We start from the raw sequence: 121896 nt of genomic DNA, 5'->3' as shown, positions 1-121896 counted from the left end.
GCACATCGTCACATTTTAAATGACTTCAATATGTATAAAATAAAAATGTGTAAACATTGTATCAAGTGTTAATCTACTAAGTGGGATATTAATTTTGTTAGGGGTTTAAATTACTACTTGAAGTAGCCACTGATTTACTTTGTTCAATAGCCTAAGTCAATAAAAAAAAAAAAAAAAAAAGAATCAAAGTGAGGTACAATCCAATCATAGCATATCAAAATATGCCTTACCTTTTTGAATGATGTTTTTTTATTTAATTTTTAGCTGCTTTCAAGTCCATTTCTCCCCTGCTGGATTGCACCTAAAGGAAAGTCAGATTTTATTCCTACTTATATTCATAACTGTATGCTACGATCTTAAGTACAGTTAAATGTTAAGTCAATGGAATAGTACATTCAAACTTGCATGTTGACTCAGGAAGCAGTTTTCTCCCATGCCGATTCTCCCTCCTTCGCTGCTGCAGTGGTGTTACATTTACACTGAAATATGTGGCCATACTCCGCATAGGCCTGCAATAAGACCTCCAACTCCATCGGGGTAAAATAACTCGATCTTTTTTTGTCAGTTGTCATGGAACAACTCAAGGTGAGCATACTCAGAGTTTCCCATCTCAGAGTAAGTCAACTCAGAGTTCAGGGATAAACTCAGAGTTTGTTGAACCTCCTACCTGGAATGCCCCCCTGATTTGAGCTTTGTTGTAAGCAAACTGTCACAGTACTTTACCGAGCCTACTGAACAGCAATGGGGTCCAGTTAGGCATGTACTGAGATATCTCAAAGGCACAAGTAACAAAGAGTTGTGCTACAGAAAAAGTGATGAGAACCTGGGTATACAAGCATACAGTGATGTGGATTGGACTGCTGATGTCAATGACAGACGAAGTACATCGGGTTATTGTATAAGCCTAACCAGACTTTAGTGTCATGGAAAACAAAAAGCAGCCAACTGTAGCACTGTCCGCTTGTGAGTCAGAGTATATTGCACTTACCGCTACCATCCAAGAGTGTCTGTACCTCACAGAACTTTTGGAGGGCATAGATAAACATCTATATGCATTACCTAAGGTGTATGAGGACAACCAAGGTACTGTCGCCTTAGCCAAAAATCCTGTCTGTAGACAGAGGTGTAAACATGTGGACTTCATACGGTTCACTGTGAACGATGGGAAAATACTCTTAGAGTATTGTCCCACTGATCAGATGGTAGCCGATTTAATGACCAAACCTGCAACAAAATTTAAGTTGATTAAGTTTGCCAAGTTTATGTTTGGAGATAACTGGGAAAGAAACTGAAAAGAACAGAGGAAGAAAAAAAAAAAGTTTTTTGGGGGGGTTTTGATTATGATGTAATAATGTGAGAGCAAGTAGGGGTGTTGAGTCGGTGCTCCCAATAATAATATGTTTATTATTTTGTGCTCATGATGGGCAAATTTAATGTTGCTATGTTTATTGAGTGTCTGAGTTGATTGAAGACTGATTGCAGCTGTCTGATATCCATTGTGGGCGTGTTTAATAAAAGTCTCACACCCGCAGCTGAGTTCAGTTGTGTGTAGGTGACCTGCGAAACAGCAGAGTGTGTCCGATTCATTTTTCCTTCTATATGGTGCTTTTTTTCCCTCAAACTTGTTGGTTCACAATGCTGTGCTGCTGTATAGCCCTACTCTGAAAACAAGAAGAAAAAAAAAGTAATTCTTTATTCATTCGCCTTTACCTTCTACAAAGTGGTCGTTAGTCTTCCTGGAGTCATCAATGGCATAACAACAAAAGAATACACACTAAGATCACACTATCATCACAGAGATACTTGGGGACATGTTGAACAAGTATAGTAGACTTTACAGATAACAGTTTGGTTATATTTTTAATGGGATTTTCTGCCTATTTGGCAATATATGCATATAGGGCATGACTTTAGTATTTAACTATCCATCCATCCATTTTCTATACTGCCTATCCCTTTCGGGGTTGGGGGGGGTTGGAGCCTATCCCAGCTGTCAACGGGCGAGAGGTGGGGTACACCCTGGACCGGTCGCCGGTCGATTAGAACTAGTATTTAATTAGAAATGTGAAAATTATTGCAGGTGGCCTACTTGGGGACTTGTGAATATTGGGGCCATGCTATAACTCCTCAGTGACTTTGCAGAAGACTGACATCATATCTGTCATTCACATGAGGGAGTCTTGACTGTTGAAATAGTCATTTAGTAAATGATATCACTCTTAATGCAAAGTAGACATTGTTTGAGCTGTCTTTGTGACGACTTGACATAGGTCAAGACAACATTATCTGTTATAAAAACGACAATGACAAGATTAACTGTCAAACTTGAACCAACCATTTAGCTTTATGTATTAACATGACATTAACCCATCCCGTGGTTGGTTTCGACATCGGCTGTCATAAGACCATTATAATTGTGTAATGAGTTACAAGAAAAGTGTCATGACTATTTTCCTTGACCTCAGTTACAATGATACAATTTGGACTAGTCATTAAGTTGTCATTCAATGTTAGAAGACCTGCAGGCTGTAGCACAAAAGCAGAATTCAGACATCCAGGCTAATTTAAAAAGTGAGGCTTGTCCTAGTCTAATTAGTGCATCCAGGCTTAATCCGTTGCACATTTGCCAAGCCAGGATGAGGAGGTGTGACTATGTCAAGCTAGGTGTAAGTAATTTGGATAAGTGCGCGTTCACGGCTTTCTTAAACAGACCACAAGGTCGATCACAGATTTACTGATGCAGAAATGGAAAAGAAATGGGCCACATACTTCTCCCCAAGTGAGCAACAACTGATAATGGAAACTGATGAGGAGGAAAAACATATTAGAAGTAAAAAAAAAAAAAAAAAAAAAAAAGGCAATACAGCCGCTGTAATTAAACAGAGAGAAAAAGCCGGGCAGACAATTAACCAATGCTCCACTGAAACCATCATAATTACAATTCAAGGAGTTTCATTTTCACAAATTAACAGTTGTACACTTTGCCTTAAAAGTGATCGGTGGAAGTTAATGTTACTCAGGAAATTTACCATGAAGACTAATTACAAACCACAATGCAAGAATATGTACTACAATCGTATGTCTCTCTCTCTCTCTCTCTCTCTCTCTCTCTCTCTCTCTCTCTCTCTCTCTCTCTCTCTCTCTCGGGTGTGAGTTAGTACTCCCAGTTCAGTAGCAGGAGACATGCCAGCACCACAGTTTTCATATCTTCGAGCTTGGAAAAGCGTTTCATTACACACGTGAGTTGTAGACGCGACGGTAAATTTATTGATTGAAAATAAAACACACTGAGAATAATCTCCTCGATGTGAGCTCTCTGTCTGACTCATATCCCCGCACTTTACGAGTGACAGGCAAAAGACGATCATTTAACACCAGTAGTTAAGCTGCTGCACCATAGTGTGGTGAGAGCATGAGCGCTGAGGGAGAGGCGATTGTAAACAAACAAGGACACTTTAGCGTGTAATAGGCTACTGTTAAACTTACAGGCTATAATCACCTCCGATGTTGTTTATTGATAAACCAGGAGCCGCTCCACGGGCTGAGACACGTTAGTTGATTTATTATTCCCACAAAGTAATGGTAACCGAAGGGCCCATATTATTATTGTGCGTCTAGAAAGCTAGAAAGCGGTTGCGGCAATTATAATGTAGCGGTGGGTCATCATGAAATACGCCTTGTTGAAGTTGTGAACAGTTTCATCTCCAGAGCCAACCCTACCGGTATGTCGTTATGCCTTCTTATCACTGAAATTGATCATAAGGTTGTAGTATTTTTAAAACTTCATCATAGAGGGTTTCATTGCAACTTCGACTGACTCTGTTGCCTTACCTCTGCTAGATCACCAAAGAAGTCGTCTGCTTCTCCGTGTCTGTGGCACTGCATGTAGAGGTTTCAGCGTTCATTGACTGTCACTGACTCACTTGTGCCATGTAGCCAATCAGTGAGGGCTGTGGGCGGGACAGCCAAGAGTGGTGACTTCAGGCGGAGAGACGGCTGCATCAGAGCCAATGGAGCGCGTTTTAAAATATATTAATTAACTGACTCTATCCCACCTACACAAACTGCCCTCTTCATAAAAGGTACATTAGTCCAGCACTGCACATGGAACTCAACCATGTATGTGGTGTTTATGTGGAGTGTCTGACTTAAGCTTGCCTTGCAGCATCTGGCAACACACTGACTCTTCTGGAGCCACCAGACGATAATCCGGTGAGTATTATTTATTAAATACGTAGGCTTGGCACATTCTGTCAACACTATGTCAATACAAGTTCTATTGGTTATGATGGGGGAAGGCACTTCTGCGGCAGATAACGTGGAGACTGTGTCACTGGACTCCAACAGGCTTGAGGTATCATGTCAATCTTGTGGAAATATTTTAGTCCATAATGGATAACAAGTCAGTGATGTGGTGCTCATAAAAATATCATATTTGCAACAGGACCTAGATGCTGTTCAGCCTGATAGCCAGCCTGGCAACATAATGAGTATTGCCTAAAGGAAATCCACATTATGCACAATTCCTGTTGTGCCAATTGATAGGTGTTTATAGAATTCACGTCAGACGTCTATACACGCAACACCTAGAGAGACAAATAGAGCTGGCAGATGTGAAAATAAAAGTTCACAAGAAAAAACTGCAGGAGATGGACCTTGACATGGAAATCAAATGAAAGACACTGAGGAAACTGGATCTGGAAATCCTGAAACTAGAAAGAGAAGTAAATGATTTAAATGCACACTGTAAGCGTGACTGTAATGTATTAACCATTGTTGTTCTCGCTCCCTCAAGCTCCAAGCTGACAAGTGATGACAGCAAATTAAAAAAGGTCAAAACACATTGTGGTGTCCCCCCAGTTTCATAAATGTACAGTACACTATATAGTTATTGGTCCAGTGAAGCAAGACTATAATTTGGGAAGCTTATACAATTATGAAACCTAACAACCAGAAACTGTGCTACTATTGCCAAATAAAATACATGTACACAGGGAAGATTAAGATTAAGAGTAAGATTAAGATTTACTTTATTTATCACAGCACACATGTTACAGGAGGGAGACTGCACACATGCCATACTTAGTGAAATTATTTCTCCACATTTGCCCATCCTGGAAAGTCCTTCCTCCACAGCAGACCAGGAGCAGTGGGCTGCCAGCCGACAGCGGCACCCGGGGACCCAGTTCCTTTCATCACCATTGGTCTTCTTGCATGTTTTTAGTGGGAGGATATTTATGGAGGATACCCCAGGTGAACATGGGGAGAACATGCAAACTCCACACAGAAAGGCCTTTTTTCCTCGAGCATCAGGCACTGAAGGCATGGTGGAGGACATGCCACCAGCGCCCACAGTGGGATTCGAACCGGGTCCTTCTAGCTTTGAGGTGACAGTGTTACCACTTGTTCCACCGTGCCACCTAAAAGTGTGACATATACTATCCTTTACTGGTAAGGGATGGGTTTTAACAAAAAGAAAAATCAACTGAAATAATTAACAATGTATTGGTGACCAGTCTGCCATTAATGTTGTCTGGAAATATTGCAGCATTGTCCCAGTCAATCTCTAATGCCACTCTAGGAGTCCTTTCCTTCCTGAGACAGGCAATATTATGTAGGACTGTGAAGGCAACAGTGACATTGCAGGCCCTGTCTGGGGTGAGCCTCAGGTGGTGAAGACACTGAAAATGTGACTTTAGAAGGTCGAATGCCATCTCAATTCAGGCCCTTGTTCTGACATGGGCAAGATTATATGCTTGCTGTGCTGCTGTTTGAGGGTCTGTAAAGGCAGTGAGCAGGAATGACATACAGGCATAACCCTTATCTCCCAACAACACGGCAGAGAATTCACCTGAGAATATAAAATGTACATAGAGTAAAACTTTTGACACACTCATTATGTTCAAGGCCCTTATAGATAAAATTTGTGTAGCTCACCTTGTGATAGTTGCTAGTACACTGTAATGGCTCGAAAGACTCGGGAGTCATGGACCGAGCCAGGCCACTTTGAGTCTAAATTACTGATTATGCAGTCAGCCTCACAGATCATCTGAAACAATAAGATGTAGTCTATTAAGGTAATTTAATACACAGAATTAATATATGTGACCATAACTACAAGTCATTCTTACTTGAACACTGATACTGTGGAATGATTTTCTGTTTACAAAATCACCTTCATGTGGCCCTGATGGACGTTTAATGCAGATCTGAGTGCAGTCCAGTGCACCAATGACATTAGGGAAAGCTGTAACACAAAATAATGAGTATCCTACAGTGACTATTATAATGTTTACACTTCTTTGTAATCTGTAATTGATGTTACCGGCAATCTTGTAGAATTCCTCCTTGATGTAGCAAATTCTTCTGTGGCCAGGGAAGGTGATGAAGATGTGTGGCAAAGATTTCAGTGGCAAATACACATTTCTGATGTAGCGGCAAATGGTGCCCTTATTCAGGTTTTCAGCATCTCCCACCGAATATAAGAACATTCCACTTGCGAAGAAACGTAGTGCAACACAGACCATCTGTGGGATGGTGAGGGCGTGACTCCGCACTGTGCTCTCCGCGCTGAATTCTGGGACCCAGCAGTCTGCAAAAGTATTGGATGCCATCACTGGAAAATCGGTACCTCTCATGCAGGTAGTTGTCAGGAAACGCCAATGGGTCTGACCTGAGAAAATGCAGGGAGGGCGAACATGGCATTTCGCAGGTGAGATGGTAGCGTGTAGCTCTGCAACATGACGAGCAGAAATTAAGTTTGCTTGACAGTCTTTGAACATCTATGAACGGCAAAAGTCACCTAATGGTTTAATACAACCAAACGGCTAACAAAGGCAAGGAGTGATTTGGAGTGGCGGCTTCCTCACCTTTTTACCGTCACCGGGACACAGGGACAAGATCTGGAAAGACGCAAAAACATCTGTCAGATGTATGTCAGAGAAAGAAAGATAAGAGTAATGGAAGACCTGACACAAGAAGCTAAGGACGCCCGGAACAGACTCTGGCCGATGGTGGAGCAGGCGAGGAAGGAGGGGAGGAGAGCCGGCTTCAGAGGTCCATCTGCTTACATCAATGGAATGGAATGGAATGTGTGGTTTTCCTTTGGTAGCAACAGGTCAGCAGGGGTAAAATTATCAAGCACCTCTCAGATAGTAATGGAAGATGGATAATCCTCCTCGTAGATATTGACCATTCTCAGTTTATTATTCTAAATATACATGCCCCCAACAGTAAACCAAATAATGCAGTTATATTTTCAACAATAGAAAACAAAATTAACCAGCTGTTACTAACATTCCCTACAGCCAAAGTCTTATGGGGAGGAGACTTTAATACAATGATGGAAGAAAACCTGGACAGATGGCCTCCTAAGAACAGAGGAATGAATGATTTAGGGAATATTTGTGGCAGGATGGGCCCTATTGGTATCTGGAAGCACAAAAATCCAAACCAAAAAATATATACCTGGAGTATTAAGGAGAGATCTCAACAATCTTGTATAGATTTCTGGTTGGTCTCCTCAGACATAGATAAGGTGGAGTCTGTGCTAATAGAACATACAGTCTTTACAGATCATCAGGCCATTACAAATTAGGTCAATATGGCAGCAAATAGATACAACTCTAATAGCGATTACTGGAAACTAAATAGAACATTATTACAAAATAAGCAATTTAAAAATGAAGCTCAAAAAATAATTGAAAAATACTGGAGGCAAGCAAATTCACTTAACAGTTTTGGGAAATATTGGGAATTAATGAAATATGACATTAGAAAGTTAGCTATTGCATCTGGGAAAAAAATTGCCAAAGCAAGTAGAGAAAGAGAACATCAGATTATTACAAAAATAATAAGACTATCAGAGAAATTAAGTATGTCTGGAGAAGAACTAAAAGAACTGTCAGCTTTACAACTTGAATTTGACAAAATATATGAGGAAAAGGCCAGAGGAGCCTTTGTCAGGTCTCAAAGGAAGTGGCTAAAACAAGGGGAAAAGTGCACCAAATACTTTTTTCAGTTGGAAAAAAGGAACTTTGAGTTATCTTCTCTCTGTAAATTTAAAATTGTGAAGATGGAAAATATATTTCCCACTACAGTATGTAGCTGATTTCTACCAGACATTATATGCTGACATTGAAAATGAAAGTAACATTGATTTATTTCTTCAAGATATTAAAAAGGACATTAAAGGTATTGATGACGGCTTTAAAACTGTGTGTGATCTGAGGGTTAGCTTAACAGAGGTACAAAAATGTATTGACTCTCTAAAAGATAACAAATCTCCCGGTAATGACAGATTAATATGTGAATTTTATAAAGAGTTCAGTGAGCCATTAGCCCCATTCTTAGTTGATGTTGAAGAAGCCATAGAAAAAGAAGAACTTCCACCAACTCTTCGTCAAAGTCTTATTAAATTGATTCCTAAACCAAAAAAAAGATAAACTGAGACAAGTAATCCAGTTAAAAGAAAAGGACATTGTCATTTGCTATGAGGAAAATGAGAGAGAAAAAAAAAAATTGTTTTTTGTACAGCTACTTCTTTTTCTTGGAAAATTTCACATTCATAAGAAAAAATGGTCTGACTGTAAACCATGCTTTGAACACTTTATACATGAACTGAAACAATACTGCATGACTGTTAATGGACTTAAAAGTAAGGTGGCTCTCAAAACTAACTCTGATTTGGACAAGTATTACAGAGAGTGACGATTGTGTATACAATGTATAGTTTTGTTTTGTCTTTTTGTTGTTTTTTGTTTTTGTCGTTATGTCTTGCATTTAGTCTGTGGACTTTGGTTTGGTTACTGCGTCTGTTACTCTAATCCCCTGGCGGAAACAGCGCTGTGTATACTATAAATGGCTAATTGTAAATAAAGCTTAAATTAAAAAAAAACAAAACAAAAAAACGGATCTGACCTGTCTCGATACACTCTCACGTCGACAAACCCTCCTCAGTTTAACCTTACACGTAGCAGGGTATTTTGGAAAACGGATATGTTTTTTTGCTTCAGTCAGTTTTATTCTCTCTCAAATTTTTATTTTTTTTGATACTGAAGAAGTTTTGTTTGATTATTTTGGCACAAATCTGAGTCAAATCAGTCTCTCCGGGGCTGGTGTCGTTGCCCTGCATGTTTGCGTCTGGGGCATGCGCAGTTGAAGGCATCGCCGATCGATTAATTTCTCCTGCGACAACTTCCGGGCACTGAGCTGTCACTCAAAAACTCACTAGCCAATGGCGACGCACCCCTGAAAAAGCCCACCCACGTGAGAGGTTTGTGTCAGAATCGCAAACAAAAACTCAGGGAGCGCAAACGAGAGAGCTGGCAGCGTGACTGCAAAGATGACGGTGAGAGCAAAAGTCTGAGCAGTGAGAAAGAAACAGAGGATATGGCAAAAAAGTAAAAGACCAATAGTTTACTCAATTGCACAAATAATTTGTTTGCAAGTTACAAGTTTTACTCTTGAGATGACATGGTTTTTTTTTTTTTGCTTCAGTGAGTTTTATTCTCTCTCAAATTTTTATTTTTGTTTGATACTGAAGAAGTTTTGATTATTTTGACACAAAACTGATTCCATAGCCTATTTTAGTAGACTATTGTGGTTTGATTGATTGTTTAGGATGCAAGGAGTAACAAGAAGTACACTTGGAAAAAGAAGTGAGGAAGAAAGGGAAATCTGTTGACTGTTAAGCGGTAAGCGTATCGTCTCACTTCCTGTTTCTGGTTGCTGCCTTACGAGTAGTGTGCGTTTGTCGCTCTTGTTCCTCTGAGTGTAATTTGCTCTGTGTTTTGTTACAGCGGCCTTTTATCCGCACTCTAGAGTAACATTAGTTCTGCTCAAGCACCCATAAGTCTGTTTATTTAGCGACCGTCAATTTTATTTGTCTACGCGCTTGTCTGCTCTGCTAGCTATACCAACTTAGCCTAGCAGCTAGCGATGGCTTCTCTCTGTCCCTCTCCAGCTCTCTCCTGCTTGGTGTGTCACATGTTTAGCTACTCCTCTGCCTCCTTTAGTGATACTGGTACATGTAATAAATGTAGTTTATTTGGTGAGTTGAGGCTTAGTGAATTGGAAGCTCGGCTCCGCACCATGGAAACAAAACCATTAGCTATAGTTAGCCAGGCCCCCGTAGTCGGTGCGGAATGACCAAGTGCAGCTCCGGCTAGCCGTCCCTCGACAGCTCCCGAGCAGCCGGGAAACCAGGGAGGCTGGGTGACTGTTCGAAGGAAGCATAGTCCCAAGCTGAAGCCCACGGGTCACCACCAACCGCTTCATGTTTCTAACAGGTTCTCCCCACTCGGCGACACACCCGCTGAGAAACCAACTCTGATTATTGGCAGCTCCATTTTGAGAAATGTGAAGTTTGCGACACCAGCGACCACAGTCAAATGCCTGCCGGGGGCCAGAGCGGGCGACGTCGAATCAAATTTGAAACTGCTGGCTAAGGATAAGCGTAAATACCGTAAGATTGTTATTCACGTCGGCGGTAATGACACCCGGTTACGCCAATCGGAGGTCACTAAAATTAATGTGGAATCGGTGTGTACATATGCTAAAACGATGTCGGACTCCGTAGTTTTCTCTGGACCCCTGCCAAATCTGACCAGTGATGATATGTTTAGCCGCATGTCATCGTTCAATCGCTGGCTGTCGAGGTGGTGTCCAGCAAACGGTGTGGGCTTCATTGATAATTGGCAGACTTTCTGGGGAAGACCTGGTCTGATTAGGAGAGACGGCATCCATCCCACTTTGGAGGGAGCAGCTCTCATCTCTAGAAATCTGACCGATTTTATTTATGAACCTAACCCCTGACAACTCAGAGTTGAGACCAGGAGGCAGAGTTGCAGTCCTACACGCTTCTCTGCACCTCCATTAGAGCAGTTACCCACCCAACACTCCATAGAGACTGTGTCTGCCCCCCGACCACGTAAACTAAGTAAACCAAAAGTACAGAGAAGAGGAGTTTAACATAAGAATCTAATTAAAATTAAAACAACCTCTGCAATAGTACAATAAGATAGGAGAATTAAATGTGGACTCCTTAACATCAGATCTCTGTCCTCTAAAGCTGTTCTAGTAAATGAGTTAATATCAGACCATAATGTTGATTTATTTTGTCTGACTGAAACCTGGCTGTGTCCTGAAGAGTATGTGAGCCTAAATGAAGCTACTCCTCCGAGCCATATTAATACCCACATTCCTCGAGGCAGCGGCAGAGGAGGTGGAGTTGCAGCCATTTTTGACTCAAGCCTTTTGATCAACCCTAAACCTAAACTCGACTATAACTCATTTGAAAGCCTTGTTCTCACTCTTTCTCATGAGAAATGGAAAACAGTGCAGCCACTTTTATTTGTTGTAGTATACCGCTCTCCTGGTCCTTACTCCGAATTTATAGCTGAGTTCTCGGAGTTTCTATCAAGTTTAGTTCTTGAAGCAGATAAAGTAATTATTGTAGGTGACTTTAATGTACATGTCGACGTTGATAATGACAGCCTTAGCACTGCGTTTATCTCAGTATTAGACTCAGTTGGCTTCCGCCAGAATGTACATGAACCGACTCACTGTTTTAACCACACCCTCGACCTTGTTCTGACATATGGCATTGAAATCGAAGACTTAATAGTCTCCTCACAGAATCCTCTTTTATCAGACCATCATTTAATAACTTTCGAATTCATATTACCAGACTACCAGCCAGTAGGCAAAAATTCTTATACCAGACTCCTGTCTGATAGTGCTGTAGCTAAATTTAAGGATATGATCCCATCAGTATTTAATTCAATGCCATGTCTCAATACAACAGAGGATTCTTATGCTAACGTTAGTCCCTCCCAGATTGACTTCCTGGTTGATAGTGCTACAGGATCGTTGCGTATGACACTTGACTCTGTTGCTCCCCTAAAAAAGAAGAAAATTAAACAGAGGAGGTTAGCTCCATGGTATACTCCTCAAACCCGCAAATTAAAGCAAACTTCACGGAAAATAGAAAGGAAATGGCGTTCTACCAATTTGGAAGAATTTCAGTCCGCCTGGCAAGACAGTCTTAAAATATACAGGAAAGCCCTCCGCAGTGCCAGGGCAGCCTATTACTCTGCACTAATAGAGGAAAATAAGAACAATCCCAGGTTTCTCTTCAGCACTGTAGCCAGCCTGACAGAGAGCCATAATTCAGTTGAACATTGTATTCCTTTAGCTCTGTAATGACTTTAACAGTAATGACTTCATGAGCTTCTTTAATGATAAAATTCTAACTATTAGAGGCAGAATTCATCAACTCCTGCCGTTAACGGGTACTGTTTTGTCTTCAAACGCAGAAATCGTAGAAACTGTTACTCAGTCTGTCGCAGTTTTAGACTGTTTTACTCCTGTTGACCTTCACCAACTAATTTCAATAATTTCATCATCAAAATCATCTACCTGTATTTTAGATCCTATTCCGACTAAGCTGTTTAAAGAAGTATTACCTCTAATTGACTCTTCAGTTTTAGACATGATCAATCTCTCTTTATCAACAGGCTACGTACCACAGTCCTTTAAAGTAGCTGTGATAAAACCGCTACTGAAAAAGCCTACTCTTGATCCAGGGGTTTTAGCCAACTATAGACCGATATCCAACCTTCCCTTTCTCTCAAAAACTCTTGAGAAAGCAGTTGCCAATCAGCTGTGCGACTTTCTAAACAATAATAGTTTATTCAAGGATTTCCAGTCAGGATTTAGAGTGCATCATAGCACAGAGACAGCACTGGTTAAAGTTACAAATGACCTTCTAATTGCATCTGATAAAGGATTTGTCTCTGTACTAGTCTTACTGGATCTTAGTGCTGCATTTGACACCATTGACCATGGCATCCTATTGCAGACACTGGAACATTTCATTGGCAGTAAGGGAACTGCGCTAAGCTGGTTTAAATCCTACTTGTCAGATCGCTCTCAGTTTGTACGCATTAATGATGACTCCTCTGTGCTCACTAAAGTCAGCTATGGAGTTCCGCAGGGTTCTGTGCTTGGACCAATTCTATTCACCTTATATATGCTTCCTTTAGGTAAGATTATCAGGAGGCACTCAATAAATTTTCATTGCTATGCAGATGATACCCAGCTATATTTATCAATGAAACCGGAAGAAACCAGTCAGTTAACTAGACTACAAGCATGTCTTCATGACATAAAGACCTGGATGACCTGCAATTTTCTGATGCTAAACTCGGACAAAACTGAAGTTATAGTAGCAGGCCCTAAACATCTTAGAAAGTCACTTTCTGATGACATAGCAGTTATAGATGGCATTGCGCTGGCCTCCAGCACCACTGTAAAGAATCTGGGAGTTATCTTTGACCAAGACATGTCCTTTCACTCCCATGTAAAACAAATTTGCCTTTTTTCACCTACGTAATATCGCAAAAATCAGGCATATTTTGTCTCAAAATGATGCAGAAAAACTAGTCCATGCATTCGTAACTTCCAGGCTGGATTATTGCAATTCTTTACTATCAGGCTGCCCAAATTCGTTGCTGTATATTCTCCAGTTGCTCCAGAACGCTGCAGCACGTGTTCTGACAAAAACCAGGAAGCGAGATCATATTTCTCCAATACTCGCCACTTTGCACTGGCTCCCTGTAAAGTTTAGAATAGAGTTTAAAATTCTCCTCCTTACTTACAAAGCCATAAATGGCCAGGCACCTTCTTATCTTAAAGAGCTCATAGTACCTTATTGCCCTACTCGAACACTGCGTTCCCAGAATGCAGGTCTACTTATGGTTCCTAAAGTCTCAAAAAGCAGAACAGGAGTCAGAGCATTTAGCTATCAAGCTCCTCTCCTGTGGAACCATCTTCCAGTCTTTGTCCGGGAGGCAGACACTGTCTCTACATTTAAGAGTAGGCTTAAAACTTTCCTTTTTGATAAAGTTTATAGTTAGGGCTGGCTCAGGCTTGTCCTGGACCAGCCCCTAGTTATGCTGCTATAGGATTAGACTGTCGGGGGACATCCAAAGATACACCGAGCTCCTCTGTCCTTCTGTCCCTCTCCATCCGCACGCTCTCATGTCCTACCACGGCGTGTTACTAACTTAGCTCCTTCCCCGGAGTCTCTGCGCTTTGTCGTCTTGCAGGTTCCCATGGACAGTGGCTGAATCTGGATTGTGGATTTCAGCTGCATCTCCTGCCTTGGCCCTGCCTGACATCCACTGCAACTGCTACTGCTGTTATTACATCCACTGTCACTGTTACTGTGACTGCATGTCTGTCTCTCTGTCTCTGTCTCTCTCTCTCTCTCTCTCTCTCTCTCTGACTGCATTTCTGTCTGTCTGTCTGTCTGTCTGTCTCACTCTCCCTCTCTTGCTCTTCCTCTCTCACCCAACCGGTCGAGGCAGATGGCCGCCCACCCAGAGTCTGGTTCTGCTCGAGGTTTCTGCCTGTTAAAAGGAAGTTTTTCCTCGCCACTGTCGCCAAGTTCTTGCTCATGGGGGAATTGTTGGTTTCTTTGTAGATAAAAGAGCTTGGTCTGTACCAGCTCTATATGGAAAGTGTCCTGAGACAACTTCTGTTGTGATTTGGCGCTATACAAATAAAATTGAATTGAATTGAATTGAATTGTTTAAATCTGGTCACCTCCACAGACAAGAGAAACACAACAGTTTCTGATGAACCCAAGACTGTTGAAGGAAGGAGTAATGTTTTGCACTTTCTTTTTTTGTATTTGAATAAGCAGCTAAACAAGTTTACAAGTGTTTTTGTTGTATTTTCCTTGTTAAGTAAAAATGTCCCCAGGGTTCACAAAGAGAGTCCCTACAGTGAGAACAGTTACGCATTTTAAAAGTTACATTAAGTTCTCAGTTTATTTTGTTTATATTTTAAAAGTTCATTGTTGCACACTCTTAGGGCTGCACGGTGGCGCAGCAGGTAGTGCGGGTGCGTCACAGCAAGAAGGTTGCCGGTTCGGTCCCCGGGTCAGGCGGGGCCCTTCTGTGTGAAGTTTGCATGTTCTTCCCGTGCATGCGTGGGTTCTCTCCGGGTATTCCTCCCACAGACCAAAAACATGCTCATTAGGTTAATTGATGACTCTAAATTGTCCGTAGGTGTGAGTGTGAATGTTTGTCTGTCTTTGCATGTGGCCCTGCAATCGGCTGGCGACCGTTCAGGGTGTACCCCACCTCTCGCCCATTGTAGCTGGGATAGGCTCCAGCCCCCCGCAACCCCAAAAGGGATAGGCGGTATAGATAATGGATGGATGGATGGATGTTGCACACTCCACACAAACAGATCTCCTTTAGGTGCTAGTGCTACTGCCATGTGATAGATCAAACAGTATCTCATTAACTAGGTTAAATGATTGTGCAATATTTTCCCCATTGTATGTTAAATAGGGATGCATGTAATTACGGCTTTATGTAGCCTAATTAACAGCACTTTATATGCAACAATGTTGCACAATAAAGAATGTGTTCATTGGTAATAAAGCATTTCAAGCTTTAAGTATGACTAATTGCTTTCTTGATCACCCCTTTACTAAAAACAGTGGCACAAAATAAAATATACCACTGTTGCAGGCGCCCCACCCCACAGGAGTCAGGCCCGTGGTGGTCATGGCCCCGAGGAGCTGTGGTGGGCGTCCCTTATTTTCATTTCTGAAAAGTGGCAACCCTAAGCACCAGGATTAATCAAGCCTTGGTGTTAACCTGGTCTGGAGCAGGCTAGCTGCACAGAATAAATCTCCATGGCAAATTATGTGCCTATGCTTTCATGCAACTGAGTCACAGCTAAATTCTACCAGGATAACTAAAAAAAATCCTGTCTTAATCCCCTATCTAGGTTTTGTGCAACAGCCCTCAGCTTTACTTGTTGCTAAAGTAAGCCAGCCACTGACTACTTCTTACAGTATCAGGCCCAGATGGCTCCATGTGAACACAGCCTCCAAGACTGACCGAGGTCAGTCCAATAACGCAAACAGATCTACGTGTTTTCATAATGGACAGTGAGCATTACTTGTCGCTAACATCAGCTAACCGCAAACTGTAGCCGCCATTAGCTACTTGGCCTCGCAGATAACCCTTATCATTAGCTGACTCAGGTGACAGCAAGACAACCACTTGGGTGGTACATTCTCTGTCGTCATGCTAGTGTCCTTTGGTCTCTGAGAGCTGTGTTCAGTCGCAAATTTGCCTTTCGGCCCAATCATGTTTACTGGGGGCTACTAGGCCAATTTCATTCTGCATAAAAGGTGTTTCCCCTTTAGTGATGTGAGGCTTGATACTGAAATATCGATACCTCGATATCAGATCTGTATGCTCTAAAATCGATTCTCAAATCAAAATATCGATACTTTTGATACTTCAGTCATTTGAGGTAAAGTATATCATTAACAGGAATACAGTGAAAAGTAACTGAACTATTGAGATTTTGTCTAAATGACACGCGATTGGTGGGAACTACTTTTTCTTCCGCCTGGGTAAGTGCGAAACAGGGAAGCGCAGTGGCACACTGCTCAGTCATTCACTCAGTCTCAGGCTGTAGACACTATGGCTCAGCGGAAACACAGTCATATGTGGAGTTATTTCAGCTCCACAGACAGCCAAGACACAGTTTGTGATATCTGTGGAAAAACAGTAAGGAGTTGTGGCAACACAGCAAACCTTGTGAAACACCTCAGGTTAAACCACAACACAGAATACGAGGCATTTCTGGTGAGGCGGACAGAGGAGAAGAGCACAGTGTCAGGTGCTGCTGCTAGAGCCATCCAGGTACAGAGGGAGAAAATGTGGAGCTTTAAGCGGCGCTAAGCACTGTTGCTGTTGGAGTTGTTCAAATTAATAAATATGGTTATGAAATAAGTAACGAAATAAATACATGCTTCAACAATTAACTGCATGAGTTCAGCTTGGAGTAATAACATGTTTCTCACTGAGATAATCTCACATACGCAAAAAAGCCTAGATTTTTTCAGGTAAGATTTCCTCAAGAATTGATCATTGAATTACATAGACTAGATGTCATTAAATTATACAGAGCAATTGTGACAAAACAGCCATGGTGAACTTACAAAAATATATACCAGAAAAGATAAAAAAAACAAAAAACATTTTATCTGAAAAACATATGTTAATATTCACAAACAGTCTAATTTTCTTTAACTGTTCAATGGATATTTTAAAATGTAGGTATTGACAAACTTGTGCAATTATTGTGTCATTTATTTATTTAATTAAATATTTTACTGGCAATTTCATTTTGAGTCACCCAGTACTGTAAAACAGCAAGTGTTTGTATCCCCTGATTGTAGGCTATTTGGAGAGACTACATACACAGTTGAATCTAAATATGATTAAGCATTAAGTGCAGAATAGCCCCATCATTTGTTTTGCCCTGTGATTTTGTATCGTTTGAAGATGATTCCCAGAGAGCAACAGCACTCACAAGATGCCTGGGAGAGATGATTGTGAAGGATCTTCAGCCTCTGTCCATTGTGGAAGATCAAGGTTTCCAAGGATTTGTGAGAGCTCTTGACCCAAAATATAAACTCCCGGGAAGAAAAAAACTGACAGAGACTCATCTTGTAAAGATGTTTGATGAATGCAAAGGCAAAGTAAGAGCATCGTTGCAAAATGCTTCTAGTGTTGTACTTACCACTGATATGTGGACTTCAGTGTCCACAGAGGCATATTTGACTGTAACATGCCATCTCACGAAAACTGGCAAATGAGGGAATTATTTTGGAAACCCACACTTTCCATGGGCAGCACACAGTAGAATGGGGCATAAGGTTGTCGCAGTTGTGACAGACAATGGTGCAAATATGGTTGCTGCAGTGAACAAGGCTGGATGGAGGCATCATCCATGGTTTGCACATACAGATTTGTTGTCATGTCTTACTGTGTTGCTTGAAGTATTATTTACATGTTCAGTATTTTCAAGTTAACATGTTCATGTAACGTGAATTAAAAACCAAGTTTTCATTTTTTTAGAGTAGTTCTTATTCTTAAACAATGATTTATTTTTATGGTTTTATTATTTTACTGTGTGAAACACCATTTTCACATATTTTGTCTGATTGTGTCCTCTGTTTGGTTTTTCTGTAGTTGTATTAGCTCGGCTATAATGTAAATGAGGTCGCTACTGTCATGGTCTCTGTTTTGGCACCTGTGCTCTGAATAATCCTTACTCTCTTTCCCCCTCTGCCTCAGTAGGCTTGGAGCAGGGACATGGGGCCGCTGGCTTGGGGGCGAGGTTCACGAGCCGCACCTGCAGCTCATCGGCAATTAGCCAGCTTCTTATGCTTCACTCACGCTCACTCCTGTGCCTGACTATTCTTCAGTCAAGCCGTGTCTCTTGTGTTCCTCGCTCTCGAGCTACCCTCAAGCCTCCCTTGTCTCCAGTGTGTGTGCTGTACTTAATATTGCCATCTGCGAGTTTTGTCTTCCACATGTTTTCTGTTGCAAGCGTGTGTAAGTTGTGCTTCTCCCTTTTGGAGTTTTTTCTGTTTTGTTTGTAGCACTTTGAGTTCCCTGTCGTGGTGATTTTTGTTTCCTTCTCGTGTTTGCCTGTAGTCCTTCGTTTTTCCTGGAAGGTGCTTTTTTGTTAAACTTTGTGTTTAATAAACAGGTGATTTGTGACTGCATTTTTGGGTTCTGGCCTTGGTTTCTCACATGTTACAGCTACCTCAAAATGCTGTAATAATGGATAAATAAATAAATTTGTATTACTATCTTGTATTCTTTTACCAGACACATTAGATATATTTGCATAAAGTATCGGTATCGGATTGGTATCGCCGATACCAGCCTGAATTTCTCAGTATTGGATCGGAAAGGAAATTGGTGGTATTGAACATCTCAGGTATCCTGTAAAACAGGAAGCTACGGAGGGTCTTGTCATTGGACAGTCAGCTATTACAACCACTGGCTGTGTGAAGGCACATTACGTACATTCAGCGCTACTGGCTACTATATACGCCAATCAATATCCATCACAGAAACACTCCTTCACGCTCATGACAGGTTTCATTTCAAAACTATGTACACCCCTTAAAAATAAACAGTGTTACAGTTAGCTTAAAACTACTTGATTATATGGAATTTTATATAGGAGTCTGTATAATGCATTGTGTGGGTATTCGGTGTTGCACACTGCATCAGAATGCACTGTGTCAACAGCTATCAGACAATAACTTCAATAATAACGAATTTCACAATGGTTTAACATTCCATCCACAACCAGGACTTGTTTTTATCAAACTTTAACTTTACATTTTAATTGCCTAACAATATATGTCTAATAATCCGAGACAATAGGAAAGTCACCACAGATTAGCTACCAAGACACATTTGAATTTTGTTTTCGCCACAAAATGTTAGTGACGAAATAATCTTGACTGTAAATCAACTTACTTCTACTCTGGAGCTTTAAACCTTTGACAGCATTCAGAGGCTGGAGTTGTAAAGTGTCATTGTCATCAGTTGGTGAGAACTTCAAGTCCCCCGACAAGATGTATTTTCCCTTTCAAATTAAATTACAATCTCCAAGGTCAGGAACAAACTTTCACACTCAAAATGTCAGCTGTTTAATGAGTTTTTGACAATGCGGTCACTGAGATGCTGAATGTCCATCACACCCAATTGAAGGTAACGAGAAATTAATGGTCATGAATTTATATATGCTATATTTCAGTACATTGGATTATTTTTTAAATGCTCTAAAAGTATTTTGTGGGATGCCAGAAGGATCAGTCTTTGATCCAGTGTTAACACTGAGGTGGGTCAGACTAACAAGTGGAAACAGGAGTTACTGTTATTTGGTTACTTTGTTGGCAGCTGTGGGGAAAATGTGCTTTTTCCTGCAGCTTTCCACAAACATTGACAGGTTTTTCTGGTCTTGAAGCATAGAACACAGCAAATCCATGAAAATGCAATGACAATATCAGAAAAGCACTATGACATGGAGAGACTTTACACAGGCTTATAGTCCAGTTTGGACTCCAGCTTCTTTGAATCAGCAACCTTCCGGACAGCTTTCATGAAGTCTTCCTGGGTGACATACTCACGATCAGATCGGATGGCAAACAAACCTGTAAACAAACAACTCCACATGAATAGAGCTGTGCATGGATACCATTGACTGAGAAATAGAACTAATGATGACACTGAGTAAGTTTAATATCCAACCTGCTTCTGTGCACACATTTCTCAGATCAGCTCCATTGAAACCATCTGACAGCTTCACAATGGCTTCAAAATCTGAAAACAACCAAAGGCGATCACATCTCAAGGTAAAACCTTTGATGAATGCACATAAATAATAAAACATAGGGCTGCATCTTCTGATTCTTTTCATTATCAGTTAATCTCTTCAAAGTTTTTTGAATTAATCAATTCATCATTGACTCTATGAAATAGCCAAAACCAAAATGTAGTTAAAGCTTTTTGCTGTCAATTGACTTATTCAGTGGGTCGTGTGACGCACTTAGATAGCGTTTTTCTACTCATTTACAATTTGTCAGCCCCCCCCCCCCGAGATTCTCTTGAATTTTACCCTTCTCTCCTGCTGTCCTCCCATATAAATATTGTCTCATAAATCTCATAATTTTCAACCCCTTCTTAAAAAAAAGGTTGTAACATTGCTAAATTTTGTTTGCTAAATTTTCCTCTGATACAGCAGATGGCAATATGCAGGTACATTAGCTGTAAAATCTATTGATGAGGAGTGATTTACTCAAATGACACTTGCCAATAAAAGAAGGATTAACTGGCGAGGGATGGAGTTTGTGCACGTATCTCACCAAATGGGAGTAATGCTTTCAGTAAAACGTGGCAAATACATTTTATTGTATCACAAGGAAGGATCCATTTTTCTAATCACCTTCTCCTACAATTTGCCTCACTTAACAGTAGCTGCTCTCAAAATCATAAGTGAAGCATAATGTGTAGGCGATGTGTAGACATCCCCCAAGTAATACATAAATAAATGAAATGCTGAATTATATGCCCTTTCGTGTTTTTATTTCACTTTCAACCAGGTATCTGATTCTAACCACCTAACTGTGGTCACTTAATGTATGAACTAGTTAACCCAATCCTTGTTGCTCTGACATTTTAAAGCAAGGATTCACTGTGTGTACGTAAATGTAAGGGGTACGTGGACACTTGTAAGGGCCGTGGGATGGTCCAGGGCGAGCACTGGAAAATTTCCCATATTGTGGAATCCCAATGTTGACAGGTATGGCATCAACCAAAATCTTAAGTGCTATATTGATTGATGCAAGTGGCCATGTCCTAACACATGTTTATTCATTACTAAAGATGCCTTTGAACAATCCTATTAAAACTTGGTGCTGACATCCCTCGCCAACTCCTGAGCACAGTGTGAAAAATAAGTAATGAATGTGTCAACATTTTTGTCAGTAAATATATTTCTAATGGAGCTACTCAAATGAATTTTTCACCAAATGTCAGTATCAACCCAAGTAAACCACAAATACAAAGAAATAAAAACAAATAAGTCCATAAATTAAGTTATGTGAAATAAAGTGGAATGACACAGGCAAGAAGTATCTGACCGATTTTATTTATGAACCTAACCCCTGACAACTCAGAGTTGAGACCAGGAGGCAGAGCTGCAGTCCTACACGCTTCTCTGCGCCTCCATTAGAGCAGTTACCCACCCAACACTCCATAGAGACTGTGTCTGCCCCCCGACCACATAAACTAAGTAAACCAAAAGTACAGAGAAGAGGAGTTAAACATAAAAATCTAATTAAAATTAAAACAACCGCTGCAATAGTACAATAAGATAGGAGAATTAAATGTGGACTCCTTAACATCAGATCTCTGTCCTCTAAAGCTGTTTTAGTAAATGAGTTAATATCAGACCATAATATTGATTTATTTTGTCTGACTGAAACCTGGCTGTGTCCTGAAGAGTATGTGAGCCTAAATGAAGCAACTCCTCCAAGCCATATTAATACTCACATTCCTCGAGGCAGCGGCAGAGGAGGTGGAGTTGCAGCCATTTTTGACTCAAGCCTTTTAATCAGCCCTATACCTAAACTCGACTATAACTCATTTGAAAGCTTTGTTCTCACTCTTTCTCATGAAAAATGGAAAACAGTGCAGCCAGTTTTATTTGTTATAGTATTCCGCTCTCCTGGTCCCTACTCCGAATTTATAGCTTAGTTCTCGGAGTTTCTATCAGGTTTAGTCCTTAAAGCAAATAAAGTAATTATTGTAGGTGACTTTAATCAGTTGGCTTCCATCAGAATGTACATGAACCGACTCAGTGTTTTAACCACACCCTCGACCTTGTTCTGACATATGGCATTGAAATTGAAGACTTAATAGTCTCCTCACAGAATCCTCTTTTGTCGGACCATCATTTAATAACTTTTGAATTCATATTACCAGACTACCGTCCAGTAGGCAAAAATTCTTATACCAGACTCCTGTCTGATAGTGCTGTAGCTAAATTTAAGGATATGATCCCATCAGTATTTAATTCAATGCCATGTCTCAATACAACAGAGGATTCTTATGCTAACCTTAGTCTCTCCCAGATTGACTAGCTGGTTGATAGTGCTACAGGTTCATTGCGTATGACATTTGACTCTGTTGCTCCCCTAAAAAAGAAGATAATTAAACAGAGGAGGTTAGCTCCATAGTATACTCCTCAAACCTGCAAATTAAAGCAAACTTCACAGAAAATAGAAAGGAAATGGCGTTCTACCAATTTGGAAGAATTTTGGTCCGCCTGGCAAGACAGTCTTAAAATATACAGGAAAGCCCTCCGCAGTGCCAGGGCAGCCTATTACTCTGCAATAATAGAGGAAAATAAGAACAATCCCAGGTTTCTCTTCAGCACTGTAGCCAGGCTGACAGAGAGCCATAATTCTGTTGAACCATGTATTCCTTTAGCTCTGAACAGTAATGACTTCATGAGCTTCTTTAATGATAAAATTCTAACTATTAGAGACAGAATTCATCAGCTCCTGCCGTCAACAGGTACTGTTTTGTCTTCAAACACAGAAACCGTAGAAACTGTTACTCAGTCTGTCGCAGTTTTAGACTGCTTTACTCCTGTTGACCTTCACCAACTAATTTCAATAATTTCATCATCAAAATCACCAACCTGTATTTTAGATCCCATCCCGACTAAGCTGTTTAAAGAAGTATTACCTTTAATTGACTCTCCAGTATTAGACATGATCAATCTGTCTTTATCAATAGGCTACGTACCACAGTCCTTTAAAGTAGCTGTGATAAAACTGCTACTTAAAAAGCCTACTCTAGATCCAGGCATCTGATAAAGGATTTGTCTCTGTACTAGTCTTATTGGATCTTAGTGCTACATTTGACACCATTGACCACGGTATCCTATTGCAGAGACTGGACCACTTCATGGGCATTAAGGAAACTGCGCTAAGCTGGTTTAAGTCCCACTTGTCAGATCGCAGATCGTTAATGACGACTCCTCTGTGCTCACTTAAGTCAGCTTTGGAGTTCGGCAGGGTTCTGTGCTTGGACCAATTCTATTCACCTTCTATATGCTTCCTTTAGGTAAGATTATCAGGAAGCACTCAATAAATTTTCATTGCTATGCAGATGATACCCAGCTATATTTATCAATGAAGCCAGAAGAAACCAGTCAGTTAACTAGACTACAAGCATGTCTTCAGGACATAAAGACCTGGATGACCTGCAATTTTCTGATGCTATACTCAGACAAAACTGAAGTTATACTAGCAGGCCCTAAACATCTTAGAAAGTCACTTTCTGATGACATAGCAGTTATAGATGGCATTGCGCTGGCCTCCAGCACCACTGTAAAGAATCTGGGAGTTATCTTTGACCAGGACATGTCCTTTCACTCCCATGTAAATCAAATTTCAAGGACTGCCTTTTTTCACCTACGTAATATTGCAAAAATCAGGCATATTTTGTCTCAAAATGATGCAGAAAAACTAGTCCATGCATTCGTAACTTCCAGGCTGGATTACTGCAATTCCTTACTATCAGGCTGCCCAAATTCATTGCTGAATATTCTGCAGTTGCTCCAGAACACTGCAGCATGTGTTCTGTTCTGACAAAAATCAGGAAGAGAGATCATATTTCTCCAATACTCGCCACTCTGCACTGGCTCCCTGTAAAGTGCAGAATAGAATTTAAAATTCTCCTCCTTACTTACAAAGCCATAAATGGCCAGGCACCTTCTTATCTTAAAGAGCTCATAGTACCTTATTACCCCACTCGAACACTGCGTTCTCGGAATGCAGGCCTACTTATGGTTCCTAAAGTCTCAAAAAGCAGAACAGGAGTCAGAGCATTTAGCTATCAAGCTCCTCTTCAGTCTTTGTCCGGGAGGCAGACACTGTCTCTACATTTAAGAGTAGGCTTAAAACTTTCCTTTTTGATAAAGCTTATAGTTAGGGCTGGCTCAGGCTTGTCCTGGACCAGCCCCTAGTTATGCTGCTATAGGATTAGACTGTCGGGGGACCTCCAAAGATACACAGAGCTCCTCTGTCTTTCTCTCCCTCTCCATCTGCATGCTTTCATGTCCTACCACGGCGTGTTACTAACTTAGCTCCTTCCCCGGAGTCTCTGTGCTTTGTCGTCTTGCAGGTTCCCATGGACAGTGGCTGAATCTGGATTGTGGATTGCATCTGTGTCTCCTGCCTTGGCCCTGCCTGACATCCACTGATACTGTTATTGTCACTGCATGTCTGTCTGTCTCTCTCCCTCTGTCTCTCTCTCTCTCTGACTGCATTTCTGTCTGTTTCTCTGTCTGTCTCACTCTCTCTCTCTTGCTCTCCCTCTCTAACCCAACTGTTTGAGGCAGATGGCCGCCCACCCAGAGCCTGGTTCTGCCTGAGGTTTCTGCCTGTTAAAAGAAAGTTTTTCCTCGCCACTGTCGCCAAGTGCTTGCTCATGAGGGAATTGTTGGGTCTCTGTAGATAAAAGAGCTCGGCATGCACCAGCTCTGTATGGAAAGTGTCCTGAGACAACTTTGGTTGTGATTTGGCTCTATACAAATAGAATAGAATAGAATAGAATAGAATAGAATAGAATAGAATAGAATAGAATAGAATAGAATAGAATAGAAGACAAGACAAGACAAGACAAGACAAGACCCAGGACACGCTGGTGTGACTATGTCACTCGACTGGCCTGGGAATGCCTCGGGATCCCCCCGGAAGAGCTGGGGGAAGTGTCTGGGGAGAGGGAAGTTTGGGCGTCCCTGCTCAGACTGCTACCCCTGCAACCCAGCCCCAGATGAAGTGGGAGAAAATGGATGGATGGATGGATGGATGGATGGATGGATGGATGGATGGATGGATGGATGAATTGAATTGAAGTATTGAACACATGAAGAAGAGGAGGTGCAAAAAGGCATGGAAAGCCAAGAAACCACCTGAAATCTGTCAGTATATAGAATGCAATGTCGCCCCTAACCAGTGCAAATTAATATCAGCTGGTTTAGTCCTTCTCATTACCAAGGTGTCACACAAGAAACATTTCATGATGGGTAAAAGCAAAGAGCTCTTGCAAGACCTTTGCAACCTCATTGCAAAATATAGTGATGGCATTGGTTACAGACGAATTTCTAAATTTCAAAAAAAAAAAAAAAGTTCTAAAAGAACGTCCTTTCACCTTAAAGCAACCACGACCAGGTGCTCCTTGCAAGATTTTGGACAGGAATCAAAAGAATAATCCAAAGAGTTGTACAAGAACCAAGGACCACTCGTGTCTTCTTAGAGAACTATTTGAACAAGCTCATCTGAAAATGTAGTCAGCAGTTACATCATGGCGTGTAGATATTATCTTAATGCTATCAATTAGTTTACTCATGTTAGCGACACTGAGTTTTCATCAGGCCCAATTAACTTCAGCTACCGATATGTTACGTAACGTTAGCTGGCCATCAATATTTTGCGAATGTCTATTTAACTTGTAGAATCTATTATGGGTTATCTTAAGCTAATAAGTCTAAGTCTTTTCTCCGGTAAGTCGCTGCCCTATTTTCCAAGACGACACTCCTCTGATTCTCTGCTTGACATGATGTCGCTTTCAAGGCCACACTCTCGCGAGTAATTAACATCGGACTCCGCTGTGAAGGTGGAGACATGCGGCGGTGGTGTATTTGCGACAATAAAAAAAAAAAAAAAAGAAATTTGAAGGAGCGGTGGCTAGGATTTAGGAATGGCGGCCCGCCACTCCTAAATGAATGTAGAGGAAACACTGGCTGTCATTACCAACAAAGGCTTTTCTACCAAGTATTAAAATCATTTTTAGTTTGTTTAGTTCTTAATTTGTGAACTTATTTGTTTTGATTTCTTTGTATTTGTGGATTACTTGGGTTGTTACTGACATCTGGTGAAAAATTTATTTCAATAAACCCATTAGAAATATGTTTACTGACAAAAATGTTGACGTGTCAAATACTTATTTTCCCCGCTGTATATATATATATATATATATATATATGCCTTAGGCACAATTGCCATGGTGTTTTAGCATCCTCTGCTGTCACTCTAGAAAAAAAAATCATTCATGAAATCATCCATTGTGACTGTCAGACAAATGCATGATCTCATAAGTCAGTTTGTTCTGTAAATGAAATGTTACTGTGATGGAGTTGTTCTTGAAAATTACATTTTGTTAAATAGCCTTTGTCTCATTATCATTAAAAAAAATTAATGAACTCTGTCCATCACAATGATGGACAATGAGAATGTCTAACACAACCTCTGAGACAGGGGGGTCAAACTTGTGTGAACCTTGGTTCTATCCATCCATTTTCTATGCCGCTTATCCCTTTCGGGGTCGGGGGGGGCCTATCTCGGCTGTCGACGGGCAGGAGGCGGGGTACACCCTGGACCGGTCGCCAGCCGATCGCAGGGCACATACACACAACCATTCACACTCACACTCACACCTAGGGGCAATTTAGAGTCACCAATCAACCTAATGAGCATGTTTTTGGTCTGTGGGAGGAAGCCGGAGTTGAACCTTGGTTCTCTACCTCCTAATACATACAGTACATAGCAGTATGTGTGCCTCTAGCACCAAGACTGGCCAGCAAAAAGTAGACAGGTTCTGAGACCTATGGCTCTGTAGCATCAAATTTGGATTTGAAAAGTGTTAAGGGGATGGACAAATTAAATTAATGCAATAATATAATTTAATTCATTTGCTTAATTAATTTGATTATTCTGCTTATCTGCTTTCAGGGACCGAGTAGGGTTGGACAATTTAATGAATATACTGGCTACTGGCAACAGGCTAGTCATTGTCGAGTCCAACGGCAATGACAATATTTGTAATTTTTATATTGCTAATTCAATAGTCTCCCTCCAAAGAACAACTCAGAGCCGCAATCTAGTGACAGACTATGTTCAGCGAGTCCAATAACATGAAGAGGCCAACAACAGAGAGTGGCAGCAGGTAAAAATAACATGTAGAGTCAGAGTATTTCCACATCTAACTCAGTGAATTAGGGGTTTAATTCAATTAAACAGATTTGATGATTGCTGAAAAACTGGAAAAAACGGACGGTTTCGGTGACTTTAATTTTGTTTCTGTTGTGGTTAAATGAAGTGTGTTTTATGATGAAGATATGAAGAGGAGGCAAACTCATTAAGATGTCAGTTCTGCTCACGAACCTATTTCGCCATGCTTGGTGATGGGACTGGAGTGAATCTTGAGGATGTCCAGGCGAGCCTGTTCATTGGGCAGTTCGATGTCTGAACAACAGAAGAGGACATTAGATTTGCTGTGTGGTCACAGAGAGCTGACAAGCAGATGATGAACAGGAACAGAGGAGAGCTTACGGATTTTACGGTCCAATCTGCCGGGCCGCAGCAGGGCAGGGTCCAGAGTGTCAGGTCTGTTGGTGGCCATGATCATCTTGACTCTATGAAGTGTGTCGAAGCCATCCATCTGGTTCAGCAGCTGACATGACATGCACAAAGTAATAAACAACTCAATCACTGCTTTCGATTATCTATCCACTGTGCTGACTTTGTCGCACTTTGTTTGCACTTATAAAGTTAAGTTTACTGCACAAGTCATAGATACTGCTCTTCACAAGTTCATTCACTGAAAATGAGCAAAGCTGTCACATTGCAGATAGACTGTACTGTGCAACAGGGACTGCATTCCCCATTTCATTTAAAGGTCAGCAAATTGTTAGTTGTCTAACAGGCATGTAGTTGTAGCCTGTTTTATTTGTTTACATTCAACCTTTCTTCAGTGAGTAACAATGAAACACACAAGTCATGACAGCAGGAGGACTCAGGAGTCAAGTTAGACCAGTACTACTAGTAATATTTTTTAACATTTAATACATTAACAATTTTCATAAGGATCCTACAAATTTGACAGAAAATATGGCAAATCTTCATATTTATTCATATTTCCAGTCTTGGAATGGTGCATATATATGCACTAATATGAAATATTGTTCTGTCACTGGCAAGCAGTTCAAGTCACAACAATTTGGGTGGCTGTAGCAAACTGCATTGGCTCCTGACGAAACAAAGTTCTCAATGACTTTACATAAAAAATAACAGTGCTTGTTGTGATGTGTGTTTTGGTCGTAACAGCCTAGAACACAACAGTGGTTCAGTTACCTCCATCAGAGTCCTCTGGATTTCTCTGTCAGCAGAGGTTCCCTCAGAGAAACGACGGCCACCTTAAGGGAACAACGCACAAAGTAGAGAACATGCAGTAAGCTATTCAGACCACACAGGGTGGCAGGTCATAGTAATTAGTAACAAGTAATTAGGTCCTGAGCAAAGAATCTCAACAACTCAATTGATGTGCAGTTCTGTTTGCAATGATGAAAAACAATGCATATTCAGTGCATACTGGAGTTAATAAGTACTCTAATTGTATTGTCTAGTGTGATGCCCTGAAGTGGCAGAACCTGATTGTGTTTCTGCTGGTTTCTTACTATTATTTTTCTGCCATATTGCCTCAAATTGCTGAGATGGACTGACCTCCAACATGACGCTCGTACCAATAACTAGAAATGATATGCATATGCTTCCCAAGAAACACAGGCCCAGTCGACCTGGCCCAAAATTGCAATTTTGGAAAGGCCATGCCCCTTACACGAGTGATAGGTGGTACCACAAATACCAAAAATGTGTACTTAAAAACCCAGTGGACAAGTCAAGAGTACATGCTCAGAAGTATTGACATTTCCAAAATTTGAAATGTCAGAACGACTGGTGAAAGTGGGCATGTCTATCACAAATTTGCTTATAACTCAAAATAGAGAGCAATCCTGATTAAACTCTTCAGAACAATCCTGTGCTACCTCCTGAACAACAGAATCAAGTTTCGAATTTATTTACCTTGTTTTTACTTGCTATTTTTTCAGATTTATACAACTTGGCTGTGTTAACACAGTTAACACTTTCCCATTTGAGATTAATAAGATGCATTTCATCCAAGAGGTACCTTGGTGCAAAAAAGTGCAAATCAATCCAAGAACAACAACAAAAGACCTTGTGAAAATGCTGGAGGAAACAGGTAAAACACGAATCTATATCTTGAGTAACGAGTCCTATTTTGACAGACCCTGAAAGGCAGCTCAGCAAGGAAGAAGCCACTGCTATAAAAGCGTCATAAACAAGTCCATTATACAGTTTGCAACAGCAAATAGGGGCAAAGATCTTAGTTTTTGGGGGAACGTCTTTGGGTCTGATGAAACCTGAATTAAACTGCCGTAATGACCATCATTATATTTGGAGGAAAAAATGAGAGGCTTGCAAGTTGAAGAGCATCATCCCAACTGTGAAGCACATGGTTGGGAGCATTATGTTGTGGGGGTACTTTGCTGCTGGATGGACTGGTGCACTTCACAAAATACATGGCATCATGAGGAAGGACAATTGGGTAGATGTGAAATATTCTAAACGCCGACCGGTTTCGACCACGGCGGGTCTTCGTCAGGGCGTAAAAAAACAGGGAAGGACCCGAGTCAAGGTGCACTGATTGCTTATATAGTGCCAACGTCAACAGCAATTAGACCAGTTAATTCTCACATAACACAAGATGAAATGTTTCATACAGCCAATCACGTCCTGGCACGTCACTTTCATATAGCCCACAACAATAATGATAACATTCTAAAAGTGGAGGGCATAGAAAAAGTAGAACCATCAATCAGAGGAGGAGACTGCCTCAACAAATTATTACAAAGGGAAACTTTTTGGATTTTCAAATTAGATGCCTGTATATATCCCGGTCTTAATGAAGAGATGGATTTTAGACCATTTCTATAATTATTTTGTAGGCAGTTGAAGATTAGCCCTTTCTCTTTACTCCGTGATTGAAACATATATATTTTCATTATGGGTTTATCACTGTTGATGTAACCTTTTTATATAATTGTTTAATCACTTCACTGATATTGAAATTGTTTATCTCATCTCACAGATCGGTGGCTACTTGAAAAGTTGATATGTTCTTTGAAAAAATCATCATACTTATCTTTGTAATTGGAACTCCTGTTCCGTCTGATGATTGGCTGTATGAAACATTTCATCTTGTGTTATGTGAGAATTAACTGGTCTAATTGCTGTTGACGCTGGCACTATATAAGCAATCAGTGCACCTTGACTCGGGTCCTTACCTGTTTTTTTACACCCTGACGAAGACCCGCCGTGGTCAAAACCGGTCGGCGTTTAGAATATTTTATATCAATATGCCCTAATTTAATAAAGGCTTTTTAACTATCCTTGGCTCGGTCGGAGTGCCTGAAGAAAGCTTTGTGCTGTTTCTTTGTCTTTACGGAATCTTTCAACTTCAAGAGCACCTGACATTTAACTGGAATCCACCATGTTTTTTACCTGCGAGCACTCAGTAATTCCCTCCTTTAATTGGGTAGATGTATTGGAAGTGACATCTGAAGACCTCAAACGTACTTCAAGAAGTGAGGCAGAATGGCTGTGGACAACAAAGTCTTGAGTGGCCATCACAAAGCTCTGACCTTAATCCAATAGAAAAATTGTGGGCAGAACTGAAAAAGCAAGTGCAAGCAAGGAAGCTTACAAACCTGACTCGGTTACACTAATTCTGTCATGAGTAATGCACAAAATTTCTTATTTTGAGAAGCTTGTGGAAGGTTAGCCAAAACGTATTACCCAAGTTTAACAACTTAAACAGCAATTCTACTGAATACTTCTGACCCACTGGGAATTTTATGAAAAAATAAAAGCCGAAAAAAATAAAGAATTGGAATGTTTACAATGTCAGGAATTGTGAAAACATGAGTTTAAATGTATTTGTCTGAGGTGTGTGTAATCATGTGACTTCAACTGTATCTACCACAGGATCTACCTTAGTCAGCATCATGGCTGTTACATTCCACCCCAATCTGACAAGAACAAAAAACAGGAGGCCTTAAGCAAGAACCAAACCACATTTTTTGTCCCACTATAGGGGACAGGACTCTGGATGACTTCCTTCCCATTGAGGAAATCAGATCACGCCGCCACCTTCCTCATTCCAAAATACAGAAGCCGTTTCTCAATACCAAGTATGCCAAGTTTGGACTTACAAACTTGGCAGTTCAGACTTAACAAGTTCGACCTGGGAGTACAGTCTCTCCAGGACGGGAAGATGCAGGACCGTCATTCTGCAATTGGGACGACAGCGTACTTGATGATGTCACCATCTCAGCTCGTCCGTTAGCAGGACGACACATCTCCGAAAACTTTGGAGCAAATTTTAAACTACGTGCTATCGTGATGCATCGACTACAGATTTTAAGTTTTAACATCAACTTTCTCACATAAAATAATCTTAAAACCACATTCCGCACTACTAAAACAGTAGTATTTCGAAACTTGTAATTTACAGTTGAGAGCCCTCTCCTTCGACATCGTTGCTACGAAATGCATTCTGGGATACGTGGCTGCCCCAAGTCCATACAAGTCACCATTCAATGCATCCTCGATAAAATGGGAGGAGCAAGAACGCATCTGTACATGACTGTACTTGGCAAGATGCAGATTTTTGAATTGGAACAGTACTTGGACTGAGACTGATGACGTTTCTCAAGTACACAAGAACACAAGTACAGAGAAGAACGCATATTGAGAAACGGCCAGAGAGTTAAGCAGGAAGCCCTGAGGAAGAGAAAGGTCAAACACTGGTCTGACCGATCAGATGCTACGTTGCAGGATGCACTGAGTAACACTGATTGAGACATGCTCCAGGACAGCTCTGATGAGGTCAACGAGTTTTCAGAGGTTGTCCTGGGATTTATCGACAAACTGGTGCATGTCTCCATGCCCACTGTTACTGTCTTTCAGAAACTGTGGTTGGATAAAATCATCTGTCATGTGCTGAAGGGGCACACCGTTGCATACTGATTAGGGATGGGTTCTCAGAACATGGAGTAGTACAAGAGTGTCACATGTCCAGCAGAAAATGTTGAAAGAGGTCAGCACACGTGGTAGGGACTAAGGACAATAACAGTCTACAAAGTGAAAAACTTTGAGTGCTTAATCACTTAAGTCAGTAACATCAAAGCTGCATGTTTGCTAGCTAACTATTAGTATGCGGCAGCAGTGGATTCACAGAGGGTCTGCTCCAAATACAACAACTTGGTGGGTAAAGCCATAGAAAGGAATTTGATTTGACCATAGCATAAAAACTGAAAATACTTCAAGCACTTCAAATTTGTTTAAAATGATTATCGGGACGTAAACAAATGTTTACATACAATTGTGCTCATAAGTTTACATACCCAGGCAGAATTTGTGATTTTTTTGGACATTTTTCAGAGAATATGAATGATAAGAGAAAAACTTTTTTTCACTCATGATTAGTGGTTGGGTGAAGCCATTTATTATCCAACAACTGTGTTTACGCTTTTTAAATCATAATGACAACAGAAACAACCCAAATGACCCTGATCAAAAGTTTACATACACTGGTGATTTTGGCCTAATAACATGCACACAAGTTGACACAAACGTGTTTGAATGGCTACTAAAGGTAACCATCCTCACCTGTGATCTGTTTGCTTGTAATCCATGTGTGTGTACAAAAGGTCAGTGAGTTTCTGGGCTCCTGACAGACCCTTGCATCTTTCAGTGCACTGACGTTCCTGGATTCTGAGTTATGGGGAAAGCAAAAGAATTGTCAAAGGATCTTGAACTGTATAAAACAGGAAAGGGATATAAAAAGCTCCTCCTTGATCTGCCACCTTATCGTGGTGGAGGAGTTTGAGTACCCGAATGATCCTAGAGGCTATGTTGTCCGGGGCTTAATGCCCCTGGTAGGGTCTCCCAAGGCAAACAGGTTCTAGGTGACGGGTCAGACTAAGAGCAGTTCAAGAAGCCCCTATGAAAGAAATTAAAGCAAGGAAGCGTACGTCGCCCGGATTGGCGTCACCGGGGCCCCGCCCTGGAGCCAGGCCTGGGGTTGGGGCTCGCAGGCGAGCGCCTGGTGGCCGGGTCTTTGCCCACGGGACCCGGCCGGGCACAGCCCGAAGGAGCGACGTGGGCCCGCCTTCCCGTAGGCCCACCACCCGCAGGAAGGATCAGAAGGGGCCGGTGCTATGTGGAATGGGTGGCAGTCGTGGGCGGGGGCCCCGACGACCCAAATCCTGGACAACGACTCTGGCTATGGGGACATGGAATGTCACCTCACTGTGGGGGAAAGAGCCTGAGCTAGTGCGGGAGGTTGAGCGGTACCGGCTAGAGATAGTCGGGCTCACCTCCACGCACAGTCTGGGCTCGGGAACCCAACTCCTTGAGAGAGGCTGGACTCTCTTCTACTCTGGAGTTGCCCGCGGTGAGAGGCGGCGAGCTGGTGTGGGCTTGCTTATAGCCCCCCAGCTCAGCCGCCATGTGTTGGAGTTCTCCCCGCTGAGCGAGAGGGTCGCTTCCCTACGCCTTCGGGTTGGGGATAGGTCTCTAACTATTGTTTCGGCCTACAGGCCGAACAGTAGCGTGGAGTACCCGGCCTTCTTGGAGTCCCTGGGAGGGGTACTGGAAAGTGCTCCAACCGGGGACTCCATTGTTCTGCTGGGAGACTTCAATGCTCACGTGGGCAGCGACAGTGACACCTGGAGGGGAGTGATTGGGAGGAACGGCCTCCCCGATCTGAACCCGAGTGGTGTTCTGTTATTGGATTTCTGTGCTAGTCACAGTTTGTCCATAACAAACACCATGTTCAAACATAAGGGTGTCCATCAGTGCACGTGGCACCAGGACACCCTAGGCCGGAGGTCAATGATCGACTTTGTAGTCGTATCATCTGACCTTCGGCGGTATGTCTTGGGCACTCGGGTAAGGAGAGGGGCTGAGCTGTCAACTGATCACCACCTGGTGGTGAGTTGGATTCGCTGGCAGGGGAAGAAGCGGGACAGACTTGGCAGACCCAAACGTACCGTGAGGGTCTGTTGGGAACGTCTGGCGGAACCCGCTGTCAGGGAAGTTTTCAACTCCCACCTCCGGGAGAGCTTCAACCAGATCCCGAGGGAGGTTGGAGACATTGAGTCCGAATGGACCATGTTCTCCACTTCCATTGTTGATGCAGCCGTCCATGGCTGTGGCCGTAAAGTCGGCGGTGCCTGTCGTGGCGGCAACCCCCGAACCCGGTGGTGGACACCGGAAGTAAGGGATGCCGTCAAGCTGAAGAAGGAGTCCTATCGGGCCTGGTTGGCTCATAGGACTCCTGAGGCAGCTGATGGGTACCGGCAGACCAAGCGTGCGGCAGCTCGGGCGGTTGTAGAAGCAAAAACTCGGGTCTGGGAGGAGTTCGGGGAGGCCATGGAGGAGGACTACCGGTTGGCCTCGAGGAAATTCTGGCAAACCGTTCGGCGCCTCAGGAGGGGGAAGCACCTTTCTGTCAACACTGTTTACAGTGGAGGTGGGGAGCTGTTGACCTCGACTGGGGATATTGTCGGGCGGTGGAAGGAATACTTCGAGGATCTCCTCAATCCCTCTGTCATGTCTTCCGTAGAGGAAGCAGAGACTGGGGACTTGGAGGTCGATTCATTCATCACCGGGGCTGAAGTCACTGAGGCAGTTCGCAAGCTCCTCGGTGGCAAAGCGCCGGGGGTGGATGAGATCCGCCCTGAGTACCTCAAGTCTCTGGATGTTGTAGGACTGTCTTGGTTGACACGCCTCTGCAGCATCGCGTGGCAGACGGGGACAGTGCCTCTGGACTGGCAGACTGGGGTGGTGGTCCCTCTTTTTAAAAAGGGGGACCGGAGGGTGTGTTCCAACTATCGGGGGATCACACTCCTCAGCCTCCCTGGTAAAGTCTATTCCAGGGTACTGGAGAGGAGAATCCGGCCGATAGTCGAACCCCGGATTCAAGAGGAACAATGCGGTTTTCGTCCTGGCCGTGGAACACTGGACCAGCTCTATACCCTCCACAGGGTGCTTGAGGGTTCATGGGAGTTTGCCCAAACAGTCCACATGTGCTTCGTGGACTTGGAGAAGGCATTCGACCGTGTCCCTCGCGTCATTCTGTGGGAGGTGCTCCAGGAGTATGGGGTTGGAGGCCCTCTGTTGAGGGCTGTACAGTCCCTGTACAACCGGAGCAGGAGCTTGGTCCGCATTGCCGGCAGTAAGTCGGACCTGTTCCCAGTGCATGTTGGACTCCGGCAGGGCTGCCCTATGTCACCGGTTCTGTTCATCATTTTTATGGACAGGATTTCTAGGCGCAGCCAGGGGCCGGAGGGGGTTCGGTTCGGGGGCCGGCAGATTTCGTCTCTGCTTTTCGCGGATGATGTTGTCTTGTTGGCTTCCTCGAGCCAGGACCTTCAGCATGCGCTGGGGCGGTTCGCAGCCGAGTGTGAAGCAGCTGGGATGAGAGTTAGCACCTCCAAGTCCGAGGCCATGGTTCTCGACTGGAAAAAGGTGGCTTGCTCCCTTCAGGTTGGAGGAGAGTTCCTGCCTCAAGTGGAGGAGTTTAAGTATCTTGGGATCCTGTTCACGAGTGAGGGAAGGATGGAGCGTGAGATTGACAGGCGGATCGGTGCAGCGGCTGCAGTAATGCGGTCGCTGTATCGGTCTGTCGTGGTAAAGAAGGAGCTGAGCCGAAAGGCGAAGCTCTCGATTTACCGGTCAATCTACGTTCCTACCCTCACCTATGGTCATGAACTTTGGGTCATGACCGAAAGAACGAGGTCCCGGATACAAGCGGCTGAAATGAGTTTCCTCCGCAGGGTGGCGGAGCGCTCCCTTAGAGATAGGGTGAGGAGCTCTGTCACCCGGGAGGAGCTCAGAGTAGAGTCGCTGCTCCTCCGCATCGAGAGGAGTCAGCTGAGGTGGCTCGGGCATCTCTATCGGATGCCCCCTGGACGCCTCCCTAGGGAGGTGTTCCAGGCATGTCCCACCGGGAGGAGGCCCCGGGGAAGACCCAGGACACGCTGGGGTGACTACGTCACTCGGCTGGCCTGGGAACGCCTCGGGATCCCCCCAGAAGAGTTGGAGGAAGTGTCCGGGGAGAGGGAAGTCTGGGCGTCCCTGCTCAGACTGCTACCCCCGCAACCCGGCCCCGGATAAGCGGAAGATAATGGATGGATGGATGGATGGATGGGATATAAAAAGATATCCAAGGAATTGAGAATGCCAATCAGCAGTGTTCAAATTCTAATTAAGAAGTGGAAAATGAGGGACTCTGTTGAAACCAAACCACGGTCAGGTTGAACAACAAAAGTTTCAGCCACAACTGCCAGGAAAATTGTTCGGGATGCAAAGAAAAACCCACAAATGACTTCAGCTGAAATAAAGGGACTCTGAAAAAAAGTGGTGTGGCTGTTTCAAGATGCACAATAAGGAGGCACTTGAAGAAAAATGGGCTGCATGGTCGAATTGCCGGAAGAAAGCCATTACTACGCAAATGCCACAAAGCATCCCGCTTACAATACGCCAAACAGCACAGAGACAAGCCTCAAAACTTCTGGAACAAAGTCATTTGGAGTGATGGGATCAAAATTGAACTTTTTGGCCACAACCATAAACGTTACATTTGGAGAGGAGCCTATGATGAAAGGCACACCATTCCTACTGTGAAAAACGGAGGTGGAACGCTGATGTTTTGGGGATGTGTAGGCTACAGAGGCACAGGAAACTTGGTCAAAATTGATGGCAAGATGAATGCAGCATGTTAGAAAATGCTGGAGGAAAATTTGCACTCATGAGCCCAGATGGGACTTACTTCGATGTTCCAAATAACACAAGGCCAAGTCGACCTGCCATTGGCTACAGCAGAATAAAGCGAAGGTTCTGGAGTGGCCATCTAAGTCTCCTGACCTCAATATCATTGAGCCACTCTGGGGAAATCTCAAACCTGCAATTCATGCAAGACAGCCCAGGAATTTACAGGAACTGGAGGCTTTTTGCCAAGAAAAATGGGCAGCTTTACCATCTGAGAAAATAAAGAGCCTCATCCACAACTACCACAAGAGACTTCAAGCTGTCATTAATGTTAAAGGGGAACTGGGGTATGTAAACTTTTGATTTCTGTTGCCATTATGATTTAAAAAGAGTAAACACAGTTGTTTGACAATAAATGGCTTCACCCAACCACTAACCATGAGTGAAAGAAAAGTTTTTGTGTTATCATTCATACTCTGAAAAATGGCCAAGAAATCATACATTCTGCCAGGGTATGTAAACTTATGAGCACAACTGTATCTTGACATGCTTTCTCAGGTTGGGGGGTAAATTTCTACAGACAGTGACAAAGTTTATCAATAGTTAACAGAGCAAAGATTTAAAAAAGATATAAATCTTTCTTCATTTCAGAAATCTCAAACATGGACATCAGATATGGCCATGGGTACTGAGAGATTGAAAAAGGCACTATTGCAGTCATAGGACCAGGAAGAGAGGCTCAAGAGTAGCTACTTCCCTCAGGCAATCCAGATCCCAAACAAGGATCCTGCCAGGGTTCCTGCCATACTCTACCTCTGACATTTGTTGACAATCACCTCAACCCTTACCCTGCATTCATTTAATATTTGCACTGAGATTAATTCTTCATATATGCACATCTTACATTTTGTTGTATATATTTGATTTGCTATATTTGTTTTGTTTTTTTAATCAAGTGTGCTTTATTTAAGAGGATTTCAATACATTGCACATGAGAACGCTGTCTACATTGTGATTATATCAGTAGCACTAGACACATTGCGTTCCAGGTGCGCAAGCTTGCTAGCATGCTCATTCGCAGTAGCTTTAACAGCTCAAATGGCTATATTGTTTTTGTATTTGAGAGCTGTCCGTTCAAAAGTTGGTTGACCCTTATGTAGGGCTGGGCGATATGGCTGAAAACTCTATTGCGATATAAGTGTTTTATATTGGTCGATATCGATAATTATTGATATTTTTTATGACCTATTTAAAATAAGGACCGGGAGAAAAATACATTCAATTTAAACATTTTTATTTTAAAATGAACCTTCCTCTGATTATAATCCCCTCAGCTATCAAGGCAGAAAGGAAAGGAAATGTCAACACAACCATGGGAAACACTCAAATAATAAAAGTAAAAAAAAAGTGTAAAAATGTAAACAGAGAGAAACCTGAGAACTTTTTTCTGCAGGTTTAGTGCAGGAAGTTCACAAGCTGAGTCACCTTCTGCTGAATAAAATGTTTTAAGATATATGCAGTGTTTTGTAAAAATAGCAGAAACTGAGGTGGATTTGACATCTGAAAACAAACATGATAGACAGTACAGTAAGATTGACTGTAAACTATAAAACCAGCCTAGACATATGAACAACTTTAGTCACTCTTCTTACTCTAAACATACATGAGCTATTCAATTATATTTTTAGTGAAGCATGTCTTTAGCTATATGATATGCCACTGCCTCCGTTGTGTCTTCATGCCTTTTAGATGATTTGTCATCAGGCACTGAAGCAGAGCACCTCTGCATTGTGGTCAGCTGCTTGTGCGGTGGTGCTGCGGTTGGCGGACGTTGGCGAATACGGCTGCGCTCCAAAGAGTGAGCGCGGCTAAGGTGGTTAAATAAGTTTGTGGTATTACCGGGGACGACAGTCTTGCATAAGTTACAGACCACATTGGTCTGACTACGGTCCGACATAAAATCCAAAAAACTGCCATACTGGCGAGCTGACTTTCCCTGTTTTATCGTCAATTTCTTCGCTCGCTGCAGCACTTTCTATTTCTCATCTCACTCCTTGCGAAGCATCAAACACAAGACAACGAAATGGCGCAAACGAACTTGATAATGTTACATGACTGGCGTGTTAGCATGTCTCTCTCACTGATTAGCGATTACTCTCTACGTTGCTCGGTTACCTGAGAGCGAGTGCATTTGTTCATGCAACCAACCTCGTTTCGCAACTTAAGGTTTCTTCCGGCAAAGAAAAAAAATTATCAAATGTTTTATCGAACGCATTTTTTATTGATATTGATGACGTGTCTATCGCGAGACATATCACTATTGTTTTATCGCCCAGCCCTACCCTTATGTCAATTGTATCTACATTTTTAGCCTTCTGTAAGCATAGTTCTGTACAAAGGGAAATACATGATTGGATATTTGATATTTTGGATATTTCATCACGTCATGCATAGAACTGGAGGGGGCAACAAAGCATTTCACTGCACACTGTATGTTCAGTCTCTAGCAAATAAAAACTTGAAACTGAAAGTGTACAGTACATATTTTTATTATGCCCAATTTTTTTTAACTGATTGGAGATAGCAGTCACTAACATATATGACAAAGTGTACAGGACGCTTTAATTGCTTCATAATAAAAGCCTTACAGTTAGCAGATATGTAAAAGCTTTAACTGCAGCTTGAAGCTGAATAGATTAAAATGCATATGCTCTTTAAAAAACATTAGCTCTAAACTAAAATGTTAGAGCCAAAGGAAAGACAAAAACCAAACCAGATCTTCAGGGTCACTCACCAATGGCATCAATCTCATCCATGAAGATGATGCATGGCTGGTGGTCCCTAGCATAGTTGAACATCTCTCTGATCAGCCTGGCACTCTCACCAATGTACTTGTCCACAATGGAGCTGGACACCACCTGCAGCGCGCGCACACACAGACGTCATCAACTGAGTGCACTGCATTACACTGAAGTGCAATGTGGCAGTGCGCTGCCGTCCAGGCTAACACTGGCACCAAAGCTCACCTTGAGGAAGTTACAGTCCAGCTGACTGGCCACTGCTCTGGCAAGAAGAGTCTTCCCAGTGCCTGTTACAGAAGGGGTTTGTCAATAAGAAAAAAGCATAATGAAACAATTAACTAATTACACCACACTTTTACTGTGTAAACATATGAGTATCATGAAATTAAAATACATAATATGGACCTTATAGAGATAAAATAAGACCCATAAATGTGTCTAAACAAACAAATACCAGCTTAAATATATTTGTTCTCAAATGTGATATGCATATATGGATGGATCTATAAAGGCTTTTTCACTGAAACTCTTCACTGATTTGCTAACCTGGAGGCCCATAGAGCAGACAGCCTTTTGGGGGAATGATCCCAACTCTCTGGAAGAGCTCAGGGTTGGTCAGAGGCAGCTCAATCACCTGTCATGAAATAACAGCAGCTTTGTTTATGCAGCAAGGATAGAAAGTAAAACAAATATTTTGATTTGGTCTTCATCCCTTTCTCATCTCAGTCAGAATCTCTCTGAACAAAACCCAACCATGCAAATGTCACCTTAAAGAAACACATATGGGAGCCTCTGTTAAACTACACCACATACTGCCAATCATGCCAATACATTTATGAGAAAAAACTTCCAAAAATTAAGTCTGTCTTGTACAATTCAATTGCTGACTGATTGCTGTGGCCTTGTTGTACCTCTCTCAGCTCACGGATCTGCTCAGACAAGCCTCCAATCTCGGAGTATGAGACACTGCCAGGGTCCTCATGGGACATGTTGTACACCAGAGGATCCACCTCCCTGGGTAGGTACCTTCGAAAGAACATGAAACACATGCTGAGCACAGTTCCAGCTTTGTACTATATGAACTCTTGCTCTTCATCAAACCACTATTAACTTCCATCTCTTGCTGAACATTCATTGGTTGAATACATTGGTACAATAAATTCACAGTTTAGTACATAATGTATTCAGTCACTGCTAGATACTACATTCTTAAAGCTTACAAATGTGAACACTAAAAAGTGGTTAATGGTAGGGCTGGGCGATATGACTAAGAACTGTATCACGATATAAGTGTTTTATATCAGTCGATAGCGATGATTATTGATATTTTTTATGACCTATTTAAAATAAGGACCAGGAGAAAAATACATTAAATTGAAACATTTTTATTTTAAATTTAACCTTTCTCTGATTGTAATCCCCTCAGCTATCAAGGCAGAAAGGAAAGGAAATGTCAACACAACCATGGAAAACACTCAAATAATAAATGTAAATAAAAGTATGGTAAGATTGATTGAACTATAAAACCAGCCTAGACATATGAATAACTTCATTCACTCTTCTTACTCTAAACATGCATGAATTATTCATTTTTATTGCAAGTGTGTTAAAAAGCATGTAAGAGATTTTTATAACCTGGCTTCTCCACAATGCTCAGCGGGCGCATGTCTTTAGCTATATGATATGCCACTGCCTCCGTTGTCTTTGTGCCTTTTCGATGATTTGTCATAAGGCACTGAAGTAGAGCACCTCTGCATGGTGGTCTGCTGCTTGTGCGGTGGTGCTGCGGTTGGAGATGTTGCTGGACGTTGGCGAATACGGCTGTACTCCAAAGGGTGAGCGCGGCTAAGGTGGTTAAACAAGTTTGTGGTATTACCGGCCTTGGTGGGGATGACAGTCTTGCATAATTTACAGACAACATTGGTCTGACTACAGTCCAACTTCTATAATCCAAAAAAAACTGCCATACTGGCGAGCTGACTTTCCCTGTTTTATCGACAATTTCTCCACTCGCTGCAGCACTCACTTTCTATTTCTCATCTCACTCCTCGTGAAGAATCAAACACCAGACAACAAGATGGCGCAACCGAACTTGATCCGGTTACATGATTGGCGTGTCACTCCCACTGATCAGTGATTACTCCCTACATTGCTTGGTTACCTGAAAGCGAGTGCATTTGTTCATGCAACCAACCTTGCTTCGCAACCTCTGGTTTCTTCTGACGGAGAAAAAAAAATTAAGGAATGTTTTGTCAAACGCATTTTTTATTGATATTGATTACGTGTCTATCGTGAGACATATCGTTATCGTTTTATCGCCCAGCCCTAGTTCATGGGCTGCAAATCTTTCTGTAAGGCACACACAAACATTTGCAAATGCTCAATAAGTATGCTACACAAAGATAACACTCCCTCGTTCAAAGAAATAAAAGATTTTTGGCACATCTTCTGTGACAAACAATCATTTGGTGTTGACAATCTGTCCGGTATAAATCTGCAGCAAGAAGCTGCTGGAATGCCACATGGAGAACTACATATGCCAAGATACAGACTACAATTATCCACTCAGTGTTCAGCATAAATGCATGTACTGTTAGATCTCTAATAGCCTGTGACACTGCTTAACCAATTCTGGGGGGTGATTATATCCAGCCTACCTCATTATAGTGAGTGTAGTCATGTCCAGTGCCACTCTGGTGCCAGGCTTAAGCTGTGACTTATCCAACTGGAATGAAAAAAAATATGGATTACATGTCTTTGAAGATTCTTGGTTGAATAAAAGGCAGCTGGACTTGGTTGCAGAAACCTGAAAATGTTTTGCCTCTCATCCAAGGGGCTTCTTCAGTTTTCACTGACTATTGGGGAGAACCAGGTTTTTAACATCCATGGGGTCATTATTGTGTCATGTGATTAATAAAGTATGTCTTATTATCATCGATTATTGAAACCACTTTTGTATGCTCCTGGCTGTGTAACGGCAGTTATTGGGGTAGTTTGGAATCACCTGTGGCAGATGTGAACCGCACACATGGACCACACATGAATCAAAATCAAAACCCAACAAGTGCTAGTCTTCACAGAACATGTCAGAACATCAACTGAACTACAGCAAACTAGTTTATGCAGTCCAATGCAGTGAGGAATGCACAGACTTGTGTAATGGGAAAACTAAAAAAAACAGTCAGGAACAAGGGGGGTAATTCATCAGGTCAAGATTCAGCAGTTCATCTACACCTGAAATATAAGGGATACTCATTTGGGGACAACATACATGTTTTGAACAGGGGATGGGGCAGGGGTGGTTTGAAATAGGAGTGAAAGAGACCATTTACATAAAAAAAAACAGAGAAACCATCCCTCAACTAGAGGAGGAGGTCTTAGACACCACTTATCCCCAACCTACAATGCTGTCCCAGGAGATTTAACAATTCACAGTTGGCTTCATGTGACAACTCCAGTGACTGTCGTTCACACCTGGCTCCAAGTGACTCCAATGACTCGAACGATTGCTGTTACACAATCAGCAGTTAGGAGCACAAACAACCCAAGTGGTTCAATGAGTGTTGTGACAACCTAACAGATGTTAAATACCTGGGACTCCACACCAGTCAGAACTGAAGTCCAACAGATGAGAGGTGATACGTTTCTACGAGTCCAGTTACCATTGATTCAACCCTCCTTGGGTTATAGATTAGGCTTCACTTTCTTAACACTGAAGTCAACAAATACTGATGCTGCATTGTGTTGGAATGTTTGGAACATTTTGTCCTAGCCAGAAAAAAATACCAATCAACAATTTGATAATACCATAACAATCCAATATTGCATAAGCAGTCTTGCTCACATTGCCCACAATGGACTCATACAACCAGAGCCAAAGAAACAGATTCCTCAGTACAGTATATGGTATTGCAAAATCTCAGATGGTCAAACACAGGGCAAAATACAAAGGTCTGTGAAGATGACTCACTTGTAACTCCACACCATCTCATTTTCAAACTTGTACTCTTCAGCCCCAGTTGACACTAATTCAAGTGACATCACTTGAGGACATTTACCAGACTTTACTACAGCTCCCTCTGGAGACACTATAAGCTTTATACTACCTTTTTACATGTGCAGTAGTACTCTCACCTGCAAACAGATGGCGTAGTTCCACTTAACTTCGAGCTGTCCATCCCTATATGCAGGTATATGCTCTTTTGCATGCTTTTCATATTTAAATACTTAGAATTGTTGTTTTGTCCTATTAGGTCACCAAGACCACTTATAGTTCAATAGTATTACCTGATCTGTCTTTTTCAGGTGATCCTAATTTTCTGCACGGTTGAAGACTAAACTCTTGGGTCAGGATGCACATACATGCAATTAAGTTTGCAATATATTAATTTTTGTTTGACAGATATGGCCTTCAGTCTCTTTAAATTTAAAATGAATATGCCACAGTTGAATCCAATAAAATTTAGCAAAGCACAAATACATGGTGTCATAAGAATTTAAGGCTCGAAAACCCTGGAGAAGATGATACATTACAGGATGATTGTTCAGCACCTACCTGTCTGCGGCACCCAACCACATATCGGGGGCCATTTGTGGCCTTGACGATGACTGGAATTGAAGAAAATACATTAGCATGTCTGTGATAAAACAGTTTAAGATGTGTCACAGTAACAACTTGTTATTGGTAATCTTTCATTGCTTGCCAAGCTTCAAGACCTCAGGCGTTCCATAACCTGCCACACAGCAGTAGCATGAGGAGCCATAGAGAGTAGCCATACGAAAACATGAGCTGTGGTGTGCTGCAGATTTATGTACAGAGCATTTTGTTGAGATTGTGATGGAAAATGATTGATGATCCTCATTCTGAAAGTATTTTGGTGTAGTCTCTGTCTGCATCTATTTGTTAACCTAAATGAAGAGAAATCAAATTAACCAAGTGCATGCTTGTTAAAACCGAGAAGATTGATGTGGTGCTGGAACCAACCATGCAGCCAAATGGACAACACTGCAGGGAACGAGTGAAAGATGGCAGAAAATTAGCTAGGCCCATCACTGTTTCATGTAAATACTGCATTGCTTTTTGACTGACAAAGGGTCTGTGGCAATTAAATTCCTGAGACCTAAAATAATTTTGCCTGTCCTGCCTTTTCCATTAAACTTCTAAATGTGTGACATATCCACCAATGAACTTACATTTCTCTTCAGTCAGCTGTTTGAGCACTTCTCCAACAATCTGCAAGGAACAAGGCAGGCAAATATAGTCAGAAATCAGAAATCAGAAAAGCTTTATTGCCAAGTACGATTTTACACATAGGAGGAATTTGCTTTGGTGAGGTTGGTGCATGACATTGTTAATAAGGCTGACAGCAGACGGGAAAAAACTGTTCTTATGGCGTGAGGTTTTGGTCCTGATGGACCGCAGCCTCCTGCCAGAGGGGAGTGTCTTGAAGAGTTTGTGTCCGGGGTGGGAGGGGTCAGCCACAATCTTTCCTGCACGCTTCAGGGTCCTGGAGGCGTACAGGTCCTGGAGAGACGGGAGACTGCAGCCAATCACCTTCTCTGCAGACCTAATGACACGCTGCAGTCTGCTCTTGTCCTTAGCGGTGGCAGCGTACCAGATGGTGATGGAGGAGATGAAGATGGACTCAATGATGGCTGTGCAGAAGTGCATCATCATTGTCTTTGGCAGACTGAATTTCTTCAGCTGCCGTAGGAAGTACATCCTCTGCTGTGCTTTCATGATGAGGGAGCTGATGTTCGGCTCCCACTTGAGGTCCTGGGAGATGATAGTTCCCAGGAAGCAGAAAGACTCCACAGTGTCAATAGTGGAGTCACAGAGGGTGATGGGGGCAGGTGAGGCTGAGTTCTTCCTGTAGTCCACAACCATCTCCACTGTCTTTAGAGCATTGAGCTCTAGGGGGCAGGTGAGGCTGAGTTCTTCCTGTAGTCCACAACCATCTCCACTGTCTTTAGAGTGTTGAGCTCTAGGTTGTTCTGGTTGCACCAGGTCACCAGACGATCAACCTTCCACCTGTAGGTGGACTCCTCACCATCAGAGATGAGTCCGATGAGGGTGGTGTCATCCGCAAACTTCAGGAGCTTGACAGACTGGTCACTGGAGGTGCAGCTGTTCGTGTCCAGGGAGAAGAGCAGAGGAGAAGGAACGCAGCCCTGAGGAGACCCGGTGCTGATGGTCTTTGCGTCAGAGATGTGTTTCCCCAGCTTCACACACTGTTTCCTGTCAGACAGGAAGTCTGTAATCCACCTGCAGGTGGAGTCAGGCACGCTCAGCCTCCGTGTACTCATCCAGACTGTTGGTAGCAGTACTGAACACATCCCAGTCGGTAGAGTCCAAACACATCTGGAGATCCTCCATGGCCTCACTGTTCCACTTCCTTGATGTCCTCACTACAGGTTTGCAGAGCTTTAGTGTCTGCCTGTACGCAGGAATCAGGTGGACCATGACGTGGTCAGAGTGGCCCAGTGCAGCACGGGGGGCGGTGTGATTAGCATCCCTGACAATGGTGTAACAGTGATCCAGAATATTCTCCTCTCTGGTTGGGCATTTAATAAACTGTCTGTATTTAGGGAGTTCGTAGGTGAGGTTACCTTTGTTAAAGTCGCCAAGGACAATAACTAAAGAGTCCGGGTTGGTCCGCTCCGCACACAGTATCTGGTCTGCAAGCATACACTGTGTGTCCTGCACGTCGGCCTGCGGCAGGATGTAAACACCGACCAGAATGAATGAAGCGAACTCACAGGGTGAATAAAAAGGCTTACAGTTAATGATGAAAGATTCCAGGTCAAGAGAACAGTGCTGCTGGATCACTGTCACGTCGTTGCACCAACCACTGTTGATGTAGAAACAGATTCCTCCACCTTTAGTTTTGCCTGAAAGTTCCGTGTCTCTGTCCACGCGGTGGACTTGGAAACAGTGAAGACAGAATAAAATCAGCCATTGATGCTTTCACTGCCACTTGTCAAGTTAGGTCCCTTCCACAGTCTTCAGCCACAGAATCCTCTCTCCTCTCTTCACAAATACAATGCACACTGTCAGACATGTAAAACGCCAACTTGTGTCTTTTCTACTGACAACATGAAATCATAATGGATTTGACAGTTAAGGTTAAATTGCACAGCACCAACACTATTAGTTTTGGTTGGCCAGGTAGTATTTAAACAGTCTTGGTCAAAACCTTGAGTGAAGCAGTCGCCTGGCTGCAGAAAACAGAATTCGGTAATTGTGACAAACAATCAAGTGACATCCAACAAGCTACAATGAAGTTACAGCCAATATTCTTACCTGACCAACACTTTGCAGAGCTTTTAGGTCATTCTCTGATTTCTCGTACTGTTTAGTTTGTTCTCTCAGCTGCTCTCTCACTATAAAAAAGGATACACAGAAAGTAACGTTGTTATTTATAGATTTCGTCATTACCCAGAATCACAGTCAATACTCTACTTGTTGAAACTAAGCTAAATTTAGAAGCTCACACTGTCAAACAGCCTTGTTAACGCAAGTTAGTTAAGGTGACGTTAGCTGTCCATAGCATAAACTAACGTAAAGCTGTTGATAAGAAATAATTATAAATCACAACTTTACAGCAAAAATACAGTTTGTAACATAGCTATATCAACTGGTTATACTGTCTAGGTTAACCTTAATTGACTTCTAGAAGTTACCAACCAGCTTACTGTTCGGGATACCGCTCGCACTGGCGTTGCTATTGTTTGTCAACTAACTACTTCTAAGCTAAGATAGCACTGCTAGCGTCAGCCAGTTTATTTCCATTCATTTCTACGAGGATGCTAACGGCATGACAAAGCACTAGGTAGCTGGCTAGCTAGCTATCCAACAATTTGTCTTTAATCAACACAAACCAGACGTTTTTCAGCCTGAACACAAACGCCACAATTAAACTGTCTCTTATCACTTACATTCTTTTAAACGTCCGTCGACTTCTTTGTGTTCGAGTAATTTTTTCCTGTAATCCTGCAGCGCTTTCTCTCTAGTGTCCGCCATGATACCCCGGTGAATGCTGGGAAACGGCAACGTCACTACAGCATTTTGCTCTCAGCGGCCGCCCCCCTAAATTCTTCTTCCTCGAGGTTTTTACGACAGCCGGCATCCAAGCAACCATGTCCCCAGAGGTTTTCAACGTTGTCCTCCACGTGCCCTATTTTCCATAACTGTGTCATCATCTGTATCGAGTCATCTTTCTCAGCACTATGCCTTTTCCCCTCTTTCATATTGTCTTCAACCATTACTTTTTTATTGCTTCTTTTGCCAGTTTGCAGGGCTCCCAAATCTCACGATTGGGCGTGAGACACACGCATTTCAACCCGTTCACGCGCTCACATGCTACACCTTCTATTTCTCACGCAGAAAAATTACCAGGATAACGCCCACCAACAGTGGAACAGGTCGAAGAATTAGTGATGTGTCGATCACTGAGGGAACGGCTCTTAGAGCCGACTCTTTGAAGTGAGCCGCTTTGTTTTTCTTCTCGACTTTTTTCTGTTTAAGCCGCATGTGATTGGTCAACAACATGACGCGTGGTGGCTACTGTGTGTATGCACTGAGCAGGAGGCAGAGGGGCGGGGGTTACAGACAGACACGCCCGGGCGCGCGTGCACACACACTTGCACTAAGAAATGCTGAATAGAATAAATATTTTTATTTGTACAAATTTATGTGTCATTTATCGGATCAGGAGAGGATTTGAGGTTAGAGGCTGGAAAGCCTTTTTTTTCCTTCCAACAGGATGGCCTTCACTGATGATCACTCGAGTAATCCAATTACTGACACCAAATTGTTGTGGAAATTCTCTGCTGCTGGTGAAGAATGAAATAGAGATTTCTGTCAGCTGACAATGTTTTTATTTTCTTTGCAAAAAAAAGGTCAATCATCACACAAGTGGTAGAATGAAGAAAGACCCCAAGCATGGGGAGAGCTATACATTTATACCTGAGGAACACCCCCTACCCAAAGGTGTGTTTTCACACTTTTTGGTCTGCTGTAGGTATCAGTGCTGACTCCCTAGAAGGTGACTTACACCAGAAACACCCTGCAGGATTTGGTGTTAAGAGGTCGAGACAGCACAATTTAAAACACAAAAAGACCAGATATACTGGTGAGAAAGAGGGATGTGGGGTATCTCAAGTAGATGAAGTACAAGGAGCTGAAAGTAGAATTCCTCCCTTTTGATTTTTAATCATTAAAAACAAAAACAAAACAACAAAAAAGAGGAGAAAAATAAAAGGAAAAAAGTCACAACTTAATTATCCAATACATTAATTCACACAGATTTTAAAATGCATCATCATGGCAGTTGTTTTTGAATAGAAAAAAGATAAAAATCATAAAATAAAATTAGAAGAATGAAACAGAAACATAATTTACAAAATGTCATCATCTGTGTCAGAGTGATGGTCTTTGCAGGTGTAGGCCTCCATCAGTATCACCGAACATGATGGATCAGGATTAGGTGAAGCATGGTGTAGTCTGGTGGGAAAAACGTTTTGTTTTGACAAAGGTTTGTCCTGCAAGTCTAGTTTGTCATTCCTTGTGCTGTTCTCGTGTTGTCCGTGTTTGGCAGCTGATTTCCTCTGTTGGCTCTGGGACCTTCTTACAGTGGTTGGCCTGAACCCACATTGCTCTCAGCGATCTTTACAGCAGTATGTTTTGTCAGGAGCACCTGGAATGGACCTTGCCAGCGTTTGGAGTACCACTGCTTCCTTCTTAGGTCCTTTGTCACCACCCAGTCGCCAGGCTGGAAGTCAGTGAGTAATGCGGAAGCTGGTGGTGGAAGGGCTGATTTTACCTGTTGAGAGATGGGAGAGAGAGAGTCGAAGATAAGTTTTTGCAATATTGTAGCATGTCATCCTCTCATAGGTCAGTGGAGAGGAGTGGCCTGGTTACAGGTTCCACTCCTTGGGATGGAGGTCTGCCAAAAAGAATTTCAAAGGGACTCATATTCACTCTGGATGTTTTTCTCATTCTCATTTGCATTAGAACAATGGGCAGAGCTTTTGTCAAGACAGTCTTGTTTCCTCACGACATTTTGCTAATTTTGAATTCAGAGTGCCACTCTCTCGTTCGACAGCACCTGCACAATGTTGTTTGAGGTCAATGGCAAGAAATTCACTGATTTGAGTTAATGCAGAATTGACAAAGTGAGAGCCATTATTGCTGCTCAGTTTAGTTGGTATTCCTCATCTAGGAACAATTTTCATCAGCAGAGTCTTTGCTGCTACTTGGCTGCTTTGGTGTTTTGCTGGAAATGCTTCAACCCATTTTGACCACATGTCAACCATCACTCAGCAGCACTATGAATGGTCTGTCTGGTGGTGGGTGAGCGGTGTGTGATTGTTTTGATTTTTTTGATTCTTTCTGTGTGGAGTTTGCATGTTCTCCCCATGTCCACCTGGGGTATCCTCCTTAAAAAAAACATTAAAAACATGCAAGAAGATCATCACCTGACCAATGGTGACAAAAGAGAACTGGGTCCCCGGGCGCCGCTGTCGGCTGGCATCCCACGGCTCCTGGTCTGCCATGGAGGAAGGACTTGCTGGGATGGGTTAAATGCGGAGAAAAGAATTTCACAAATGCATAGCATGTGCAGTTTCCCCCGTGTAACTCTGTGTGACTTGTGACTAATAAAGGGATGTCAGACAGACATCAGACAGCGTTCCAAAACAAAGGCAAATTTATTGATTATTGATTAAAAGGTAGCTCGAAGTATCTGTGAAGAGAGTAACTTCACGTAGAAATAACTAAAATAACTGGGGGAAAGGAAAGGTGGGCTAAAGCTAGCTGTGGGGAGGCAGCCTACTTAAGGGTGTGTTCCAACAGTGCAACTCACCCACCATTCGTGTGCTCATGGCAACTGTCCATCACTGCAAACTGTGGTTCAGTACTATGTTCCCGTGCTCTTACCACTACAAATCTGTGAAGGGAACCACGATACAGTGCCTAGCCCCCACCACAAGCCAGCGACCAGCTCCACTAGAAAAAGGTAAAAGGTGAAAATCTAAACTATACGAGAGATCATACCAGTTGATTCAATCCAAAACAGTGCCTGAATGCTACACAACAGCTAAATCTAAGGGCAAAACAGCAGCTGATTGAGACCTAAAATACAAACACAATACATGTTAATGACAAATTTATAACAAATAATCCATACCGATACAAGTGCATCGACAAAGCCAACTTGAGAGGGCTAATGTCCAGATCACTCAGGGTAGACAGATGTTCAAGACCTCAGGGAAGCGGACACAAGTATGACCAGGCAGACAGGAGACTAAAACCACAAAAAGGACTCTGGCAAACAAATGCTATTGAGGTGCAAAGTCCATGCTAAAATGTTAAACCTTTCTAAAAAAAAAAAAAAAAAAAAAAAAACAGCAATCAACAGCACCACCTTCCTCTAGTGATGGCTTCCCGAACCACTGAAGCTTTGCAGCCCATTGGTTTGCCAGAAGGTTCACCACACGAAGGTCTTCAGGAGTGCCCCCTGCACCCCAAAAGACCTCAGCCTCCTGAGCAGATAGAGTCTGCTCTGTCCTTTTTTATAAAGTGCAGTGGTGTTATGAGTCCAGTCCAGTTTGTTGTTCAGATGAACACCCAGGTACTTATAAGATGTGACCATCTCAATGTCCCTTCCCTGGATGTTCACTGGTGATGGGGGAGAGTGCGGGCGGTGGCGGCGGAAGTCCACAACCAACTCCTTGGTTTTATCCGCATTGATCAGCAGGTGGTTCTGCTGACACCAGTCCACAAAATCCTGAATAAGTCCTCTGTATGACCTATCGTCCCCATCTGTGATGAGGCCGACAATGGCAGAGTCATCAGAGAACTTCTGCAGGTGGCAGGTGGGTGACAGGTGGGAAAGGTCCGCTGTATAAAGGGTGAAGAGGAACGGTGCCAGCACCGTTCCCTGGGGGGCCCCCACACTGCAGAGGACAGTCCCTGACACACAGTCCCGTGTCCTCACATACTGTGGGCGGTTGGAGAGGTAATCCACTATCCCGCATATGAGGTGTTGGTCCACTCCTGAAAGCTCCAGCTTGTTCCTCAGGATGGCTGGCCTGATGGTGTTGAAAGCACTGCTGAGGTCCAGGAAAAGGACCCGAACAGAGCTCCCCGGCAGCTCCAGGTGAGACAGGGCTCGATGGAGGAGGAAGATGAGGGCATCGTCCACTCCGATGCCAGGCTGGTACGCGAACTGCAGCGGGTCCATGGACGAGCTCACCAGGGGACGCAGGTGGGCAAGGACCAGCCGCTCCAAGGCCTTCATGAGGTGCGATGTTAGTGCCACCGGCCTGTAGCAGCTAGGGTCCTTAGGATGTGGGGTCTTTGGCACAGGTACCACGCAGGACGTCTACCAGAGTCCCGGCACCCTTCCCAGCCTCAGACTCAGGTTGAACAAATGTCCAATGATCCCGCTCAGCTGATCAGAGCAGGATTTGAGGAGTCTGGGACTGAGGCCATCCGGTCCTGCAGCCTTCCTGGTCTTTAACCTCCTCAGCTGATTTCTCACCTGGAGAGGTGTGAGAGACAAGTTGGAGCAGGGGGGCTGAGTGTCTTGTGAAGTGGCTGGGGGGCTGGGAGGAACAGTGGGGGGTGGCGTTGGAGGTGGTGAGCTGAATACTGCGGAGGGGGGGGGGGTACTTGGGCAGAGTGCTGGCAGAACAAAGGAGGGCTGCTGCAGGGCTGGTACAGCTGGGGGAGGGGCAGATGCTTCCTCAAACCTGCAGAAGTAGCTGTTCAGCTCATCTGCCCACTTTGAATCCCTGGCTGCCTGAGAGTTTGGCTTCTGGTGGCCTGAAATGGTTTTCAGGCCTCTCCAGACTCCCCTGGTGTTGTGCTCCTGCAGCTGTTCCTCCATTCTCCTCCTGTATTTGTCCTTCCCCTCTCTGATTTTCCCTCTGAGCTCCCTCTGAACAGTTTTCAGCTCCTCTTTGTTTCCTGACTTGAAGGCCCTCTTCTTCTCCTTTAGAAGAGCCTTAATGTCAGGATTAATCCAGGGTTTGTTGTTGGAGTGACACCGTACAGTCCTGGTGGGTACAGTGTTCTCCACACAAAAGTTTATGTAGTCCGTGATGCTGTCTGTCAAACTGTCGATGTCCTCCTCATGAGAGTCGTTGAATATATCCCACACGGTTGTCTCGAAGCAGTCCTTCAGAGCCTCTTCAGCCTCATCAGACCACCTCTTCACTGTGCGGGACACAGCTGGTTGCCTGTTGACAAGGGGCTTGTAGACAGGCAGGAGATGAACCAGGTTGTGATCAGCTCTTCCCAGAGGAGGGAGGGGAGATGATTCGTATGCCTCCTTGGTGTTGGCATAGAATAAGTCCAGTGTTTTATTGTCTCTGGTGGCACATGTGACATACTGGATGAAATTGGGCAGAGTGGCGGACAGAGATGCATGATTAAAATCCCCAGAGATCCGCAAGAGGGCCTGTGGTTTCTGAGTTTGCAGCCTGCTGATCACGGTGTTGATGACGTCACAGGCTGCGTCGGCATTAGCAGAGGGGGGAATATACACAGCCACCACTATGGCGTGTGAGAACTCCCGCGGCAGATAATATGGCCTCAGACTAACAGCCAACAGCTCAATGTCCGGATGATCTAATTTATAATTGCTTTGTATACTCCCTTAATCAATGTGACCCCCTGGCATTGTATTGTTCTTTGTTTTGTATCTTCACAAATTGTAATTTCTGACTTGTCAATAAAGTTTGAGCAAAAAAAAAAAAGACATCTAGGGATGGGAATTGATAAGAATTTAACGATTCCGATTCCATTATCAATTTTGCTTATCGATCCGCCCCCCTCCTGGAGTTACACCATCTATCGTTCACAAACACTGCCAGCCCTCCTCATTTCCTCTTACCGCTCTTCTCTGTCTGGTCCGCTCGAACGAGTGAAAATCCATCCAGCGCCACAGTCGCATCCGTGTGCTGCATTCCCAGCCAAGTCTCCGTGAGCAGTAGCAAACTGCACCGCCAGTAATCCTGCTCATGTCGCGTCAGCGCTGCCAGCTCATCCATCTTGTTGGAAAGAGATCTCATGTTCCCCATGATGACGGACGGGAGAGTCGGTCTGTAAGCTCTCCTCCTGTCGCAACGTTTGATCCCTGCGCGACACCCTCGCGTCCTCCTCCTTAGCTCGCGGGGGACATCAGGTCGCTCCTCCGGCCGCACAGCTGTGTTACGCAGGGCCAGCAGCTGATCCCTACTGTAAACAACGGGAGCCATTGTCTCTCACGGACCCACAGACGCGGAGAAAGTTGTAGAAGTGGCAACGAAGTAGCGCCAGAGTTACTGTTTAGCGTCTCTGATGCGCCAGATATTTAGAAACACGTAAAACTAAAAGAATAAGCAAGACTCACAGAAAAACAGAAAAATATAAGAAAAAACTCCTAAGAGTTAAGCGAGCTACTGTAAAAGGCTGCCGCTCGTTCGGCGCCGGAACCGGAAGTAGTAGTAGTTTTCCATGGTTGTGTTGACATTTCCTTTCCTTTCTGCCTTGATAGCTGAGGGGACTATAATCAAAGGAAGGTTAAATTAAAAAAAAATGTTTAGATTGAATGTATTTTTCTCCTGGTCCTTATTTTAAATAGGTCATTAAAAATATCAATAATTATCGATATCGACCAATATAAAACACTTATATCGCAATAGTTTTCAGCCATATCGCCCAGCCCTACTTGCACATGCACGATAACGTCACGCACGCTGCATTGTTTTGGTTTAGAACGTAGCTGACATAGCGTCGAGGCAGAAACGCTCCAAAGTATGGCTATATTTCATGCGAAAAGATGACACCAGGGCCACTTGCAACACGTGCAAAGTTTCCATTTCTTCAAAGGAGGGAAATACCTCCAACATGCTAAAACATTTGTCCACACAGCATGCAATTCATTTGCAGGAATGTCACGTGTTTGATACGCTTCTTAGCGACGCTTGTGAATCTAGCGGCAGAGCAAATACCAGGCGTCATCTGTTATTAGTGCCAAAGGTAATGTTGAACTATTACAAGCCGTGTCTGTGTTAAGGTTAGCGCCATTTCACTGTGTAAACTCCTTTTGCCATATGCCATATCTCCATGTCATTCCATCAAATTTAGATCACGATGACTGCCAGAGTCAGGCTGGCTCAGAGGCCAGCTCTCCCACTGGCTCAGAGAGTGCAGCCGGCACCGGCAGGTCACACACACCTCTAACCACTCCTCCACTCCACTTTCACTGAGGCAGGGAAGAGTAAAATGACTGAGACGAGGATAAAGGAATGTCACAGAGCAGTCACTAGATTTGTGGTGAAAGGTTTGCAACCTTTTGCCACTGTAGATGCCCCTGAATTTCAGTAGGTTAATTCATTGCATTTTATCTGGCATATCTGTTCAAATGAAAATCAGAAATTTGAGTTCTGTCAGAGTTGCATGTTGTTATTTTAATCAGTGTAGTTCTGCTTCATTCATTCCCTACTCTGAGAAGTAGCTCACCTACTTTTTAGGTTTGTTCTGACTGTAGCAGCTGTATTTCTGCGTTGTATTATCAAGTTAGGTGAGACGCACACCGGGGTTGAGCATCTATGAGCATTTAATCTTCAGAATGAAGGAAAAAGAACAGGCGTCACACACACCAGTCAACGCTGCAACTCTCCACCACAGCTCAGAGCACACACAGCTCTATCACTTTGTATCCATCCATTTTCTATGCCGCTTATCCCTTTCGGGGTCACGGGGGGGCCGGAGCCTATCTCGGCTGTCAACGGGCGGGAGGCGGGGTACACCCTGGACCGGTCGCCAGCCGATCGCAGATCACTTTGTATTTTATACAAAATATACAGCATGGCTCATACTGTTTTAAAATTAATGTGAAAACACGGTGTACCTTGTACAACAAAATCCAACATACGCAAAACCCAGGATACAAGGTGCAATGAAAATGCATTAAATCTTTCCCACAGTACAAAAGAATTAAATTAATTCACCCACATTAGCTCATTTTTATAATGCAAAATTATCAAAATGAACCAAATTACACAACTAGCATACCTTCAGAATGAAGGAAAAAGAACAGGCTTCACACACACCAGTCAATGCTGCAACTCTCCACCACTATACAAAAAAAAATTCACATAACCACAATAAAACGTCACATTACATACGAAACAAGTCATCACACAGCCATAGCATGCAGAACACAGCCCCACGACATCAACATGAAAAAGAGAGAAACAGAGAAGCGAAACAGTTCAGCTAGCATAAGGCTAAGTTAGCTAATTCTGCATGAATAACTCAGCTTAACGTTCAATTCACTAAGTTGCTAATCAATGGAGGCTTGACCACAAGTTTCATTAGCATGTGACATTACAACATATATCAACATATTGTGGTTTTGAATTAAAAAAATTACAGTAAATAAGACAATGAAGAGAGTGTCTCACCAGCTCAGAGCACACACAGCTCTATGACGCTAGGTGGTGTAACGCCAAAACATCCCCCTAGGGGGAACAAAGGGAAGGAAAAAGATAATTTGGGGGAAGTTCATAACACAAAAGAAAGATTTTAGGAAAAATAAATAAACAAATCATAATAACAAAATTTGACTTGGCTACTTGACGTTACATCACACATCATTTGTGCATACTGTATATGTTAAATTTTCTGTGCAGAGATGAAAATATAAAAGATAGTTAACGCAAACAAACCCATTTGTACTCTTTTATTTTCTCACCCAATGAGAATCCATAAGGAATCGGATCGATAAGCAAAATTGATAATGGAATCGGAATCGTTAAATTCTTATCAATTCCCATCCCTAGATGTCTTTTTTTTTTTTTTGCTCAAACTTTATTGACAAGTCAGAAATTACAATTTGTGAAGATACAAAACAAAGAACAATACAATGCCAGGGGGTCACATTGATTAAGGGAGTATACAAAGCAATTATAAATTAGATCATCAAAATATTATATAAAATGCATAGCTCAGTGGTTTTGATGGCTTTTTTGTTTGATGAATATTGGATTGCTGTGATGTATTGTTTGAGTTCCTTCTCAAAAATTAAAGGATAGGAGTGGAACCCAAATAGTACATTTACATATGTAAGAGACACACCAGATAAGATATTCTGGGAGATAAATGTACTGACCTCTTGCCAGAACACACATGAAGCAGGACAGGACCAGAACAAATGATGAAGATTGTTTACAAAATGAGCAGTCCACATCAATGTCTTTTTTATATCTATGTAAAAATAGCTTGCAGGGATAAAATCTATGAATCATTTTAAAAGAGACTTCTTTAATCTTATTTATAATCAGATATTTAGAAGGAAGGCACCAGATTCTTTTCCAGTTCAAGCCTGGAGTGAAGCTATTCCAGTGAGACACTGCATTTGGAACAGAGATTATGTCCTTTTGAAATAAAGCACATATATCACAGTTGTTATTCCTCTTCTTAGTAGAAAAACAGATCCGAACAACATTAGTGACAGCAGGGTCTAATTTCAATAAAGTCAGTGCAGATGTCACAAAGCTTTTAAGTAGCATAATAACACCAGACGGAATAGCGTCATAAACTACAGCGTATTCTTTTGGTGGTACAGGGAAACTGTACTTATTTAGAAATTCAGAATAAGACATTAAGAAACCATTAGCGTTGAGAAGCTGCTTGAAATGAGAAATTTGGGATAAAATTCCATGTTGAGGATGGGTTTTTAAGAAATTGTTTTATCCAATTTATTTTGAAGGTATTATTTAAGGTTGAAAAATCAAGGAAGTTCATACCGCCTTGTTCATATGAATTCCTCAGAACTGACTTACTAATATAATGAATCCTATTTCCCCATACAAATTGATATAGCATGTTATCGACAGATTCAGCAGTCTGTTTGTTCACATTAAGAGACAGGGCTGCATAGGTCAAACGGGAAATGCCCTCTGCTTTGGTTAGCAAGATTCTCCCTCTAATCGACAAGTCTCTCTGAAGCCATGAATTAAGCTTTTTCTGTACCTTACCTATAATGGGGTTGAAATTCAGAGAGCATCTAGTATTTTGGTCTTTGTTAATCGTTATGCCAAGATAGGTTACAGACTTCTTTACAGGAATGTTAGAAATGGAGGATACATTACAATTTTTGAGGGCTAACAGTTCACACTTACTGATGTTTAAGCAGAGCCCAGAGGCATTAGAGAAAGACTTAATTATGTCAATGGCCACTGAAACCTGGGAAGCATCCTTTAAAAATAAGGTGGTGTCATCAGCTAGCTGACTAATTATGATTTCTCTTTCAGCTATAGTGATACCTTTCAGGTGGCTGAGTTTAATAAATTCTGAAAGTAGTTGAGTGCAGATCAGGAACAAGTACGGTGAGACCGGGCAGCCTTGTCTGACACCGCGCTTTAGATTGAATCTGGGAGATGTGCCAGCATGTAGTTTAATTGAACAGTTAGCATTATTATACATGGTCTTGATGGCAGCACAAAAGTAAGGACCAAAAACAAATTTTTTTAAGGCTTGAAACATAAAATCATGTTCAATGGTATCAAAAGCTTTCCTAAAGTCTAAGAACAAAATTAAACTGTTATCATTGCAAAAATCAGCATAATCAATAAGGTCTAGTACAAGCCTGATGTTATTAGCTATATGTCTCTGTTGCATAAAACCACTTTGTGTTTCATCGATGATGTTATCTAGAACAGATTTCATTCTAATAGCAAAAATTCAAGCTAAAATTTTATAGTCGTTATTAAGAAGGCAGATTGGTCGCCAATTATCAATCAAAAGAGGATATTTTTTAGGTTTTGGAATTAGGGTTAAGAGTCCTTGACATAATGTGGGAGGAAGAGTTTGTACTTCAATGCTCTCTACAAACACACCATAGAGCAAGGGGGACAGCTGCTCCGCAAAGGTAATATAGAATTCAGATGTAAGGCCATCAACCCCAGGAGATTTATTCAGCTTTAGGTGTTTGATTGCAAATAAGACTTCGTTCGGAGTTAAAGGACTATCACAAATACTCCTTTGGTCTTCACTGATTAATTTGGATTCAGTGAAGTGTGCAAAAAAATTGTCAGCTTCAGTTTCATTATATTGTGACTCATATAAAGACCTATAAAATGTGGAGCAGTAATTAGCTATTTTTTTGGGATCATCAGTAATAACATCAATAATATTGAGTTTTTAAATAGAACTGTTTTTACCACGAGCTCTTTCAAGTTGGAAAAAATATGCAGAGTTGCGTTCTCCCTCCTCCAGCCATTTTCTTCTTGATCTTACAAAGGCTCCCTCTGCTTTCCTTCTGTATATGTCATCTAACTTATTATGCAGAGATATTGACTCTTGTAAGTCATTTTCTGATCAATTTTCAGGTGAGGTTTGAGAAAGTGACGTTATCCTAGAAATCACATTTGTTTCTTCAATTTTTCTGGATTTTGATAAAGAGGTTCCAAAATCTCTTAAAAATTTTGATACCTCAAATTTAAAAAGTTCCCAATTTCTGAAAAAAACATCTATCAGTTAAAGCTTTGTTCCAGTAGATATTTATTAGTGTTTGAACTTTTTTAATTACTAATTCATTTTTAAGAATAGAGTTGTTAAGTTTCCAATAAGAGCCTCTAAACACATGAGTAGTGTTAGAGCCAAAGGAAACAGTTAGTGACACAGCTCTATGATCTGTTAATGGAGTTGTTATTATATTGGCAGTAATGTTATTCTCATCTAAACAATCAGAAACTAACCAATAATCTATACGAGACATTGAAGTACAAGCCTTATTATTCCATGTATAAAATTTACTGTTGGGATTTTTCTTCCTCCATATGTCAACCAGATTAAATTTTTTCATGAAGGTAGTCAGAGTAAGGGCAAATGAATTATTAGTATTTGGGGGCCATCTGTCTAATGAACCATTCAAAGCAATGTTGAAATCCCCACCCAGAAAGAGTAGCGCATTTGGGTACTTTGAAAACCAGTGTAAGAAGCTAGATTCTAAAGTATCAAATAAAAAGTCATTTTCGGGTTTAGAGTTGTATCCATATATGTTAGTGAGAAGGATAATATTGTTGTCAACCTTAAGGATTAATATTATGTAATGGCCTAAAGGGTCACTTTCTGAGTGTAGGACTATAACATTAAAGTCGTTTTTTAAGATAGTAACCCCTGCTGATCTTTCTGATCCATGTGAAAACCAAAGGTCATTCCCCCACTGAGTTTTCCAAAAAGAAGCATCATTCACCACTGTATGTGACTCTTGAAAAAAATAAAAATCAGATTTCTGCTGTTTTGCAAATAAAAACAAAGCTTTACGTTTAATATTATCTCTTAAACCCCTGGCATTTAGAGAAAGAACTGATAAGTGTCACACCGCGGTGAGGTATTGTCTTGTCTTGGGTTTTTGTCTCGTCATTTCCTGTTTTATTTTGAAAAGTAACTCTCCTCTCGTTTCAGGTCACTTGCTCTTCCTCATGTCTCCAGTCTGATTGTCTCCCCAATTACCTGATTGTTTCCACCTGGTTCCCTTGCCCGCATGTGTTCAAATAGTCTGCGTTTCCCTTTGTCTTGTGCCAGTGTGTTTCGTCCCTGTATGATCACGCCAGCGTTCCTTGCCACAGCCTCAGGTTTTGATATCGAAGTTCTTGTTTTTCTTCCTCTGATCTAGAGTGATTTTTTGTTGTATATTTCATAGACCAGTTTTAGTTTTCATAGATTTCCTGACATAGGTCTTTCCTCGATTTCGAGTGATTTTTAGTTGTAATTTGTATTGTTTTGTTTATCCTGTTTTTTCCTCCGTTGGAGTGATTTTCTGATTCTCTAGCCTGTATAGTTATTCCTCCCTGTGGAGTGATTTTCTGTTATTTGTTGTAGACGTTAGTTCTTTAGATTACCCTCCCTTTTGGAGCGCTTTCTGTTTGGTAATTTTGCATAGTCTGTTTTGGTTTCTTGTTTCTTTGTTAATGTTTCACAGCCGTGTGATTTCCCCTAGGGAAGATCACGCGTCAGATAATTTCATAGCCTCTTGTTTTATCACTCTGCCCAGAAGTTTGTTCAAGACTTCTCTAATAAAGTCAAAACTTGTGAACGAGTCTCTGCATCTGAGTCCTGCTTTGAGCCCAAGCCTGACAATAAGGACAATGTAGGTGTGAGTACAGTAAACAATTTTCACCTCTCAAAAGGGAAACAGTTTTTGCAGACACAATGAATTATAACAAGTATGCTTATATTCCAAATAACTAGTGTTAAGCGCAAACCTACGCCTTAGAACTGTATAAGTTTAAGTTTATATCAAAGAGCACAATCAGCCAACAGTAATAAAAAAATATATAATGTGCTGAATAACAGTACACATGGAAGAGGGCACAAACATGAAATTAAAGTCTCAGGCATTAGTGCTTAAATTTGTGCTGTATCTTCAGGTAGAAAGTTTGGATTAAAATCATACTCCCCAGCACTAATGCTTAGTTTAAGGCTACATCCCAGAAAAATATGTTCTTCTACAGTAAAAATATATATATATATCTATAAAAATTATATATAGCACAGTCAGCCAGCAGTGATAAAAAACTTAAACTTAAATACTCAGGCATTATATGGCTGCGAATGAGATTATGTTGAATAATGGAGTAAGTGCACATGGAAGAGGGCATAATAAACAGTTGAAAAAAAAAAAATATATATATATAAAAAAACAACTCAAGCAGTAGTGCTTAATGTAAGGCTGTACCTATAGGTAGAGAGTGTGGATTAAGGAGAGAGCACAAATACTCATCATGCAGGTTTTGAAGTGATAATCAGGACAAGAGTAAATGTGCTTGTAGTGGAGACAGTAATGGGATATTCCATCAAGGGGGTCTTGCTGTGTCCATCTGATCAGGAGTAGACTGGATTCCGCATGGAGATAGCGTTGGGTGCATCTCTTTCCCGTCGATTATCACACGAACCCCGGAGAAGTGTGCCTTTTCCCCTTCTTTCTTGGCGGCTTCAATCATTGGCCAAAGTTTCTCACGTAGTGCTATGTCCGCGGAAGTAAGATCCTCCGTGAATCTCACTTTGTTTTCCTTGAGAAAACTGCTGTTTTTGGCCATTCTCCACACCAGGTCACGCGACAATCTGTTGGTGAAGTGGATAATGGTTGTTCTCAGCTTCTTCTGGTTGTCATTAAAGCGACCCAGACGGTGAGCAATATCAATATCTTCTTTGATCTTGGCCTGATTCTCTCCAGCCACGGCACAGCAAATGTCGGCAACTTTGGCTTTGATGTTCTCCTGTTTGTTTTCGGGGATCCCGTGAAGCCTCAAGTTCCATCTGCACTGATACCGCTCTGCCTCGTTGATTCTCATTTCAACCTCTGAAAGCCTCTGGCCGTTATTTTCACATGTGCGGTTCACCACCCTCATGTCTGCTTTCAGGGTTTCAACCTCCGTAAATACGAAGTCAATTGATTTCTTCAGAGCGTCGATGCTTACAGTACTATGGTTGATCAAGCTTTCCAGACTGTCTGCTAGTAACCAGCAATGTTATTTTGTAGTTGAGTGAGTGTTAAGTCACCTTTCATCCTCTTTTCAGCGGGTTTAGCAGGGGTGTTAGGGTCGGACTCTGGAAGTGGCGTTTGGGCTCTGGGCTCAGTCTGCCCGTGATGGAGGAGCAAGCATATTCATGGTCGGAGACAGATCTGGCAGCAGCAGGAGCAGCAGGGCAAGCCTGGGCACTGGAATTAACCGTTGACATCTTTCCTTTTTGTTAGTCTGTAGTTAAACTCTTGGTAGTGACCGTTATGTTTTTTCTTTACGTTTAACACCTTGCTCGGTCCGGAACATGGTAGTTGTAGTTCAACTTCATAGGATGTTTGCCTACCTTGAGGGCTGCCGACCGTTACTGTTAACGTGTTGCTGTGCTCAGTGGGCTTCAATGTGAAACGCAGTTACAGCAATGCACCTTCTTTGTTGGATTAAGCAAGGCGACTTGTGTTAATATTGCAAAAGTTCCTGGCATACGATAAGTCCATAATAGGCAGTAGAGAGGAGTGAAAATTGAAAACATTGGCTTAGCCGCGAACTCCCATGACTGCACTGGCCGCCATCTTGCGCAGCCTCCCCCCCATCCCTAGATGTCACCCACACAAACCGAGGCCTCATTTGTCAGTGTCGGTCACGTGATTTCCACAAGAACGAAGCAAGCCTCGAATCGGGGCTTCGGCCTTTCTCAATACCAAGTACGCCAAGTTCGGACTTACGAACTTGGCAGTTCAGGCTTAGCAAGTTTGACTTGGGAGTACAGTCTCTCCAGGACGGGAGGACGCAGGACCGTCATTCTGCAATTGGGACAGCAGCGTACTTGATGACATTAGCAGGACGACACATCTCCGAAAACTTTGGAGAAAATTTTAAACTACGCGCTATCAGGATGAATCGACCACAGATTTTAAGTTTTAACATCCACTTTCTCACATAAAATAATCTTAAAACCAGATTCCGTACTACTAAAACAGCAGTATTTTGAAACTTGTAACTTATAGTTGTGAGTCCTCTCCTCCACCATCGTTGCTACGAAATGCATTCTGGGATACATGGTTGCCCCAAGTCCGCACAAGTCACCATCCGATGCATCCTCGATAAAGTGGGAGGGGCAAGAACACATCCGAGTATTTGAGTGTACTTGTCGAGATGCGGACTTTTGAATTGGAACAGTACTTGGACCCAGAGTGATGACATTTCTCAAGTACACAAGAACACAAGTACAGAGAAGAATGCTCTGACGCCTCGTACCATTTGTCCCATCATTACCTACCTCAGAGTCACAATGAGGGGACGATGTGGCATCAGACAGAGACAAGGCAAAAAAAAAAAGGAAGCCATGATGCCACAGGTGCTTTTAAACATCCTCAGCCTGATCGGGGGCTGACCTACTTCTGTGGGGGTATGTTCACCAGCCAACAGGAGTCATGCAGCCTGAACACCAAGTGTTCCTGCTACACAGTGCTGAGTTATAGCGTCCAACAACAGTCAAGGTTTGTCATTGGGTCCCCACCACACTGCATCTTTATGGGTGGCACCACAGTGTTGCCACAACGTCTTTTCCTGTGGTGTGGCAAAGGACTGTATTGCCGGAAGGGAGCTGGGAATAGAGACTGGAGTTGAAACAAACAATGTATCAAGGATAGTGGGTTGGATTGCAGCTCTTTTTGCAGCAGCAGCAGCTCTTGTGTTTCCTTGGGAGATAGGATCTGAGTTGTTAGTATGAGCAAGGCATTTACAAATTGCAATTGACTTTGAAAGTAAAATAGCATCTAGAAGAGCTGCAACCTTGTCATGATGGAGAATGGGTTTTCCGTCAGATTAGATAGTTGATAGTTAGGGCCACGGGGGCAATCGCACTGAGCCCATAGCTGTAGGGTGTGTATTGCACGAAATGTTCTGTCAGAGTGGGTGATGTCATTGGTCAGAGCAGAAGAGAGCCTAAAAAATCTCCAGACTTTTTCTCTTTCCACACTTCTCCCAGCCACAATTTACACTCTACACGCATGATTTTTTCCACATTTGTAGACACATTTGTTCTGTCTCTCACAATGTGCTCGAAAAATTAGAGAGACAAACAGAATTTGAATTAGCAGCCTCTAAGTGCGGCACACCTGTCTCTGCTCCTCTTTGACTCCAATACAAAGATTTTCTGAGAGAAGCAGAACAGACCCCTGTTTTAAACTCGCAAGTGTCTCCAAAATATTTTCAGTAGAAACACTGAAATCACACCAATTGTTCAGGAAGTCCTGACAACGATGATGGTCTGTGTTTTTTTCTGATAGGAGCTACTGTTTTGTCAGCATAAGCCCAAATGTGAGAGCAGTGCAGAGGCAGAAAATGGCTCTTCTCCACGTCTGCCTCTGGCTGTGTCCCAATTCAGGGGCTGCATCCTTCGGAGGACCCTTCCTACACGGCCCACGGAGGACACGGCCCACGGAGGACGCGGAGGCTCCTCCATCGGCCGCATCAATCATCGGTAAATGGGACGGTCTAGCCTTCGGAGCATTTCCTGATTGCGTCACGACGTCATAACTTCTTCCCTCCTAACCCGGGAAAAACACACGTACGGAGACAAAAATTAAACAGACGACAAACAACACAACAGAAACATAACCGACAGACGACAGAAACATAACAGACAGACAACGAATGTAGCTAGAGGTTTTGCGACACCGGTGGCTTGTTTATCTCCGGCTGGTAGAGCGCCGTGGGGAGGTAACATTAACCTGCTATTTTAACCCATATTGATGTTCATACATTACCTGTTAATAAACAATACCGTTTAGTGACAAACGCCTGCCATATAAACTATGGACTGACGTATATGTAATTTAACCATGAGTCTTGATATAGGGTTCTGTATGATGTAATTTTAATGCTATGTTTTCAAGACCTGAAAAGTGCTTGAATTGAAGAGTTAAATGTGTACTCCCTGTAAATAACCCTGACTTAATTCAATAGCCTATTAAAATGTTGTGTCATTAAACATCAGAACCATATTGAGGAGCCAAAGTGCAACAGATGGAGAAATGAAGCATTATTGGTCTAAGCTTTAACATTCACTAGAGTTGTCGTATCAACTAAAATTCAGTTGCTCTTGTTTAATCCTCCTGTTCTTACCCTCTTTTCTCCATCCAGGCAAGGGCGATGTACTGCTGCATAAACATCAGTGTTCCTGTTCTGCCATTATTTTTCAACGATCATGACACCAGACAAGATTTTAGGCTGAGCGGAGAGTCCCTGGCGGTGCTGCTGGAGCTTCTCCACCAGGAAAGGCGACACGGATGGGGTGCCACAATAGAGACCTTGGTCTGTCTCTTCTGGCTGGCGAGTGGGACATCCTCCAGTTGTGGTGGCAAGGGTGTTTGGGATGCCTCGCTCCACTGTTCACCGCATCATCCATCGAGTTACTGAGGAGGTGGTGGCCATTCGTCACAGGGTCATCTACCTCCCCAAGACCACAGAAGACCTGGCGGCAGTAACTCAGGGGTTTGCAGGGCTGGCAAGACACAGAGCTTTTCGAAAAGCTGCTGGAGCAATCGACGGCTGCCATGTGAGGATCAAGCCTCCAAGCGGTCCTGATGGTCACTGTTATCGGAACAGGAAACTGTTTGCTTCAATAATCTTCCAGCACCACCAGGGACTCCTGCTCAGCCTCAACTGTATATATGTTCTCTGTAAATCTGCAAATCTCTGTAAATAGTCATTTCTGCTGATCTTTTGTAAATAGTTGTACAGTTGTACAGAATGGCCACTTGTAAACAGAAATATTCATATTGTATCTTTGTAAATATCTGTAAATATCACAAAAAAAATAAACTAATTGTGTTGTCACAATTAGTTTATTTTTTCTATTCCAAATAAGAAATGGAATAGATAATGTAATGAGGTTATAAGATTTTAATTTAGAACACAATATTTTTAATTAACAATTTAAATCTAACAACACAGAATGTAATCAAACAGAAAAAAAAAACATAAAAAAAACATCAGCACCTCAGTCAAACATTTTTTGTCAATCCCATTTTCTGCAGGATTGTTCTAAACATTAGTGAAGCATGACAAAAAGTAAACACACAAGATCACATTATCACAGATATGTACAGATTCACAAACAGTGACATCAGGACAGACATAAAACTCCCCACCCCCACCCAAAAACAACATTCATTGGATGTGATCAAAAGATTATATTTTTTCCTTTATGTAACTTTCACATATAAATACAGTATGTATAGAGAACAAATGGGCTATTCATTTATGCCAGTTACCTCCATCCGAGTGTGGCCGTGTTTTTGGCTCCTGTAAACAGGTTGTCGTTTTGACCACGGAATTTAATAAACTCCTCCGTCTGCTCCTTGCTCACAAAATGACATGTAAAGCATATTTTCTGTTATGTCAACAGAAAAAATTATTGTTCGATATAATAACGACAATAACAATAATAATGGTGCTGCTGGTGCTGTTGGACGCTATTGTTAAAAAAAAACAATCGGTGCGCAAAGCATTTTGGGATATGTGAGGCCGCGAAGGATAGTAGCGATGCATCCTCCAAAAACAGGGAAAAGGAGGACGCATTTGGAGGACCCTTCGAATTTGGACAAATTGGGACAGCCTTCGCGCTGTGACGTAATCGGCCTTCAAATGCGTCCTCCGAAGGATGCAGCCCCTGAATTGGGACACAGCCTCTGTCTGCCTCAGCCTGGATGGGGCCCCCTCTCGTCAAGGGCAACCACCTCAAGTTGCCGTGGCAACCTCTCCAACACACCTGATTCAAATGATCAGCTCATCATCAAGCTCTGCAGTGGCTTGATAAAGATCCACTTACTATTACTGGTGAGTTTTGAAATGTTAGTCATGTAATGAGTGATGTTGGCTTGTTAGCATTAGCCACAATGCTAACAGCAGCTAATGCTAACATGAGGACTTATGAACTTGTTGGTGCATAGAGGTTTGACTTTTGATATCAGGTTGTTGCGCTCATATGCTAATGATTAGCATGCTAATGCTAACATGCTAACCTACAGTAAAATGATTCTTCAATGCATTCTAATAGTGTTTAAGATCTTTTCAATGTGTTATTTGACATGCTAATGTTAGCTTAGCACACTGGCAGTAGCCCTCGAGGCCCTTTCAAAATTTCCCCAGGGGAAATTGTCTAGTTGAGTCTTGTCACTTGCCAGTTTGCATGCCTCTGTCAATGCTGTCAGCTTTGCCGCTTGTGCAGAATTGTGAGAGGGGAGTGAACATGAGACAAGAGTTTCATGATTAGTGACAAAAGCAAATCCAACTCTGTTGTGACCAGTTTGTGGGTCACGTGAAGCAGATCCTTCTACAAAAACAACCAAAGTCAGGGTCAGTTAATGGTGTTTCTAGTAGATCTGGTCTTGGGGAGCAGCACAGTGGCGTGCCTCACAGCCGGTTGCCAGTTCGATCCCCGGACGGGGCCTTTCTGTGCGAAGTTTGCATGTTCTTCCCATGCATGCATGGGTTCTCTGGGCTTCCTCCCACAGACCAAAATTGCCCCTAGGTGTGAGTGTGCAAGCTGTGAATGGTTGTTTGTCATGTGCGATCGACTGGCGACCGGTCCAGGGTGTACCCCACCTCTCACCCGTTGACAGCTAGGCTCCAGCCCCCCCACAACCCCAAAAGGAATAGGCAGTATAGAAAATGGATGGATGACCATGCTGATCCGAGGATCATTTCTTTGTTCTGCAGCCCAATCCTGCTGTGACATCCAAGGTAGGGTGCTGGATCCAGGCAGCAGGTCAGCCTGAGAGAATTCAGCAGGAATAGCACTCAACAGCAAGACACTCTACTGAGACAGGTGAGTGGATCCCCTCTTCATCGTCTGGAGACCAATATAGCTTGTGTCTCTGACAGATAGCTCTGAAAGCTTCTTTAGGGAAACTGGGTTCACTTCCTTCATCCACGGACTTTGAAATGAACTGTTTCATTCTGTCGCCCACGACTTGAGCGCTTTGGTCGGTTTCAGCTTGATTGTGTGAACGTCTGGATAAGCCGTCAGCATCAGCGTTTCTTTTTCCAGCTCTATACTGTATGCTGAAGTTGAAATTAGACAAGGCAATGGGCCACCTGTGTCCTGCAGCATCAAGCTTAGCTGATGTCAAAACATAGGTCAGAGGATTGTTATCCGTCTTGACCGTAAACTCTGCACCATAAAGGTAATCGAAAAATTTATCAGTGACAGCCCATTTAAATGCTAAAAATTCAAGTTTGCGAGTGGGGTAACACCACTCGCAGTTAGACAAGCCTCGACTCGCATAGGCAATTACCCTCATCTCACCGTCTTGCTTCTGATACAGAGCTGCTCTGAGCCCATGCAGGCTGGCATCAGTATGCAAGACGTATGGCTTCCTGGAATCGGCGAAGCCAAGGACCGGAGCAGTTGTCAACTTTCCAATGAGTGCTTTGAATGCATTCTCACAATCTGAGGTTCATCGCTCATTTAAGGGTCGTTTCAGGTCAGAGTTTGTGAAGAACTTTGAACTTTTGGACTTCTTCCGAGGTGGAAGGTAACCAGCCGTCAAAGCATTTAAAGTTTTAGCAATTTTTGCATAATCCTTGACGAACCTTCTATAATATCCTGTAAATCCTAAAAAGGATTTCAACTCACTGACGTTGGTTGGGCATGGCCAGGTCATCAGAGGGGTAATTTTCCCTGGGTCAGTCTCCACTCCATTTTCTGAGACTACATGACCTAAATATTTGACTGACTTTTGAAAAAAATGGCACTTTTCAGGGGATAACTTGAAACCGAATTCCTTCAGCCTATTCAAAACATGCATGAGGCAGTGTTCATGTTCCTCTTTACCTTTTTTTTTCCATTGGTTATATTTTGGTTAAAAGGTTTTTTTCTTAGGCTACAGCTTTTGTGCTTGCACGTCAGAGAAGCCCAGTGACAAAGAGCCACATTCACAAATAGGAGCTAAGAGCCAAGTTCTTGAACTATGTATTGGTGTCATATTTGTAGATCCATGCATGATGCACCTAGTGCATTAATTCAGCACCTTAAGTTTTTTCATGGGTTATATCTAGGAAAAAAAAATGTTGTTATTTGTGCTCAAGAAGGATGTTCAGTGCAGTTTAAAAGTTATGCAGGTTTTTAGAAAGCATTTAAATTGATGTCATAGCACTGTTAACACAGAAACAAGCCATGATGATAATGTACAAAGAACACATCAGTCAGATTTAGGTGAACAGAGCTTACCAGAAGATGCCTCTGACATAGACCCAGATGTGATTAACCAACCTTTAACATCCCAAATGTCAAAAGACCAGGCAAAAGATATGTGTGCTTCGATCATGGCAAAGTTACAAGGGAGTGGTGTCGCTAACAATGTTATCCCATCTATTACTGAAAGCATGGAGGAGTATGCCAGTGAAGTTCATGCAAATTTCAAAGAACAAGGGCTCTATTTTCAATTCCACCGCTAGTGCGGCGGAGGCGCAGCGCAAGTCAGGTCCGCTTCGCTGATGGGGTGTGGCGGCGCAGACTTTGGTATTTTCGTGCACTGCGCTGCTGGCGGAACTACTCCCCCTTCTCATCTCAGTCCCACCCAGCAGTGCAACTCGGAAGGAGGGAGGGGAGAAGGCATGGAGTGGGTTTGACACAGCTGAGTCCAATCTTCACCATTCACACCAGCTCCTCGCCTCATGCCGCTGGCGAGGCACATGGCAAGTTTCAAAGATGACTGAGCCCACACAGAAAACTGTCCGACGCCCAAACTTCTCCCAGGAGGAGACTGACGTTCTGGTCCAGGAGGTCCAGGATCGCAGTTGCCGTATCTACTGCCTCGCAAAATTAATTTCAATACTGTCTATCTGTTTAGTGTGGAAAGTTATTGATCGTCAGATGTTTTTTGAGTTGATGTAACCGCAAATACTCACTTAATGACTAAGCTGGTTGGCAAGGCGCGCCCTCCTCTCCCGTGAGCTCTGCTGCTCTCCCAGTTGACATGGCACATGCAGTTCAGCCTCTCTCTGTTTTAAATCCCTTAATGTGTCCTCCGTGAGTTCATAGTTACATCCACGTCGTACAGCCATGTTGTGTAAAACGCAACATGCCACGAAGAATGCACCGACACTCTGAAAGCTGTATGTTAATGAACCACCTGTCCAGTCCAGACATCTAAAACGCATTTTGAGAACCCCAAATGTGCAATCGATGACTGAGCGAGCACTGCTGAATACACCGTTAGAACCATGCTGCCGTCTTGTTGAAGGTGTGATATATGGCGTCATCAACCACGTTTTCAGTGGATAGCCGCTATCACCTAGCAGCCACCCATCCAGAGGGGTGTCCCCCTGAAAGATTGTAGGGATGCTAGAATTCACTAGGATGAACGAGTCACGTGCCAACCCAGGGAAAATAGGCATACACGTTTGTCACGAGGCAATTTGAGTCACAGATCACCTGGATATTGATGAAATGGACCCCCCTTCGGTTCCCATAAATGTGGGCTTGGGTCTCTGGGGCGCCCAACTGCACAAGTGCAGTCGATTGTTCCCAGGACCCCAGGGATTCCAAATTTCAACAAGAACCTTTGTTTTGTTTCCAGCTGGCTCTCAGGTGTTGCAGGGAAAATGATGTGCTCATTTCCATGTTGGACTGGACTGGAGGAAGCTGCATATATAGCCGAGCAGACAGCGGACTGACTGATCCCCACCACCGAGGCCACGGTATGTTGAAAAGACCTGGTGGCCTGGTGGCCAGAAGGTCTTCTGCGCTTTTCCGTGACCAGGAAAGTGCAGCCGGAGTGCGAATCGGAGGCCACGATGCATGCTACCACGTCAACGACCTCCCTTGGCAGATGTCATTTGTTCCTGTGACATGCTAAAGGGTAGATGATTAAAGAAAATTGCATAGCCTACAGTGTTGAAGGCATTATTCTCGTGGCCCACCTGCACTCCTCCTCATCCTCCTCAAAGCAATGATGTACTCCATCTTTGTAGATGAGGTTAAGCATTACAATGATAACATTTGTATTTGGAATGAAATGACGTGGGTAATAGTGGACAACAATCATCACTCATGCCACGGCTGTTTCTGGTTGGCACAATTCAATTCAATTCTTCAATTTTATTTGTATAGCGCCAAATCACAACAAAAGTTGTCTCAGGACGCTTTCCATACAGAGCTGGTACAGACCGAGCTCTTTTATCTACAGAGACCCAACAATTGCCTCATGAGCAAGCACTTGGTGACAGTGGTGAGGAAAAACTTCCTTTTAACAGGCAGAAACCTCAGGCAGAACCAGGCTCTGGGTGGGCGGCCATCTGCCTCGACCGGTTGGGTTAGAGAGGGAGAGCAAGAGAGAGAGAGTGAGACAGACAGAGAGAGATAGACAGAAATGCAGTCAGAGAGAGAGAGAGAGAGAGAGAGACAGAGACAGAGAGAGACAGACAGACACACAGACAGACATGCAGTCACAGTAACAGTGACAGTGGATGTAATAACAGTAGTAGCAGTTGCAGTGGATGTCAGGCAGGGCCAAGGCAGGAGACGCAGCTGCAATCCACAATCCAGATTCAGCCACTGTCCATGGGAACCCGCGAGACGACAAAGCACAGAGACTCCGGGGAAGGAGCTAAGTTAGTAACACGCCGTGGTAGGACATGAAAGCGTGCAGATGGAGAGGGCGAGAAAGACAGAGGAGCTCTGTGTATCTTTGGAGGTCCCCCGACAGTCTAATCCTATAGCAGCATAACTAGGGGCTGGTCCAGGACAAGCCTGAGCCAGCCCTAACTGTAAGCTTTATCAAAAAGGAAAGTTTTAAGCCTACTCTTAAATGTAGAGACAGTGTCTGCCTCCCGGACAAAGACTGGAAGATGGTTCCACAGGAGAGGAGCTTGATAGCTAAAGGCTCTGACTCCTGTTCTGCTTTTTGAGACTTTAGGAACCATAAGTAGACCTGCATTCTGGAAACGCAGTGTTCAAGTGGGGTAATAAGGCACTATGAGCTCTTTAAGATAAGAAGGTGCCTGGCCATTTATGGCTTTGTAAGTAAGGAGGAGAATTTTAAATTCTATTCTAAACTTTACAGGGAGCCAGTGCAAAGTGGCTAGTATTGGAGAAATATGATCTCTCTTCCTGGTTTTTGCCAGAACACGTGCTGCAGCGTTCTGGAGCAACTGGAGAATATTCAGCAACGAATTTGGGCAGCCTGATAGCCGGTTTCACCTGTGTACATTCAGTCAGGTTGAGTGACCATTATGCATGCTGAACACGCTTGCGATGCGGTCAGATGAGATACTGATCAAAATATATAAATTTAGGTCTGACTGTATGTGCTGACTCAGATAGTTGCATTAAATCGTGGCTGTTGCTAATTATTGATTGCAGTGAAATGCCAGACACTGTAGAAACCTGCCTGTGAGGTATTGGTGATGTGGGTGCATGGACCGAAATGGACTGAAAATCCAAATCCGCCGGCTGATTATGCCGACACCTCCCCCTACTGCGCCGCAATGCCCATCCTGGTGTACCTCTGTGTGCCTCTGTTTACCAAAATACCAAATGCACTGCTTGCCCGCCTGCGCTGCATGAAAACACCACTGCGCGGGGTGCGCACCCTGCGCCCCGCCAGCAGCGGTTACAAAAATAGAGCCCCAAGTGTTAAGTGCAGTGCCTGCTGATAATCCCAGTAGAAGTGCAGTGAAAGAAGTGTTTACCAATGCTTTCAATCCATTTACTGACTTAAACACAAACTCTAAATGGACAAAGTATTTTAGCGAGAAATGGGGTGTTGTTGAACCCCTAGAAATTCACTTAGGAGTGAGATATGACTCAAAGAGAAACAAAGTATCTCGGGTATATGAACAGGTTCCAGTAAATCACACTTTCATTTATATACCGCTGTTAAAAACATTAGAGTTCAAGAATGAAGCAGTTTGTTGTCAGATTAATAAATCTGCTGCTGTTGTTAGCTTATACCAGGATTTCTGTGACGGAAAATACTATCAAAATCACCCGTTGTATTCAAAATAAAAAAATGCACTGCAAATTCAAGTTTATTATGATGACTTTGAAACATCAAATCCACTAAGGTCGAAACAAGGTGGCTTGGGTGTTTATATTTTACACTCCGCAATTTACCACCACGTCTAAACTCATCCCTGATGAATATCCATCTTATTTCTTTGTTTCATTCCCAAGATGCAAAAAAATATGGCATTGACAAAATATTCACTCCATTTATAGAAGATGTAAAGATACTAGAGCACAGTGGAATGAAAGTGTCATTTGCTGAACAACCTGTCTATGGCACCATTACACAATTAACAGGTGACAACTTAAAACTGAACTCAATTCTGGGTTATGTGGAATTATTCAGTGCCAACCATTACTGCAGAATGTGTCTTATTGATAAAGCATCTGCTCAAACAATGTTTAGTGAAAGTGATCCACGTGTGATGTTACGGACCAGATCAACCAATGAGGAGCATTACAGTTATCTTGTCCAGAACCCAAGAGAAAATTCTTGTTTTGGGATCAAACTCAACAGTGCACTCCATTCCTTGTCATGCTTCAATGTTTCCATTGGTTTCAACTTTTTGCATGAAAAGGGTAGTTGTTTCTGCATTATTTTCCTGTTTTGTGTTTTCGTCGCACTTGTTTGTCCCAATGTGCACATACAGCCGTGGGACTCTTTTTGACATCAGCAACACAGCAATCTGCAAATTAAGCCCAGCACATGCTAAGGCCCGTTTTGACACCGACCCCCACTACTGCAGCACACCTGCAGAGGAAGCGGCAAATCCACACAAGCCAGCTATACCATCTATCGTACTCGCCAATGTACACTCCTTGGACAACAAACTGGACTATATACACTTTCTGAGATCGACCCAGCAGATCATGAGAGAGTGCTGTGTTTTCGTTTTTACGGAAACATGACTCAATAACAGCATACCGGACTCCGCCATCCAGCTGGACCAGCTAACATATTCCTGAGCAGACATACCCGCGGTGGTGGGGTCTGTGTTTATATGAGGGATGCTTGGTGTCAAGACGCTGTGGTGATTTGTAGACACTGTTCACCCCTTGTGGAGTTTATGATCATCAAGTGCCAGCCTCTGTTAATGTCCTGTACATATAGCAGCATTGACAATAAAGTTGCCTTGACTTGACTTGACTCATTCAGTAACAGACTGATCCATCCCACTGCACCACAGAGTGACAAAATTTATTTTATTTTATTTTATATTAGAAATAAGTATCTACATTTGCTCCTTCTAACTCTTAAGTCTATTACCTTGTTTTTCATTTTTATTCAGGGGTTTTTTGTAACAAAAGAATTTCCATTTCCATTTGATAACCATTGTTCAAACTACTACAATAGTTTCTGTCCTGTGGACTAACAGATACCAGATGTCACTGATAGCTAGACCAGTAGGGGGTTCGACTTGAGATGCAATGAGCAGCACTGTGTTACCTGACTCCCCTGGTAGGTGAGAATCTTTCAGGCTGGATTTCTCACTAAACTAGTTTGAGGTGTGCCTACATTCAAATGACCACATCTTCTTCAAATATTTTCAGATTTCCATGTGTTAGATATCGTTGGAAAGCTTAGAAACTACACTTTCAGAATCTGTAAGTAAGTCAAAATGGCCCCTGAGAGACTTGTTGCTGGTTTTCTTGTGGCTGGTCATATATGGTCCTTTCTAGTGATTTTATGTGTTCTCATCCTGTGATCTTTTATTGCATTTGTGTAACCCAATGAATGTCTTTGTACCGTCCAGCGTCGTAAGATAACATGACTGGTGGAAGCCAGTTTTGATAACAAGAGGCAGATGACACTTTTCTCTTCTCTCTCTTTTCTGTCAGTGATGTCTGTTGCATTAGATCCACCCTTAAACAACACTCACACACCGGTTGCTTATCACATTCCATGGACAAGACGTGGACAGTAGTTGGGCTGTCCACATCTTGGTAACTTCATTTGGTCGGGTAAGTCCAACTTCGTTACAAGGTTTGGTCAAACCCAAGAGGATAAATGTGAACTTTTATCAGAGATCTGGGCTTATTCTGAAGGAGATCCTGAGAGAGCTCTGTCATTCTGAGACCAGCGCTGCTATGCTTTACCTGTGACCTCAATAAATACTTTGGCTGTGAACTGAATATTTCTCCGGACTGTTCTTGGGCTTCCAATAAAAGAACTGGGCTAACAATTTGATGCCGTGACCTGTATTGGCTCACTCTGAGACCATGTCCAATTGATGACCGCCAGAGTTGATTGGAGGAGAATTCCAGGCGCCTAAATCAGAGGTATGCAGAAACCTCTTTTCTATCAGAAACTTCTGCACATTGGACTCATGAAATTAAAATAGTCTGATTAATGAAAGTTTAAGCCATGGTTTAACTGCACTATAGTCTGAATCCTAGTTTACAATGATGTGCACTTTGTAACTTTATCTTGTATCACCCTGTTTTGATCCCTTAGAAAGGGTTGTTGAAGAGGCTTTTTTGTAACCAAGCATTTATTTATTTTTTTTGTCATCTGTTTATTGACAGTGTTAAATTGTTTGAGATTTTGCTTCGAATGTGAATGACTACTCAGTGAGAATGTTAGTGTGAAATAAAACACTACATGTTGCTGTTTTCAATAAAAAACATTTGCACAAAGCAAGCCTATCCACTTTTCCATGTTGATAACAGTATTAAAATGTGTGATTAATTTGCGATTAATCACGAATTAACTATGACATTCATGAGATTAATCGCGATTAAATATTTTAATCGATTGACAGCACTAGTTATTATAATTCCTAAAGACTAGCTTTTTCCTTTCAGCCAACATTTCTCACTACCACATACTCTTGTGCATTTCATACACCTATTATTATGTAGGAAATGCCTTGCTTTGCAAATGTGGCACATCTACCTCCTCCTCCTCTCTCCTATCCTACCTCACTGCCTCACATCCATAGAAAACAAAAATAAAATTAGGTTTAACTGGGACTCTTGAACACACACAATGTCTGGTTTTGTTCTCCCATGTACTTTACTAGACTGCTTGAAATCTTGACCATTAACAATTAGGCCTCTTGCATTCCACCGAAGAATTAAAATTTGTGCTATCAACCCACACATTCTGTCTCTTTTTGGCTGTACCCTGAGTTCTTCGTTTACTTCTTCCCATTTTAATCCTTTTGTAAATGGTGCTCCACAGTTTTCCCAGCAACTTGAATCCTCTCAGTTTTAGATTTAATCCCATATGTAGCATTTACTCTGCTGCGATAACGGTCACCAGTTTCTTCCTCTCTATCCATGCATTATCTTGCCAATCTTCTGCAGCAACTTGCTCTTTATTAGTTCCTCCTTACCGTTTTTTCTGTCCTGCCAGCTTAGCTGCCTCAGCGTATGAGACCTTTTCTTTCATCCCTATCTGTTGCACCTCCATCTCTTTTTTGAGTACTTCTCATCCCCAGTAAACTACACTTTGATCAGCCCCTCGCCACATTTTCCTTATTCATGGTCTCCCCCACATCTGCCACATCTTCTTTTTCCTTTGCACACTTTGGCCACATGCACACACTCCCCTGCTACTTTGGGCTCTTCCCCTCTTGACATTTCTGAGTTTGTACATCCTCAACTCTTTTCCTTGCCTCCTCTCCTTGTTTCTGTGTTCCTCCCACCTGAGATGTGACTGGAGGAGGCAAGGAAGAGTTAATTTTGCAATGTGGTGTAGCCTTACTTTGTGAAAAACAGACACGGTGGGGATGACGTTTTGATGTTGGTGAGCTGTTCTGTTTTTCCTCCATACTGTACATGACGTTGTGTGTTCCTCCCAAACAATTCAACTTTGGTTTCATCAGTCCATAGGGTTAGGGTTAGGGGTTATTTTGCCAGTAGTTCTGTGGAGTATCCAAGTGCCTTTTTGCAAACATTAAACGTGCAGCAATGTTTTTTTTACTCAGCAGTGGCTTCCTCCATGGAGTCCTCCCATGAACACCATTCTTAGCCAGTGTTTTACATATAGTAGATGTGTGTACAGAGATAGTGGACTGTGCCAGTGATTTCTGTAAGTCTTTAGCAGACACTCTAGGGTTCTTTGTTACCTCTCGGAGTATTCTGCGCTGAACTCTTGGCCTCATTTTTGATGGACGGCCACTCCTTGGGAGAGTAGTAACAGCGCCAAACTCTCTCCATATGTAGACAGTTTCTCTAACTGAGGATTGATGAACATCCAGACTTTTAGAGATGATTCTGTAACCTTTCCCAGCTTTATACAAATCAACAATTCTTGATCGCAGGTCTTCAGAGAGCTCTTTTGAGCGAGGCATGGTGCACAGCAGACAATGCTTCTCATTAAGACACAATTCTTATCACCTGTGTGTTTTATAGTGGGCAGGGCAGCTTTAAGCCACTCCTAGGTGATTAGACACACACCTGACTTACATTTAAAAAAAAAAAAAAAAAAGCCATTAATTGCTCTCAAAGTCTCCTTAGGCAGAAGGTTCAATTAGTTATTCCTCCCCCTTCTGTCATTGTTTGTATGCAAACATCATTAAAAATATGAAAACATATAAACGTCTGAGTGTTTTTAGTTTAAGCAGACACTATATTTTTTCATCTGTGTGATTTTGAGAAAGATCAGATCACATTTAATGGTGATTTTATGCAGAAATGTGAGAAATTCCAAACGCTTAAGATACTTTTTCAGGCCACTGTATTATGTCTATGCATGTAAGTATACAAATAATTAGCAGTGTGTTTCTATTGTAGATGAGCGCAAACTCTTGCGTGTTGTAGCATGTGTGTTTTGCCATTGAGAACGATGTAAGGCTAACCGCTAGCTTCGAGACTACGACTTCAGCCATCAAACATTAGCTCACTGCTACCGTAGCTGTTGTTACATCACATCACGTTTCTGATCTTGCAAAAAGAAGTGTTTTGCCACATAGCACAAGCTAACGCTGCAGTACCACTAGCTTCTAGTTAGCACTCAGCACAGTCTCCATATGCAGACCCAGCGAACCGGTGGGTCAAGCGATACAGACACTCTGCAGGGTCTAAGCTTCGGGAATTTGAGAAATTAATGCATTTGGAAATGTTTTGTAAACTGGAGTTTGTTAGAAAAGCCCAGGGCAAAGCGAGTGTATGGTTGAGACTGCTACATCCCAGCACAATTTACACTCCGAACGTTTTTTTCTGGAGTTTATTTGAGTGATCCTTTTTTTACGCTGCATGCAGCTGTTGGCATAGCTATAAATGTAAGCTAAAGCTGATGTCACTTCTCTTTTTTTATATAGGCCAGTGCATCATTACAGTTACCTGCTGTTGATCAAGTGTAGCAGTGAGCTGTTGCAGCCTTTAGTGCTTGAATTTACACTGTAACAGTGCTGTCATGTTTTACTCCTAAGTATGCCCTGTTACCATAAAAATATACTTTTGCACTGCATTACAGTCAGAATGCTGTTAGAGGACAAGCCACCACATCATCAGGGGATCCTCTTTTCAAACTGAGCTTTCCAAAGTTCATGTAAGGAGAGTGCAGAGCCAAACCAGTGAAGACTGAGGCTACATTCGTGTTAACTTCTTTTTTTTCCACTCAAAAAACAAATATGTATATTGTACATGTCACAAAGTAACACAACTCTGTACTTTCAACATAATAAATAAACCAAAAAAATAGACAGTTAAATACAGAATTCAAAGTTCATAATGTCACTATATTAACAGTTGTTGAATAATCTGATAAATGACACCAATGAAGCTGCGCGGTGGTGCAGCATTTAGTGCGCGTGCCTCACAGCAAGAAGCTTGACGGTTCGATTCCCGAGTCGGGCCTTTCTGTGTGAAGTTTGCATGTTCTTCCCGTGCATACGTGGGTTCTCTCCGGGCACTCCCACAGACCAAAAACATGCTCATTAGGTTGACTGGTGACTCTAAATTGCCCCTAGGTGTGAGTGTGAATGGTTGTGTGTATGTGCCCAGCGATCGGCTGGCGACCGGTCCAGGATGTACCCCGCCTCCTGCCCGTTGACAGCCGAGATAGGCTCCGGCCCCCCCGTGACCCCGAAAGGGATAAGCGGCATAGAAAATGGATGGATGGATGACACCATTGATTCACTTTTTTCTGTGTGTCTCTGTATTGCACAGGGTATATTGATGATTTGATGGATATGATCATGAAGAAGATCTTTGTCGACCCATCATAGTACAGAGCTGAGATTCTGAAGATAAACATCCTGCTGGACGTGTCTTCACAATATGAGTATCCAGACAAGGTTCAAGATTCAATCGGGGGGGCAAATCTTCCCTGGGCATCAGGAAACTCCCAGCACATCTGAAGTACTACGCATGATGGGATGACTACACAAATCTTCTGCCCAAGGAAGCTCCAGCACCAGCTCACAAAACTCATATAGGCTAAATACCTGTAACAGCTGAGAAAATTGAACATTATGTTAGTCAACAGGTTCTATAATGTCAACATCTGTATTCACGTTTTTCTAATATGGATTCATGTGAATAAATGTGTAATATACAGTATATGCTAAGGAAAAACTTGGCTATATGTTCAAGAAAAAATATGACTGACTTTATTTAGTTTATTATGGTGTATGAACAGTGAAGTTGGTTATTATAGATGAAACTTACTGCTCTGTCCCCCAGATCTGTAAAGGACCGTAGTCAACCCTGTAAGTGTTGTATGCACATTTAGGTCCTAAACCTGGATGGTCGATCATACCTGGAGGCCTTTCATCCAGCTGCTGCAGCCGTCTTGTAGCCTGTTATGCATAACATACAGTAAGGTGAGTATCTGCAGTGGCATGTTATCTGCAATCAAACACTGCGATCATCCTGTAAGTGCAGGTAAAGATACTGTGACCTGTGGCACCTCCTGGCAGCGTATGTTCTCAGGCTCTGACTGCATTGTTGCACAATTTCCACATGTGCACTGATACAATCAAATAATAAAAAAAAGAATTCATACATGTATAAAGCTAAAGAAATAAGAAACGTTGCATACCAGCATTTTGAATCAGTAACAGCACCCCTTTTTTACATTTGAATGTGTGTGCTCTAGCTAGTGACGTTTCCTCAGCCTGAGGTGGTCTGTAGTGCTGCTCAGTAGTGTCGTCTGTGTGCTTTGCCCCTGCATGTGTAAATGAGACGGAGCGCCGAAACAGTGCAGTTAGACTGGTCAATGTCTCAGCAACCCAGTGATTGCTAGAAACCCCATCCTCTTTATGTAAACAACCAGGACCTTCGGACTTTGGCGTATTAATTATGTTTCGTTTGGGTGCCAATGCTTGGTAGAGGCGTTTAGCTGAGTTTCTTCCCGTCATTCTGGTATGCTACAAGTTAGGATTGGTGCTTCCTAGTGTAGCAGAGAGAATTTCAGGCCAGACTGTAGCCTCTCCAAAAAAAATAGGTCAACTCCTCCCCTTTCCCAACCCCCTAAATTGGCAGAGCCTATTTAAAACACCTGTGGCATGTAGGCTGCCTCTCTCCCTTTGTCTGTGCCTGGTGGCTTCCACATGGTCATGTCTCTGAGGTAGGTAATGTGGCCTGGAGGTCATTTTAGCCTGTCTTAGCCTTTACTTTAACAGAAGCTACATTGTGTCTGTTAATTAGTTTCCTGCCTTTCCTGCACTGATGGCGTGGTCGTCTTGGTGCCCATGAACATTGATTTGAGTGGTGAATTGTGCTGAACTGAGTGAAGGACATCAGGGTAATTGTTGTACCTGCCCAGGTATGAATGATCACAGTTGGCCAGAAATGTTTGACAGTAATTACATGTTGATTAGTGTTAGAACCCACTCATTTTCTTTGTATCGCAGACACAATCGGCTGCTGTTTTGTACTGTTTTAGCTGTTTCGTCTTGTTTTTTTTTTTAATGTTTTTTAATTATGACCTTTTAGTGAAATTGTTATTAAAATTGTCTTTTAGCCTGAACCAACTGGTTTAATATAGTTTTAGTGGTTTCTTTGTTTAACATTTTCTTTCTGGTCCTTGCAGTGCAGTGGTTGCTGGCTAGCAGTGGAGGCTAGGCACTCTGGGTGGTTCCCTGCACCGGTTTGTTGTAGTGATAAGGGCACTGGGACACAATAGTCTGCACCTGTTTGCTGTGAGTTCACAAGTGGTGGGTAAGTGCACTCCTGGGACACTTCCTTTGGTAGTTTGCCTCCCCCCTTGCTAGCTTCCACTCACTCACCCTCCCCTTTTTTTCATAGTTTTAATCATTTACTGGAAGTGTTGTCAGTAAAGTTATTAAAAGAATAAATTGTAATAAATTTTCATACATTCTTCCATAGCTTGGGCTTGCATTTATTGCCGACTTCTAATCCTTTCTCTTTCCCTCCACAGACACTTCCAGCTTAATAGTGTTTTTTTTTGTTTGTTTAAACAATTAATAAATAGATCTTGATTTACTTTTGAACCACGTCTCTGTCTCGTAGTGTTTGAACCTGTGTTTGCCTTATTGCTTAGAATTGGGTAAAACTCCTTGGGTGAAAGTCCCTAGGTGGCATTGTCTGGCTTGCAATTGGTGTTATCCTGTTATAACCCTCTGATAATATCAGCGAACCACCCCACTACACTGCCACACTAGTGTGAGCATGGACCGAACTGCAGGCCTCTCACGCTGCCTCCTGTACAGGCGGTGCTCATACTGAAGAGAAAAGAATAGAAAGACCTTTTTAAGACTAACCTTTCAGAAGCATCCTGCTGAATTCTCTGAGGTTCTGTAGGAGCCTCCCCTCCTTCAGGATCTGATTTTATTTTTTTTAACTTTATTGAAAAGTTTCAATTTACAGTTAGAAACAGTCTGGTATCTCATTAAAATAAAGATAATAAGTACATATGTCAGTACAAGTATGGCGTTTAACACAAGATTAAGAAAAAGAAAAGAAGGAAAATAAATTTAAAAAAGGCAAGGTAAATTACATTTCTCTAAATAGTTCTTGGAATATATCAATAGTATATAAACATTTCTTGTCAATTCTTTTTATACATTCAGTGTAATTCAGTTTCAAACATGGGAAAGAAAGGTCGACTGCATATGAAACTTTAGAATATTATTATTCTATTAGAATAATTAGATTAGTTAGATGTTGAATTTTTCGTTCCTTATTTTTATAGTATAGTAGTACATCCTTAGCTTCCAAATTAATTGGAAGGTTGGATTGAAGGGAGATATAATTTTTTTTTTTCCATAAAGTTTGGGAAAATTGACATTCAAAGAAAAGGTGCTTCAGTGTTTCTTCAGCATTGCAAAACACACATTTGATGTTGACATTTATGAATCTTGATATGTATAAATTTGTTGGATAAATGTTATGTATAATTTTATACTGAACTTCTTTAATTTTATTGGAGATAGAAAATTTATGTGGAAGGAGCCATGTTGTTTTCCACTTAATATCAGAAAAATAAGAGGTCCAAACAAATTTCCTCTAGGTGTGATTTTTCTTTTTTTTGAAAAAGTGATTCCTTGTATGCCTATTGTTACAATGGTGACTCATAATATTTATACCACTTATGAAAAGGGTGAAGTCAACTTTCTCTGTCTCTTGCCCTCCAAAATGTCCTAATAGTTGAAGAATTCCACTGGGAATAGTGTCACAATTTAATATTCTTTAGAAGTAACAGGAAAGATTTTGGATCTGAGAAATTCTTCATAACTAAAAAGTTCACCTTCACCATTTTGTAGATGTACAAGGTAAATTATCTTATCAATCCAGTGTTTCAGGTATAAAGATTTATTTTTCCTAGTAATAAACTCATTGTTCTAGATAATAGTTTTATGAGGAGAAAAGTTGTGGATAAAGTATAGTTTTACTGCTGAAAGAGCTTGTTGGTGAAATTTAGATAATTTTGGTGGCAACTTGGAGACATTGTCATCACAATTTAAAAGAAAAGGTAGCCCTCCAATTTTTTCTAAAAATATTCTGTGGTATGAAGTACCAAAGGGATTCTGGGTTTTTTAAATATTCTTTTATCCATTTTGTTTTAAAGGTATAGTTCATATCCATATAATCTAACAACTCCACGCCACCATCACCTCTCAGTCCTGCTAAGATTTCTTTTTTTAAATGATGGGTTTTGTTTTTCCAAACAAGATTAATTAAGGTGTTATTTATTTCTTTACAAAGGGACTTATGGACAAAAAGAGAGAGAGTAAGATGTACAAACCTAGAGATACCATCTGCTTTACTTCCTAGTAGTACTTTTGTCATTTTCTTCCTAGTAGAGATAAGTCTCTTTGAAGTCACATATTGAATTGAATATATTTTTAGTTTTTAGTATTTTGGGTTTAAAATTTTTTATTTGACGATCATTAAGATTTTTAGAGATCTGAATTCCAAGATACCTAACACTTTCTTTAACTGGAATCTTAGTTTTAATCAAGTTTTAAACCTGATACATTAGAAAAGGTGTCTATTATCCTAAGTGCTGTCTCTATTTGTTGTTTATTTTTCAAAAATAATACTGTATCTGCTAGCTGAGTTATCATAATCTCTCTCTCAAATATCTTTAAACATTGAAAGACATTGCTCTGTCGAATCTGTATTGAAAGCAATTCAACAACTATAAGAAAGAGAAATGGAGAGCAGGGACATCCTTGACGGACCGACCTGCAAACTGAAAATCTTTCGGTAGTATTGGGGAATAACATGATACAACTTCTGATATCTTTATAGAGCATTTTGATATAGGAGACAAACATTTTGCCAAAAGCTTGAAGTGATCTAAATAAAAAGTGATGCTCTGCGCTGTCGAATGCCTTATAAAAGTCTAAGAATAAAATTAAAGCATCTGAATCAACATATTCAGAGTAATCTATTAAATCAAGAATAAACCTAATGTTGCAGCTTATATGACGATTAGTCATGAAACCAGTTTGAGTTTCATTTATGATTTCACTTAAACCTTTTCTTAACCGCCTGGCGAAAATTAGTGAGAGGATTTTAAAGTCAATATTGAGCAGCGTTATCGGTTTCCAATTGTCCAATAAAAGGTGGTCTTTGTCTGGCTTGGGAAGCAACGTTATTATACCCTGCTTCATTGTTGTGGTCATTTCTTCATTATCAATACATTCCTTTAGCATTTCAAAAAGAGGGTTTTCAATTATATTAAAAAAAACTGGTAAAATTTGACAGGAAGACCATCCATTCCTGGAGATTTTCCTTTTTTCATTTTGTTTAGGAGTTTTTGTTTAAGTAACCTCGTAATGCTGCTTTTTGTTCTAAAGGATTAGCAAAGGAGATAACTATCATTTTGTGATCTGAGAATAGGGCACAGCTGTGTGATGTTTCAGAGACATATTGAGTAGTATAAGAAGATAATAGCCACATATCTATTCAAGACTGTAGAGAACCGTTAGCATTACTCCATGTATACTCTTTTTGCCTTTCTTTTGTTAATATTGCGTAGGCCATTGACATTTAGAGAAAGTACTTTAAGGTTGATGAAATTATTAGTTGCCATAAATAAAGTAAAATATATATATATATATGGATGCCGACAAACAAGAACTGGAACAATTTACAGAAGACAAGAGCTTATCAAAAACTCTCTACCTTGGAAAAAGTTAGAAATACTCTGAACATTATGAGTATCAAGTGCAAAAAATTATCTGATTTGAGGCCATAACATAGCTTATTATAAGCTATCCTTAATCAGCTTATCACCATTTTAAATGTCACTTTATTTATTTATTTTTTAATAGACTAAATATCATAGTCTTAATATCATAGTCATAACTAACTTCTCACGCTGTGAATTTTACCCCGTTGATGATGACATTCAGACCTTGCCATCTGGTTTTCTTCTCATCCTTGCGTGCCTATTCGACCAAAGGACACAGTTTATTCCTACAGTCTTTCTTGAAGTGGGTTAGGTCCTCGGCCATACGACGGTTCATCTTTTTCAGGATGTCAGCATTACGTGACTCCCTCCAGACCTTTGTCCTGAAGGTATGCATGTTAAACTGGATGATGACTGGACGTGGTTTGTTGTTATCCCTGGTGCGTCCCACTCTGTGTACCGTGTCAACCAACAAACCCATCTTACTTTTGTCGTCTGGTGCAATCTTGAAATTCAAGCCCTTTTATCACCAGTCTATCACCAGACTTCCTTTTGTGATCTTCTTTATGTCTCTTTTTGCCATTTCAATTCACTGGTGTAGTGTTGTTGTTGTTGTTAGCTTCGTAGGCTAGCTGGAAACTTAGCTGTCGCACGTGTCTGAAAGAAATGTCCGTTGGTTACCCGTAAGATGTCAGAATCTTCAACATTATTGTCCAAACTCTTCTATCCTTGTTTGGTTGATATCTAGTCGTTAGAAAGCTGTACAAAACAGTTGGCCTTTAATGCTTCAGAGCTTAGCACAAGATGTCTGTCACAGTCGCCATCTTGCGCGCTGCTCCTCACTGCCGCCATGTCCGCTACTTTCACATGCTTAGTGCTACATGAGTCTACGCACTCCCCATTACCACGGTAACATGGGTGGGACAGCAGCAGCTCATTTGCAGCTACAGACACCAGAAACAGCACATTCTGAAAGGGACTGAAACAGAGGGAAATAGAGGGAGGCAAGAATCTTTTCCAGAAAGCTATTTCCAGCAAACAGCTTCAGAAACATATTTTATGGAAATCATAGACCTATGTAACTTATTGAAAAACCTTCATAATATGTCACCTTTAACTGTGACACGTACAAAAAATGCACACTGAGGTCCAGATGCGCTTTCTAATTGGCTATTTATTTGAACAAATGATGATAAACAAAGGCATTCTGAATAACTATAAACAAAATGAATCGTGACGGTCAACAGAAAATATAGGAGCCACACTCACCCTCTTTGTCTCAAAAAAACCTGCCATGCAAGTAAACAGGTGAATTTATGAATGAAAACCACACCCCTCACCATCACTCCAGAGTGGGCAGATAGGATTGCTCATTGAGTGAATATTATTACAGTTAATAGAATGAAGAGTATAGTGTAGAGCTGCTCTATATGAAAAGTGCCCTGAGATGCTAGATGATTCAGCATTAATGAAACTGACCTGAATTGATCAGAAGGCTTTGTAAAAAGGGAAGATTTGTGCTGAGAATAATGACCTTTTTTTTTTCCAACTTTATTTTTCATTTTTACATATTACAAAAATAGGCGTCATTAATTGAGAATTTCTTACAAAAGTTGTGAACCCATCCCCCACCCCCCACCCCATCCAGGTGGCATCTCCACAAACACATTACAGCACATAGACACCCACGTAAACAAAGCGCCAAAAGAAGAAAACACACACACACACACACACACACACACACACACACACACACACACACACACAAAAGACATGCAGACTCATCAACAATCTGTGTTGATCAATATTGTGATAACACCAACATTCTGGACCTCTGGCATTAGAAAGAAGGTCCTAACCATCAAAATATAAACCATAGTAAGACCCGAGTGGCAGACAAAGGAGGAGGAAGGAAGAGAAAAAAGAAAATTAGTAAATAGGAACCAGGAGTCAAGTAAAAGGCAGACTCTTGATATGAGTTATGAACTGTGACCAGGTTCTGTCATATTTATCTGCCAACCCGCGTACTGTATACCTCATTTTTTCCAGAGCCAATCCCAACATCACCTCTCTAATCCACTGAACATAAGCAGGAGGGTTCTTCCCCTTCCAGTTCAACAGTATCAGACGACGGGCATGCAACGACGCAAAAGCAATTGCATCTTTGTGGAGACGGGACAGCTTTATCTCATTACTGACTACACTGAAAATGGCTATCCAAGGGTCAGGTGGCAGTGTCTTGCCAGGTATCGCTGAGAGTGACTGAAAAATTGAAGACCAGAAACCATACAGAGATGGACATGACCAAAACATATGTCCTAAAGAAACGGGAGAGTACTGACATCTAGGACAGCTTGGTGTAACATTAGGGTATAACTTAGACAGTCTATCATTAGAGTAATGTAACCTGTGGACTACCTTAAACTGAATTAGGCCATGTCTGATACAGAAAGAAGATGTGTGTATACGCTGTATGGTGTTTTTCCAGGTGTCTTCCGGTATTGTTTCTCCAAACTCTCCCTCCCATGCTGCCTTGATTTTATCCCACGTATGAGAGCAGCTATCCAGAATTAATGCATATATTTTTGATATTGCTCTTTTATTGAATGGATTTACATTAAGAACTAAATACATTAAGTCTTTAGAGGGTGGTGACGGATACCCTGGAAAAAATTTAGAGGCAAAACTCCGGACCTGAAGGTATCTGAAGTAGTGAGACTTTGGTAGATTATGATCTTCACATAGAAATTTAAATAATGCAAAGCCATCATCTGTAAATAGATCTTCAAAGTAGACCAAGCCACTCCTGTGCCAAATTGCAAATGCCTGATCCATTTGAGATGGCGCAAAAAGATGATTAAATGTTATTGGGGAGAATCTACATATATTTGTCAAGCTAAAATGTTTTCTGAACTGAGCCCAGATCTTAATCGAGTTTTGGACCACCAAATTTGAGTTCAATTCAGATGCTTTGATAGTTATTGGTAGAGGAGCAGCTAAGATTGAAATCAGAGAAACTGGGAGTGTAGCTCTCAATTCCATATCAGCCCAGACCGGACCTTCCTTATCTGTGAACATGGCGATCCAATATGTCAGCTTAACAATATTAGCTGCCCAATAGTAGAATAAAAAGTTAGGTAAACCCAAGCCGCCATCAGATTTGACTCTCTCCAGACTTGCCTTCTTTATATCTGCAGGTTTTTTATTCCATATGAATGAAGAGATAAAGCGATCCAGTTGAGCAAAATAAGATTTTGGGAGAAAAATGGGAATCATTTGAAATAAATAAAGAAACCTGGGCATTACAGTCATCTTCACTGCATTCATCCGTCCTGCCAGTGAGACTGGAAGTTTCGACCACCTATCCAAATCAATTTTGGTACGGTCTAAGATGGACCTGTAGTTATATTGATAAATAGCCTTAATTGAGCCTGCTATTTCTATTCCCAAGTAAGTAAATTTGTCATTTTCAATTTTAAAGGGCAAGTTTTCATACGTTATCTGCTTTGCCAAATTATTCAATGGGAATAATAGAGATTTTGACAAGTTGATTTTATACCTTGATATACTACTGAATTTTTGTAGCCAATGAAGGAGGTAAGGCATGCTCTCAATTGGGTCTGATATTTGCAAAAGTAAATCATCAGCATAAAGCAATGTTTTATGATTTGTTTCACCCCTAGAAATACTCCTGAAATAATAATCCTGCCATCTGATCTAATAGCAATCACCAATGGTTCAATCGCAATGTCAAACAAGGAGGGTGACAGACAGCAACCCTGCCTTGTACCTCTGTGGAGTGAAAAATATTCCGAGATCAGGCCGTTAGTTCTAACTGCCTGACTGCCTGATAACTTTGATCCATCTACAGAAAGTGGAGCCCACTCCAAATTTTTCTAAAGCCGCAAAGAGGTAGGTCCATTCAATTCTATCGAACGCCTTTTCCGCGTCAAGGCTTAGAATAACTTCAGGTTGCACAGTTGAATGGGGGGAAAATAACAACAAATGACTGCCGTCCAGGAATAAAGCCTGTTTGGTCCTCATTAATAATGGTCGGGATAATAGGGTCCAATCTCTGTGCAAGGGTTTTAGTTAGAATTTTATAGTCGCAGCACAAAAGACTTATTGGCCTATATGAGCTGCACTGTACAGGGTCCTTATCTTTTTTTAACAAAACTGAAATTGTAGCCTGTGTAAGCGTTTGTGGCAATTTTCCATTGGCCAGAGATTCATCATAGACTGATTTAAGAATGGGCGCAAGTTTTGAAGAGAATTCCTTATAAAACTCCATGGGAAATCCATCCGGTCCTGGCGCCCTTCCTGTTTGAAATGACCTAATGGCATTCGCTATCTCCTCAAGCGACAGTGGCTGCTCTAGGGATGACTGGGCATCTGGAGAGAGACTTGGGATATCCAGCAAATCCAGAAATGAGTAGATCTCAGATGGGCTACCATCTACTTCAGATTGATAGAGAGTGGAATAATATTGTTTAAACTGGTCATTAATGACTTGGCGGTTGCAAGATATCGAGTCAGCGCCTGTGTTAATTCCTGAGATCATTTGTTCAGCTGACTGCTGTTTGAGTTGAAGTGCAAGGAGCCTCCCTGCTTTATCACCATGTTCGTAATATACCTGTCTGGATTTAATAATATTTCTTTCAGCTTTCCATGTCATAAGTGTATCAAATTCAGCTTGCAACAGTAATTTCTCCTTAAAAAGATCTGGCGTAGGCGAAAGAGCATAGCGCCTTTCAACATCTGCAATTTTATTGGCCAGCTCTTTAAGTTGTTTGGAACGCTGCTTATCCCTATATGCCACATAAGAGATAATCTGGACCCTAATGTAGGCTTTCATAGACTCCCACAAAACGCCCCTTGATACCTCCTGAGTATCATTAATTTCCAGGAAGAAATCAATCTGGCCATTGAGAAATGCTCTAAAATCTTCACCCAGAAGTAATTGGGGATCTAGTCGCCAAGTTCGTTGAGGTATTATATTAGCTGGAAAAATTAAATCCAGTTGCACTGTCTGTGATCTGATAGAACTATGCTGTGATACTTACTGCTGGAAATTAAGGGGGGTAGCTGGTTGTCTACAATAAAAGAGTCAATCCTAGAGTAACTATGATGAACAGGGGAAAAGAAGGAGAATTGCCTCATAGTTGGATTTTTTATCTGCCAGGGATCTGACAAGCCAAACAAGCGAAGGAAGGAATTAATAGCCACTGCGGTTGATGAGAGAGCAGCGTTTGACCTTACACCTGATCTGTCTAATTGGGCATGAAGGACGCAATTGAAATCTCCACCTAGAATTAATTTGTAGGAATTAAGGTCTGGAAGAGTTGAAAAAAAATTAAGAAAGAACTGTGCACTGTCCCAATTTGGTCCATAAATATTAGCCAATATTAATGGTGTATTAAATAGTTTGCCCACTACAACAATATATCTTCCATTAGTGTCTGATATTACTTTTGAGTGTTCAAATGGGATCCCCTTCCTAATTAAAATTGCTGTTCCCCTGGCTTTATAGTTAAAACTTGAATGATATGTTTGTCCGATCCACTTACAATTTAGTCTTTTTTGGGAGTTAATATTTAAATGTGTCTCCTGGAGCAATATTACATCAGGTTTTAATGATTTCAAATGACTAAATATTTGCTCCGTTTAACCATATTATTCAGCTGTTACGATCCCGGCTTCCTGTCTCTCCCTGTGTGTCTCCTCTCCTTTTTCCCTGTGTGTGTGTCTGTCTGTCTACCCCTGGATCCATGGCCAGGCAGCCCCTTACCTGCTGCCAGCTCCTCCCACTGCTACTCACCTGCACTCACTCTCCCTGATCAGGGAGAGTATTTAAGGCATGGACCTGCTCCTCTCCTTTGCTGGATTATTCCTCATTCCCATGTCGAGTTCTGGTTGTTTGGTCCGTAAGTATGAGTCTCTTTGTCTCTCTTGTTAACAAAAGTCATTATTTTGTCCTTCGTTTTTTCCAGCCTCTTACGTGCTGTGTTTTTCTTTTCAGTGCCTGTCTGCCGCTTCCACGCGTGCCTCGTGCCATACCCGCTTCGTCGGTGCTCCCTTAGTTCATCCATTCCGTTTGAGTGTGTCTTTTGTTTTCTTCGTCCTCCACTCCGTTTGAGTGCGCCTTTTGTTTGTTTATCATTCCGCTTGTTGAGCGTGTTTTCTGTTCTTCATTTTGTTAAGAAATTTATTCCTGGTTTTACACAATCCCTGCCTCTGGTTTCTGCATCTCTGGGTCCTAATACTCGGCGGCTGTAAAGCCTTAACATCAGCCCTTTGACATTCCAGCTAATGAACAAGATTGCTCCTTGTTGATTATTTATATTATTCAGGATCATAGTGCGGTATCTTGGAATGTACCAGTCCTACATGTTGGCTATATCTGAGTACTTCAGAGCATATTTGAGTCAAACCATAAATCACAACCGAACCCAAAAAAAAACTGTCAAACACAAACAAATAAACATAGATAAACCCCTTACCATCCTGGACTCCTGGGCTGGTCTTACCTAAACCTGAGACTGCCCTGAAAACTCTCTTCTCACTCCTAGGCATGCAACACGACTAAACTAACCTGAACTCTTACATGAACTCAGCTAAGGCAGAACAAAATGTAACACGGCTTTCTCCTCAATACCATTATTGCTGCACGTATGCTGGGACTTATTTGATCACAGGCTGATGAAGTTCTCAACACTTACAGTTGGCCGATATCCCCACAAAAAAAACAAGGAGTTAAATCAGATAAAATTAGTGATATTAAGGGGGTTAATTAAACCAAAAAGAATAATGACCATTTTTAAAATGTAATTTAGTGTCAGAAGCAGAGCCAGGAGCCAGTAGTGATGAGGGGATTGCTCCTGTCAGTATGGAAGGAACAGGTGAGCTGTTGTAACAGTGTGTGAACAATCAAGAATTAGTTCCAATATAACCACTTTCTATGCCCAAACAAACACTTATTTGAACAGAATATAGATTCAGATATTGTTGAAAAGGGTGTGTTGTAAAGAATAATGTTGAGGTTGTGCACTCATGTTGATATAAATCTACATTGTGAAGCAACCCTTACTTGCACTGAATTGGAAATATTTTAGAAAAATACTCTGAATTACAAGGCTTTACATAACAGTGCGCTATTGTAGACCTAAAATGTTAGGTTATAATTACACGATTTTAATAATAATAGGTCGTGATCTAAAGTGGGCCAATCTGAGGCATGAAACTCCAGGGCTGAAAATGAGTCCCACTCCAGCCCTGGAAGGACCACTTGACTTTTAGGCATTATGTACTGGATTTGGCTTATTCTGAATACTGCAGTAACTAGTAACAAGTTGCATCTTCAAGTTGCATCTTCAAATGCATCTGGACCTAACTGTAGGTGTGTACTCTCACTTTTACAATCTCAGCCGCATGACCATTTTTAGGAAAACACTTGCTTTTCACGTGTAGTTATGCTCTGCAATGCATAAACCTTAACACTGTCCTCATCTTTCTTTTACCCTGGGCATAATCTTATCAATAATATTAAATCTTGTAAATTTGTATTATCAGTCTGAATCTGCACAGTAACTTAACTTATAAATGCAGCGGAGTAAAAAGTACAATATTTGACACTGAAATGTAGTCGAGTAGAAGTAGAAATACTCTAGTAAAGTGCAAGTACCTTGTAATTGTAATGAGGTAATTAGTTACTTTCTAGTTACTTTCTACTACTGTTGTAAATGTGGTCTCCATTCCCTGCTAGAAAAACCGGCATAGACCAGCATCATTTCCATGCTGGTCTATGCTGGTTTATGCTGGATTGATTGGTTTAGCTGGCGAGTCAACATAGCTATGTTGGTACACCAGCATGTTGTTGCTAGTGATGCTGGTGAACCAGCATAGACCAGCATCATTTCCATTTCCATAAATGTGGTCTCCATTCCCTGCTAGAAAAACTGGCATAGACCAGCATCATTTCCATGCTGGTCTATGCTGGTTTATGCTGGATTGATTGGTTTAGCTGGTGAGTCAACATAGCTATGTTGGTACACCAGCATGTTGTTGCTAGTGATGCTGGTGAACCAGCATAACCAGCACGGGATGCTGGACAAGCATAACCAGCATCCTGTGCTGGTTATGCTGGTCATGAATGGAAATGGAAATGGAAATGATGCTGGTCTATGCTGGTTTTTCTAGCAGGGATGAAGGGCACAATTATACATAATGAGAAAATAAAATAAGTGCTGAGGGATGAAAAACATAACAACAAACGATGACTCAGCCCCACAGAGAATTATACATGAGCTGAACACCTTTATTCAAAGGGGACAAATTAAAAAGTGCATTATTGAAAGAGGAGCACAGTTTTGCTCCAGTTCTAATGCTTCTCCATTCTGGGTGGAGTAACAGTGATTGGCAATTTCATTCACCTGCTAACTTAGCTAGTGGTATCCCTGCATTTAGAAACACTGATGAAGGCCAGATGGCTACAAACATTTTGGATATTAGCAGATTCATTTCTGTTTAGTGCTGAAAATGATAGACAGGAAGGAGAAGATGCAGGTCCTCCTCACCAGCCCCACCCGAGCAGCCACAGGCCTCCCCACAGGACCCTGTCTTATCGTTTTGTTGACATTGCTGCTACAGATAGTTACATCCTCCACAGGGAGGTGTGTTGCAGGGACACAGCAGAAGTCCTTGACCCACCAGACTTCAGAGAAGCTCCTCTCTCACTGCACTACGCTTCTCGTCTGCATTTTCTGCAGAAATTTAAATTCACTGCATGGGAGGAAATTTTGCTAAACTCAGGATCCCAAGATGGACCAGTATAACCAGCACGGGATGCTGGTGACCGGCATAACCAGCATGGAGTGCTGGTCGTCAGCATCAAAACACAACATATGCTGGTATTGCTGGTATAACCAGCATACCCCATACTGGTTTTGCTGGTGCTAGCTTTGCTGGTCTATGCTGATTTTTCTAGCAGGCTTGTGGGAACTGTGCCCCTTCCCTCCAAAATTAAACAGAGAAAAACTGATGGATGCTCTCTCTGCTTAGATACTGAATAGGAATGTAGTCAACGACACGTAGTAAACAATATACATTATGTGTTAATATTGCCTTAAAATTCCTGCAAACTTTAAATTAAGCTTTGCTTGTAACCATGCAAACAGGTTCACAACACGTATTTGTTTGGAAATATTAAGCGCTACATAGCCCACGTGACCACTTGGCGGTGAGTTCAAGGAAAGTCGCAACTCTCTTTTTCAAATGCGTCCTTTTTCGACAACTTGTTGCCCACCGCCATAGATATACATAGAAAGGCTAGATGGCTGATGGGACTTTCGCCGGCAACGTCACCGGTCGGCCATCTTACCTAGGGGGACTTTTCCGGAGCGCTCTCTCGTAGTCGATGGAAGGTGGGCGACCTGCACAAAACAAAAATACCCTTAACTTGCTGAATTCTTGACGGATTTACAAACGGTTTGGTTTATTAAAAACCTTATTAACGTGGCTATGATTCAGGCCGCGCAGACCTATTGAAATTGCAGTTTTTCTTTTCGAAAATCGCTGCATAGTTGTGTGTTTGTTACAGCCATTTGCAAGGCTGCAATCTGGGAGTTTCAATTATTATATAGGTTTCCGTGAGACCAATAATAATTGTATGACAACAACATATTTTGTCTAAATGACAATTTGTGTGGATGCAGTTGGGTATTAGCTAGCAAAGAAACAAGAGGTTGTGAATGAGACGTGAGCCACTTGGACTATTACAAAGTAACCTGGACTTAATTCTATACAGGTGGGAAAGGCATAATTACTCCTTCGTTTTAACATGATTTCCAAGCTGTTTCATTAGTGAAATATATCCTCGATTTAGATTTATTGTGATACAGTAACTGGCTGGCTTTGTGTTTGCAGAAATACCCCCCTACAGTACAAGATACCACACTTTTGTGCAGCATATGGATGCTCAAACGAACGTTCCTTCAAAACATGAGCCCGTGGAATCACTTTTCACTCGTAAGAAATGACTTGAGGGACATATTTAGGATAATTGTTGCTAACTTAGTGGATTTGTACTTGTATAATACAAGTTATTTAGACCATGACGTTTTAGAAATGTTTCTACCATTTGTTTACATAATAATCATTGAATATTTCTTTTTCACATTTCTTTTAACATGTTACTGTTATTTAGGTTTTCATAATGGCATTCCAGCATAGGCTACAGTATTTTTGTCCTTACCATTAATGTTAAAGGTAAGAAGGGTGTAAAATGTTGTCAATAATTCATATATCTTGGTATCTTCTCATGTTTTTAAGGTTTCCCCAAAACGCAGAGAAGAGGAGGCAATGGGAACTTTGGGTGCATGTTGGTTTGGAGTGAATGTTGCATGGTTTAGTGTTACTGTTGGTTTGGAGTGAATCTTGAATTGTTTTGTAATTGTGCTCACCTGTTAATAAAAGAAACCTTGATGTCATGTTACTGAATGTGTTTATTTAAAAATTTATAATAAAATATATGTAGGGTAGAACAGGTAAGATGAACAAACCATCCCCTTGATCTTTAAAACTATACACATGAGTTGTCACAAGACCCTAAAATAAGAACACAAACATCATTTCCAACTGGCTGTGGAATTCTTTGACTTCTGTGGTATAATTATTTTTTATGCTAAAGCAAATGGACCCAGGTCTAAATTTATACATTATGCATGTTAGTGATATTCAATGTATAGAACTATGTGAATCATTAAGCAAAAGATCATTCTGAATCATTAAATTAATTAGGTTTTATCAAAACGATGGTCATGGGGCAAGAAGAACCAAAAGCCTTGGGGTAAATTGCCAATATGAATCACAATTCATATAATGTACTATTCTGTCCTCGTCTGATACGTTGCTGTCAAACTAGGCAGATAGTTAACACTTGAGGTGGTCCAATGAAAAACTGAGGCGTGGAAGTTTAAGGTCTTTACTTATATTTCCATCCTTGAACAGCGTGATTGAATCCACTCTCAACATTCTTTGTAAAACTGCAATAAACATACAAAATAAAATCTGATCACTGTTCAGCTCTTTAAAGTATTCACATATGATTCACATATTAATTAAACATAATGTACACACCATAAACACACTCGAGAAAACATAGATACGCTACACTTTAGTAGTTAGCAGCGTACACACTCCACATACACATACTGCTTAACAAACTAACTCCTTAGCAACTATGATAACTGTGTAAAGGAACCGAATCCCTAAAAAACATGAACGTATACATTTCATTCTGCTACTCTTAAACATCACGCAAGCATGTCGGAATATACTCACAGACATATAGTGTCCCAACATCGCCATGAACGAGGAGTTGAACTGCGCTAGCAATCTCCCGACTGAAGCAATTAATCTGATGCAGCGCCCCACAGACATATAACGGAAAAAACCACAAGGTGGCACCAAAGGACAATGTAACGTCTGCATACAGATACTCATCAGATAAAGGTAAAACGAAATGAAATCAGACTATTTAAATAAAACAAAGTATAGTTACAGTACACTCCCCGCCTGGTATAAACATCACCACTATGCTACTCAAAGATAAGTCCATTTCTTCAGAATTTCTTTGGAAGAAGAAGGATGAGTTCCGAAACTGGCCGTAAGTAAACCTTGACAGTTCCCTGCTTCACCACTTTCACTTCTACCTTTCTGACTTAATTGTCCTGACTTGAGATGGTATTTGTGATCAGTCCAGTGGGCCATTCATTTCGTTTGGTTTGGCTGTCCTTAAGTAACACAACATCCCCCACTTGGATATTGCGTTTCTCTTCAGTCCATTTTCTGCGGGATTGAAGAGTTGCCAGGTACTCTTCCCTCCAGCGCTTCCAGAATGTGTTGGCGAGACACTGAACATGCTTCCACTGTTGTTTGTAGAGGTCTGAGAGATCAAATTCCCCGTGTGGAGCTGACGTAGAAGCCGTCTTTCCGGTTAGGAGCATAGCTGGTGTCAGGATAGTGGGTGACTCCGGATCATACGACAGAGGAACCAGCGGCCTGGCATTCATAATTGCCATAACCTCCGCCATCAGCGTAGTAAGGACCTCATGGGTCAGACGAGTAGGCCCTGCTTGTATCAACATACCATCCAAGATGCGTCGTGCGACCCCAGTCAGCCTCTCCCAGCATCCGCCCATGTGTGATGAATGAGGAGGGTTGAAGGTCCAGGTGCATCCCTCACCTAGGAGATAGTTTTTTATCTCAGGGTCATCCGTCTGGATTTTCAGTTCCCTGCAAGCGCCAATAAAGTTAGTCCCACGGTCGGACCTGAGTAGCTTAGAGGGACCTCGGACAGCAAAAAATCTTCTCAAGGCATTGATAAAGCTTGATGTAGACATGCTCTCTATTACCTCTATATGGACAGCTCTGGTCCCCAGACAGGTAAACAGCACAGCCCACCTCTTGCTGTCAGCACTTCCTCCCCTGGTGCGGCGTGTTGTGACGCTCCATGGTCCAAAGACGTCTAACCCCAACCGGGTGAAAGGTGGTTCGGTGGTGAGTCGATCTGCTGGTAGGTCTGCCAGGATTTGTTCTTCTGTCTTTCCTCTCAGCTTACGACAGATGACACATCCATGTATGACACTGGAGACCAGCTTCTTACCTCCGATGATCCATACTCCTGCAGAACGAAGGGCCCCTTCCGTGAGGTGACGACCCTGATGAGCAACTCCTTCATGATAATGACGCACCAGTAGAGTCGATACGTGATGTCCCTTTGGGAGGATGTATGGATGCTTCTCATCTTCTTGCAGGTCAGCTGAAGATAGACGGCCCCCAACCCTTAAGAGACCTTCCTGGTCAAGGATGGGGTTCAACCTGTGCAATGGGCTGTTCTTGGAGACCTTCTGTTGTTTCTCTAGTCTGCCGATGTCCTCCTTGAAGACTTCTCTCTGAACGCACCTGATGACCATGACTTTTGCTTGTGATTGTACATCTTGAGCGTTCTGTTTGGGAGATTTGGAGTAGGCTCTGGTGAGGTGGATGAGCCTTGATATGCCTCGAATCATCGATCTCCAAACCGAAAAACGCCCAAAGCGTTGTGCGCTGAGACATTCTCCCTCAGCTTTAGTTGAGAGGGCAGTGACCTGTGGCCGTATCTCTCCATCTGTCTCAGGATCCACAAGCTCGAATTTCCTTGGTGTCTCGACTGTGGGTTCTCCTGTTTCAACTTGCTTGAGGAATGCAGGACCATAGAACCAAGTGGTGTGCTCCAAAAGACCTGCTGGAATAGGTCTAGTGGCGTGGTCTGCTGGATTGTGGTCAGTGGTCACATGATGACACTGATCTAGGTGCGTGGACTTTCTTATCCTTATGACTCGGTTAGCAACGTAGACGTAGAATCGTCGGGAGGTGTTATTGATGTAGCCCAGGACGATGTTGCTGTCAGTATAAAATTTCACAGCTTGGATGTCGAGGTCCAGCTCCTGGGAAATCAGCTCTGCCATTTCAACAGCGAGGACAGCAGCACATAACTCCAGCCGTGGGATGGTGTGAGCTGGTCGTGGTGCCAATTTGGCCTTTCCCATCAAAAATCCAAGGTGACACTGTCCTGAAGAATCCACTACCCGTAGGTAGGCCACTGCTGCTATGGCGACAGTAGATGCATCGGAGAAGACGCAGATCTCTCTCTGTTGTGCTGAGCATAGTGGTACTGTGACATAGGGTCTTGGGATGGATAGCTGTTCCAAATCACATAGAGAATCCTTACAAGCTCGCCAGTACTGCTCCTTTTCAGGAGGAAGGGGGTCATCCCACTCACATAGCTCAGAAGATAACTCCCGGATCAGAGCCTTTCCCTGTACAGTAATGGGAGCAACAAATCCTAGAGGGTCGTAGAGGCTGTTAACTGTGGACAGCACGCCTCTCTTGGTGTATGGCCTCTCTTCTTTGGACACCTTGAAGATGAAACTATCCGACTCAAGGTTCCAAGACAGTCCTAGACTCCTCTGGATGGGTAACGGCTCTCCTCCGAGATCCAAATCTTTGAGATCTTTCGCAAGGTCTTCTGGAGAAAAGGATCCCATGACTGTGTAGCTGTTGGACGCTATCTTGTGAAGATGTATGCTGGACTCTGCCAACATGTTCTTTGTTCTCTTTAGAAGGCTGACTGCCTCTTCTTCTGTGGGAACAGAGGTTAACCCATCATCGACGTAAAAGTTTCTGTCGACAAATTCCTTTGCGTCCATGCCATGTTCTTCCTCTCCTGCCTGGGCAGCTCTCCGCAGTGCGTATATCGCTAAAGCTGGTGAGGGACTGTTTCCGAATACATGGACGTTCATCCTATATTCGGTGATGTCCTTCTGGAGATCATTATCTTGGTACCAAAGGAATCTCAGATAATCTCGATGGTCTTCGCGGACGTGGAAGGAGTAAAACATCTGTTGCACATCTGCCGTTATGGCTATGGCCTCTTTTCGGAAGCGCATAAGTACTCCTACCAGCGTGTTATTGAGGTCAGGACCACTTAGTAGGAAGTCATTCAAGGAAACACCTTCATGTTTTGTACTCGAGTCGAAGAAAACCCTGATTTGTTCTGGTTTTTGTGGGTGGTGCACCCCGAAAATGGGTAAGTACCAACATTCCTGTTCACTCTGCACAGGTGGAGCTTGTTCTGCATGCTGGTTGTCAAGCATCTTTTGCATAAAACCGATGAAGTGCTCCTTCATATCCGGCTTCTTGTCCAGTGTGCATCTGAGAGTGTTGAGACGTTTGAGTGCTTGGCTCCTGTTATTTGGAAGGTGGCAGCGTGGTGTACGAAAGGGCAAGGGAGCAGTCCATGTGTTAGAGCTATCCCTGACAACTTCCTTATCCATAATGTCAAGAAACGTCTCATCTTCTACAGATAAAGCAGGCCGATCATCATCTTTCGTCCTGTCGAAGACTGTTGAGCCGAGCCTGTCTGTGGCCTCCGTTTGTACAGGGCTGTCAGTAGAATGCTGGCGAAGATGGCTTGGCTGCGTTGTACAGCCCGGCAAGGATTCCTTGACATGGATGGCGTTTGAGCAGGGTGTGAGGAATGATGACCTCCCGTTATTCAGCAGGTTTGTCTTATAGACTGTCACATTGGCAGGCTTGTGAACGCGTCCCAGACACACGTCTCCAATCACAACCCACCCTAGGTCGAGACGTTGTGCGTATGGCGCGTCAAGAGGTCCATTGTACTGTGCCCTCACCTTGTGAAGTCTCAGAATGTCTCTTCCTAAGAGTAGGAGGATGTGTGCCTGGGGGTCGAGCGGTGGGATTTGGTTAACTACTGCTTTCAGGTGGGAGTGATGTCGTGCCACATCTGGAGAAGGAATCTCAGACCTATCATCAGGAATTAAGTCGCACTCCAAAAGAGTAGGGAGAGGTACTTTAATGTTTCCATCGAGAGATTCCACCATGTAGCCGTGGGCTCTCCTTCCTGTGGTTTCCATTACACCCGAGCATGTCTTTAGCGTGTAGGTCACAGCTTCTCCTCTGATGTCAAAAAGATCAAAGAAATCTGACCGTGCTAAGGATCGGTTGCTTTGGTCATCCATTACCACGTACATTCTGATTGCTTTCTCTGGATGATCTTTTGGATAGATTTTTGCAAGACATATTTTTGAACACGACCTTGGACTGTTTGCTCCTCTACAGATCTCAGTACACTTCGATGTCACCTCTGTTGATTCATCAATCCCTTGCTCCGTAGATTCCTCTGTGTCTGCCTCCCCGCCTTGCTGTACCACCTTTGGCAGGGTTTTTATTGGAGCAGGCCCAGGGTGCAGAGCGGAGATGTGCCTGTCACTGCCGCACTCTGTACACTTTCTCACCGCTTTACAGTCGTTTGCCATGTGCTTTGTTGAAGCACAACAGTTAAAGCAGTAGTGATGTTCCTTGAGGAAAGCCCTGCGTTCTTCAAGTGGCTTGTTTCTGAAGCTGCGGCACTTACTGAGGGGATGAGGTTTTTTATGGAGAGGGCAGTGTTTCTCCTGGTCATTGTTTTCAGTAAATCCACTGCCCACCTCAGTCTTCCTCACTGACACCTGAGTTCTGCTTTTCAGTTCTTTCTTGGTGAGCTGTGGGGGGCCACAGGAGGAGAAGGTGAAGCTAGGGTCATTTCTTGTCCTGGCGTGGTTGCGTACAAATTGTGAAAAGAAAGCAAAGGGTGGAAAAGCGACTCTGTATTGGTCTTTGTACTGGGAGCCTGCATTGATCCACTTCTCTTGCAATCCATATGGTAGCTTTTCAACGATTGGGTTTATCCCTCTGGCTGTGTCTAGATATGTGAGTCCGGGCAAATAGCTTTCCTCCATTGCAAGCTCCAGCTCCAGAAGTAGATCTCCTAGCTCTTGTAGTTTTAAATTGTCTTTGTTGGAGATTCTGGGGAAATCATCTTCTTAAAAAGGGCTTTCTCAATTGCCTCTGGGGCACCATAGGTTTCCTCTAGACGTCTCCATACCATACTCAGGCCTGCAGCTGCGTTCTGCACATGTATAGAACTGATCCAAATCTAGTCGTCCGGTTTCCAGTTGGTTTTCACTGGTATTGGGCATGGAGTGTTTTTGAACATAGTCTTTGGTTCGCTGGGCAGGAGCGAGAGAGGGTACTGGAATGTCATTTCCCCAGTGGGATTGCATTTCCTCTTCTGCAGCAGCCTCTAAAACCTTCGCTTCCGCCGTGGCTGTAGCTGCTGCCCTCTCTAGCTTTAAGATGTGTAGCTGTGCCTGCAGGTCTGCTTCTTTGTATGCTGTATCTGCAGTGAGCCGTGCCTTTTCTTTCATTACTTTTGCTTCTTTTCCAGCATAAGACAGCTCTATGCGTGCAGCTTCAGCCTTTGCACGTGCTCGCGCAGCTGCTATACTGGCTGATGACCGACTGCTACGTTGTGATGCTCTGCTGGATGCAGACAGTGACCGTGCTCCAAGTGAGTGGACATCTTCTGTTTTCTCTCGGGTATCCATCTCTTATGTATTGACAATCAAAAGGGAAGATGCAAAGCGTCCAGTTGTAATCCTGTTCGTACAGCAAGACTTGGCTGAAAGTCCATGGTTATAATTATCCGTAAATATGCAATAACATAACTACATCTCTGGCGTTTATAACAAATCAAACCGTTTAAAAATTGGTTGAAAATTGAGCAAGTTATGGTTAATTAAATAGTACATGCTCCATAGGCATTAATGTTATCAGTGAGCCAGCAGCCCCTAGGTAAGATGGCCGCCGCGTAGCGACGTCAGCCCTCATTGGCTCACAGCATCTGTAAGCTATCTAGCCCCAAAACCCATCACTAGACTTTATACCACACCGTTCTGCACGAGCGGACAAAAATGCAGAATTTGAAAATATATGTGTTAATTTAAATTGTTTTGAAGTTTGGAGGCATATAAATCCTGGTAAGTCTTTTTTTTACATGGAATACTAAAGATCTGAGTAAACAGTCCAGAATAGATTTTTGGTTAATATCTAGAGAATTAGAAAAACAAGTTATAGAGACATATATTGAGTCCTCTGTGCTCACAGATCACAAACTTATTTACCTATCAGTAAGTTCAAATAAAATACTACAAGGTAAAAGACCTAATACAGGTTACTGGAAATTCAATGGCACTTTATTAAAGGATAAACAATTTTTAGATACTACAAAATCAATTATTAAAGAAAGTTGGATAACAGGTAAGACCTTGAACTCATATTGTGGACAGTGGGAGTTAATGAAATATAAAATTAGAAGATTGGCATTTCAGAGAGGTAAGGAAATAGCAAAAAATAAACGTATTAAAGAAGAGGGTATAGTTAAAGAGATAATCATTATACGTACATGAAAAGAATCAACTGTCTCAAGAAGATAAAACAAATCTAACTAAACTTCAGTTAGAACTAGATCAGTTATATGAAGAAAAGGCCAAAGGAGCTTTTATAAGATCCAGAAGGAGATGGATGGAGGAGGGAGAGAAGAATACAAGATACTTTTTTAACTTGGAAAAGAGAAATGCTGAACTCTCCTCCATTCATAAACTTAACATTAATGGTCAGACCTCAGTAAATATGAAGGAAATCTCTAATTATGTTAAGAATTTCTATGAAGAGCTTTATGCTGAGAAGTTTCATAATACTGATGAAGCCTTTTTTTCCTCACTCCAAGAAAGTATGTGATGAGAAAGTAACTGCTGCTGAGATCAAAATTTGTATATCCAAATTGAAAGATAATAAATCTCCTGGCAATGATGGATTGACCAGTGAACTCTACAAAGAGTTCAAAGATGACATGGCAGACTTTCTGTTATGTGTATTTGAAGAAGCTCTTGAGGGTGGTAAACTACCACCTACTATGTCTCAAGGACTTATTACTTTAATACCAAAACCAGGCAAAGATTTATTATTGGTTGAAAATTGGAGACCTATAACTTTAATTAATAATGATGTGAAACTATTTTCATTGATCTTTGCACAGAGACTTAAAGCTTGCCTCAATACAATTATTGATGAGTGTCAGTCAGGTTTTATGAAAGGACGGCACATAAGTAACAATGTTTGTTTAATCTTAGACCTGATTGATTACAATGATCTGCTTGAAGACGACAGCTACATTCTTTTTGTGGATTATTATAAGGCTTTTGATACAGTAGCTCACAGCTTTCTCTTCAAAACCTTAGATCTGTTTGGATTTGGTAACTACATTAAATCTGCCATTCAGCTGTTATATAAAGATTGTAAAAGTTCAGTTAGACTGTCTACAGGCACAACACAGAGCTTTAATATATGTAGAGGAATCAAACAAGGAGATCCTGCTGCACCCTTTTTATTTCTGTTAGTCATGCAAACCATGTTAGTGCACATTAATCAAAGCAACTTTAGTGGTATTAAATTAGACAGAAAAGAAATTAAGTGTTGCCAACTAGCAGACGACACCACAATTTTTCTAAAAAATGGAAAGGAGGTTAAAAAAGCCATTGAATGCCTGCACAAGTTTTCAGAGGTATCAGGGTTAACTGTAAATATTGGAAAGTGTGATCTGTTTGCTTTAAAAGAGAAGCCTAATGACCTACTTGAAATCTGTGGGATTCCTATTAAAGATGTGGTTTCATATCTGGGTATCAAAATATGTAAAAATCAAAAGGAACGGGCTAATATGAACCTGGATCCTCTGGTAAAAAAAGTGGAAAAGAAATTTGATTTTTGGTTGTTAAGAGATCTATCTCTGAATGGACGTGTTTTACTTGCTAAAAGTGAAGGTCTTTCACGACTAGTTTACCCAGCAATGGTCATGGATGTTTCGCAAGAATTTATTGGACAGATTGACAGGAAAATGTTTGACTTTATATGGAAAAACAAACCACATTATTTAAAAAAGAATGTACTATGTAATTCATACTCTGAAGGAGGTTTAAATGTGTTGGACTTTGGCACATCTAACACAGTCTTTCAGATCAATTGGTTTAAACAATATATAAAAGAAAAAGACAAATTATGGTTTATCATCCCAGAACTGTTATTTAGGAGGGTAGGTGGTATTGAGTTTGTGCTGCATTGTAATTTTGATGTGAATAAGATTCCTGTCAATCTGTCTAATTTCCATAAACAAGCCTTACCCACCCAACACTAGACGTCATTTGGACGTTGTTTTTTGGGCTAAATCTGGTCAGTCCGTCATTGCCTTGATTTAGCCCAAAAACAGACGTTGATAATTTGGCTGCGTTTAGTCCGCCTGATTTGGTCCAAATTTAGCCCAAAAATAGACGTTGAAAATTGGGCTGAGTTTAGTCCGTCTGATTTGGTCCAAATTTTGCCCAAAAATAGACGTTGAAAATTGGGCTGAGTTTAGTCCGTCTGATTTGGTCCAAATTTTGCCCAAAAATAGGCGTTGAAAATTGGGCTGAGTTTAGTCCGTCTGATTTGGTCCAAATTTTGCCCAAAAATAGACGTTTAAAATTGGGCTGAGTTTAGTCCGTCTGATTTGGTCCAAATTTTGCCCAAAAATAGGCGTTGAAAATTGGGCTGAGTTTAGTCCGTCCGATTTGGTCCAAATTTTGCCCAAAAATAGACATTGAATATTGGACTGCATTTAGCCTGTCTAATTTGGTCCAAATTTAACCCAAAAACAGTTGTTGGAATTTGGGCTGTGTTGAGTCTGTATAGCTGATTTGGACGTAACTGAGCCCAAGATGGAGATCTTTTTGGACCGCATGTGCTTTGGTGCACCATAACACTTCTTCCTGCTTAACTTTGACCTACCTTCCTCAGTCATGGACACTTCCTCTACCATCATAGTAACAAAATTCTGGGTCCAATGTAGCACTGTATGTAATGGGGGATGGTGCACATGCGTTATTTTTTTGTTCTCAAATAAAATTAAATGGCCAAGGTCAAAATATCTCAGGTTGGAAAAATAAAATTGCTTACTAATTAGTAAACACTGGTCCTACAGAAAGACCACACAAAGGGAAAACTCAGATTTCAGGGAAGTAGATGAGGTCTCGAAGAATAGGAGAAAAGTGCTTCAGTGACAAGTTCAGCATAAATAACAATCTGTATCATCAAAGTCATGCCACCAATAACAATAAGAAAACATGTTTTTGATTTAAGGGGTCCATAGTGCCATCAAGCTTGTTACATGATAATGTTATTTTTGAACCCACAAGGATGTAGAAAAAAAATGGATGTAGGTAGGTACCGTATAACCTATACAACCCCATTAAGGATGAATAAAATTACTGTCATTACACATTCTTTTACTTTTTAATTTACTACTTTCACATTCATAATAGTCTAACATAGGCCCCCTTTTCAAATAAATCTACACATTATGCTCTTACACACAAGTGCTGACTATTTTTTAGCTCATTAATTGTTGTCCTGAGTCTTTTTTCTCATGGCACAGTCAAAGAAAATTTTCCACCTCAATCCCTATTGATTAATGGAAAATATATTTTTCTGAGTCTGAAGTAATGCCAGCTTTTGTAGACTAATTTGCTACTTAAATATTCATTAAATCTTGCCTTAAAAAATCTTTTCCCACAGTTGAATTTTGTGCAGCTGGAACATGTTCAAGCTGTAGCATGTGGCAAGAACGTGCAGAGAAGATGCTACATTCTTGTGCAGCGTGGAATTGTACCAACAATAACATTACGTACAGAATATGCAGACTTAGTGGCTATAACATGAAGTCCCGCATATAAATACTGTGGATTCCAGTGCGAAACCAGCCTCTGAACAATAAAGTCTTTCCTGACTAAAGTGGCCCGAAGTAACTACGCTGATTGTTGTTAGTTGGTTAACTTTTCATATACTCTGTAGGTTTCCCAAAAATCAAGAGCTCAGAAAGAAGTGGGAAACAGCTGTCAGGCGGGAAGGGTTTTCTAGTCAGTCATCCGCACTCTGCAATGAACACTTCAGACCAGAGGATTTTGACAGGACAGGTCAGACAGTCAGGATCAGAGCTTTTCCTTCTGCCTTCAGTTTCCCAGCTCATCTCCACAGGGTAGGTGTGTAGGCTGTAAGGATTAGATCATTCAGTGCCACGCTACGTTAACAATGTTTTCCCTTTCTGAATGTGAAGGAGTCAGTGATGTATTTAGTTTTACACTGTGAGACCATTTCTATATTTGTCACCTTGTCACCGGACTGTTCCCAGCTTGTCAAGGAGACCGGACCCCTGCCTGTGCCCAGTGTTGTGAGTAATAAGTGCTAGCTATGCTTCAAACAGCTGCAAGCTGGTTACATTCAAACTTCTCGTCACTCCCCTGTGCCCTTACAACACCTACTACTGTCTGTCACTCTTTCAGACAGACTCGCATACACATATGCACATACATTGAAACATGCCAGTATTGAATCTGCAATTGAACCTTCACACACACACAAACATGTGTGCAAACACACACACACACACGCTGCTGGCAGTACCATTGAGCAGAGCTAAAACTAAGAATATAAAAATGTGGAACATTGGACTGCACATTGTACTAGTAAAGATGTTACGGACTGTCACTGAGTAATGTAATGATGTACCCTTGTTTGTACTAGGACTACTCCTATGCTCTGCCTTCATCATATGATGATCTGAGAGCCAGACTCAGGGAAGCCGTGAACAGGGTGGAGAGTCTGGAAAAAGAGAGGAGAAATGCAAACTGCTTTTGAGTCTTCTCCAGCAGCAGAAGAAACTAAGGCTGCACCACATTGCCAAAATGAACACTCTTCAGTTGCAGAAAGGCAACACACGGAAAAAGCTTTGCAAGATCATTCTTTTCCAAGGCTTTTAGCTTACGCACACACACGCAGTACACACACAGAGACTAGTTGTACAAATGTATAGATTGATAGATATAGATATATGTACGTATATATGTTCATCAATGCCACCCCTGTACACATGTAAGTGTAGATATGTGTATGTTCAGCAATCATTGAATATGAAAATGATTAATCAAAATCAGTGAAATGTAAATGTTTGTGCTCTTTATTCAGAAAACCCATATGTCACATCTAAAATTCAGGATCTGGTTATTATAAACAGATGTTTAATATTTCAATATTTATCATCACAATAACAGTGTTGCATACATTGATAGCTGTAACAACTTAAAAAACATACCCTGGTTTGGTACTTTTGTATAGGAATCCAATAAGATCTCTTTAGTATGTATAATCAAGGTTTAAGGTCCATAATAGTTATTTAATACTTCTTTGGTGTTCTATGGTACTGCCACCATCACGGTATAATTTGTTTCATCCCTGTGCTACAATCTTATATTGCTATAGTAAAATGTGCCAAAGTACTATAAGATTATAACCATTATCACATCAAATCAAAAGTTACATACGTTTTTGATGCTATTTGTTTCCCAAACCAAGGAGCTGGTTGTGGACTTCCGTCGGCGCCCGCACTCTCCCCAGTGAACATCCAGGGAAGGGACATTGAGATGGTGACATCTTACCTGGGTGCTCATCTGAACAACAAACTAGACTGGACTCATAACACCACTGCACTTTATAAAAAAGGACAGAGCAGACTCTACCTGCTCAGGAGGCTGAGGTCTTTTGGGGTGCGTGGGGCATTCCTGAAGACCTTCTACTGTATGACTCTGTTGTGGCCTCTGCCTTGTTCTATGGTGTAGTCTGCTGGGGGAGCAGCATCACAGCAGCTGACAGGAAGAGGCTGGACAAACTCATCAGGAAGGCCAGCTCTGTCCTGGGATGCCCTCTGGAACAGGCGGAGGAGGTGGGGGAGAGGAGGATGACAGCCGAGCTGTCCTCCATGACAGACAATGACTCCCAACCCCTCCAACACACACTCACTGCACTGAGAGCTCCATCAGTGACAGGATGATACATCCAAAGTGTGTGAAGGAGCGGTATCGCAGGTCTTTCCTTCCTGCAGCCATCAGACTTTACAATAGAAACTGCTCCAAGTAGACAGTACAATAATCTGCATAACATTCTGTGCAATAACTGAACTGAACAATTTTTTGGGAAACAATCTGTACAATAACCTGGGCAATAATCTGTGCAATATTTCAGTACACAAAAGCCTGTAATCTGTGCAATATTTCTCTGTAAACTGTGCAATATTTCAGGACATAAAAGTCTGTAAATACTATTTTCCGGTGCACCCTTTTGTATATACTTGTTGTGTTAACTGCATTCACTTTGTCTTTTAATATTCTATTCTGTTATTGATGCTGCTGTGAAATCTGGAATTTCCCCTCGAGGGACTAATAAAGGAATATTGAATTGAATTGAATTGAATTGAAATATATTTGTGTGTGTGTGTGTGTGTGTGTGTGTGTGTGTGTGTGTGTGTGTGTGCGTGCGTGCGTGTGTGTGTGTGTGTGTGTGTGTGTGTGAGAGAGAGAGAGAGAGAGAGAGGGAGAGAGAGAGAGAGAGAGAGAATGGGTGAATACAAGACATCACGTTAAATCAGTTTGTAGAAAGGCGTTTTATGAAGATTGGTCCATTTCCTTGCATTAGTTTACGGAGCAGCTCTGCCACATCCAATATGGCGGACACGCTGACGTATGCAGCAACGGCCCAACCAGCTCAACGCGGCGTCTACGTGTACGACACGCCTCTCTCTTGCAGGCCGCAGACGGATTCACTTGGAGACAGGCTCCGAGACCCGCAACTACAGATGACGTCACGCATAATGATTGGTTGTACGGCGGTCTCACATTATGATTCGTTGTAATTCGGCATCCGCGGCAAGTTAACGGAAACAGAAGAAGAGGCAGAAGAAGCAGGAGATTGACATTGTTGGATAGTTCGGCGGGAGACACATACTCTGTTGGTTTATTGAAGAACGAAAGCGACGGATAGAGACACATTGTAAGTATCAAATTCTTATAATTTGTAATACATAAACGTATGCTTAACTGAATTTAGGTCTTGATATCTTGCTAAAGTAATGAATGCTAATCGAGAATGCAATGTAACGTGCTAAACTTAAAACGCTTTGCAGACTGTTGGTGTGTCGGTTTTATCTACAAACAGTGTGACTTTGAACTAAAGGTTAGCTACAAGCGCAAGTTAGTGTGCTTGTCCCGGGCATTTTGGTCTGAGAAAGGCTAACGTTAGCATTATTCATTCTACTGGTAGAGCAAATGCAGGGCTCTCAAGTCTCACGCATTTAGAGTGAGACACACGCATTTCAACCTGTTCACACGCCACACCTTGTATTTCTCATGCAGAGAAATTACCATAACGCCCACCAAATTGCGCCGCTATTTTTTATAACAGTGGAACAAATAGGAATCAAGGGCCACAGCCAATTGCATGGCTTGGATAGCATTGCTGTATCCGGGTAAGATTTAGATTTTCCCGCTTCAGACGCTAGCTGAGAAGAGGACACTAAAGGAGGGTGAGATGTTAGAAAAGAACATAATACTTAGATTTTTATCAGTTATTTTATCAGTACTTTTTTATTGTGTTGGTGTAATTTGTTATCACATTGCTGCTTCTCTTCTCCTAAGTTCCTCCAAATACACACACACACACACACACACACACACACACACACACACACACACACACACACACACAACTGCAGTAAGAAATACTGAATTAAATAAATATTTTTATTTATACGAATTTATGTGTCATTATCAGATAAGAGCCCTGTCCCCACCCCAACCAAACCCCCGCCCTCGCTGTCAAAATCTCACTCTGAACTCAATTCAAAACTTGAGAGCCCTGCAAGTGACACTGCAAAAGGTCCAGTGTGTAATATTTGGCATGGTTCATTGGCAACATCAGAATATACTGCCCATTAATCTGTTTATGTATGTTATATATATATATATATATATATATATATATATATATATATATATATATATATATATATATATATATATATATATATATGCGCTTTAGGAACGTCGCCATCTTGTGACTTGAGACTTCTTGTCTTTTTGAATATTCTGTTCACTTATTGATGCTGCTGTGAAATTTGGAATTTCCCCTTGAGGGACGAATAAACATTGCATTGAATTGAATTCTCAATATCCTCCTTATTGATTCCTGATTAATTTTCTGTGTGGAAAACAGTAGTCCTACATAGGCCCAGTCTGTGAACTAGCTGTAGCCACAACCTGTCATCGTCTAAAATGGATGAAATGAGAAAATATTTGTAAAGCATTCATTTGCGTTCAAATTTTCTTAGCCATAGAAAAAAATCCAAGCCTTCTTTTGGCGTGATAATGTTATAACATTAGCGCCAGATAATTATAACCCTCTGTAGTGAATATACTGTATTGAATTGTATTGAATACTTGGCATTACTGCACAAAACTCCCATGACTCATGGTCTCCGGTCACAGGTTTTTGGTTCCTCGAGAGAAGGAGGTGGAGAGTGAGGCTGTGAGACGGTGAGGCTGATCAGAGCCTGGAGCAGAACACACAAACCACTAAGGTGGGTCTTTGAATTACATTCTCCCTGTGAAAATCACTGCATCATTGTCAAAAGATGGCCTCAAATTATCTTCAAAAATGGAGGAAGGTCAATACCATAGTCAACAAATTAGCTGAGAATGAGAGTGAAGATGAGTTCATGGATCAGGATTCAGATATTCAAAACATTCTGGGTGAGGAAGCGATCCAGTCAGTGGATGATGACGTGGATCAAGAAAGACAGAGTGTATATCCTGACTCAGAAGATGAACAAATGGAAGAGCCAACTGAAATAGCCAATGAACACCTGGATGAAAATGGATTAGACCTACGCAGTGACTTGGCAGATTGGGCAGTGACCAGTAATCAAACACACAAATCAGTCAATGCCCTGCTCCAAATCCTTCGAAAACATGGACATGATGAACTACCCAAGGACTCCCGGACACTTCTCTCCACTCCAAAAGTAGTTCAATGCCAGGCAAAATGTGATGGAGAGTACATTTATTATGGCCTAGAAAATGGAATACGCTGCTCACTTTTACAATGCCCAGCTTCTACAGAAGACATCAATGTCCTTATTAATGTTGATGGTGTACCAGTATTCCAATCTAGTGGTGCTCAGTTCTGGCCCATGTTGGCAAAAGTGGATGGATTTGAGCCGTTTGTCGTCGGTCTGTTCAGTGGCATGGCAAAACCAGAACCACTGGAAGACTACATCAAAGACTTGGTAGACAAGATTATGAGGCTCAAGGAAAATGGAGTACAGCACAATGGAGGTGTTATACACGTGCGTGTAAAAGCCTTTATATGCGATGCTCCAGCTAGGGCTTTCCTAAAAAAAATAATCTACCACACTGGATATTCAAGCTGTGAAAGGTGTGAAGAGGGAGGTGAATGGTTGGGGAAAGTAGTGTTCAACAGTAAGGATACATTCCCAAGAAGGACAGATGAAAAGTTCAGCCAGATGGCCTACAAAGGAAAACATCAAAATGAGGAGACGCCACTGATCAGAGCAGGTATCCCATGTGTCAGCTCATTTGTCCTTGATTATATGCACCTGGTTTGCCTTGGAGTAGTGAGGCGCATCCTGTATTACTTGTGTCGGACCTCCAACCCTCGTAGACTCCCTCCAAGACAGAGAGCTGAACTCTCCAATAGAATTGTTGGATTGAGGAATGCAATGGTTAGTGATGTAGCCAGGAAGCCTAGATCCCTTCATGACTTGGAGAGATGGAAAGCCACTGAATTTCGACAATTTTTGCTATACACCGGACCTGTGGTGCTCCGTGGAATTGTGGACCCAGATTTGTACCACCACTTCCTCTGCCTTACAGTTGGAATGTCGATCCTCCTCACAGCAGATCGTGATAGAAGAAACCAGCTTCTGCCTTATGCAGCTGAGCTCCTCAACCATTTTGTGGTCAACAGCGCTGAGGTGTATGGAGACAAATTCACTGTCTACAATGTGCATGCTCTAAAACACCTCCATGAAGATGTTGCACACTTTGATTGCTCATTAAATGAAATATCTGCTTTCCCCTTTGAGAACCATCTTCAAACAATCAAAAAGCTTGTGAAGACCAGCCATAACCCATTGGTGCAAGTGGCAAAGCGTATGGCAGAAAAAGAGTGTTCACAAAAAAGTAAGAAAGTGAAGCAAAGGCCACTGCCATCTGTGTCTGTTAAGGGGAGAGATAGCTGCTTTCTGCTCAAGGACAACAGTGTTGCATTCGTAACAGAGAAAAGAACTGATGGCACTTTGGTTTGCAGTGTGATTCCAGATCGTCGAACCTCCAACCTCTTTGAGAAGCCTTGCCAGTCAAAACTCCTGTACATTGCTTTTGTTGGCAGTATCCACAGCATGGCTAAAACACAGCTACTACAAAGCCAGGACTTGAAAAGGAAAGCTGTGTGTCTACCACACAATGGAGGATATGCCATCTTCCCTTTATTGCATGAAATTGAGTGAATCACTGAACTACTTCTTCTCCCGAATAACACAGTGAAACACTGGCATTGTTTTTTTCTTTTCTTATTCACTTGCAGTTCTCCTTGCGTGTGTTGCACACAATGGCTTATGCAAAGGCTATTTGGCTTGAGGATGACAAACAGTTTGAAGGTGTCATCCCAAAAAACTGGATACACAAAGAAAGAAATGTTGTGCGATGGCCAATGAAAAGCGTGCCTTCAGCCTTTAAAAAGAGGATGGACCCAGAGGATAACTGGAAAACGTTTCCACTTGTGAAAATAAAGACAGTATCAGGTATGTCATTTAAATTTTTTATGAAGCATAAATAAACTAAGCTGCACGGTGGGCAGCAGGTAGTGCACGTGCCTCACAGCAAGAAGGTTGCCGGTTCAATCCCCGGGTCGGGCCTTTCTGTGTGAAGTTTGCATGTTCTTCCCATGCATGCGTGGGTTCTCTGGGTACTCCGGCTTCCTCCCACAGACCAAAAACATGCTCATTAGGTTAATTGGTGACTCTAAATTGCCCTTAGGTGTGAGTGTGAGCAGGAATGGTTGTTTGTGTGTATATGTTGCCCTGTGATCAACTGGTGACTGGTTCAGGGTGTACCCCGCCTCTCACTCGTTGACAGCTGGGATAGGCTCCAGCACCCCCTGCAACCCCGAAAGGGATACGTGGCATAGAAAATGGATGGATGGATAAATAAACTACAGCTGGAAAGCAGCCAATTCTGAGTCAAAGGTTATTTTGGCATTTGGTGCATCTTTACAGATCTATGACCTTTGGAAAATGAAAGCAGATCCGGTCGATTTGCTATAGGTTCGAGTGTGTTGTGTATCTTTGTCTTGTATAGAATTATGGGGAGTGGGTGGTTACTCATGGTTGAGCTGCTTTGCTTGAGAAAAGATTCTAAACATTCTGTGAGGAGTTGACTGTTGATCAAACCACACCTCAAGTGAGAAATAGAAATAGGCTCTAAAAACAAGTACCTTTGGTACAGAAAAATGTATTTATCTTTACACTTAGTCATTTTATCAAAAGCAACCTACAAATTGTGTACAAGTCAGCAAGAGGGAACATCTCTGGTGGTGAGGTGAGTGGTATTGATTAGGGCTGGGTATCAGACTGGGAATTGTATCAGAAATCAAATAAGTGGCGATAGCCAGCCTTAGTATTGTTAGTTTAGTTTAATTGTAGTTTTTTCACTTTGAGTGCATAGTAGTGTAGGCATAGAAGTTTTAGTATTGTGAATCCATTTAACTTCGGTCATGTCTTTTCTAGACAATGAGAAAGACTGTGAAGATTATAACTACACTTCATCAGCCCAAACTGACCATGAGGGTTCCACCATTGTGCCAGAAGAAATCAGGAAGAGACATGTAAAGAAGAGGACATATGATGATTTTGTTGATGGTAAATGTTCTCAATTTAAAATATGTTATATATTGTTTCACTTGCAAAAAGTAGGCTAATTTATGTAATAATTTTAGGACAATTTCTGTCTGAAGATGATGTCTCAGCGGCTGAGAAAAAGACAAGTGAGTGGATATACATTGCTTGAGTCTTGTGGAAATCAGATTTTTTAAAGTTTTTTTTCCAAATAATTACTTTATCAGAAAATATTGAAGCATATTGCAGTGTTGTATGAATACTATTTTGACTATTTTATGTCTAGATAACAATACAGGTTTGCACGCATATCCAAAGCCTCCTGAAATCCAGAAGAACAAAGCTTCTGCTAATATTCATCAAACCACTCCTAAGGGTAAGTCGAGTGGGCTACCACGATAGACCGACACAATAGATAGATTTTACAGATTACATATAAATTACAGATAAATCAGTTACAGTTCTGTTTACAGACTCTCCCCACCTCCGTACATTTATATTTTAAGTGTAATTCATTTGCTAAAATGAATCTAAACACACAATAAATATATTTAAAGATTAATTTGACTGATTGCACTGTGATTATTTTTCTAATTTTCTAAAAATATGGAAAGAATTATTGAGATTGTTATTGTGAACGATAAACATGAGTTGAAAATCTGATATTGTGACAAGCCAGATTGCCCAGCCCAGACTGGGCCAGATTTTCAGACCAAGAAATTTAGCTGGGCCAGACATAATCACACTGCATAATATACAGTAACGTTATATATAACTTGAATTCAAAGCTTGAATACAAGTCAGGTCATCTGAATTGTTGTGAAATGTAAGCTTCATACACTGCATTTGAAATTTGATTACAGAATCCACCATGGATAATGACAAATTGACCTGGAGTAGACGGCTGCCAAATTCATCCTCAGAGGATGCTGAAAGTGAACATGACAGTGGACATGGTAAGATGTGTTCTATAGCAATCACTAGGCTTCTGCCACACATACAAATATACCAGTGGCAAATATTCACCTCCAGTCCACCTCCATTCAAAGGGAGCGAATGGGCGAATAACACATTTGCTTCCGGTGGCAAAGCAAATCACCTCCCAGCTTCGCAGCGAAATTGCAGCCTTAACTAAATCATGGACATGTGTATGCTTGACCTCTCAATTGGACCACAAACCAGTACACTGATCACTGATCAATCCTTGAAAATGCTTGAATTTTAATGTGGTCTTTTCAAGGTTTGAAAAGTGCTTGGATTCTGGATAAAGTGCTTGTATTTGTAATTGCATTACTTTCATAATAAATTGCTAATCTGACTGGATAGTTTGCCTTTTTTCCTTTAATTTGTCATATTTCTGCCATCACAAAACATAATCTTGGTTGTTTATAGCACAATATCTGATTTAATGTGATGAAGTTAAATTATCACATTGAGTGTACTGTATAAACAGTAAATGTCTTTTACCATGCTGTAAGGTGCTGGAAAAACTTGGAAATGCACCTTGAAAATGCTAGAAAAGTGTTTGAATTTGACTTTGGAAAAGGGGTAGGAACCCTGACTGATGTCAGTGTGTGTCACATCCTATACTGCCCACATTCTGCCCCGGCAGGCGATTTTCAATTTGCTTCATTTGTATACGTGTGACCACAGCCTTACACTATTGCACCACTCGAATTAAAGCCGATGCTGTTACACTGACTGTCAGCATGGTTACAACTCAACCATAGCTGCCGAAGATAATTGCAGCCGTGCTTGTAACACAGGTAAAATTAAGTGCCATGTCGGTGTTAAAGGGCAGACGAACTCTAGAAGGGAGCGCTCCAACTCTTCTGGTCAACACTCAAGTCATGGAAGTGATGGACAGCGCTCCACTTCTCTATCACTAGTGGGCTCACCTCCTCGACATTCTTTTCCCAGAAGTGGTAAGATAGTCAACTTGTTAGAAAATATTGTTGGCAACCATTTTTTGGGGGGGTTGACAATTTCAGTGTTTAGCTGACTGCTGTGAGTTTCCAGTTTTCAAAAAGGACATTTTTGATGGGATTTGTGGTAGAAACAAAATGCACTATTACAGGGTTCCTACAGTCACAAAAACCCTAGAAAAATCATAGAATTAGAAAATGGGTATTTTCGGGCCTGGAAAAGTCCTGGAAATTTATTTAATGCATGGCACTTTCTTCTCAGTTCAGTACTTAATCAAAGCATTTTCTGGTCTTCCTGTTTCACATGTGCCATGTTGGTGTTACAGGGCAGTCCAGCCCTAGAAGGGAGCATTCCAACTCTTCCAGTCACCGATCAAGGCACGGAAGTGCTCGACATTCTACCCAAGGACACTCAACATCCAGACATGGTAAGATCGAACAGTTCTAATCTCATCATAACACAAGGAAGTACTGCATGTTGGCATCATGGACAATGAGAGCTAGCACGGAGGGGGGTGGCTCTGGTACACTAGAACTAACTGTTGAGCCTTCCCAAGGTGTTGTGAGCCTTAATCAACATAATATCAGCGAAGGAAGATGTCCACTTCATAATCCTGGTGATATGCTCTCACTGTCATTCTATCTCTCTACTAGAATACTATCAATGGCCATTAGGGTAATTTCCAGGCCTTGAAAAAGTCATGGCAATTGATTTCATGCATGGCTTTTCTCCAGTTCAGTACTTAATCATTCAAAGCATTTTCCTGTCTTCCTGTCCCACATGTGCCATGTTGGTGTTACAGGGCAGTCCAGCTCTAAAAGGGAGCATCCCAACTCTTCCAGTCACCGATCAAGGCACGGAAGTGCTCTACATTCTACCCCAGGACACTCAACATCCAGACATGGTAAGATCGAACAGTTCTAATCTCATCATAACCAGGGATGTTCCGGTTCGACTAATTTCCCTGTCAACTAAATGAAATTTTTATTTAAGACTAGTCGACAAGTCTAAAGTAGAAAAACACCCAGAAAAAAGTCAAAACTGAGCACAATTTATTGGTCAGTATTTAAAACAATGTCCAAAAAATAGTGTGTGTATTTTGAAGCTTTTGATCACATCTTCAATAACCACACCACATTTTAAATGCCGCTGAAGTGGGAGACATTTGGCACTGTGTGTGCCAACTTCCACATGCCTGAGCTGTATATGGTTGTGCATTGCTCCAGTTGAGTGGTTATATGCAAGTTTTTTTTTCAGTAGGTTGGACTATTGCAATGGAGTCTTTACTTGCCTAAACAAAAAACTGGGTTACAAACACCGGGTAGCACGGTGGAACAAGTGGTAACACTGTTGCCTCACAGCTAGGGCGCTGGTGGCATGTCCTCCACTATGCCTTTGGTGCCTGCTGCTCGAGGAAAAAAAGGGGCCTTTCTGTGTGGAGTTTGCATGTTCTCCCGGGGTTTCCTCCTTAAATAACTCCCACTAAAAACATGCAAGAAGATCGCCACCTGACGAAGGAGGACGAAGGACGAAGGACGAAGGACGAAGGAGGACTGGTCCCCGGGCGCTGGCGTTGGCTGGCAGCTGGCAGCCCACCGCTCCCGGTCTGCTGCGGAGGATCAACACACCGAGGATGGGAAAACTGGAGAAAATAATTTCACGGAAGCATGGCATGTGTGCATGTAGTGTGTGCAACTTCTATGTGTGTGATAAATAAAAGTGCATTTCTTCTTCTTCTTAAAATGGATCATATCACACCACTCCTCAGATCACTACATTGGCTTCCTTTAAAATCTTACTGTTGGTCTACAAAGCATTAAATGGTCTAGGACCAAAATATATTCTAGATTTATTAACCCCATATGAAGTATCCAGACCTCTCAGGTCATCAGGGACAGGTCTACTGTATGTTCCCAGAATGAGAACCAAACAAATTGAAGCAGCTTTCAGTTATTATGCTCCTCACCTGTGGAACATCCTCCCTGCACACCTGAGGTCTGCACCAACTGTCAGTTCATTTAAATCAGGGTTGAAAACATTATTATTTGCTAAAGCTTTTGATTAAATATATCTGCTCAATGATTTTGATCATTCTAAATGCTAAATTATTGTCTTTGCCTAGCTTCTGTTTTTAATGTTCCTTTAATTGTATTCTATTTTTATTTTTCTATTCTCTTCTAATCCCTTTCTTTCTTTCTTTCTTTCTTTCTTTCTTTCTTTCTTTCTTTCTTTCTTTCTTTGAAATGTATGATTTTAATGTATTTTCATGCTTCTGTAAAGCACTTTGAATTGCCTAGTGTATGAATTGTGCTATACAAATAAATTTGCCTTTGCCTTTGCCTTAGAATACTACCAGTGGCCATTAGGGGCCATAAGGTATATACCATTGGCATTGTCAATAACTGGAGAGCACATCAAAGAGCAGTTGGCAATGCTGAGAGCCGTTGGGGGTTGTGTACATTTGTACAGTAATGTGTAGTTCAATTATTTATAGGTATGTTAGTTTCTTTTGGCAAATGGATTGGGTTTCTGCATTGAGTACTTATCCTTTTCATTGGGGCAAAAGTATCTTTTTTTCTTGCCATTGTACTACCTTTATGTTTACATCCATTTCCTCTAAAACAACAATGAAGCCATTTATTTACTCAAACTGAGGAAACTTTTATTTTTTATTTTGGCATATTCCACTTTATTAGTATTGGTTTATGTGGCAAATTTTGGCAAGAGTCTTGCCGCTCTGGCACTAAATGGAGTAATGGAGTATTCTGGATTAGCGGCTATGGGGAGCACCAAGCAAGTAATGGGGATATTTCATCACTCAGATCACTTATCCAACCCAAAACTCAGATCTTGTATCAAAGTCATCTAGTTCAGAGAGTAATACAAAATTTAAAAACAATTGAATGTAGTCCAGTTGGTTGAAGTCATCGATTTCTGTCCCGTGAAATGCAGTATTTCCAGCTAGAGTATTGAGTTCAAAATGTTTGTTTCAGAAACACCAAGAGCTCCAACTGACAACAGTGTGGATATATTTCCAATGCCCATGGCCAGTAAGTAATTAATTTGTATTGTTTACTGCTGTATTTGTATTTTAAATATGCTCATTTTGTGTATGATCATAGTCATTTTATTTTCATAAAATGGAATTAATATTCGCTGCACGGTGGCGCAGCAGGTAGTGCGCGTGCCTCACAGCAACAAGGCTGCCGGTTCGATTCCAGGGTTGGGCCTTTCTGTGTGAAGTTTGCATGTTCTTCCCGTGCATGTGTGGGTTCTCTCTGGGTACTCCGGCTTCCTCCCACAGACCAAAAACATGCTCATTAGGTTAATTGGTGACTGTAAAATTGCCCCTAGGTGTGTGTGTGTGCGTGTGCCCTGCGATCGACTGGCGACCGGTCCAGGGTGTACCCTGCCTCTCGCCTGTTGACAGCTGGGATAGGCTCCGGCACCCCCCGCAACCCCGACAGGGATACATGGTATAGAAAATGGATGGATGGAATTAATATTCTTGTGAAATGTCTCCATACCATTTAAGAATTCCAGAAATGTGTCCTGAAGAAGCTTGTGGAGCTTACAGAGGAGGTAAAGCGCATTGGGTGTGCAGAACCCAGTGCTTCAAGTTACCATGTTAGAAGAATGGAGAAGATGGAGGAAGTTGATAAGTTGGAGGACAAACTTCAAAATAATGAAGCGAGACATCTTCTGGTAAAACATAATTTCATGAAACAGTCATTTCTGATGGAGATATGCTAGCCCAAAGGTGGGCAACCATGTCTTTTTAATCTACCAATAAATCTCAAATGGGGTCTGAGTAGATCTCTGGATTAGCTGGAAAACCCAGACAAAGACATCTCTCTTTTTGTTATTCAAGAAATCAAACTCAAGCTTACGGGTTTAAATCTCAAAACCAAGTTGCCACGATTTCATTTTATTTTTGCAATGGGCCTATACAGAAGGGTCTAATGAGGAAACTGAAGCAAGTCCCATTTCAATTCTTTTTTTTTTTTTTCATTTTTCATATTATCAACGATCAATGTGCATATGCTTGTCTCCCCAGATAAGAAGAATTTACACATTATTATCGATAGAAAAATATGGACCAATACTATGTTTGCATATTATTATGTAGGCTATAATTAGACTTTAAAATTTTGGTGATTTTCACTCCTTTTCACGCCTTTTTCTGAGGCTGCACAGATCTACCATCCCCAGCCACGCAGATAAAGTAGATCTTATGCCCAAAAAGGTTGCCCACCCCTGTGCTAGCTGGAATGGTGCTAAGTTTTAAAAGTCTAGCATTCAAGGGCTATAAAATGTCTGTTACTAATATAGTGATATACTAAAAATAACTCTTTTCACATAGATTTCACAGTTAAGTAAGGTTGGAGGTAAGAACATCAGGGACTGCACAACAAAGATCTTGGACAGGTATTGAGAATCCAAATGCAAACATCACATTCAAATCACAGTAATTCCTTTCATTATAAAAGCTAAGATTATCTGATGGTAAAAGAAATGCCTGTTGGTGAAATGCTCTATGTACCTCCCTCTATCCTTCCTTCCCTCCCCATTTCAATCTCCCTTTCTCTTTCTTTATTTCCCTCACTTCCTTATTTTCATCTTCATCCTCCCTCTCTCCATCTCCATACCTCCCCCAGCACAGTCCCTTTCTCCCTCTATTTCCTTTCCTCCCTGTTTCCCTCCATACCTACCTCAAATCTCTTTCCCTTCTTCTATCCCTTTCCCCATGTCCATCTTCTTCTCTACCCTCCTTGTCCCTCCCTCCCTCCCTCCCTCCCTCCCTGCTCAATATCTCTACCCTGCCCTCTATCTACCTTTACCTCCCTATCAACTCCCTCTATCCCCCAAACCTCACCACTCATCATCCCTCCCCAGCTCTTAAACAACACAAGAAGTTAACTGATTAAGTGTAGATACCTCATGTGCTAATTTTTCAGGCTGATGACAAACTCCCTCATGTCAGCATTCAATATGAAGGGCCACGGTTCCAAAAGGGCATTCCATCCGACAGCACTTTACACCATTGTGACTGGTACATATTAGGAGTTGCACAACTTTAGGTTTTTTTCAAATGGATTTTTCTGTCAATAAAGTTGAAATTTGACAACGTCATCGATGTCAATATGTGTACACAATTTTTTTGTTGTTCATTTGATTGTATTGTGTAATTAGGAATAAACAAATGTTGATTACATATTTTTTTCTTTGTCATTGCAGCTGCTGTCAAAAAGTGGGACAGCAAAGCCACAGACCATGAAATTTCACGTACTATGGCAGACCATTTCAAACATGCTCCTGGGCGGTCTGGTGGCGGAGGCTATCTTCAAAAAACAAAACAGGTTTGTCCACAATAAGTGAAGGAGTCCAACAAACCGAAAGTCGGGTAATTGTTAAACAGATATTTGTGTATTGGTATTTTTGCTTCAAATTAACTGAACCGTCGACCAGGTGCTGCATGTTCATCTGTGGGCCACGCAATGACAGTAGCAACTAGTGACTCAGCAGTCACTGGCCAGAAAAGGACAAAGGTGACTGATTGGCTTAATGCCCTCAATGACCCACTGCTATTAATATTACTTAGTAGGCCTAATGGTAGTATTGGGATGCACACCAAGAATCAGGCACTGTATTGGACATTTGTCAGGTGACAAACACAACTCCAAATGA

General features: G+C 41.9%; 2 protein-coding genes across 5 annotated transcripts; both read right to left on the bottom strand.

Annotated features, from left to right (window-relative positions):
• Positions 1-4047: 4047 nt before the first annotated feature.
• psmc6 (proteasome 26S subunit, ATPase 6) lies at positions 4048-48472 on the bottom strand. 4 transcript variants are annotated; one of them, XR_011603321.1, is made up of 17 exons: positions 47857-47967; positions 47222-47301; positions 45112-45151; positions 44474-44526; positions 42576-42643; positions 40830-40944; positions 40465-40552; positions 40144-40205; positions 39912-40035; positions 28613-28674; positions 27812-27932; positions 27644-27724; positions 20157-20228; positions 19945-20059; positions 6870-6902; positions 5938-6673; positions 5003-5420 (listed from the first exon to the last, which is right to left on the bottom strand). XR_011603321.1 is itself a non-coding variant. In XM_070986873.1 (16 exons), exons 1-16 carry the CDS (start codon positions 47939-47941, stop codon positions 6463-6465), a joined length of 1410 nt encoding a protein of 469 aa, XP_070842974.1. In that variant the 5' UTR covers positions 47942-47967; the 3' UTR covers positions 4048-6462. The 4 variants fall into 4 exon arrangements, 2 of the variants coding, with proteins under 2 accessions (XP_070842974.1, XP_070842975.1); XR_011603322.1 differs by lacking the exon at positions 5003-5420 and having other exon boundaries at positions 6176-6247; positions 6326-6673; XM_070986873.1 differs by having other exon boundaries at positions 4048-6673.
• Positions 48473-48782: 310 nt separating this feature from the next.
• LOC139347348 (uncharacterized) lies at positions 48783-54407 on the bottom strand. The gene is made up of 3 exons (XM_070986880.1): positions 53820-54407; positions 50398-50489; positions 48783-49742 (listed from the first exon to the last, which is right to left on the bottom strand). The coding sequence occupies exons 1-3, from the start codon at positions 54181-54183 to the stop codon at positions 49548-49550; spliced, it is 651 nt and encodes a 216-aa protein (XP_070842981.1). The 5' UTR covers positions 54184-54407; the 3' UTR covers positions 48783-49547.
• Positions 54408-121896: the final 67489 nt, after the last annotated feature.

Source organism: Chaetodon trifascialis, chromosome 19, assembly GCF_039877785.1.
Source record: "Chaetodon trifascialis isolate fChaTrf1 chromosome 19, fChaTrf1.hap1, whole genome shotgun sequence".
Taxonomy (NCBI): domain Eukaryota; kingdom Metazoa; phylum Chordata; class Actinopteri; order Chaetodontiformes; family Chaetodontidae; genus Chaetodon; species Chaetodon trifascialis.
Note: the sequence above shows the minus strand (reverse complement) of the source record. Positions and strands in the feature narration are given on the sequence as shown.

What these genes read in the sequence shown, in the direction of transcription:
- LOC139347348 (XM_070986880.1), bottom strand. Translation starts at nt 54,183, where the DNA reads ATGGCTCCCGTTGTTTACAGTAGGGATCAGCTGCTGGCCCTGCGTAAC. An exon ending in GGACCAGACAGAGAAGAGCG is followed by an intron (nt 50,490 to 53,819) that starts GTAAGAGGAAAT and finishes AACCCATCCCAG; the next exon opens with CAAGTCCTTCCTCCATGGCA. An exon ending in CTTTTGTCACCATTGGTCAG is followed by an intron (nt 49,743 to 50,397) that starts GTGATGATCTTC and finishes ATCTCTCAACAG; the next exon opens with GTAAAATCAGCCCTTCCACC.
- psmc6 (XM_070986873.1), bottom strand. Translation starts at nt 47,941, where the DNA reads ATGGCGGACACTAGAGAGAAAGCGCTGCAGGATTACAGGAAAAAATTA. An exon ending in CTCTGCAAAGTGTTGGTCAG is followed by an intron (nt 45,152 to 47,221) that starts GTAAGAATATTG and finishes TGTTCCTTGCAG; the next exon opens with ATTGTTGGAGAAGTGCTCAA. An exon ending in AAACTGGACTATAAGCCTGT is followed by an intron (nt 6,903 to 19,944) that starts GTAAAGTCTCTC and finishes GCGTCTTTCCAG; the next exon opens with ATCTTGTCCCTGTGTCCCGG.